The sequence below is a fragment of the Camelina sativa genome, chromosome 7, assembly GCF_030686135.1.
Source record: "Camelina sativa cultivar CO46 ecotype springtype chromosome 7, ASM3068613v1".
Lineage (NCBI taxonomy): Eukaryota > Viridiplantae > Streptophyta > Magnoliopsida > Brassicales > Brassicaceae > Camelina > Camelina sativa.
Window position 1 is genome coordinate 10,250,513 of NC_141886.1, and position 134,105 is coordinate 10,384,617.

The 134,105-nt window shown below is 36.0% G+C and overlaps 11 protein-coding genes, 1 long non-coding RNA gene and 5 pseudogenes across 25 annotated transcripts; 10 read left to right on the forward strand and 7 right to left on the reverse strand.

Moving 5' to 3' along the window:
* The first annotated feature begins 4,799 nt into the window (after positions 1–4,799).
* LOC147941140 (uncharacterized) lies at positions 4,800–6,921 on the forward strand (annotated as a pseudogene).
* A 9,200-nt stretch (positions 6,922–16,121) lies between these two features.
* On the forward strand, positions 16,122–21,419 carry LOC147941141 (uncharacterized; annotated as a pseudogene).
* Positions 21,420–24,775: 3,356 nt separating this feature from the next.
* LOC104700873 (protein JASON-like) lies at positions 24,776–27,962 on the forward strand. Of its 4 annotated transcripts, none has more exons than XM_087458126.1 (5): positions 24,776–25,136; positions 25,294–25,343; positions 25,456–25,538; positions 25,678–26,074; positions 27,376–27,962. In XM_087458126.1, the coding sequence occupies exons 4-5, from the start codon at positions 25,719–25,721 to the stop codon at positions 27,497–27,499; spliced, it is 480 nt and encodes a 159-aa protein (XP_087314252.1). In that variant the 5' UTR covers positions 24,776–25,136; positions 25,294–25,343; positions 25,456–25,538; positions 25,678–25,718; the 3' UTR covers positions 27,500–27,962. The 4 variants fall into 4 exon arrangements, with proteins under 4 accessions (XP_087314252.1, XP_087314251.1, XP_087314253.1 ...); XM_087458125.1 differs by having other exon boundaries at positions 25,719–26,074; XM_087458127.1 differs by having other exon boundaries at positions 25,787–26,074.
* A 29-nt stretch (positions 27,963–27,991) lies between these two features.
* On the reverse strand, positions 27,992–29,326 carry LOC104700872 (putative F-box protein At1g58090). The gene is made up of 2 exons (XM_010416474.3): positions 28,991–29,326; positions 27,992–28,903 (listed from the first exon to the last, which is right to left on the reverse strand). Exons 1-2 carry the CDS (start codon positions 29,201–29,203, stop codon positions 28,547–28,549), a joined length of 570 nt encoding a protein of 189 aa, XP_010414776.1. The 5' UTR covers positions 29,204–29,326; the 3' UTR covers positions 27,992–28,546.
* Positions 29,327–30,760: 1,434 nt separating this feature from the next.
* Positions 30,761–33,194, reverse strand: LOC104700871 (uncharacterized). Its single transcript, XR_753665.3, has 3 exons — positions 32,973–33,194; positions 32,560–32,695; positions 30,761–31,195 (listed from the first exon to the last, which is right to left on the reverse strand). It is a non-coding gene; the product is annotated as an uncharacterized LOC104700871 (long non-coding RNA).
* Positions 33,195–39,034: 5,840 nt separating this feature from the next.
* On the forward strand, positions 39,035–42,585 carry LOC104750223 (ATP phosphoribosyltransferase 1, chloroplastic). 3 transcript variants are annotated; one of them, XM_010416477.3, is made up of 11 exons: positions 39,035–39,644; positions 40,011–40,070; positions 40,163–40,276; positions 40,491–40,556; positions 40,637–40,744; positions 40,853–40,936; positions 41,436–41,537; positions 41,624–41,737; positions 41,815–41,895; positions 41,985–42,104; positions 42,280–42,585. In XM_010416477.3, the coding sequence occupies exons 1-11, from the start codon at positions 39,357–39,359 to the stop codon at positions 42,373–42,375; spliced, it is 1,233 nt and encodes a 410-aa protein (XP_010414779.2). In that variant the 5' UTR covers positions 39,035–39,356; the 3' UTR covers positions 42,376–42,585. The 3 variants fall into 3 exon arrangements, 2 of the variants coding, with proteins under 2 accessions (XP_010414779.2, XP_087314255.1); XM_087458129.1 differs by having other exon boundaries at positions 39,052–39,644; positions 40,637–40,771; XR_015561822.1 differs by having other exon boundaries at positions 39,146–39,644; positions 40,637–40,771.
* Positions 42,586–42,714: 129 nt separating this feature from the next.
* Positions 42,715–43,497, reverse strand: LOC109125422 (uncharacterized). The gene has a single exon (XM_019227043.2). It carries the CDS (start codon positions 43,495–43,497, stop codon positions 42,715–42,717), a length of 783 nt encoding a protein of 260 aa, XP_019082588.2.
* Positions 43,498–44,604: 1,107 nt separating this feature from the next.
* LOC104700876 (uncharacterized) lies at positions 44,605–45,678 on the reverse strand. Its single transcript, XM_010416478.2, has one exon. The coding sequence runs from the start codon at positions 45,625–45,627 to the stop codon at positions 44,812–44,814; it is 816 nt and encodes a 271-aa protein (XP_010414780.1). The 5' UTR covers positions 45,628–45,678; the 3' UTR covers positions 44,605–44,811.
* A 362-nt stretch (positions 45,679–46,040) lies between these two features.
* Positions 46,041–48,128, reverse strand: LOC104704513 (methionine--tRNA ligase, cytoplasmic-like; annotated as a pseudogene).
* A 733-nt stretch (positions 48,129–48,861) lies between these two features.
* LOC104700877 (DExH-box ATP-dependent RNA helicase DExH7, chloroplastic) lies at positions 48,862–60,861 on the forward strand. Of its 3 annotated transcripts, none has more exons than XM_087458131.1 (34): positions 48,862–49,216; positions 49,321–49,426; positions 49,505–49,698; positions 49,861–49,914; positions 50,442–50,592; positions 50,677–51,083; positions 51,391–51,609; positions 51,941–52,052; positions 52,414–52,605; positions 52,723–52,799; positions 53,009–53,131; positions 53,260–53,346; positions 53,624–53,672; positions 53,808–53,865; positions 54,310–54,375; positions 54,874–54,959; positions 55,046–55,229; positions 55,707–55,853; positions 55,955–56,056; positions 56,144–56,296; positions 56,754–56,858; positions 57,251–57,391; positions 57,473–57,562; positions 57,641–57,697; positions 57,984–58,067; positions 58,305–58,403; positions 58,474–58,614; positions 58,769–58,839; positions 59,235–59,304; positions 59,508–59,600; positions 59,733–59,942; positions 60,137–60,229; positions 60,442–60,564; positions 60,656–60,861. In XM_087458131.1, the coding sequence occupies exons 12-34, from the start codon at positions 53,322–53,324 to the stop codon at positions 60,734–60,736; spliced, it is 2,328 nt and encodes a 775-aa protein (XP_087314257.1). In that variant the 5' UTR covers positions 48,862–49,216; positions 49,321–49,426; positions 49,505–49,698; positions 49,861–49,914; positions 50,442–50,592; positions 50,677–51,083; positions 51,391–51,609; positions 51,941–52,052; positions 52,414–52,605; positions 52,723–52,799; positions 53,009–53,131; positions 53,260–53,321; the 3' UTR covers positions 60,737–60,861. The 3 variants fall into 3 exon arrangements, 2 of the variants coding, with proteins under 2 accessions (XP_087314257.1, XP_087314256.1); XM_087458130.1 differs by having other exon boundaries at positions 48,863–49,216; positions 53,572–53,672; XR_015561823.1 differs by lacking the exon at positions 59,235–59,304 and having other exon boundaries at positions 48,863–49,216; positions 53,572–53,672.
* Positions 60,862–62,499: 1,638 nt separating this feature from the next.
* On the forward strand, positions 62,500–73,073 carry LOC104700878 (DExH-box ATP-dependent RNA helicase DExH4, chloroplastic). The gene is made up of 34 exons (XM_087459299.1): positions 62,500–62,846; positions 62,945–63,053; positions 63,144–63,364; positions 63,428–63,472; positions 63,717–63,867; positions 63,955–64,361; positions 64,641–64,859; positions 65,134–65,245; positions 65,547–65,729; positions 65,841–65,920; positions 66,118–66,240; positions 66,369–66,455; positions 66,614–66,714; positions 67,032–67,089; positions 67,537–67,602; positions 67,759–67,844; positions 67,929–68,112; positions 68,234–68,380; positions 68,465–68,566; positions 68,652–68,804; positions 69,165–69,269; positions 69,760–69,900; positions 69,995–70,084; positions 70,162–70,218; positions 70,531–70,614; positions 70,726–70,824; positions 70,910–71,050; positions 71,188–71,258; positions 71,543–71,612; positions 71,755–71,841; positions 71,990–72,178; positions 72,292–72,387; positions 72,576–72,698; positions 72,790–73,073. The coding sequence occupies exons 1-34, from the start codon at positions 62,556–62,558 to the stop codon at positions 72,868–72,870; spliced, it is 4,359 nt and encodes a 1,452-aa protein (XP_087315425.1). The 5' UTR covers positions 62,500–62,555; the 3' UTR covers positions 72,871–73,073.
* Positions 73,074–74,223: 1,150 nt separating this feature from the next.
* LOC104704515 (uncharacterized) lies at positions 74,224–76,049 on the reverse strand (annotated as a pseudogene).
* An 8,782-nt stretch (positions 76,050–84,831) lies between these two features.
* LOC104700879 (cationic amino acid transporter 2, vacuolar) lies at positions 84,832–89,183 on the forward strand. 3 transcript variants are annotated; one of them, XM_010416483.3, is made up of 14 exons: positions 84,832–85,335; positions 85,485–85,686; positions 85,776–85,860; positions 86,333–86,473; positions 86,574–86,692; positions 86,771–86,867; positions 86,983–87,155; positions 87,248–87,314; positions 87,489–87,647; positions 87,743–87,995; positions 88,080–88,185; positions 88,305–88,417; positions 88,528–88,603; positions 88,864–89,183. In XM_010416483.3, exons 1-14 carry the CDS (start codon positions 85,170–85,172, stop codon positions 89,018–89,020), a joined length of 1,914 nt encoding a protein of 637 aa, XP_010414785.2. In that variant the 5' UTR covers positions 84,832–85,169; the 3' UTR covers positions 89,021–89,183. The 3 variants fall into 3 exon arrangements, with proteins under 3 accessions (XP_010414785.2, XP_087315042.1, XP_087315043.1); XM_087458916.1 differs by having other exon boundaries at positions 84,877–85,335; positions 85,776–85,879; XM_087458917.1 differs by having other exon boundaries at positions 84,899–85,335; positions 85,776–85,910.
* Positions 89,169–90,660, reverse strand: LOC104700881 (zinc finger CCCH domain-containing protein 59 pseudogene; annotated as a pseudogene).
* Positions 90,661–101,967: 11,307 nt separating this feature from the next.
* Positions 101,968–106,217, forward strand: LOC104700882 (uncharacterized). 2 transcript variants are annotated; one of them, XM_087458817.1, is made up of 9 exons: positions 101,974–102,077; positions 102,208–102,221; positions 102,348–103,061; positions 103,181–103,258; positions 103,875–104,109; positions 104,731–104,806; positions 105,130–105,229; positions 105,332–105,718; positions 105,843–106,217. In XM_087458817.1, exons 3-9 carry the CDS (start codon positions 102,393–102,395, stop codon positions 106,047–106,049), a joined length of 1,752 nt encoding a protein of 583 aa, XP_087314943.1. In that variant the 5' UTR covers positions 101,974–102,077; positions 102,208–102,221; positions 102,348–102,392; the 3' UTR covers positions 106,050–106,217. The 2 variants fall into 2 exon arrangements, 1 of the variants encoding a protein (XP_087314943.1); XR_015562090.1 differs by having other exon boundaries at positions 101,968–102,221; positions 105,111–105,229.
* A 349-nt stretch (positions 106,218–106,566) lies between these two features.
* LOC147941142 (26S proteasome non-ATPase regulatory subunit 1 homolog B-like) lies at positions 106,567–108,633 on the forward strand. The gene is made up of 7 exons (XM_087458394.1): positions 106,567–106,712; positions 107,064–107,133; positions 107,263–107,368; positions 107,618–107,747; positions 107,822–107,990; positions 108,228–108,583; positions 108,630–108,633. The coding sequence occupies exons 1-7, from the start codon at positions 106,567–106,569 to the stop codon at positions 108,631–108,633; spliced, it is 981 nt and encodes a 326-aa protein (XP_087314520.1).
* A 561-nt stretch (positions 108,634–109,194) lies between these two features.
* Positions 109,195–113,875, forward strand: LOC104700884 (26S proteasome non-ATPase regulatory subunit 1 homolog A). Of its 4 annotated transcripts, none has more exons than XM_087460004.1 (15): positions 109,195–109,334; positions 109,450–109,582; positions 109,686–109,934; positions 110,037–110,257; positions 110,325–110,583; positions 110,705–110,937; positions 111,107–111,638; positions 111,783–111,974; positions 112,107–112,146; positions 112,225–112,349; positions 112,511–112,660; positions 112,734–112,892; positions 112,968–113,093; positions 113,234–113,434; positions 113,575–113,875. In XM_087460004.1, the coding sequence occupies exons 2-15, from the start codon at positions 109,466–109,468 to the stop codon at positions 113,719–113,721; spliced, it is 2,751 nt and encodes a 916-aa protein (XP_087316130.1). In that variant the 5' UTR covers positions 109,195–109,334; positions 109,450–109,465; the 3' UTR covers positions 113,722–113,875. The 4 variants fall into 4 exon arrangements, with proteins under 4 accessions (XP_087316130.1, XP_087316131.1, XP_087316132.1 ...); XM_087460005.1 differs by having other exon boundaries at positions 112,243–112,349; XM_087460006.1 differs by having other exon boundaries at positions 111,107–111,620.
* Positions 113,876–134,105: the final 20,230 nt, after the last annotated feature.

Here is a 134,105-nt window from a genome sequence, read left to right on the forward strand (position 1 = left end):
TCCCAAATCAGCTCATATTGTGTGAAACTCAAACTTTTGGGCTGCGACTAATACCATACCGTCACATAAGAGTAACAGTCAACGACTAATTTGCCAATGTTTTTTATTATTCTTTTATTGGGGAAGTGTCTTGAAATTCTGTGACTTATTTGCTACGTTTTAGCCACTATTTTGCAACCATGTTTGCAACGATAAAGCGACTAACACCAAAATTACCGACTACTCTGCGACCTTATTGCTACTCTCGATATTTTTGTATTTCAAATTTCATATTTTAGAGATATTTTCATCCTTAGTTATAGATTTATACTTGTATTTGATTGAATTTAGTAGCTAAAACTTTCTAAAGGTCTTAAATTTCAATGTTTACAATACAAACATGCATATGTACCAAACCTATCTTAACTAATACATGTTACCCATGTAGAAGAATGTGTAGGACTTAAGAAAAATGTAAATCTTGTGTTTTAAATGGAGATCTTTACTAACTCTTCCTATTGTATATACTATTTACTCCTACTATGAGTGATTTATGTCCCAAATCAGCTCATATTGTGTGAAAATCAAACTTTTGGGCTGCGACTAATACCATACCGTCACAAAAGAGTAACAGTTAGCGACTAATTTGCCAATGTTTTTTATTATTCTTTTATTGGGGAAGTGTCTTGAAATTCTGTGACTTATTTGCTATGTTTTAGCCACTATTTTGCAACCATGTTTGCGACGATAAAGCGACTAACACCTGAATTACCGACTACTCTGCGACCTTATTGCTACTCTCGATATTTTTGTATTTCAAATTTCATATTTTAGAGATATTTTCATCCTTAGTTATAGATTTATACTTGTATTTGATTGAATTTAGTAGCTAAAACTTTCTAAAGGTCTTAAATTTCAATGTTTACAATACAAACATGCATATGTACCAAACCTATCTTAACTAATACATGTTACCCATGTAGAAGAATGTGTAGGACTTAAGAAAAATGTAAATCTTGTGTTTTAAATGGAGATCTTTACTAACTCTTCCTATTGTATATACTATTTACTCCTACTATGAGTGATTTATGTCCCAAATCAGCTCATATTGTGTGAAAATCAAACTTTTGGGCTGCGACTAATACCATACCGTCACAAAAGAGTAACAGTTAGCGACTAATTTGCCAATGTTTTTTATTATTCTTTTATTGGGGAAGTGTCTTGAAATTCTGTGACTTATTTGCTACGTTTTAGCCACTATTTTGCAACCATGTTTGCGACTATAAAGCGAGTAACACCTGAATTACCGACTACTCTGCGACCTTATTGCTACTCTCGATATTTTTGTATTTCAAATTTCATATTTTAGATGTATTTTCATCCTTAGTTATACATTTATACTTGTATTTGATTGAATTTAGTCACTAAAACTTTGTAAAGGTCTTAAATGTCAATGTTTACAATCAAACATGTATATGTACCAAACCTATCTTAACTAATACATACCCATGTGGAAGAATGTGTAGGACTTAAGAAAAATGTAAATCTTGTGTTTTAAATGGAGATCTTTACTAACTCTTCCTATTGTATATACTATTTACTCCTACTATGAGTTATTTATGTTCCAAATCAGCTCATATTGTGTGAAAATCAAACTTTTGGGCTGCGACTAATACCATACCGTCACAAAAGAGTAACAGTTAGCGACTAATTTGCCAATGTTTTTTATTATTCTTTTATTGGGGAAGTGTCTTGAAATTTTGTGACTTGTTTGCTACGTTTTAGCCACTATTTTGCAACCATGTTTGCGACTATAAAGCGAGTAACACCTGAATTACCGACTACTATGCGACCTTATTGCTACTCTCGATATTTTTGTATTTCAAATTTTATATTTTAGATGTATTTTCATCCTTAGTTATACATTTATACTTGTATTTGACTGAATTTAGTCACTAAACTTTTTAAAGGTCTTAAATTTCAATGTTTAAAATACAAACATGCATATGTACCAAACCTATCTTAACTAATACATGTTACCCATGTAGAAGAATGTGTAGGACTTAAGGAAAATGTAAATCTTGTGTTTTAAATGGAGATCTTTACTAACTCTTCCTATTGTATATACTATTTACTCCTACTATGAGTGATTTATGTCCCAAATCAGCTCATATTGTGTGAAAATAAAACTTTTGGGCTGCGACTAATACCATACCGTCACAAAAGAGTAACAGTTAGCGACTAATTTGCCAATGTTTTTTATTATTCTTTTATTGGGGAAGTGTCTTGAAATTTTGTGACTTATTTGCTACGTTTTAGCCACTATTTTGCAACCATGTTTGCGACTATAAAGCGAGTAACACCTGAATTACCGACTACTATGCGACCTTATTGCTACTCTCGATATTTTTGTATTTCAAATTTTATATTTTAGATGTATTTTCATCCTTAGTTATACATTTATACTTGTATTTGACTGAATTTAGTCACTAAACTTTTTAAAGGTCTTAAATTTCAATGTTTAAAATACAAACATGCATATGTACCAAACCTATCTTAACTAATACATGTTACCCATGTAGAAGAATATGTAGGACTTAAGGAAAATGTAAATCTTGTGTTTTAAATGGAGATCTTTACTAACTCTTCCTATTGTATATACTATTTACTCCTACTATGAGTGATTTATGTCCCAAATCAGCTCATATTGTGTGAAAATCAAACTTTTGGGCTGCGACTAATACCATACCGTCACAAAAGAGTAACAGTCAGCGACTAATTTGCCAATGTTTTTTATTATTCTTTTATTGGGGAAGTGTCTTGAAATTCTGTGACTTATTTGCTACGTTTTAGCCACTATTTTGCAACCATGTTTGCGACTATAAAGTGAGTAACACCTGAATTACCGACTACTCTGCGACCTTATTGCTACTCTCGATATTTTTGTATTTCAAATTTCATATTTTAGATGTATTTTCATCCTTAGTTATACATTTATACTTGTATTTGATTGAATTTAGTCACTAAAACTTTGTAAAGGTCTTAAATTTCAATGTTTACAATACAAACAGGCATATGTACCAAACCTATCTTAACTAATACATGTTACCCATGTAGAAGAATGTGTAGGACTTAAGGAAAATGTAAATCTGGTGTTTTAAATGGAGATCTTTACTAACTCTTCCTATTGTATATACTATTTACTCCTACTATGAGTGATTTATGTCCCAAATCAGCTCATATTGTGTGAAAATAAAACTTTTGGGCTGCGACTAATACCATACCGTCACAAAAGAGTAACAGTTAGCGACTAATTTACCAATGTTTTCTATTATTCTTTTACTGGGGAAGTGTCTTGAAATTCTGTTACTTATTTTCTACGTTTTAGCCACTATTTTGCAACCATGTTTGCGACTATAAAGCGAGTAACACCTGAATTACCGACTACTCTGCGACCTTATTGCTACTCTCGATATTTTTGTATTTCAAATTTCATATTTTAGATGTATTTTCATCCTTAGTTATACATTTATACTTGTATTTGATTGAATTTAGTCACTAAAACTTTGTAAAGGTCTTAAATTTCAATGTTTACAATACAAACAGGCATATGTACCAAACCTATCTTAACTAATATATGTTACCCATGTAGAAGAATGTGTAGGACTTAAGGAAAATGTAAATCTGGTGTTTTAAATGGAGATCTTTACTAACTCTTCCTATTGTATATACTATTTACTCCTACTATGAGTGATTTATGTCCCAAATCAGCTCATATTGTGTGAAAATAAAACTTTTGGGCTGCGACTAATACCATACCGTCACAAAAGAGTAACAGTTAGCGACTAATTTACCAATGTTTTCTATTATTCTTTTACTGGGGAAGTGTCTTGAAATTCTGTTACTTATTTTCTACGTTTTAGCCACTATTTTGCAACCATGTTTGCGACTATAAAGCGAGTAACACCTGAATTACCGACTACTCTGCGACCTTATTGCTACTCTCGATATTTTTGTATTTCAAATTTCATATTTTAGATGTATTTTCATCCTTAGTTATACATTTATACTTGTATTTGACTGAATTTAGTCACTAAAACTTTTTAAAGGTCTTAAATTTCAATGTTTAAAATACAAACATGCATATGTACCAAACCTATCTTAACTAATACATGTTACCCATGCGGAAGAATGTGTAGGACTTAAGAAAAATGTAAATCTTGTGTTTTAAATGGAGATCTTTACTAACTCTTCCTATTGTATATACTATTTACTCCTACTATGAGTGATTTATGTCCCAAATCAGCTCATATTGTGTGAAAATCAAACTTTTGGGTTGCGACTAATACCATACCGTCACAAAAGAGTAACAGTTTGGGACTACTTTGCTATTCTTCGTGCGACTGTTTTGTTACGGTGTTTTGGCGGTTTATGTTCCCACCACTAATTTAGTGAAACTAGTCTAATAATTTTGGCGTAATTTTTCCCCCAAATAAATTTGGTCTGCGAGTCTTTTGCGACTGAATAGCGACCTAGTATCGTTAATAACTAGTTAAACACTTAAAATGTTTTTACACTTCTTCTTTTCATTTCTTGTTCGATCTAAGGTTTTCGCAAAAACCTCTCTACTCTCAGACAAACCTATATGCTTCTCTCTCAATCTCTCAATCTCTCAATCGATTTCTCCTTCTCTCTCAATATCTCAATCGATTTCTCCTTCTCTCTCAATCTCTCAATCCTCAGAGGATTTCTCTCAGTCATATCCTTTCTCTAAATCTTTTTCTCCTTCTCTCTCAATTGTTTTCTGCATTATCGATCTAATGCCTCCTAAGGGTAAGGGTACTTCCAGCGGTCGCGGTGGCTTTGGTAAGGGTACTTCCAGCGGTCGCGGTGGCTTGGGTAAGGGATCTTCCAGCGGTCGTGGTGGCTTGGGTAATGGTTCTTCCAGCGGTCCCGGTGCCAGAACAGCCACCAGTGTCTGAATCTTCAATGGTCACAGATCCTCGTCTCATTCATCGAACCCTTCTGAACGGACACACTCGGCGACACAGTCTGCAAATCATTCACATCAAAGCTGTCCTTCACAGTTTCCACCGCCGATAAGGAGTCCATCGCCAACTTCAGATCCACCGTCGAGGACAAATCCATAGTTGAGTACACCTCCACCGCGGAGGATACTTACACCGCCTCTAATTCCTCAAAAACTGCATGTTCCTATTCCTCTTCCTCAACCTCAACCTCAACCGAAGCATTTTCCGGAGGAAGATAATGGCGAAGAAGAAGAGGACGAAGAGCAACAAAACCCTAATCCAAATGTCGATCACTACCAAGATCTGTTGGATGGTTTGCTAGCTCTTCCAGGACGAGAACATCTTCCACTCATGTTTGAGCATCCGATCCCTGGAGTCGAAACTCTTTGGTATAAAACTCTCTCCTTTTGTAAGTTTAGTTTAAAGTATACATGAATGTGATAAGTGTCTATAAGTGTAGGTCAATGCATGAATGTTTTCACTAGTTTGCGGTAATAGGTTCACTAATTGATTGTTGTTTGATGTTCAATAGTTTGATCATGTTCAGTAATCGGTTTTTGTTGATATTCAATAGTTTCAATAGGTTATAGGTTCATATTTCCAAGTAGAATTACTTAGTTAATGTAACAGATTTAACCGGCACAAAGGAAAGCTGTCTTGAGTCATTGGTGGAGTCTTTAGGAGGAAGTTTGATGGGCCTTACTACAGCTGGAAGGTTACTCCACAACACATTCAAGAGCGATATTTCAGGACATTTGCGATAAGTCAAATAATAGTTTTGTACTCTATATATATGAATTTGTATTGTTGCTAACTAAAATGTTTTGTGGGATTGTAGCGGAAGTATAATTGGGATGTTGGGATTACTGAGCTCGTTAAAGAAGGTTTCTTGACAATAGCCAAGAAAAGGATGAAAGACATTGTCAGTCAAGCTAAGAGGGGTGGTGTACAACCACCATGGATTGGTGATAAAATATGGCCGATTATGTGCGAATATTGGAACACCCCTAATGCCATTGAGAGGAGTGAGAATGCTTCGCAGTGCAGAAACTCTACTCGTGGAGGTCTTGGAGTGCACAAACACTTAGCTGGTCAGAAATCATATGTACAAATTCATCAAGAAATGGTACTACTTCTCTTTCCATCCACTTCATCTCAAAGTTTTTCTAATTTTACCATGATGTAATGTGTTTCACTATCATTGTAGGAGGAAGAGCTGGGGCATCCTGTATCACTGGTTGAAGTGTTTCTGATGGTACATTTGTGGATCAAAAAACCAAACAAGTTGTTGATGCTTATGAGAAGACCATAGAAGAGAGACAATCTGAAACGGACGATGATGGTCCAGATGGTTCAAAGAGTTCAACACATCAGACTCTTTCTCTTGATGAAAGAAATGAGATCTTCCTTCAAGTAATTATTTATGTCTTTTGTGTGTGATTTTACTTTGTCAATTTGGGTTTCTTAATGTTAATGATGATTGATGTTGATTTTGCGCTTAACAGTCTCTTGGTTTTCTTTAAAATTGTTTAATGAGCTATGCTTAGGAACCTAGAATATTTGATGTTGATTCTGCATTTCGTTTTCTGGTTTGTGCTGACTAGTGAATGTTTATATTTTGGTTTAGTGTACTCAAACAGATACCAAAGGCAACCCATTTGGCCTTGGATCACTTGTTGAGACACTAAAGAAAGGAAAAAGGAAAGAGAGTTATGCCAGCTCTTCTACAGCAACTCTTGCGGAGCTTCAAGATCAACTTCGGCGCAAGATTTCTGAAGTTGAGTTTGAGAATGCACTACATGATCAGGAACACCGAGAGTCTCAAGATGAGATCAAGAAGCTTCTCATCTTCATGAAAGAAAAAAATCCTGAATTCGCAACTTTTATGGGTTCTCTTCCTTCAGCCACTTAACCAGCTACCGCACCTGCAACCACCGCACAACCCACCACCGATGGAGGCACCACACCAGCCTCCAGTCCAGCTGCACAATCCAACGATAGAGGCACTAGACCAGCTGCCAATTCCCCTACCTCTAATACTTCTTCCAACTGAACTTTTAATTTCCTTTTCTTTAATTATGAACTTGCTTTTGAATACTGCTTCTTGGATGTTTAGGATGATAAGTTTACTTGTGTGGTACTTTAAATCATCTTTCCTTTTGATTATTAGCATTTGACATTCCCAAATTAATCAGATTTAGGATTGCTAAAACGTTACTGATTTGTGACCAAACCAATTTTAAAAATGTGACGATTTTGTTACTAAACCAATTCAAAAAATGTAGCCACTTCGCGACTAATCCAAATTACAAAAGCTTCAATCTTAGTGGCACAATAGTTACTAAAAACGAACTCCTTAGCAACTACAAAACCAGAGTCTTAACTTTGACATGGTTTGTAGAGTCACGAAATTGTCACTCACAATTCATGGCTAACATTAGCTACGAAATGGCCACAATCCATTAGTGACTAAAATAGCCATGAAGTTGTCACATTGTTTGTGTGGCTAAGTAGCCACATTTTGTCACCAAATAGTTCGTGATAATACAGCCACGAATTACAAAGTAGCAATTTAGTAACTGCACTATGTAAGCCACGATATTTGTTAGTGGCATAATTATGACAATATAGCCACTAATTTTATGAGCATTCGTGACAAAGATAATAGCTTTAAAAGCTACAAAAATAATCTTCTAGTTTCGTGGCTAATTATATATTTGCCAAAAAAAAAAAATAATTCCTAAAAACAAAAACCTGTAAAGAAAAGCGAAATTCACAAAACAAGAAATCCAAACAGTAATATTTTACATTACTGTAAGTAGTCTTATCTTACATTTTACCAAAAGACTTACTAAATAAAACTCTAATCATTTGAAGTTTGATATAAAGACCTAAGATTGCACATCAGGCAAGTTGCCTTGGTTTGAAGCTGCAGTGGGAGTAGCAGTTGTAGAAGCTGGAGCAGGAGCAGCTGTTGTAGAATCTGGAGCAGAAGCAGCAGTTTTAGATGGTGGAGCATGAGCATCAGTTATAGAAGTTGTTTCAAAAATCAAGAGCAGGAGCAGCAGCAGAGGGTTGTATAATTCCAAAGGACTGCATGATCAGATTAAGTGCTTGTCGTGTAATGCAACCAGCTCATCCATAACAGTTCCCATGTGAGAGAAACAAAATGAATATCAAACAATATTCAAAAGCAAACATATAATGCAACCAGACAAACTTAACAAATCATACAAGCTTAACCAATCAAACAAAAGAAAAGGAGAGCAAGACATTCCACCAATATGTACAGACCATAGAGCATGAGGCATAAAGAAAGATAAAAAGTGTTTTTAGAGAGTACCTTGAGATATTCTTTGTTCAACATAATAAGAGAAAGGAATAACACCAGATTTGGCCGTTTGGCTGAGGGGAGAACCATTTTCTGATATAATCTGTGCAGCAGCTTCCTCTACTTTGATTACAAGACACTCAGCAAGAGGATCAATGAAAGTTCCATTTTTGCGTGTGTGTGGCTTCCGCACAAGATCAGTGAAGGCTGGTGGTTCATCCAAACCATATTTAATCATCTACAAAAAACAAAGCGGAAATATTAGGACAAATATAAAAGTAAATAATAACATAAGGGAACACTTACCTTCTCATGCTCAATCTACAAAAAAAAACTTTGAGGACCTGCATAATGCTTGTGAATCCCTTTGCCATCAGGAATAGATAAGCGGCTTCCAGCAGCATTCTTGCTCTTCTTCTTTGATGGTTCTGCTGTGCAATACTATATTAGAGTGTCCCAATCAGCCTCTGAGTCAGCATCCATCTACGTTGCAGCTCTTGCAATTAGAAGCTCAAACAAATTTAGGTACTGTTAATACCAAGGCAAGTAAACAAATCCACAAATTTGAGTAAAATTTAAAACATAACAAAGCCAAGTTAATAATTCATAACTACAAATCCTAACCATCATAAACATGTTCTTAAGACAGTGAAATGATTAAGAGGTTATAAACTGTTACATGCTTATAGACAAATTTTACGATTAAAGTAAATACAGAAGTAAAGATTGAACATCATATAGCAACAGAGAACACGCAAATAACAAGCAAAAGCTATATAAACAGGTTTCACTAGGTACAATTTGAGAAACCAAGACCCTTGTAGTTAAAAAGGAAAGCTTGATTGTGATCCGCTTGTTTAAAAAATTTAAGTCGGTTCCTAAAGCGACCAGAAAAAGTGACGCCTTCTACTGGTTTGTATGTATTTGTGTATTTGTGCAAGCAGGTTTACCTAGGTCTAAAACGTATATGTATTTGTATTTTTGCTCAAAAATATGAGGATGGTAAATTCAGCTTTATGAGGATTCCAAAAACAACTTGAAGTATAAGAAATAATTTTAAATAAATAAAACTTGAATTTATCATTTTTCCAATATATACTTCTTATGGTAAGGAACACTTTGTAAGTGATCATCTCTTTTGATGCAAAAGATGTGAGAATTATGACGGGTTCTAAATTATGTCTTGAGAAACTCCTAAATAATAATGTAACATCATTTGTCCAACTACACTATAATAATTTAAATTAAGGTACCATTACAAAGACGCAAAAGTTACCAAAATACAACTATAAAAATGAATGTACAATTATACAACTAAGTACAACTATGTTTATATTTCACCAAAAAAATTCACTTTATTATTATCCCACTCAAATCAAGTCACAATTTAGCTATTAATAGTTACATGGCTATATAGCCGGATAATTTAGTATAGTAGCCACAAATATGCCACGAAAATATTTTGTGGCAGTCAGTTAGTCACAATTTAGCTACGTTAGTTTTCGTGGCTATATAGTCATCTACCTAATTCAGTGGAATAGCCACAAACTTCCCACGGAAATCTTTAGTGGTTAGTTTGAGTCACGATTTAGCCACGAATCTTGTTGTGTCTAGAGCAATACTTTCTTCCTACGAACGTTTTTGTGGCTAGTTGGTGACAAAAGTTGTCACATGCTATATTCGCGATTATTTCGTGGCTAAATAGTCACCAATGTGTTACGAATATTTTTAGTGGCTAATTCGTGACAACGAAATATTTAGTCACAATTTTTGGTGATAAAAACGTAGCTATAGGTTTTTCTTACTAGTGATCCATCCCTTCGCCCGTTCACCGTTGTTTAGATTTTCTCTCCTTCGTAGGTTTTGGATGGAGAAAGAAAAGTGAGAGGATCGCCAAAAAATGCCAGGTAGACTTGCTTATGTGTTGCTCAAGTCTCAAGATGTCTATTTCAGAAACGCTTCTCAGTTTAATGGACCAACTTTTGGAATTTTTATTTTTTTTTGGGCCTTAAAAACATGAGCAACCTTAAAAGAATCCCTTAGTGGACATGCTCTGAAGATATTCAAAGTATATGTGATGCCTTGCTAAAGCAGATATTCTTTACTAAAATAATAATAAATAGGAAAAAAGCATAAGAGAGAAAAGGAACATTTCTCCCGTAAGGAACTTGAGAGACAGTTTCTCACATATGTGTCAGTTTTCTATTGGTTTATTTATTAAAAAAATTATTTAATTAAAACATGATTTTGGACCAAAATTAAAGCGCAACCATATTTTTGACCGTAACGAGACTGTATCTGAACCGTAATCAGACCGTAACCGTAGAAAATAGTTTAAAACCGTAACCGTTAACCATAAATATATGGTTAAATTATATTAACCATAACCGTTAATCAACCGTAACCATATCACAACCGTTGGTTAACCGCATAGTTAAACCGTAATTTGTTAACCTTAACTGTTTCAAAAACATAATAAAATATACTAATTCCCCCATATAGTAATAGAGAAACACTCTCACAAAAAAGTTGAGGGTCGCACTTATATAGCTCTTGTACCTTTCTAATAAATACCCTTACTTCTCACTGTTATTTACATAAATATGCCACTCCAATATTATGAGCCAATGTTTTTTTATTAATTTTTAAAAATGAAAGATTTAATCAACTATTAAATCTAAAAATGTATTTAATTATCATTTTTATAACCTATTTACTTATTAAAAGTAAATTACATTTTACAAACAAGAAAAAATTATTCATTTATTTATCACTTTTATCATTTTTCTCATAGCATTTTTAAACTTAGAATTAGTTTAAATTAAATCCATCAGTTTAAAAATATTGCTTTATCTATTTAATGTTATAGTGATATTGATAATAATGTGAAACATAAAATATCTGAATTTGATTTTTAGAAAAACAAAAAGACATCAAAACTTTCTACACCACCTTAAAATTCTTTTCCAAGTTCAAATATTTCACGGGAGAAATGTATTTTACAAAAAATAAACGCAAATTTGAATAAGTGATAAAAACTTTACTTACATATTTTGTTTTATACAAACAAATCTTAAATCTCAAATATTATTTAAATCTATTTATCCCGCACATAGTGCGGGTTGGTACCTAGTAGTTATTTATTTAATATGAATTATATGATATAAAGAAATATGAGTACATTAATAGAACATATTAATTATAAATAAATAATATCAATTATATTATATCATCAAATAATATCAACTATATCATATTATCAAATAATCGTAACCGTATATAATTGTAACCACTTCAACCAGAACCGTATTTAACCGTAACCGTTTAACTGTTTATTAAACGATTATGGTTAAAGTTACATAAAATTTCTAATCATAACCGGTGTTTAATTAATCATAACAGTGATAACTAGAACCGTGGTCATGCCTACTCTCAGCCTTTCCACCGTTGGTCATACTGTAAGAGACCCAAACACTCGAATGCCAAATGGTCTGCCACTTTCTCTATCTTTCAAAGTATATGCGATGGAGGTGGTGTAAGACTAAAAAATGTAAATACAAAATTAAATTATGTTGCTTCCTATAATACTAGATTAGGACCCGCCTGATGTGCGGGTTTATAATTTTTAAAATAAAATTAAATTTATCAAAAATTGTTTTAGTAAGTAAATAGATACACTGAGGTGTCCAATGTGATATTTGATGTAAAAGATGCGACTCTACGGTTGAAACTATTAATCACGTTTTTCTTTTGAATGTCCTCGTTTGTGTGAAGTTTGAGATTTATCTCTGACTCCGGTCTTGTCAGAGGGTTTACCATATGAGTCGGTGTATTCGAAGTTGGATTTTGTTTTCTGGAGGGACGCCTCTCAACAGGGTGATCGTGATCAACTTTTTCAATTACCATGGATTTTATGAACAATCTGGAAGGCCATAAAAAAAATCAAGGTTAAGAGATAGAGACGAATGATATAATAACTCAGACTTTGGGCGATAATTTAGCCTGGGAATAGGCGTTCTCTTTTACGGCAGTCATGTCAGCTCCATCTTCGTTCAGATGTCCAGGTTTCTTCACCTCATTGTCAGATTGATGGTTCTTGTAAAGCAAACAATGTGCATTCATGATTGGGCTGGTGATGTTGTGTTAGTGAGGAGCGAACCTTATTGTTGGGGGCCAAATGTCTAAAACATAGCCCCTCCCCCAGCATTCGGAGTTAAAAACGTTGTTGTGGGCCATTGAGCGGATACGTGTTGAAGGGATCGCTTGTCAACGTTTTGAGACTGATTTTGCTGAGTTACTCACTATGGTGCAGTCTACTGAATATTGGCTGTCCTTCTCCAACTTGCTTGATGAGTTTAACTAGCTAGAGTCTTTCCCAATATTCTCCATCTCTTAGATCCCGCGTGCATCAAATACGAAGGCGGATTTTCTTGCTCGTGCTTCGGGTTCTTTTATCTCTAAAGTTTCTTTAGTAAATCATTTCCCTCCGGTTTGGACAGGTAACCGAGAAATTTCCTTTTAATTGTTTGATTGAAAAAAAACAGTAAATAGATACACTTTTAGTTAAAGAAAATATATATAGATGAGTTCAAAGTTATTAAAATAAAATTAAATTTAACAAAGAATATATATGTAGTTCTTTTCGTAAGTAAAAACAATATATAAAAGTAAAGAGATAAACCTTTAATTATAGAAAATAGTTGTGTGTTTTTTTTTTGCTATAATATACTAATGTATATCCATTTACAAATCTACTATCTACATCACCACTAAAAGTGTATTTGCACACACAAACATATTTTACTATTAAAATATATTCTTTAATATTTATTACTACCATCAAATTGTTTTTATGAACACATTAAAGAATATATTATATGTCTCTTTACTTTAACATTTGTGTAGTTACAAAAACGCATATGTTAATGTTACATACTCTTATCTTATATATTACAATAGCAATCTTTTTGAATAAATTATTTGATTGGTGAAAAAAATATGAGACAATCTTTTATTTTTTTATGTTTTTTTTCAACAATATTTTTCTTTGTGTAAAGGTGAGTATTTACATTTTTTTAGAAACAGTAATTAATTGTATATTTTCACAATCAACTTTTTTCTTATATAAAAAGTAATATTTTTTCTTGTAAAATTAGCAACTTAAAATTAAAATAAGTAAACAATATTATAATTTCAAATTTTATGATATATATATAATTTCCTTATAATGATTTTTTCTAAATTTTAAAACTGTTTAAATATTTTAAATAAAATTAGGTTTCCTTTTCTCTATTTTACTTTTATATAAAACCTTTCTATGGTAGGTTTTGAATTTTTACATTTTTATTTTTTACAATTTTAATAAATTTAAAATTGACATGTGTCAACATCTGAATGATACAGTTGAAACATGTCACGATCTTATTAATTAGTAATTTTGACATCAAACTTTATATAATAAGATGGTTTCTAATTACTGTATTTTTAAAATATTCATCTTGACATTGACACATACCATAACGTATATCTAATATGGTTACACGAACTAGTACATGCTCACTCGCAACTTAAATAACATCTTGATTAATGTTTTCTAGTCAAGTCTCTGTTCAAAAACGCTTGAACCAAAAATTGGCTCCTCGTTACTTTGAACCATTTCGAATTATTAAGAAATTAAGCGCTGTAAGTTACAAATTGGCATTACCAGCCACAGCTAAGATTCATCCCGTGTTCCACATTTCTCAACTAAAACAGGTGGATGGGAAACATGAAACTAGTCTGGAAATTCCTGAAGATTTGGTAGTGGCTGATGATGGTTATGTTCCCCTGGATATACTTGACACTCGCCCAGGAAATAGTCCAGAAGAACCGCAGATTCTGGTTGAATGGGAAGGAAGGGCCAAGGAAGAGGCGACTTGGCTAGACCTATCGGACTTTTTAGGACAGTTCTCTGACTCCAGCCTTGTGGACAAGGCTGTTTCACTGGCGGGTGGCAATGTTACAAATGCTTCTAGAAGTCCTAAACCATGGATTGTTTATTCCCGTAAGAAGAATAGGAATAATCAAGAACAAGCCAACCTGTGAATTGGAAATCGATCTATGTTTCTATTTTAGTGATTTAGGAAGTTACCTATAATTTACTTTTTACTTATTGCTAGTTTAGGTTTTATTATAAATATGGATGCAGTCTCGTATGAGAGTGGCATCCAAGCAATTGAGAGCTTTGGAGGTTTTATCGGATTATTCCGAGGGAGAGAATTGTTCTCTTTGGGTTTTGTTTTTCTTGTTCTTGACTTTTGAATCTTAATAAAGAAGGTTGAGAGTTTTACTTTTGGTTCGTGATAGTTGTTCTCTGACATTTCTTGCCAAGAAAACACATAACAAAGCTCTTTCCATATATATTATTATCGACGAAGAAACTTGTAGAATTGTTACTAAGTAACATGGGGAAGTTACGTATTGAGACAGTCATTAAGTTAATCCACACCACATTGGCTCCATCATCCCCATTACGGATTTTATCTTTTTATCACCCAAATCTCAATCTTTCCTGTTTTTTTGGATTGTTCTAACACTGAAAACCGATCTCCCTTGTAAATCGAGAGGATACGAATATGAGTAGTACTTTTTCTCCCCTTACACGGTAGAACACAAAAGGTCTTTTTTATCTCTTTCAAAAAATCGAGCATTTGGACGTAATACTGACCAGTTTCGGGATAGGTATAAGCTGTCCAGTACAAATTTCCATTTAGGAAGACCCTAGCATTATTGTATTGGCCCCCAAATAAAAGAAAAATATTTATATTCATCCCCTCCCTTCTCAACTAATCAGAATGTTTTATTTAATATTTTATTTACCAATCAGAATGTTCTATCTAATATTTTATTTAAAAAATAAATCAAAATTAAGTTAAAAAGCAAAACAAATTAAACAAACAAATTATGTATACTTTTATTTAAAGAAAGTTAAATATTGGTTTGGTTTAAATTTTACAATTAAACGAGGTTATATATCGGTTTGAGTTTATAAATGAGAATTATAGGGTTTAGATTTTATAATTAAAACAAAATTATATGTCGGTTTGAGTTTACAAATAAGGTGGTTAGAGTTTTGATTTTACAATTAGAACAAAATTATATATCGGTTTGGGTTTACAAATGAGATGGTTAGGGTTTAGATTTTACAATTAAAACGAAATTATATGTCGCTTTGGGTTTACAAATGAGGTGTCTAGGGTTTAGATTTTACAATTAGAACAAAATTATATTTCGGTTTGGGTTTACAAATGAGATGGTTAGAGTTTAGATTTTACAATTAGAACAAAATTATATTTCGGTTTGAGTTTACAAATGAGATGGTTAGGGTTTAGATTATACAATTAAAAAAAAATTATAGGTCGGTTTAGGTTTACAAATGGGGTGGTTAGGATTTAGATTTTACAATTAGAACGAAATTATATATTAGTTTGGGTTTACAAATGAGATGGTTAGGATTTAGATTTTACAATTATAACGAAATTATGTGTCGGTTTGGGTTTATAAAATAACGGTTTAAGTATTTAATTTTATAATAATGTATACAAATTTTATTTCCTTATTTTAGAAGGGGGTGAATGAAGAAGTTCATCCTAGGAGTGAACCCAAGTATTGTTCCACAGAAAATCAAAAATCATAATTAATAGAGTATTCAATAAAGGCAATTTTGATCTTTTATGTTAACTTTCAACCAGAGAAATCAGTTGCCCCTACTTTCATTGCCAACTTAGTTGTGAAATTAGTAGATGTGCGACAGTAGAATCAGTAATGCTCACCCACATAGCCAGAAGGCGCAGAGTGGACGTCCTAAACCAGGTGGAAACAGCAATCGCTACCGTAAAATCAAAACAGAAGCCGCACATTTCAGACGTACACCTCCGGAAATGGAAAACAGGGTTCAAACCAAAGTTCTCGACTCGTGATACTTGGACTCAACTGCGTATGGCGAAACCATTTTGTCCTTGGGAAAAGGGCGTATGGTTCTCACAGGCTACGCCAAAATTTGCCTTCATAACATGGTTGGGAATGCTTAATAGACTCTCTACAGGTGATCGTATGCTACGGTGGAACAGAAATGTTGATTCCTCCTACTCCTTCTGTACTGAACCGCTGGAAACAAGAAACCACATCTTCTTCCAGTGTTCATATTCACTCCAGGTCTGGAGTAAGCTAACTACTGGATTTCTTGGCACTCACTCGACAGCGGAATGGGATACACTCTCGACACTCATCTCTGACACTACCCTAGATAAAACTTCTCTGCTGTTTTTGCGATACTCCTTCCAGGCAATGGTACACTCAATCTGGCAGGAGCGTAACAACCGCAGGCACGACGAAAAATCCCTTTTAGCTCAGTGCCTTGGTAAACGGCTAGACAGGACAATTCGAAACAAGCTCCTCCTCCTTTTAAATTCAGGCCACCATAACTACACATATATCCTTATAAGCTGATTTTCTACGAGAACTTAAGTTTATTTTCCATGTATTAAAGCTTTAAAATTCGGAAACGTTACACTTGATGTAAAGAAATTTTTTATTTTTTATGAATAAAATTTTACATTCATTCAAAAAAAAAATAGTAGACGTATATATTTTTTTCGGTTTTTTTATCAAGTATCTGAAATATAAAATAAAATTTTAAATATTTTCGTTTATAAATTAAATAAAAAAATAAATATTTTATATTTTGATTAGTTTTTCTATCATTTATTATTTGGGAAACAAAAGAAAAGATTTAGAAATATTTTCATATATTCATATATATTTCTTTTATTTTTATATATTGTATTTTTTCCTTTTTAAAAAATTCTTAATATATAAAATACTTTTAGATTTTAAAAATGTTAACTAATGAGATGGCTAACTATGATTGTTTGTTTAAAATCATACATGAACGGTCTTAGAAACATATAGCTTCAATATTTATATAGTATAGCTTTATTAAAATTGAAATTACTACAAGAAAATAATCTATTTCTAAGGAAGCAAATTGGTGGTATTCTTAGGAAGAGACTTTTTTCTATTGGATTTCCGAAGAAAAACTAGTCTTCAAAAAACAAAAATTCATTGAAAAATTATCGGAAATTTGAACTCTCTGTTTGTCCAAACCACCGACAAAAGACTCTAAGGTGGCGGTCCCATGCCTACCAAGCAAACCACACTCAGAGCTAACCCCCACTTCCAGATCTGACAGCGGAGGAAACAAATTGCGGCGCTCATAGAATCTAGTTACTTAAGCCAAACTCTAGAGACCATAACCTGCATCTACCTCCAACTAACCCGCTAAACAAAGCAGCAAAACCAACCATTCCTTCCATCGACTTCCACCGCAAGCCGCCTATTTGGATGAAAGAGTTGCGAGAAGACACCACCAAGAACCTCTGGTATCTTCTACCAAAAGTAAACTTAGCAACAGATCTCCTCGACCATCAAAAAAAATCCACACTGCCACAACTGCAACGAATGGAGGAATTCCTATAATATGGTTTTACTGTATTTTTTAAAGATTCATCTTGAAACTGACAAATACCGTAATGTATATCTAATATGGTTACACGAACTGGTACATGCTCTGTGGCAACTTAAATAACACCTTGATTGATGTTTTTTTAGTCGAGGCCTCGAGGGGGCAACCTTCAGACCTTTTGAACATGGAAATCACTGGAATACATTCAACTATGAAATTTGTGTGTAAAGGTCGTAACCTTGTGTGATTCTAGTGAAGAGTCCCATTTTGCAGTAACTTTTTCCTTTTAGAAGCTCTGTATATCTTGTTTCACAATCTTTTTATACTTTGTATTATAGAATTTTTGTTTTTTCATCTAGTGAAGAGTCCCATTTTTTTGTCTTTTTTTTTTGTCACAATCTTTTTTTTGTCAAAAAAAAATAATAATAAAAAATACTTCTCTTTATGTTTGGTAATAATTTTTTATTTTTTATATTCGTAAGACTTATATAAATGTACCTATTGAACCAAAATAATATTATGTTTTATTTATATCTTCCAGAACTGTAAATGTCATCATCAGCTATGTCAAACTCTATACTTATTAGGTGATTAATTATTCTCTGGATTTAATCTTTATTTTCTTTCTTAATTCTCTCTATGCATACATAAATATAAGACACTATTCTTTGGTTGAAAAAAATTGAGGTTGGATGCCTGCAGGCTGCAGGGGCTTAAGCAAGCGAGCTAGGCTATGCTGCATATACATCGATCGGAAGTTCTAAACCCATTTACAAAGATGCCTTATGGTGTTCTGTTAGGTGGAAGCTTGGATGTATCTATCCGTTCTTTGATGAGCTAAGAGAGACCCAAACACTCGACTGCCAAATGGCCGGCCACTTCCTCCACTTTTCACGTTTAAACTGCTATAATTCAAATATAATTCGATCTGTGTCCTTCTTGATCAGATCTTATGATGTAAAGTGTTCCATAAATTGAGTTACACTTTGTGTCCTACAGAACTCTCTGGCATCCCTCCTGAAACCCTGGAACGCCTTGTTCCTAAACATGCCCGTAATTAAGCAGAACCACTTGATGGAATTACACTACACTCATAATTCGTAAGAGTCTCTTCAATGTTTTTTTATGCACAACACATTGGTGTTCTCTTCTTCTCTGTAAGCTATAATATATAAACAGGAAAATTAGTAAGGCTTTTGATAAGGTCGAATGGCCGTTTATTGAGGTAGTTATGAAGCGGATGGGATTCTCTGAAGTCTGGTGTAATTGGATCATGAAGTGCATCACAACTATCTCATACTCGGGGCTCATCAATGGACAGCCAGTTGGACAGATCATGCCTCAACCTGGCATACGTCAAGGTGACCCTATTTCACCTTATATTTATCTATTATGCACAGAATCTTTGTCTGCTCTAATTTAAGAAAATATCCAAAAGCAAAGGCTTCATGGTTTTAAGGCAAGCAGAAACGGTCCTGCAATATCTCATTTGCTTTTTGCAGATGATTCCCTTATGTTCTGCAGAGCCTCGGTGGATGAATGCACAACTCTCCTACATGTACTGCAACAATATGAGAAAGCTTCAGGTCAGAGTGTAAACTTTTACAAATTGGCTATCACTTTTGGTAAAGGCATTGACTCGGAAACACGGAAGGAACTTAGTACTATTCTGAAAATATATAAAACGGAAGGCTTTGGCCGCTATTTGGGTTTACCTGAGTTTATTGGCAGAAATAAGGCAAATGCTTTCTCGTATTTAGCTCAAAGAGTTGATCAAAAAATAGACAGTTGGTACACTAAACTACTATCTCCTGCAGGCAAGGAGATTCTCCTGAAGTCAGTAATCACAACAATTCCAACATACAGTATGTCATGTTTCCTCCTCCCCACCAGAATAACAAGCCAGATCACAAAAGCAATGAGACACTTCTGGTGGTCCAACACTAAGGACAGGCACAAAATCCCTTGGATGGCATGGAATAAAATCACTGACCCAAAAGATATTGGAGGATTGGCAATCAGAGATCTCAAAGATATCAGTTTAGCACTGCTTGCTAAGCAAAGCTGGCGGATCCTCCAGCAACAAACCTCTCTCATGGCAAGAGTGTTCAAAGCAAAATACTATCCAAAGCAGACCCTGCTAACATCAAAGTGCAAAAAGAATTCCAGCTATGCTTGGAAAAGTATTTCTCAGGGTATACATCTAATTTCCCAAGTTTTTAAATATATAGTTGGAAATGGAAAACAAATTCATGCTTGGCAGGATCCGTGGCTTCCCTCTAGCCCCCCAAGACCAGCAAGAGGACCTGGTGCTTTTACATATCCTAATTTGAAAGTCAGTGACTTGCTTTTCCAAGGAAGTTGGAATGAAGATTTGATTCAAAACATCATCCATCCAAGCGACATTCCCTATATTAGAAGCTTACGACCTTCTATAACAGGAGCAGATGATACAATAGCTTGGATCCAAACAAAGAGTGGGCACTACTCAGTCAAATCAGGTTATCACATTCAGCGTAAGCTTTCTCATAATACATTCACAAATCATAATACTTCGCACAATACCGCTGAGGCTACATCTTTTACAAAGGTCTGGAAATGTGATATACCTTAGAAACTTAAACATTTCTGGTGGCGCTGTCTTCACAATGCACTGCCAACTGCAGAAAATTTAAAGAAGAGAAAATTGCTGATTGATGATACTTGCCAGAGGTGTGGTGAAGCCCCAGAAAACCTCAATCACCTTCTTTTCCACTGCAGGCTAAGCAAGGAGATTTGGAACCTTACACCACATAATCAGGGAACAGGGTCAATTTTTTCCTCGCATTCTCTCAATCAGAACATAGATGAATTGCTGAATATCCGTAAAAACCAAAAAAAGGATGTAAGTTTATTCCCTTTTATTGGTTGGAGAATTTGGAAGATGAGGAATGACTTGATATTTAATAATAAGAAATGGTCTATCCCTGATACTATAAACAAAGCTCTCCTTGACTTACAGAAATGGAAAGAAAGCATGGAAGCTGGCAAAGAAGATACGCAAGCACAACAAACTTGGGGGTTAGAGAAGCATCAGTTATTGGCACAGCCTACATCTGCAATTTCTATCATACAGGGTGCCAAAGAATACTGTTGATTTGTTGATGGCTCATGGAACTCGCCAAATGATACTGCAGGAATTGCTTGGGTCTTATACAATAACCGTACACAGTTAGTATTGCGAGGTATGGCGTCAATCAGCCCAATGAGCACACCCCTTGAAGTAGAAGCTGAAGCATTAAAATGGGCAGTTTTTCATCTCAATAGACTGGGCTATAACAATGTCATGTTTTGTGGAGATGCTGAAACCTTGTATAAGAGACTATCTTACATCTCCAAATTCAGTTACAAAGTCCAACCCAGTGACCAGTCTCTCATAGCAACCCAATTGATGGACATTGCCAACATTGCTTCCTCCTATGAAACTATAAGTTTCGTTAAAATTTCACGATCTGTAAACGGGGTAGCAGATGGTCTAGCAAAATATGCTAGGATAAGGAAGTCAGATTTTGTAATCTCATGGAACATTGTATGTTGATCGTTATGTTGAATACAAAGTTTGTTGCCGACAAAAAAAAAAAAAAAAAAAAAAAAAAAAACAGGAATCAGTGACAGAGAAACGACTTTGTATATCTTCCCATGCTAAGGGCATCATTATAGGGGGAACTATTTTGGGTGTTCTTAGAGTAAAAATATTGTGAAAATATTGTAAAATCATTAGTTAAGATCTTTTGTTAAGAAGTTAGTTATTGGGAGAACATGTTTAAGATCATAAGATTTAATAATATAATATTGTTAAACATATTACAATTAATTAAAGCACATAAACATTTTATTTAATTAATACATTGTTTAATGTCCAAATTTATTCCATATATTCTCAATCAAATCCTCCTTTAATTTCTGATGTGCTTGTCTATCACGAATTATTGTATGACCATCACCTAAACCTTCAAGATTTGAAGGCATATTTACTGAAAACGTAAGATCCGGAGTAGTTCCGGTTCCATCTTCTTGTTGGAATTCTTGTTCGTCATAGAGTGTGTATGAATCTCGTTCATCTTCGACAATCATATTATGGAGTATGAGACATGCTCTCATAATATATGCAATTTTACCCTTTGACCATAAAAGAGATGGATTTTTAATCATGGCGAATCTAGATTGCAGGACTCCAAATGCACGCTCAACATCTTTTTGTGCATCTTCTTGTCGTTCTGCAAACAAACGATGTTTCGGGTGTTGTGGTTGTGGGATGGATTTAACAAATGTCGCCCATTCGGGGTAAATACCATCCATCAGATAGTAAGCCAAATTATACTCATTTCCGTTGACATAGTACGTAACTTCGGGAGCTCGACCGTAAATAATGTTATTAAATACTGGTGATTGATCAAGAACATTTAAATTGTTACAAGTACCTGGAGCTCCAAAAAATGCGTGCCATATCCAGAGATCTTGTGAAGCTACCGCCTCCAAAACAATTGTTGGTTTACTGGTGCCTCGTGAATAAATTCCTTTCCAAACGGTTGGGCAATTTTTCCACTTCCAATGCATACAGTCGATGCTTCCAACCATCCCGGAAAAACCCCGCTGCTCTCCGTAAAAGAGTAGCCTTTGAAGATCCGCTTGTGAGGGTCGGCGTAGGTATTCAGTGCCAAACAAGTCAACTATTCCGACGACAAAATGTTCCAAACATTTACGAGAAGTCGATTCAGCAAGACGTAAATATTCGTCAACCGAGTCCGCCCCAGTCCCATATGCTAATAGTCGAATTGCTGTCGTACATTGTTGTAGCAGTGATAAACCATTCCGGAAGGTTGCATCCTTTTTTGGTTTAAAATATGTAACTTCTTCACTGAGACGATTCACAATACGCAAGAACAATGACTTGTTCATTCGAAACCGTCAGCGAAATTGCCTCTCCGGGTAAGTCGGATTATCACTAAAATAATTGTTCCACAAACGTTCGTGCCCATCTTCCCGTTGTCTATCGATATATTTACGTGTATTCCTTTCCGCCGGAATTTCCTCTTCAGCAGCTTCAAATTGATGCTCTTGAAAAAATTGGTTAAAACTATCATTATTTGGATCATAATGGTAGTGAAAATTGTTGGAAGAAGATGCCATAAGATGAACAAGAGAAGGAAATATTTGTTTTGGGTGAGAAGGAAATGTTTGTTTTGGGTGAGAGAAGGAAATGTTTGTTTTTGGTGAGAGAAGGAAATGTTTGTGTTTGTTGAGAAAATAAAATGTTTGTGTTTGTTGAGAGAATAAAATGTTTGTGTTTGTTGAGAGAAGCAAATGTTTGTTTTTGTTGAAATAAAACCTTGTGCTCTTCTCATATATATAGAGTGATCATCAACTCTTGTGAAACATCAATGTTTGTGATACATAAACTCTCGTGACTTTGTTAAAATTTGACTTTAAAACTAAAATCCAAAAAAGCTTACAACAAAGCTTACAATCAATCCGATCACGGGTTCACCATCCCGGGTACATACCAAAGAAGCCTAAACAAAGCTTACAATCAAGCCTAAACAAAAATCCAAACAAGCCGATCACGGGTTCACTAGTCTTTGCCTACAATCATACAAGTCACGGGTACATACCAAAAAGCTTACAATCATACCGAAGCCTAAACAAATTTACTTACCTACCATGAAAAGTACCACTACCATAACCATCATACCGAAGCAAACAACAACTACCAATTGAGGGGCCATTTGAAAGAATGGTTTCTTCTCTCGTCCTTCAGTAAGAAGCCTCTCCAGATTCACCAACCTCTGATCTGACTGGTTTTGATGGTCCTTGAGATGGATCAGTTGGTCCTTGAGCTGTATCAGTTGGTCCTTGAGCTGGTTCAATTGTGTCTCATAATCAGGTAGTGGTTGAGCTTCACGGCTCCATAGACTTCTGAATCCAATCGCAGTTGATGGTTGCGGAGGATAGTAACAGGTCTCAGCCTCCTCTTCTGAATCAGAACTATAGTCTAATGGGCTGTTTATACCATAGTCGTATAGTTGTTCCATGACTTCTTCAACCTGACCAGATGACCAGATGATAAAAGGTTAGATGGTGAGACATACAAACCAAAACAAATAGACACTAAATTCACAACAACTCAGTTACAAGAAATAAACCTAATCAAACATCCGACACCACAAAAGAATTCAGAGAAACTCATTACACAATCAAACAACAATTAACAAGCCACTTCAATCAAATAAAATCAGTGAATAAATACTTACACTACTACACAAACCACAACACCACTCAAATCAGGAAACCAACCTTGTGACTTACCTTTTACTTTCGAGCAAATGCAGGTTTCTTGATGGTTATCCGATTTAATTTACGCTGGTTAACCTCACCTACAAGCCTCCGAAACAAAGAAAATTCAATTTTAATTCATGAGTGTTATGGTTGATTTCAAATTCAAAATACAACTCTCGGAATTCAGTCATAGATAAGCTCACTAAAATCCTATATTGATTAATCAAAACCATTAATTGACAGATGAGACAAACCCTATACCATGTTACAAAACCGAAACCTAATTCACAGATTTCAGTTTTACCCTAAATCGATGAAACATCCAAGAAACAAAGACTGAAAGAGGAAACGACGGAACTACCTTGTCTATATCGCCGGAGATGAGATTTGCCAGACAAAGGAGACAAGGAGACAAAGGCTCAGCAAGAAGATTTCGACTTCACCTTCAAATCGCCGGACATATCAATCGACAAAAGAAGGGAATTAAAACGGATTTGTCGGAGAAGCTATGCAAAGATCGATTTCTAGATAGAAGAGCTTTCGATTTTGGTATTTCAATTACCGGAAAACTAACCTTTGACGGCGAATATAATGACAACGAAGCTTTCATCATTTTGAAAAGAAAAAGAAACCCTATAATCGATTTCGAAGAGGAGGGAAGAAACGAAAATTTTTCTTTCTTTCCAAAACATCTCCACCAATCACGTAAGGCCACACAAATGAGAACTGAGCAATTTTTTTTTGGGGTCCGATTGTGTTCTTCCTCTTCCTCTCTCTCGCTCTCTATCACGAATCTCTCAATCGGAGATTCAATCGGACGAGATTGAAATCGATAGCTACAAGACGAGAGACGGAGAGGCCAACACTATAAAACGCAGGCTCGACGGCGGCGAACAAGCAAGTGGAATTGAAAGAATACGTTAGTGGTTCCTCTAAGGAATCTGATTACAATCTCACCACCTCCACCGTCGAATTTAAGGTTTCTGTGTGTGTTTTAGTGTTTAGATTTGTGTTGTGTTGCTTGGTAGTGTCACAATTCTTGTCAAAGTTTAAAGGTTTAGTATCGATTTTGTTTGGTCAAGATCATATCGATCTGACCGCCTAATAACATGTTTTATTTTTGTATTGATCTTCAGAAAACTCAGGACTCGCAGAATGATTTTGTCAGCTTTGTTTCTTTCTAAAGGTAAATCTCTTTTTTTTTATGTGTTTATATTATCAATCGAGATGATTTACTAGTTTATTCTTTTGGTAGCGTTCTTGTTAACAACGTATGGGTTTTGTTCTTGATTTTGTAGAGAAAGCAGCTTCTTCGCCTTGCCTTGACAAAGAAAGATTTGATTTGGATTCTATACATATCGACAAAGGCCTACGGGATGAGGTATGTTTTTTATTTGGAACATTGCCTCTAATCATTTCTGATGCGTATAATACTTTTATCATGATCAAGATATGTATCCTTGGATTTGAACTAATCAATTTCTAGTTAGTTTTTGAATTTCTGGTATCTTTCTTGCTAGTCTTGTAATCACCACAGCTCTCTTCTTATGGTAATGAGAAGATGGGTTCTATGTTTTTTGTTACGGAGGTGGTCTTTAGCTTTGTTTCTCTTCTTATGGTAATGAGAAGATGGGTTTCTGTGCTGAGCGGCAGTGGTTTGGTCACTAATGTTACTCTGCGTCAGCCTGCTGCCTCTGGTGGAGTTGTGAGCTTGCGTGGTCAGTTTGAGATCTTGTCTATGTGTGGTGCTTTTCTTCCTACTTCTAATGCTCCTGCTGCAGCCACTGGTTTAACCATTCACTCATGGATTTCCAGTAGCTCTGCGATGGGGTCTCATTTGGCTGAATCCCCAACCCCCACGAAAGCTTGTGAAGAGGTGGAAAAACCATCATTTACTTCAGAGCAAACACCTAGCAGGTAGAGACGTCACTTTGTGTAGTTAAAAGTTTAAACATCTGTTCAAATCGTATGTGAATAAAACATATATTTTGCCTCCTTATGCTATGCTTGATAGAATTGGCAGGTTTCTTGATAGAAATGGTGTGGTTTCTATGCTAACATTATTCTCACCTCTTACTAATTTATACTACTTTTTCCCATTTTTAAAACATCTTAAACATTTATACTACTTCTAATCTGTTTAAACTTTTAAAATTTCAAAAACTATATTTTCAAAATAAGAGACCCATAATTATATACTACCATTGGAGGATATAATTTTAATTAAGAGATCAAGAGTTCTTAGAATTTAAACAGTACATAATTAATTCATAAAAAAATCAAATAGTACATAAGAGGCTCAAAATTAAAACTCCCCAATGGGGATGCCCTTACGACTCTTCACTTATTCTTCCTTCAACTTCTTCTTCTTAGTTCTTACTTTTTACACTTATTCCTTATAAACGATTATTCAATGATGAGATTCCAACATAACTTAAAATTACCACAAGAAATTTTTTCTAAGGAAGCAAATTGTTGGCATTCTTAGAAAAGGTCTTTTTCTAATGGATTTCCGAAGACTTTTTCTAATGGATTTCCGAAGAAAAAGAAAAAGTCTTCAAAAATTACTGATCAAAAACAAAAACAAAAAATCGTAGTTTTGAAAAATATTAGTCTTGAATCGTGTTTAACAACAAGTTAGAAAATAAATTATAATTTACTGTAAAAAAAATTAAAAAATAGATCTTGAAAGATAAAAAAAAAATGAATTAATAAGAAGTACAAAAATAAAACATAGTTATCAAACTGAACAGAAAAAAATAGTATATATATATATAAAAAGGGAAGAATAATAATAATAAACTAAAATTATCTAACGTCAAAGCTGGCTACATTACCCTTTTTTCTCATGGTTTTGATATTTTCTTCCAATTATTTTTATATTCGTTTTTGACAACATTTCCTCAGTTTTTGGTTCTATTTCTTCTTTTTTAGAAGCTCTGTATTTCTTGTGTCATAATCTTCTCATAACTGCTGTGGTTTTTGATTGTAAGCCCCAAACGTTAGTAGTAGTAAGTGACTAAGTTCCATTTGTTTTTCGTTGAAAAAGAGTTGGTGACACACCTCACTTCGTTTCTGTATGCTACTTTTGTTTGATTTCTTTTTCGAGCAAGGTCTATGCATGCCACAGTTCTTTTTCTGGCACAAGAATTTTAAAGCCACTTTTCTAGTCTATTCCTAAAATATGTCCTGTAATATTTCTTACATTTGTTCAACAGTTCAAGATACTATCTCTGTGCCTCAGAGCTCAACTTTGGAACCACCGAGTACACAACTGCTGCAGTAGACACATGGTCCACGATGGCTGAACTGCTTCTTGGACAGAGTGAAGCACTATTTTAGCATTAGTTATATGGTTTTTGTTCTCGGTATTCTATTTTTGTCAACCTCGTAGTTGTTGTTCGTGCTCTCATGGACTTGTTATGCAGGCTCTGTTTCCTGGCGAAAGTGGAGTAGATCAGCTTGTTAAAATCATCAAGGGTTTGGGTACACCGTACACAAACAAGGGAGAACCGGAGAAGATCAAAGTGCATGAGTTGACTGAAAAGCTTGAGTCCCACAGAACTCTCTGGCATCCCTCCTGAAACCGTTGACCGCCTTGAACATGCCGGTAAGCAGAACCACTTCAGGACATTACACTCGTAAGTCGTAAGAGTCTTCAATGTTTTCTGCACAACCTATTGGTGGTCTCTTCTTCTGAACCGATAAATGTATAAACGAACTAGATTTTAAACAAAACGAATTAATTAACCGAATTAGGCCAAACAAGTTGTGGTTCTAGCTTGAGTTCAACTTTTTTAGGACAGACTTCTAACCAATGAGAACGACTTCAAAAGGGAAAAAAAAAGGTGATTCATAACAAAGCAAACTACATGAAGTTAAATAAAAATAGAATCAAACTTGTAAAAAAAAAAAATTATTGGTTCAGTAGCTTCAGCCAAAGTCTTTCAAAAAACTGTGATCAAACTGGGAACATAGACAGAGGACTGAAACTTAGATACCACTCCATGTATCTTAATCTTTTTGCACATATCTCCCCTCACAATATAGACCCAAGCATTTCTAGGTTTCTTGCTAGGACAACACAGAACGAAGCTCTTTCTATAGATGTTTTTGTCGACAAAGTAACTTGTAGACATGTGACCAACTACTAAGGGGAAGTAAGGTATTGAGACAGTCATGAAGTTAATCCACACCACATCGTCTCCATCATCCCCATTACCAATTTTCTTCTCTGTCACCCAAATCCTAATATTTCTTGTACTTGTGTGTTGTTGTAACACTGAAAACCGATCACCCTTGTAAATGGAGAGGATGCGATTATGGGTAGTACTTCTTCTCCCGGTACACGGTAGAACACAGAAGGTCTTTTCTATCCCTTTTGAAAAATCAAGCATTTGGATTCCGATTCAGGCACACCCTAAACGATTCCGATTCTTCTAACATTTTTTCCTCTTTCTCAAAACGGGTATGATTAAAAACCTTCCACGCATTCGTTGCAATATCCGAAAGTACTGCAAATCTCGTAGTAAATTCGGGCGAAAGCTCAAACGAATTCCAAATCCCAATAATCTTGTAAACCTTTTCGGGTCTACTACCATCGTAACCCATCCATCTGCCACCTATATACCCATCGGTCTCATCCGTGGAAATCCATATAGCCCGATTCAAAAACGGGTTCCAAACCAGGCATCGGTATTCTTCATCCATGTCATACGTGAATAAGTAATAGCCATCGCAGGTCCCCTGGTGATGAAAACGGCCAAGGCGAAAATCAGAGCGTAAATCAGTCACTTTTATAGTCGGTTCGTCCTTGTTGAGATCGACGCTTACCGAATAAAGATGGGAATGTGTCTTTAACAAGATTTCTGGGCGACCACAAGCAAAGTTTCTTTCGACGAATCTCTTATCGTTGAAAAGAGTGTTCCATCCTTTGCAAACTGATCTGAAGCGAACAAGAGATAGAGGTGGAACTCGTACGAGTATCTCTTCTTCCAGATCTGATGGAAGCTGTCTCTCCGACATTAGGGCTTTCTTCGGCACCATTATTAGGGGTTTAATTGTAAAGGAAGGAAAAGTAAAAGTTATTGCACTTTTGCCTTTCGGTTCATATTATATATATATATATATATATAATTCTTTGAGAAAATTGAAACCTCTTCTTTATTTTTGACAAAAAAAAAAGGAAAAAAAACATATAATGGTATAGAATTATAAGGTGGAAATTGGATACATGCGTCATCTGCTTGGATTATATACTGGTATAGAATTAGAAGGTAGAAATGGGAAATATCTAGGTCTGCCAGAATGTTTTAGTGGTTCTAAAAAGGACATGTTGCAGTTTATTAATAGACTCAAGTCAAGTTTAGGTGGTTGGTATGAGAAAACGTTATTCTTAGGTGGCAAATAAAGGTGTCGAGCGGGTATGATACCCGCGGGCTTAGCCCAAATAGGGAACGGATATAGACACTAGAAATTAGGCCCGTTAAAAAAAAGGCTTTGCGGGTCTAGTCCAAACAGATTGTGGGTTTTAGCGGATTATTCCCGTGGGTTGGCGGATATTTCGGCCCACAGTCTTTAAATATTTAATAAAATAAATATTTAATATAGATAGATAGTTATCCTTTATACTATAAAGCGCAAGTCATCTAGCTAATAAAAAATTGCCACATAATTAAAACCTTAATTATTAAAAAATAAAAAATAACTGAAACTAAAAATTTCTACACCACGTTCATGGGTAGAGAAAAAAAAAATAAAGCATTTTGACAATAATATTTGAAAGTTACGCTAATATATTTTTTTCCACACAATAAATTACCTTTTTATTAACTCGACAATAAATAAATAAAAGGTGAAAATTTTCTTCTATTCATTTGTGAGTCTTTTGTCCCTGCGAAAATCTCATGTTGGAGGCATGGATATGCGGATTAGACATTGCTTTCGACGAGTATACATAGTATATGTTTAACTATCAAGGCATCAACAACATTTGACGCTTTGAAGATAAAGATGTACAAGTCCTACATAAGTTGGATATTGATGTCAAGTTGTCAACATATATGCGGATACGGATACTGCTGGTTATTATCTCATCGTAGTTTCAACGATTTGCATTCCAAGAAGGTTAAATCATTACCTATGAAATGTATATATTGCTTCTCTTCTACATGTCACTACAAGAAAACAGGGGATTTACGATTGCACTAATAGTCACTAAATAGTCGCTAATTCATACATAACGACTAAGTTCCGACTAATAATTGTTGTCGTAAATCGATAGTCGGTAAGGAAATTTAGTCGTAACATAGTCGGTAAATAGCGACAATATTACGACTATTACACGTAGTCGTAATTTAGTAGTTAATATTTACGACTATTTACTGACAATGTTACGACTAATAAAATATGAACGGATGTAGCTTACGAATAGTCGTAATGTAGTCGCCAAATTTAGTGACTAATTGATGACTATTTAAAAAACTATAATCTTATTTATACATCATTTATACAATTATATATTATTATTTTAATAATAATAATTAAATTTTATTAATTATTTTAAATATATTTAAATTATGAATAATATTCTTTTGGAGTAAATTGATACTAAAAATAAAATAATATATTTATTATTATAAAATCGTGATTTAAAAAAAAACTGTATTACAAAATAAAATTATAAACATAACTAAAAATAAGAATTCATTATACTCTTAAAAAAAAAAAGTAGATGAACAACTACATAATTAATGGCTTGAAGCACACACTCAAGTCTCGATTGCCTTGTATTCCATCTTTGAAGCCTTTTGTGCCGATTGAAATGACCTTAACATACCACATCCTTCTCTGCAGCAGTCTTCAATCTCAGCTTGATTTCTGCTATTGAAATCTCAGCTTCACTTTTCATGCTCACACACACGATTCTAGTCTCATGCTTAACCAAAAAAGCGCATAGCTTCAGCTACGTTACCAACGATTCCAACATTATCAAATCTCATTCATTTTTCTGTCCTCATCATCTACAACAACTACCATCTGCAAACCCAAAAAAAAATAAGATCCTCTCCTTTAAAGACAGCAAAAGCTGTAACATCCGTGAACCAATTATCGGTTTCTGGGATGGATGTCGAACGACACCAGGGTGGTGTCGGTCGACACCAATGTTTTCTGGTTCAATTTAATTATCGATTTTTGGTCAGTTTGGTTTGGGAAAACCATTGAACCGAGTCTTAAAAGGGAGAAAACGACCCTAGGTCGTGTTTTTGTTTTGTCTCGCCGTTTTTGAGAAAAGCAAAAGAGAGAAAAGTGTTTTGAGGTTCTAGAGAGAGATTGGGAGATTTCCTTGCTGTTCTTGAGAGATCCAAGGCTAGGAAGGAGTTAGAAGCTTTCTAGGAAGGTTGGATTCGTTGTTGTTGGTCTGAATCTTCCTGCAAAGAGATGAGTGCATGACCATGGTTTATCTAAGCTAAGATCTCTAGTTTTTTGTGATTTTGTGCTTATGTGACTGTTTATGTTGAGTTTCCTTTGGTTTTGGCGATTGCTGTGGCTGGGTTTTGCTTCTGGGAATGCATGGAGCGGATTGGAGGAGGTTGAAGGCGAGATTCGGAGTTTCTGATCGGAAGAAATCGATGCTCGACATCGGTGTCGATCGACACTAATTGGGGTGTCGGTCGACACCAAAGCGAGGACGGCTCGATGACTTTGGCGAGTGTCGATCGACACCATGTGGAGGTGTCGGTCAACACCACTAGGGTTTCAGGTTCTTGTCGAGTGTCAGTGTCGATCGACACCACTTGGTGCCGGTCGACACCCTTCCTCAGTTACGACGATGACGTGACTGCTTTGCATTTGCCTGGTTTGTTTGTATTGTTTGTTGTTTGTGGCATGTAGAGATCTTATTGCTTGTGTGTATAGCCCAGTAGATGGGAGGATTGCCTCACTGAGTGTTTATCAAATATTCATGCATCTCAATATGTGTTTGTGGTGCAGGTAAAAGCAAAGTGTGACCGTGGAATCAAAGTAATGAAGAGGAGGATGTTCTAGGGACTCGATTGGATGTTGTCTAGCGTTGTTAGGTAGCTAGAGTTGAGTCATTAGAAACATTGCTAGATTGTTGGATTCATGTCTTCTGATGATTGGTTATTAGATTATTGGTTATCTTGCTATTGGATATTGTTTATGCTATAGTATTGGTATTATTATTGGATATTATTGGATATTGTTATTGGTATTTATTATTCTGTTGTTGTTTGTGATTGTGGTTAGGTGGCTAGTGGGTATAGGACCAGTGGGTATAGGACCACTAGTTGTAGTTATTAATTATTATTATATTATTATTATTTATTATTTAAAAAAAAACGGATCAGATGCTAACACTATCACTACTATATATCACAAACCTTGCTCTGTCGAATATCCTCAATAGCTTGAGAAATACACACAAATCAAGATCGAGCTCTTCATCCTAATATTGAACCTCTTTGATATAATCCTAGAACACACCCAGCTCATTCTAGATAGTTTTGCTCCCTTTCACTGGGAAAAAAAATCAAGGAGACAACATAATCAGCCATGGCTAAGCCTAATCCAATTTGATTGCAGATACACATAGAGACTGGGTTCAATTGATCCAAAATTTCTAAGAAAAAACGATTCAATTTACAACAAAGGGAAAGTGACGCCATTTTCATGGAGAGACAACAAGCTTTGGAAGAGAGCGAACCACCACCACCGTAGAATAGAATCATGAGAAAGATTTCAAATTTATAAATCCGAAATTAAGAAAATAAGAAGAAGAAGGAAGCAAATCTACCTTGTATCAATGAAACAATTGGGTTGAGATCCAAGATCCGAAATCCGCGACAGAGTGCTAGGGTACATCCGAGATCTAACAACTTGAGAGGATGAAAACAAACAGAGATGAAGATAGAATTGATTGAAGCCATAGGTGGAGGAACAAAGAAGAATCGCCACACAAAAAAAAATGGAAAAAAAAAAAGGAGACATAGGACAAGAAGAGAAAGTTTCATCGGCTAAGGAGAAAGAGAGAAGGGGAGAAAAAGAGAATGGGAGAAAAAAGAAGGAAGAGATTTTGTCCGTTGGATTAAATCAATCAACGGTTGATAGTGCAATCCTTGAGTTTACATATCATCCAATGAAAAAGCTTCATTATTTAAAGAATTTTTTTTTTTTTTGATACAACAGGAAACAAAGCAAAACTTTATAATTTCATATGTTTTTGCAGTTTTAAATACATACTTTAGGAAACGAGATTTAAATTTTAGGATTTGGAAGTTGGGGTCTTAGATTTAGAAGAATGTGATATTTGATTTAGATTTTTAAAAAATGATTAGTTTTAGGTTTGAAAATGACTATATTAAATAAATTTATAAGTAAATAGTTTTTGGAAAAATTGAATTATATGTAAATAATAAATAGTCTTACACATTGATTTTATACATATATAATGGTTATATTATATCTTGGTTGAATGGTTTATGCTTTAATTTCTATATAAGTATTATAAAAGTTTAAATTTTGAAAGTTTAAGGTATAAACTATAGGATTTGGGGTATAGGTTTAAGATTTAGGGTTAAGTTTTGATAAAAATATAAGATTTGGAAAACTATAAGTTTTTGGATATATTATATCAGTTAGACTTTCTTATATAAGTATTAAAGCTTGGTTTTATGTATATATATAATAATGGTTTAGTTTTGATTTTATGGTTTATGAATTAATTTTTAAGATCAAGAATTGAAAGTTCAAGATTTAGAGTTTATAATATAAGTTTTAGAGTTTAGTAAAGGGTTTGAGGTGAAATTTTAATTTTCTTAAATAGCGACTGATATGCGACTTCTTAGCGACTTTTACCATGAATCGCATATTAGTCGCTAAATTGAAATTTTTTACCATAAATCGCATATTAGTCGCTAAATTGATGACTATTTAGCGACTATTTGTTCGGTATGCGATAGTCATTAAATAGTCGCTAAATTACGACTACAATATTTAGTCGCAAAAAAACGACTAATATACGACCAAAAATTTGTGGTCGTAAAATGGTAGCCTAATAGTCGCTACATAATCGCCAAAAATGACGACTACATATGTAGTCGCCATTTGTAGTCGTAAAACCCGTGTTTTCTTGTAGTGTGTGCATATCTACTGTTTTTTCTAATGGATTTCATGTCTTTTGTAGTTCAGCATCTCATCTTATTCTCTCTCTTACAGATCCTCTTCTGCATCGATGCAACAATTGTTAAGAGGGTGTAGAGAATAGAAAAAGTGGTAGATAAAGATCGAACGATGAAGCACAAGAAGAATTGAATAAAGGTTTGGAGAAGTCGAGACACTACAACTGATAATAAGGTTCGTCATGTCTTGGTTACTTAACATATTAATTTAGAAAATTATTAGATTTTATCTATTTTTGGTTATTCAAATTATAATTAAGAAGTTATATACTCATAAAAACAAAATAAAAATCTTAGATCATCTATACATAAAAGATAGTTGAGTTTATATATTTTTATTTTGAACACTACGCATGCCAACAAAAAGAGTTTAGATCAAACAAACTACCATGAAGATTTTTTTATCCAAAAAGAAAACAATAATCAGAATACTAAAGTGTATTCGGAACATTTTTTTTTTTTTTACAAAAACCATTGTAAGTGATAGACATTTGGGTTATTTGGCGAAAACATATGTTTCTGAAACTTAATTATGAATGTGATACAGTCACTATTTAGAATTAGATAAACCCACAATTTTCACTGTTCTACTATTTTCGTCATCCTTTTTTGCCATTCAATTATCTTATTTATTACATTTTACGCCATCGAACAGTTCCTGTAGTGAAACCCTATTTTGTGGCTTTTCTTTTTCCCCAAAGCCAGTTACGAGTCCTTTTCCACGAGTATATTGTTCAGACTGTAAAAACACGATTCGAATCGTGTCGTAATTCCTGTTCAAAAACGCGGCCGCGGAGGCCGCATAGGCGCCGGTTAAACGCTCGGCAGCGGACCTCCACCGCGATATTGCTCAAATCGGTGTTCAAATCGGAAAACGAAAAAAACGAAGAAATTTTGTCTTTTTAGTCTAGAATAATATGCTATATCTCAGATCTACAACTTAGTTATCGAAATCAGTTGAATTGGAATTTAATTTACCCAAAACAAGTCAAGGAAATAACCAGCGGCCATGGAATAGGGTTACTGGTTTTGCTGAGATCGAATAAAAAAGATGATTTTGAAATGACTATTTTGCCCCTCATTAATAAAATTGACTAAAAAACACAAAACAAGCATGTAGGGTATTGAACTCTGGTTCGGTTGGCTTTACATACCAACTAAAACCACTGGACTAAGCTCGAAACTTTGATACATGTTACACTTTCAGTATATTATACATAGAGATAAATAAAACCCCTAAAACTAGTCCCCGATTTAAATCCGATTTACTGATTAATTGCTAGGCCCTCACTCACCGCCCGACTATTCTACAATGATTCAGTTGTACAGAGAAATCATAGAGTACACTAATATGAGAGTACGGATAACAACACTTATACTCACTAATGCCTTTAAATAGAGATGTGTACGGGATATATTATAACCGTACACACATATATGGTTATACCAATCCGTACATTTATAGAAGAGTACGGGTTAAAATAGATCCAAAATCCCCGCTTTTATGGATTCACGTTTATGGTTATAATCTATCCCGTACACATATATATGTCATGATGGACTTAATACAACCCGTACACATATTTCGGAGTACGGATAACAATGACTCAGTTGTACATAGTTTTCAACCTGTACACTAATATGAGAGTACACATGTATATGTCTTCAAATAGACATGTGTACGGGATATATTATAACCGTACTCATATTTATGGGTACACCAAAATGTACATACAATACAATCCGTACATTTATAGAAGAGTACGGGTAATAATTGGCTTAATACTACCCGTACACATATTTCAGAGTACGGATAACAATGAAACGGGCCGAGAAATTAAGCCCAATTACGAGTACACTGGATTCAGCCCATAAAATTCCCTCTGCTTCCACCCTCTCTCTCCTTCTCCTCGGCTTCCACCCTCTCTCTCTCCTCTAACGAAACCAAAAACCCACACAGGGCTAACTAGTAATCTCCACCAATCTCCTCTGTCCCATCATTATGCTCTATCTCTATTCTCATCTATCTCTTAACATCCTGTTTTTTCTGTTTTATATAGTGATAGTACCCAACACCCAATTAAGTTCTGAAAACGTATTAAAATCCCAAGAAACCCTAGACATTTTAACCAAAAAAATAGGAGATAGACATGGTCGTCGACGTAAAAATAAACTTAGATTCGATAGCAAACAGACAGGTTTCTTACATCTATATAGATCACTATTAAATGTATTAATTAATGAATTATTTTATCATGTTCATTTTCATTTATTTTTATTGACTTCATTTTCAGTTGTGTACATTTATACCATCAACTGAATGTTACTATAATAAAACAAAAGATTTGGTATAATACTATCAAATCCCGATTCTAAGAATTTTTTCGGTGCATAGCACCAAGTAAACACTAGTTTTATATAATTTTAAATATCTATCTTTTAAAAGTATGTGGTAACACAAATAAATTTAATGTAAAAAAATTAAAACATCTATAAAAACCAATATAAACATTAATTTTTAAAAAAATATTCTTAAAATTATTATTTCTTTATTTTATTTTTTTTTTTTGAATATATTATTTAGGCCCGCAGGGCGGACTTGGACATAATTTTTATATCTGCGAGCTTAGCGGGCCGGCCCGTTGCGGTCTAGGAGATAGAAATTGCCCGTCGCGGACGGTTTAGATGGACGCGGGCCGGCCCGTTTGACACGTTTAGTGGCAAAGAATTTTTGTTGAAATCATTGGCCCTAGCTCTTCCTGTGTACGCCATGCATGTTTCAAGTTGACTAAACAACCGTGCAGACAACTCACAAGTGTAATGTGTCAGCTTTGGTGGAATGCAAGTGAAGATAAGCACAAGATGCATTGGGTTTCTTGGGAGAAGGTTTGTCAGTCAAAGAAGCGGGGTGTGCTTGGTTTTAGAGACATTGGTCATTTTAATCAGGCGCTCCTAGCCAAACAAGCATGGCGGTTGTTGGATGAACCAAATTCATTACTGGCTTGAGTATATAAAGCAAGGTATTTTCATGACAAACTTTTTCTAGAAACAAAACTTGGAAATAGACCTTCTTATGCATGGCGCAGTATCATGTATAGCCGTGAATTATTAGAGCGAGCGGAGAGTTATGAAGTCTAAAGGTGATGGTCGGGAAACTAATGTTTGGCTTGATAAGTGGGTTTGTGATGATTTCCCACGACATCCTTTCAACAGAGAACTCAACTTGAAAGTGTCTTCGTTAATAACAGAGGATAGGGCTTGGAACCTGCAACTGGATAATGAATTGTTTCCTCCTTGTATAATCCTTTTGAATCTCACCAAATCACAAACTTTTTAAATAAAATATTTAATAATTTTACCAAATATCCTAAAAACTCTCTTTAAATCTCTCAAAATTCAAATTTTCCTAAATCTCACAAAATCTTTCAAAATCATGGTTTCAATACACCTCCTAAATCACAACATGCATGATTTTATGTTTTCGTTAAACAATTGTGACCACCTACCCATGTTCACTTGTAAGCTATCTAAGGGTTAATAGATTCTCCCTCTCCCCACTAATACAAGGATTCATCCTGAAATCTCTTGGGATAAAAGTTAGAGACTAGCCATTAACTGATGCTTATCTTTTGATTTATTAATTACTATAGTTTTTTGGTTAAGGCGTAGCCTCTTTATGATTCCAACTAGCTTCTTTCTTAATTTGGTCCTCATATGTCACTTTTACTCCTTTTTCGAAGCCATTGATTAATATACTTGTGGCTCATTGCTAGGACGTCATCATACTCAATCCATGCCTAACATTATCTTTTAAGGTTTACCGAAATGTGAGTTGTGACTGTTTCAAATGACCTTCATTAGGCCAATATTTCGATGTGTTAGTTCCGTAAGATTACTATCTCACATATCCAGGGATTTCTTGAATATAAATCTCAACTTTGTAATGTGTGTTGCATACTTCGCTCATGTCATAAGGCTTCACTGAAGCCGCTTCAGCTATGATGTCATTGTCTTTATGACAATCATATTGGCCTATTGGCCTTTCACGGGTATCACTTTCTTTTGATCTAATTGAGTTTTTTTAAGTTTCCATTACAAATAAGTAATCACTAACTAGATTCGAGCTATAAATGGATGAGAAAGCTACCTTCAATTGCCTGAAGCGTGAAATCGTGAACAAGTGGTATATCATTCAACTTTAAAGCATACTCAAAACTTCAAAACCAAATTGTTAAACATAAACTCAGGATAAGAACACAGAACATATCATTAGTAGAAAAACATATAACTATTTATTTAAGCTCTTACTCTACGTTAGCTTATTGGAGAAAGTTTTCCTCATCCATATTAAAAATAACACGTAAAAATGTGGTATATTGCGGTGGGGTTGGACCGTCAACTCTAAATAATTTCACAATTTACAAAAAGAAACAAATTACATATCTTACAAAATCCCCGAAATACGATAGTTAATTTCAAATGCATTTTCACTTACTTTTGAAACTTAACAAAGAAAAATGAAGAAATATAAATTAAAAACCTCATTTGGAGCACGCATTATTAAAACCCCCATTCAATTTTTGTTCCACTCTCAAATCTACACCGTTATTCTCGTCTGTTCCAACCACACTTGTCCCATCCGATCCACACCGTCCACTTCCATCCTTGAAATATTAGTATTGCACAAATTAGGATACTACTACTGTCACTCTCTTTTTCCTTAAGTCTTAATTAATTCATTCTTTCATGTATTTGTTATAAAGCTTCCCTTTAAATATAAGAAAAAGTCACGACCAAAAATATATAAATCGAAACGCATGGATCAGGCCTTCATCAAGTATAGGTAGTGGCATCAAGAATCTTTGTAATCAGTATCTGGCGGCTGCTGTGTTGTGGTGACCTTTCCTTCTTCATTATATATATTTCACTCTCTCCGGTCAGCAAAAAAAAATTTAACCCTTTCAATCTCTCAAAGAGCCACCACCACCACCACAATAACAATGTCTCTTCTTCTTCTCCCTACGAATTTACAACAATGCCCTTCTCCATCCACCTTCCCTTCTCCGTCGTCCACTCTTCTGTCTCCGTCTCCTCCTTCCACCGTCTTCTCCGTCGTCGTCCCTCGTCGGAGATGTCTCAGATTGGTTTCTTCTTGTGTCTCTACCGTTCCAACCTCTGTTTCTAATGGCTCTGCTCCCGCTTCTGTTGTTGTCGTTCAGCGAGAGCAGATTCGTCTTGGTCTTCCTAGTAAAGGACGTATGGCTGCTGATGCGATTGATCTTCTCAAGGTTTGTGATTTTTTTACCTGTTTGGGTCTCCCAGTCTCAACAAACATAAAGACTCAGACTCTTTTTTTTTTCTCGTAAATGGTTTCAATTGAGACTAATTTATAATTACTTAGCTTTCAGCTTCTGTGTTTGTGAAACTTTGATTGGTTCTGAGAAGTTGATTGATTCAACTCAAACTTTGATTGGTTATGAGAATTTAATTTAAGCAAAGTTGGGATCTTTATAAAGATCGAATCTTGGCTATTTCTATTGTTATAGCTCCATTGACTCACTGAAATGTTGTTCTCCCTCTCACTTTGAGTGAAGTGAACATAGTGATTTGTAAATCTCACATCACGATTTTGACGTTTCCTGTTTGTTGTGAAGGACTGTCAACTGTTTGTTAAACAAGTCAATCCTAGGCAATATGTTGCACAAATTCCTCAGGTAATGCTTTCAAAGCAAACTCAAAACCACAGTGTGTTTGTTTTTAGGTTTGTGTATGACTTATTGCTGGTGTTTTCTTTTATGTTCTTCAGTTACCAAACACTGAAGTTTGGTTTCAACGGCCAAAAGATATTGTCAGGAAGTTACTCTCAGGAGATTTGGATCTAGGCATCGTTGGCCTTGACACGCTTAGTGAATATGGTCAGGTAAGTGATGACCATAACAGTTTACTACTCTTGAAGAGTTTTGGTATCATGTTCAGAATGTAAGAATTCTTAGTGGTGGTGGTTAGTATCATTATGCTCATTGTAGAGATAAAACCACTAGTTGTTGTGCTAGCCTATATAGAATTTAGAATACATATTTTCTCTGGATGGCCTCGTTTGTATCATGAGTAAGATGTTTGAGTTTTCATTCTAGGAAAATGAAGATCTAATCATTGTCCATGAAGCTCTCAACTTTGGAGACTGCCACCTGTCTATTGCGGTATGCTCTAATCTGTTATCATTGGGGTCTTCATATCATTACTGCAGATGGTTTACTAATTGCATCTCAAATGATCTCAGATACCCAACTATGGGATATTTGAGAATATAAATTCTCTGAAGGAGCTAGCACAAATGCCCCAATGGAGTGAGGAGAGACCCTTACGCCTTGCTACTGGCTTCACTTATGTATGATGAGTTACAGATTCTCCTTTGGTGCGCTGTTGTCATTAATATCTCTCAGAGTTCATTTTGCTTCAATATAATATTTGGGAATGATTCAACTTGTTTTTGCAGCTCGGCCCCAAATTTATGAAAGAAAACGGCATTAAGCATGTGACATTTTCAACTGCAGACGGAGCACTGGAGGCAGCTCCCGCGGTGAGCTTACATTATTTTACATCTACGACATAGCTATGCTGTATTGTCAGACAATGGTTCTTCCATAGCGATAGAAAAGAGACCAATTTTTTCAATGAAACTATAGTTTGCTGCATCTTCATGATTGCATCTGGTGTACTAATGTTTTAGATCAATCTACATGGTTTATTTCCTTATCCTTTGTTGCTTGTCTAGTTTAAACGTAGATTTGCCTATGGTAGAAAGATTTGTCAACGAAAATTCTAACATTTGGCATTAAGTTCCTTATCCTTTGTTGTTTGTCTAGTTGAAGCTTAGAATTGCCTATGGTGGAAAGATTTGTCAACGAAAATTCTAACATTTGGCATTAAGTTCCTTGTATTGTTATCTGAAAATAAGTGTTAAGCTGATATGCTCTGTAGAAGATAATGTTGTCAGTTTGTACTTTGTAGTGTCCTGATTTCATATCTACTGTACACTGTCATCAGTATATGTTGACTCGTATGTTCTTGTTAATTAGATGGGCATAGCTGATGCCATTTTGGACCTTGTGAGTAGTGGGACAACACTCAAAGAGAATAACTTAAAAGAGATAGAGGGAGGTGTTGTGCTGGAAAGTCAGGTGATGCGAACTTCTTGGTACCATGACTGTCTGTTTAGAATCTGTTGGCGACAATCAATCCTCAACATCTCTTTTTTCATTTTCAGGCGGCACTTGTAGCAAGTAGAAGAGCATTGACCGAGAGAAAAGGGGCACTGAACACAGTACACGAGATTCTTGAGAGATTGGAGGCGCATCTAAAGGCGGATGGCCAATTCACTGTATGCACTTGGTTCCTATGATGTTTTTTTTTTCCTTATTCACCTTCGCTTTCTTTTCTCTAATAATTTAATTTCAGGTTGTTGCAAACATGAGGGGAAATAGTGCTGAGGAAGTTGCTGAGCGTGTGTTGAGCCAACCATCATTGTCAGGATTGCAGGTAATGTTTCAATATAGCTAAAACTGAAATCCTCAAGCCTTAGTTTTTAAGTTCTTTCTGATTATTTATGGCTTTCTTACAATGAGCAGGGACCAACAATAAGCCCAGTTTACTGTACAAAAGATGGCAAAGTATCAGTTGACTACTATGCAATCGTGATTTGTGTACCAAAAAAGGCCCTATATGACTCTGTGAAGCAACTGAGAGCGGTTAGTTATCCCTGTTGTTTACTACTTCCATCCCAATGTTTAAATCTTGATATCTACTTGGATTCATCCATAGTTGGCGTTCTGAAAATATTCTATGTTTCCACTTTTGCATTGATCACGTGTTTATCGATCCCTCTCTTGGTTCTCTTAGTCATGGTTAGAAATGTTATTGCAGGTCGGAGGCAGCGGGGTATTAGTGTCACCTCTGACCTACATTTTTGATGAGGATACTCCAAGATGGGGTCAGCTCCTGAGAAACCTCGGGATTTAAATGTCTTGCTAAGGAAGATGCATATGCTGATCAAGTTTTAAGAAGACTCTTTGGTGTAAATCTCTGAGTTATGGTACCTTTTTATTTTATTTTCTTTTTCCTCACCATGTCGTCCTCCTTGCTGTTGTAATTTTTACCTCTCGTTTCTGTATGGATCTTATTCGTTGCTGTTAATTCCGTTGGAACAATAAGAACAAGCCTTTTAAATAATACATTATATTTTTTTTTTTTTTGAATCTAATGTTAAATTATATTAAAAAAAAAATAAAACGTTTTTACAACTTGTGCAACATAATATGAAAGGAAATTTGTTGAGAATATTAGAAGAAAAATCTTATGCTAAACTCGAGATTGCAGCCACATTTGAAAACCTTCATCGTATCTCCGATCACCCATTAGATCTATAGCAAGGAGCTGGTCTCTAACATGCCTATCAACCCAGGCAATAATGGTATCCGCAGGCTGTGACGGCTCACCATGCCTGCGTCCATTTCTTTCCCTCCAGACCGTATAAACCACTACTTGAAATAAGTAGCGAATAAGAAAACCTTCTACCAGCTGAAAATTCGAGTTAGAGATGTAATCGAGAAGAAAAGACCAGTCTGTTGTAAAACGTGTCTTCATCAGTCCCTTGGCAAGAGCAGACCACACAATCGAGACAAAAGGACAAACAAAGAAAAGATGATCCCGCGTTTCCAAGGTAAGTTGACAAAAAACACAAAGACCCGCTGCTTGCCCATTCCACGCAACCATACGAGCACCACTTGATAACCGATCCAAAGCCGCCAGCCATACACAAAACGAGTACTTAGGCTTTGCATGACCAAACCAGACACCCCGATGCCATGACACAATGCTTGACGTAGTACGAGTGTGGTTCCAAGTGTCGTGAGTTGAAAATTTGTGGTGATAAACATCGTTTTTCCCTCGCCAAAGTACCTTGTCCTCCTTCTCCTGGCGTTGTTGCCACTGAAGTAACAAACGATCCTCGATCACATTGAGATGGTCTGCACGATGCCGTCTATGACGACGACGAGACCACGCCGCTGCCACAGAACTCTGCCAGCTGATCCCCAAGTCTAAAACCCCACTGTTCCCTACCACATCCGCTAGTGTGCCCATACTTGACCAGTTATCGAACCAGAATGAAGTGTTTTCTCCATTTCCTACCTTCACTTTACAAAAAGATTTAGCAAGATCACGGTACTTTAAGAGTTTTACCCATATCCACGAACCCAGACTTGTAGTACTTTTAAGTGACCAAAACAAAACCTGCTTCAGCAGATTCGTATGAACCCATTGTACCCAGAGGGACTCACCTTTTGAAACTAGCCGCCATATTAGCTTCAAACAACAGACCACATTAGCCTCATGCAGTGATCTTAAACCAAGACCACCCTCACTTTTTGGTCTGCAAACAACTTCTCACGCCACTTTCGCCTTTCTAGTACTCATCTCTATGCCAGACCAGAGAAACACCGAACACATGGAGTTGATCTCATCTAGACACTCCCGAGGCTACCTATAAGCACCCATCCAAAATGTATAAACGCTCCAGAGAACAGAGGATATCAAATTAAAGCAACCAGCAAAAGAGAGAGAGCGGACTGTCCAAGAGCCAATCCTCTTTCTGATCTGTTCTAATAAGGGGGAGCAGTCTGCAGTGGTAAGACATTTGGTGACTAGGGGAAGCCCCAGATATCGAACCGGCAATGAGCCTATGACAAGAACAGAGTAGACTTCTCCAAACTTATACTGAGACCGGATATCTGCGCGAACTTAGTGAAAACCTCAATAATACCCTCAATAGATCTAGCTTTACCATCTGAGAGAACCATAAGATCATCTGCAAAACTAAGATGAGTGAGACCAAGCGAACGACACCGAGGATGATACCCAAATATCTGATCACCCGCCGCCCTATCAAGCAATTTAGATAGAACATCCATACATATCACAAACAAGTATGGAGATAGGGAACAGCCCTGACGAACTCATTTGTTCATTAGTTATCACTTGCTTGTCTGTGTTTTTGCTAAACTGGGACCTGTTTTGGTCTCAGAAACCAATTCCTTCACACATGCTCAGTCTTGGGAGTTATCAGTCTCTAGGAAGGTATGCTAAATTGGCCATTTTGTGACTGACATGAAGTCAGTCGCTTCCTAATTTTGTATCATCAGTGCTATTATTAGATTAACATTGTAATAGTTGTAATATAAGAGGGGGAGGGGGAACAAAAGATGATGCTTTGCACTCAAAATCCAAACAAATAAAGAATACACAAACACACACATACACAACACACACACACACACACACTCAAACACAGACAAATACAGGCAAACACATAGATATCACAAATATTGATTTGCATACATTCATATAGATACACTTAAAGAGTACATGACTTTTCTCTCTGGATTTTGGGTGTTTCAGCTAAAAGTGCAAGGTGGAAGAGGTAGTGTAAAGAGGTGCAGATATTTCAGTCGAAGATTCTTTCTTCTTGAAGAAAAAGAAATCTGCCACAAGCGGAATGATAGGTTTCTTCTTCTTCTTCTTTGTAGTCTTCACAAAATACCCATCTCTGTTTCCTTTGTTACTCTCAAGTATCTGAGCCAATGAAGGATACTCTTTCTGTATCCTCCTCGTCAGCTCTTTCCTCCTCTCTTCCTCTCCGCTTTTTTTCTCTTTTGGTTCCTTGAAGCTCACAGATTTGGCCATGGCTGCTGCGCTCTTCCCTGCTGCATTAGCCTCGGCTTTCGCCATCTTTGACATGTTCTTATGTAGCTCGGCGTTTAAAGTAGCTAAAGCCACCTCTGTCTCTGACTCTCTCTCCTTCAACATCTTCACCTCTGTCTTTGTTTCCGTTATCTCAGCTTCAAGCTTCTTCAAAACATCCATGATCTCTTCTTTTGGACCTTGAGGAGAAGAGGGCAACAAGGAGTGTTGCTTCCATGGAGAAGATGGTAAAGAAGTGGTCTGGCTGATACTAGGACTAGCAATAGGACTTACCGATATAGCACTCTGGCTGATGCTAGGACTAGCAACAGGAGTTCTTGGTTTAGCGGCCTGGCTGATGCTACGAGTAGCAATAGGACTTGCCGGTTTAGAGTTTAAGGTTTGAGTTTGTATCGGTAGCATAATCCGTTGGCCAAATATGGCAACAGCTTCTTTAACTGAGCTAAAAGGACGAGATGTATCGACATGATGTTGTTTGACTTGTTTATTTTCTTCCATCTCGTCTATATCCATGGAGGAACAATAATAGATAGAGAAGAAGGTATTGTATTGTTAATGTTTGGTTGAATCGGTTTGATTTCTTTGCTTTTACAGCAAATTATAGGCATAGATTTGATTACCATTGTGTCAAGGTGAAGACAAAACCATTCTAAGTACTTTTAGAAGTTGACTTGCCAACTACTTTTTGTTTCCTAATCTCTTTACAATGTCCAGTATTAGTAAACAGTAGAAACTCCTAATAGGATTACCAATAATTATTTTAATCTTTTGTGTCAATTTTGTAAATCACGACAGTGACATATGAGGATAAACAATTTTTGAAATCTCACAAACACGAGAAGACACAAACCAAACACCAAATAAAACAAAGAACACAATTTTAAAGAAAAAAAAAAAAAACAAAGAACACAATTTTAAAGAAAAAAAAAAACACAGAGGCCTTTCCTTAAAGAGAAAGATTGACTTCACGATTATCCGCCTATCGAGGTCTTCCTGTACCGTTTGCATCCCTAGCAAGTTTATCTGCTTGACTTCCAGCAAACTTTTCTCTGTAATGGTTCATCTCTTCCTCTTCCAATTTCTTGAACAATGTTTGAGGTGTTTCAATCCTGTGGCTAGGAGGCAGAATCTCCCAAAGTCTAGTTGCTTGTAATACCTCTCCTTTTTCGTCCGAGAGTGAAAAATGTGGTGGCAAATTTAGCTGTTTAAACACCTACAAAATACAAGAGAGATAACACTAATCACGCTTAAGCATATTCTACTAAATCTAAACGGGAATCAACGTTTCTGAAAATATATAACTGACCTCACGAGAAAAAGATGGCATGAAAGGTTCTAATAAACGCGCAAGAAGGTGTACTAAACCAGCAGCAGTTCTTATAGCAACTGCACAAGCAGGTTTATCTTCTTTGTAGAGTTTCCAAAATTTGGTATCCTGCAAGTATGTGTTCCCTGCTTTCGATATGGTCATTGCGATATGAAGCCCGTTCTTGAGCTTAACCTTTTCCATAGCTTCAACATATTCTTCCACCAATGTTCCAACGTTTTTAACAAGTGATCTAGTAAAATCATGAGATTCAGGATCAATAGCATCAGGAATGACAGATCCATAACCTCCTTTATCTTCCGGCTTTGCTATAAAACTCAGAACTCGATTAACAAAGTTTCCAAGATTATTCAACAACTCGTCATGAAGCTTTGTTCTCAAATCGTTCCATTTAAAATCTGTATCAGACTTCTCAGGCCTGTTGGTGAGCAAGTAGTATCTCCACACTTCGACAGGTATATTTGTATCTCTTACATCATTACCAAACACTCCAACACCTTTACTCTTAGAGAACTTGCCGTCTTCGTAGTTCAAATATTCAGTCACACTAACTGTCTTCATCATAGTCCAATCTTCACCAGTTCCAAGCTGCGTTGAAGGAAACAACACAGTGTGGAAAAACACATTATCTTTCCCCATAAACTGATAAAGCTCAACATTCTCAGGATTCTTCCACCACTTCTCCCATTCAGATGTGTAACATGATGTTATCGAAACGTAACCAATAGGAGCATCAAACCAAACGTAGAAGACTTTTTCTTTATACTTCTCATGTGGAACTTGAACTCCCCAATTTAAATCCCTTGTAATGCATCTCTTCTTAAGCCCCTCAGGCACATCCTTAAGCGATGCATCAGTCGTTTGAATAGCATTTCGACTCCAAGATCCAGTGACTGATGTCTCTTCAACATACTTTTTCAACTTATCTTTCAGCAACGGAAGCTCAAGAAACAAGTGGTCCGTGTCTCGAAATCCAGGTGTGGTTGGTTTGAAAAATCAATCACTATTAAGAAAAGCCAAATCAACAACACAAATATCATAAAGGAGAGAAGCATATATATATAAACTCACCTTACACCTAGGATCTTTAAGCTCAATAGGATTCAAAACCTTTCCACACTTTTCACATTGATCTCCACGAGCAGAATCATAATCACAATTTTCAGTTGGACAAAAACCTTCAACAAGTCGATCAGCTAAAAACTTCTTGCATGTATCACAATAAGGCTGTTTCATAGTATCTTCTGAAACCCACTCGTTCTCCCACAGCTTGTTGAAGATGTCTTGGCGAACTTTGTCTGTTCAGGAGTTGAAGTCCGACCAAACTTGTCAAAACTTATATCAAACCAATCATAAACTTGTTTATGAATTGCATGGTACTTGTCACAGATCTCTCTCGGTGTACAATTCTCTTCTAAAGCTTTTGTCTCTGTTGCAGTTCCGTACTCATCGGTTCCACATATGTAGATCGCGTTATAGCCACGTAGACGACAATATCTAGCAAGACATCAGCGCTTAGAACGCAACCAATGATGTTTCCTAGATGAGGTACGTTGTTGACGTAAGGCAAAGCACTTGAGATTAGTATATTTCTCTTGCCTGGGATTGGAAACTTGGGGATGATCTTGCCGTCTTCTTCCATGGCGAAAGAACAAGAACACAAGCTAATTAGGGTTTTTTCTTTTACTTGAACGGATCACGGGATCAGAGAATATGGAGAGACGAAACAGAGATTTTTTTTCCTAACTAGCAAATCTTTCATTAAACCTTAATTTATACTGTTTCGTCTTTGGAGATTATTCGGTTCGGTTCAAATTTTTCGATTTCTAAAAATAAGTTTTAGGTCAATAATCGGATTGGTTTGAATTTTTGAGTTTGGTTCGATTCGGTTCGGTTCTTTAAACAAAATTATAGAAAAAAATTTAAATAAAACTAACTTATAATATTTTTATACACCTGTATTTTTGTATTCTATTTAATTTTATACTTTTAAAACTCTTGTAGGATATAAAATTATTTGATTTGCTGTTAAAAAAAAAATTATATACTTTTTCAATTATATTATTAAATTTGGTTATAGCGATTATGGTTTGGTTTAACGATCGTTCGGTTCGATAACTATATTTGAGAGAGAAAAAAAACAAATAACGATACTTGGGTCTAAAGAATATAAAGCCCATTAGGCCCAAAATTAAATATTCCTCTCCGTCTTCAAAGTTCCGTTCTGTAATTGCAATGCTTGTGTGATATGAAAGTAATTGATTTGCTGTTAATTATGATTAAATTTGGTTATAGTGATTATGGTTTGGTTCGGTTAACGATCGTTCGGTTTCGATAACTATATTTGAGAAAAAAAACAAATAACGATACTACGTGGGTCTGAAGAATATAAAGCCCATTAGGCCCAAAATTATTCCTTTCCGTCTTCAAGGTTCCGTTTTGATCGGACGGGACCAGAGGCAAACTCCGAAGAGAATGGCTCCGAAGAAGAAACCTCAGAAGCAAAGCAACAAAGCTGCTGCTTCGTCTTCATCATCGAAATCGAATTATCAGAAACCTTCTTCAGGCCCTAAGCTTCAGATTTCGGCGGAGAACGAAGATCGTTTGCGGCGGTTATTGCTCAACTCTGGCCGCTCCGGTCCTTCGGTTCCGGCTCCTGTCAGTAATTCGCTCTCCAAGGCTCAGAAGACAAAGAAACTCACTAATGTCTATGAGAAGCTCTCTTGCGAAGGCTTCGTTGATGATCAGATTGAGCTCGCTCTCTCTTCTCTTAGAGTAAAACTCTTTCACCATTTTCTCGCCTTTGTTGCAATTTTAGTTTAGGTTTCACTTTGAAAAATGTCTGTTTCTGATACAATGTGTGTATTATTTATGTTAAGGATGGAGCTACGTTTGAGGCTGCACTTGATTGGCTTTGCTTGAACTTACCGAGTCATGAGTTGCCAGCGAAGCTTTCTACTGGAGCTCCTCGCTTTCCTACCACAGGTATGGATAAAATTGCGTACACGTAAACGCTTATACTTGTCGTGTATTGATGCCTGTACCTCCCCATTGGTGTTGCAGGTGGTTCTGTGGGTGTGATATCGATCTCACGAGAAGATTGGAATGATTCTGCTTATTCTTCGGTCCAGGTAGAGGAGGAGAAGCCTGAGGTTTTAGTTCGAGTGAAGGGTAAGAAAGATGAAGAAGGTGCTCTTAATTCTAGTAAATCATCTCAAGCTGATTGGATCCGTCATTATATGATGAGACAGGAAGAGGTACTCATATAGAATGCTTTAATCAAGAAGCACTTTGTTTAAGCTTAATACATGATAGTTCTAGCCACAAAGTCTTCGGTAGAGTTAGAAAATAATCTGAAAGCGTAAATAAAAGCAATATTTTATTCACAGATTAATTTGCTCATTGAATCAAATTTGCAGGAGGAATTGGAATGTTGGGAAGATGAGGTTGATGGTATTGACTCCGGCAGGAAGGTAACTCAAGTTATTTCCAGGCTTTTTTTTTCCATTATATCACCAAAATGGAATATGGTAGACTAATAGTGAGACCTGTTCCTTAATGGATGTGATGTGGTTACACTTTTGCAATTTCCTTGTATGTTAGCTTTCACGCATCTTGCTCACGAGTAAATATTCCCTCAATGATTTTAGACCATTACAAAACTGTGAATATCTTGAAGCTTTTGAATTTGGATTATGAATTGTTGTTTTTCTGAAAACGGTATAATGTGGGTTAAGGTTAACTGTCATGGCATAAGTTTCATAAAGCTATATTTCTCGTTTTTCGTACTTTTTTTGCGTCTCTGGTTGTGGCAACCTGTTATCAATATATTTTCTTTTCCATTTGGTAAAAGTGGAACCTTTATTCATCTGCTTATGATCATTATGTGAAACTGCAAACTTCAATCAATTATTTTGCACACCATATTGGTCTTTCTTCCTGGTTTTTATGTCTCCCTCTACTGTGATAAGTGATATCTTGGTTTCACAAATCACACTAGGCATCCGGTCCGAGGTCTTCTGATGTGATTGCCAAAGAATATTATACGGCAAGATCAAATGCTATTAAAGCAAAGGAGAAGCGTGATAAAAAAGGACAGGAGCAAGCAGGCCTAGCCATTCGCAAGCTCAAGCAAGAGATATCTGATCTTGGTTAAGTTCAATCTTTTAGTAATCAATCAGTCTATCATTTGACCTGGTGCAGCATGTCATGAGCTATATGAGTTTATTTTGCAGGGCTATCAGAAGCAACAATGGAATCTGAATTTCAGCGTCAACATGCTTTTGAAAGTGCTACAGAACAAGAGTTAACCTGTCCAATGCCCGATAACACTAATGAGTTGGTTGATGCTGACAATACCTCTGTTCAGCTGGTAGATAACTCGACCTTGGATGCCAATCCTGCAGGGAGCTGTGAGTCCGAGGAAATTGAACCTAAAGTTCTTCCCTCAAGTTCCCCGGGACAAGATTTAGTTGCATCGGATGAGGATTCAGAGGACGTGGAACTTGGCGGTACATTCTTTGAAGAAATTCCGCCTTCTGAAGCTTCACCCCATGAACTTCTGGAATTGCAGAAGGAGGAGAAGATGAGAGAACTACGCAGTGAGAAGAATCTCGGGAAACTAGACGGTATATGGAAGAAGGTAACTCTTTCATCAAACAAGATTCTAGGATAATTTACTTTCAAAGTTCTATTGCAAGTAAAGGTGCTTAATGCCTTTATTGCGCATATGCTTGCTTCTTAATTTTTCATTTTGTCATAATGATTAAGATGCTGACATAATGATTAAGTGAGTTCAAAGTAGTCTTGATAGATATGGAATTTCCTTCTTTCGCTTTAACGTGTAGGCTTGGTTATTTCCCTGGTCCTTCTTGGTTTGTTCTACTGAAAGCTTTAATACTGGCCGGCTTCTTTTAGTCGACTATCTATTTAACATATAAAATTAACAGGGTGAGGTGCAAAAGATCCCAAAGGCATTTCTTCATCAATTGTGTCAAAGATCAGGGTGGGAAGCACCAAAGTTCAGTAAAGTAACCGGTGAAGGAAGGAATTTCTCTTATACTGTAAGTATTCTGCGCAAAGCCAGTGGACGGGGTAAAAATAGACAAGCCGGGGGTCTGGTAACTCTTCAACTTCCTCGTAAAGATGAAAATTTTGAATCCATCGAGGTACTCGTTTAACCCATGTTTTAAAATTTTATATTCTTTTAGTAAGATGTGAAAGTGTATCTGACTAGGGTCTCGTCACTAAATGTAGTTAGGGATATATCTTCTCCCAAGAAAATTCCAGTTTAATTTCTTGATTGCCAAGTTCTGACTTCTGAGTAAACAAGAAACTATAGTGCACTATTATTTGGTTAACAACGTTGCTCAAAGTTTTGGGTCTGATTATGAACCTTATCCAAGTTGTAAGCTGTTGATTGGAAATATTCATTGGTGCCTGATAATATGTTGACCATATGATCAGTGTACTAATATCTTGTGAACTTGTGTGTGACAGGATGCGCAAAACAAAGTTGCGGCATTTGCTCTTCATAAGCTCTTTTCTGATTTACCTGTCCACTTTGCAATTATGGAGCCTTATGCCTCTCTAGTTTTGAACTGGAAACAAGGTGATTTCATTTATTTCGTCTCTTTTGTTTCATCCAATAAACTTTGCAGTAACATGTCTTACCCCCTTCTATTTATGTTGACATTGACATATCCTATTTGAAAACAATTTTTTTCTCACTAGTCGAGGACATGTGGGGCTATAAACATTTTTGGAATTGTAACTCTACAACATTTATTTTTGCATTAGAGCATCAGTATTAATTGAAAGTTTTACCTCATATGAATAAAATGGAGGGAACACGACATAATCATGTGCTAAAGATTTTGCGTATATCTAGTGTGACCATTCTAATGTAACATGGATAGGTTCTGTTTGGCATATCTATATTAATCTAATACAGTTGCTTTGAGCTTCCACAGAGGAATTGTTGTGTACCATACAAAGCACAGAAGAAGACCGAAGAGCTAATTTTGTTGATAGGTTGCTTGAGGAGGACAATTTCAGTTTGCCTGCTTCGTCGAGTGGCATTGAGGATGCACTTCCATTGGTAGACTCCTATGTCAAAGAGAAAGATGACTTGGGTCTAGTCCAATCTAACCGCAGAGCTAAAAGTATGATTGTCACAGATACATCTGTGGTTCATGTAGTTACTAAAATAATATAACTCTGGATTTTACTGCCAAAAATTTATTAGCAGGATATATAATCCTCCATTTGCTGTGTTACAGGAGAATCTTCTATAGAAGCTGAGTGTTTATCTCTGCAACAAAAACACGAAAACAAAAAGAGAACGCAGAAGTACAAGGTAGAATATTCTTATGTTTGCACAGAAGTTTGGCTCTTGATGGTAAAGAATGTCGTTCATGTAGATAATTTTATGCCTTACAGTTATATATTTATAAAGCTCACCAGATTAGATTAGTTTGTTGCAGTAAGAAGTATAGGACTGTGTTGTCAGCATTGTCAGATCTGTGTTACTGTAGCTCTTACAGTCATCCTACTATTCTTTTGCAGGACATGTTGAAAACTAGAACTGCGCTTCCTATATCTGAAGTGAAGAATGGCATACTGCAGCATCTGAGAGAAAAAGATGTCTTGGTGGTATGCGGAGAAACTGGCTCTGGAAAAACTACACAGGTTTGGTCTCGCCAGCTGCTCCCTGTTACTTAGTGTTGATAAAATACTTGCTGTTTGCTCCTTTATTACTGAATTTATCTTCCAGCTTAAAGCTTTGAGTTATTTCTAACTGTACAACATTATTCCAGGTTCCTCAATATATATTGGATGATATGATTGATTCGGGGCATGGTGGATACTGTAATATCATATGCACACAACCTCGGCGTATAGCAGTGAGTATCTCGGTGTTCAGATGTGATATTGTTATATATTAGACGATATTATTAATTTGGGGCATGGTTGAATTTCTTGTTTGGTTCATATTGACGTAAACTACAATTCCTTTTATTTTTGTTGATCCTTTTATTTCTGCAAAGCGTAATGACGTCATTTAGTGTAGCCCTGCAGATTTCTTTTTGATTTTTTGCTTCTGCTATTAACTCAGTAATATGGTCTAGGCTATCTCTGTTGCTCAAAGAGTTGCTGATGAGCGTTGTGAATCCTCTCCAGGCTCAGATGACTCCTTGGTTGGGTATCAAGTTCGTCTTGAAAGTGCAAGGTCTGCCCCTTAATTTTGAGAATTTTTTGTATTGGTTTACGAGCTTATATGGTTTTCCTGTTTTTACTTTCAATAATATTCATTGGAGTTGTGGATTAAGCAAATTTACCTTGGGATATTTATATCTTTGTTCAGGAGTGACAAGACTAGGCTGCTGTTTTGTACTACTGGCATTCTACTGAGGAAACTCGCTGTAAGTCCCCTATATTATCAATAAGCTCTTGCAAGCAAATAATTCCTCTTACGTGCTATAGTGTTTTATGCTACTGAGAAAGAGTAACATTTTATGCTGCACACATATTCTGCTGATATGGACAAAGGTGAACAATCATAGCTTCATTACAGAAATATGGTTTTTAGAGAACACGACCTTGCAGAAAGTATTATGTAAATAGTTTCTATTAACTAAGGGGGACATTAGAAGTCCGATAGTTGATGCGGTTGGCTCATCATTAGTTTATCAGAGGTTTTTTTTTCCCTGCAAAACAAAGCTGAAGAATTGGTGTTCCAGTTGCTGAGACACTGTAATGCTTTTTTTGTATAGCATAATGAAAGAAGCCACATTTATGAGATTATAATCAGCATTCTCACTTATTGTTTTTTTTCTTCTGTTTGCTCGTTTGTGCACACCTTTCAGGGGGATAAAACCTTGAACGATGTTACACATATTATAGTCGATGAAGTGCATGAGCGGTCTCTTTTGGTGAGTCTTCATTAGCTCAGACTCTAAGCCATAAATTTCATCATTGTTAAGAATAATAGATACACAGTACAGGGTTCAACACAACATCATCGAATGCATCACTAGGATATAAGTACCTGTTTACCAATGGAAACTGGGATTTTAGTATTAAATTTTTAAATGTGCTCTTATAGTGACACTCTACTACGTATTTAAACTTTTACAACGTGAAGACCAAAAGCTTGTATCCTTGGTGGTCTATACCTTTTCACCACCTCTCTCTTCTGGCTTCTTTTTACCCTACTTAAGAATAATGGAGCCACTCATTTTGCTTCCAATTTATTTTTGTGCTGTTAACCATTTTAAGTATCTCAGTTTCCTCATTCCATAAAGAAAGAAAAAAGGCTAGATTTGTATTTCACGTTTTGCAAGCGTTTAACAATCTGACAGGAGACTGCCTTTCAATTTTTTCTTAAAATCAACTTGTGGGTGTGAGCATTTTTCGTATTTCCATTTCAGGGTGATTTTCTTCTCATTATTTTGAAGAGCCTGATTGAGAAGCAATCATGCGATAATACATCACGTAAATTGAAAGTTATCCTTATGTACGTATTCGTGGCTTTTATTTTTGAAGGCAGATGTAAATAGTTAAGTAAAAATCATATTAATCTCTGCTTTTGATCCTGTTCAGGTCTGCTACTGTTGACGCTGATCTATTCTCAAGATATTTTGGTCACTGTCCTGTGATTACTGCTCAAGGACGAACACATCCAGTCACTACCCACTTCCTGGAAGAGATTTATGAGAGAATTAAATACCTTCTTGCTCCAGATTCTCCTGCTGCGCTAAGATCTGATACATCTATTAAAGGAAAGGTACTTGGATTATTCGTATCAGACACATCATCTGTATACTTCTGTGATCCCCTTTTCACTTTGACCAGCAACTCCCATGTTTTTTGGGCATCTCTTCCATTCACTTACTTTAAAGAGCCTGCATCAGTTGAGCTTTTCCTTAGTAGAACTAAATATAGATCGATGCAGCTGCTTAGAAATTTGCACTCCTTGACTAATGAGTTCGATTTTGTGTGTCATTCATATGGATAATCTTATTCTATTTGCAGAAAAAGTATACGTTCAAAGGACTTGTACAAAGTTCTTCCTCTTTTAGTGAGGCCTACATTGAATGGCCTTTACATTTCCATGATTGTAATATGTGAACGCCTTTTGATCACATGTGTGTTATATGATTTTGAAATTTGGATTATACTGTTGATATACTGTACACTCATTTAGCTTGCACTGGAGAAGCTATGATTATGTGTAGTTAATAAATGGTTTTGATGTCTGCAGCTTGGTTCTGTAAATGACCGTAGGGGAAAAAAGAATCTTGTATTGGCTGGCTGGGGCGATGATTATTTGCTTTCGGAGGACTGTCTTAACCCATTTTATGTTTCCAGTAATTACAACTCATACAGTGACCAAACACGACAAAATATGGTACGGCCACTTTGAGCTTCTGTTACTTATTCACCTAGTTATCGTGGTCTTCTTATTCACCCAGTTATTCTGAGTTCAAACAACTTGTGAGTGTTGTGCAGAAAAGATTAAATGAGGATATAATTGACTACGAGCTTCTTGAAGAGTTGATATGCCACATTGATGACACTTGTGAGGAAGGGGCCATTCTTATTTTTTTGCCTGTAAGCTGATACTGAGATATGTCATGTTAATGAGATTCAATCATCCTCTTCATCGCTTTGGCTTGATAGTTTTTGGTTTAATAACAGGGAGTATCAGAAATTTACATGTTACTTGATAGGCTATCTGCTTCCTATCGTTTTCGTGGACCGTCTGGAGATTGGCTTCTTCCTCTACATTCTTCTATTGCATCTACAGAACAGAGAAAGGTGTTTCTTCGCCCCCCTAAAGGCTTACGAAAGGTAATTTCATGTGACATCCATATTATCTGTTGCACTATTGCTATCTCTGGTTTAGATGTCGACTCACTAGAAAGTGGGTCACTTTTCATCCATTTCAGTTTTATTTCATTTCGTTGCTTTTACATGTTCTCTATTGGAAATCTATGTAAAGTTGTAAGGCGTTCTAGGTTGTATGTGTTGAATATTGATGTATTGTTTTCTTCGGTTATAAGAGTTTCATCTCATTTCGTGCTACTATGTATTTCCTTTATTTCCACTAGCATATGAATTTCAGTGATATGTTCCAGAGACAACTTTTTCCCTTACCTTCTTCAGGTTAACAAAAGAATTACATCGTCAGTATTGGTCTTGTTGAAAGTTGTATTATGTGTATATAATATACAGTATTGATATCATGGAGTCATGGACCTCTGCAAACCTAATCTGATTCATCTTTTGCGTCATCTCTTATGTTCAGGTTATTGCCGCTACAAATATTGCGGAGACTAGTATAACAATTGATGATGTGGTGTACGTGATTGACAGTGGCAAACACAAGGAAAATCGCTATAATCCACAGAAGGTATTCCGAATGCTAGTGAATCCATTGCATTTTCCTTCTATGACGATGTTTGTAGACCATCTAATTTTTTTATGTTTGTTTTCTTTCCCCCTTTGAACTCCATAACTTTTTCTGAATATGAGTTGAACAGTATTCACATTTTGTAGTTTGTCCCCTTAACTATTAACCTGGTTTCAAGATTGGTGTCCGGTATTCTGATATATATATATATATAGATGTATATATATATATATATATCTTGGAGTTACTTTTTAGTTCTCCATATTGAAACCGAAAGCTCCCTGGATTTACAAGTTCTGTTTGATTACATTTTTGCATATCATGATTGCCTCATGATCATTGTGTTTTTTCTCTGAGATGTCAGTTTGGTTCTCAATTATTTTTTTTCTTAGAAATTGTCAAGCATGGTGGAAGATTGGATATCTCAAGCAAATGCAAGACAAAGAACAGGAAGAGCTGGACGCGTCAAACCTGGGATTTGCTTTTCATTGTACACACGCTATAGGTTCGAGACGCTAATGCGTCCCTATCAGGTGTTTTGAATAGGTCCTTTCCTGGTCTCTTGTTTACTTGGTTTTTGCCATTTAACTCATCAGTTCCACACTGATTTTAAGGTTCCTGAGATGTTGCGGATGCCATTAGTAGAGTTATGTCTACAAATTAAATTGCTTGGCCTGGGTCACATTAAGCCTTTTCTGTCCAAGGCAAGTGATACCATCTTTAGTGAAAAATTAGATATCATTATCATCCATCTGATACTGATTTATATTCACTGTCTTTAGGCGTTGGAACCTCCGAGTGAAGGTGCTATGACCTCTGCAATTTCATTGTTACACGAGGTAACATGTAATGGATAGAAGTCTTTTCTCTGTAGAACTCTTAAGTTCCTGGGATTAGTCATATTTGATACATCCAACCTGTCATTTGGACATATAGCTGAGGTGTTTTAGGTTTTCGTGCACTGTGGCTGATTAATATCTATTCCATTGTAGCCTTAGGGTTTATGTTATGCTTTTTGAACCCTCTCATTTTAGTTCCCATTGATGGAGGATCAAAAAGAGATTTTTGCTTACCTTTAAGAATTTTTTGTGCTAAGCTCTCTCTTATGAACCCTGTTTACTTTAGGTTGGTGCTGTTGAAGGGGATGAAGAGTTGACACCACTTGGGCACCATTTAGCAAAGCTTCCTGTTGATGTGTTAATTGGAAAGGTTTGCTTCTGTAACATTACCGTTGCACTAAAAATTTCCGAGTGGGAGGCCTTGGTCACTGACACTCATATATATGTTTTATATCCTCTCCTCACAACATCATGCCTCATCTCATCATGTGTTCTCTTTGACTTTCTTAAGAAAAAGGCTGTCTAGGTTTCAACATCGTTCGGTAACCAGAGAGTGCATCGTATAATTCTTTCCACCCATTATGACTATATGTTTGATAATTTGCAGATGCTGTTATATGGTGGAATATTTGGTTGCTTATCTCCTATTCTCTCGATCGCTGCTTTCTTGAGCTACAAATCGCCGTTTATATATCCCAAAGATGAGGTACATTTTTACTTTCTTAGAACTTGGCTGATTTGGACAAGGAGTTTGTTAACTAACTCTATTTTCTTAGAAGCAAAATGTCGACCGGGTGAAACTTGCTCTTTTGTCTGACAATCTGGTGAGCTCGAGTGATTTAAACAACAATGACAGACAATCTGATCACCTCCTTATGATGGTTGCATACGATAAATGGGTAAAGATACTGCAAGAGGTATGTGATAAAAGGGATAAATGAGCTGTTTATTGAACAACTGAATAAAGCATGGATGGATCAAAATCCACTGATACTGAGTTTATGTCCGGTCTATTTTAGCACAGCGTTTATCAGCAAAATGACATGCTCTATGTGTTTGTGATGTCTTCAGCGAGGAATGAAAGCTGCACAGAGGTTCTGTGAATCAAAATTTTTGAGCAGCTCAGTGATGCGGATGATCAGGTACAGTTAACTTGTCTACAACAGATCTCCATGAAATATTGAAAAAATGATGTTTATCCTAGTTTAGGGTAATTACTTTCAGTTTTGAGGCCGCCTGACTCACTATTTGGAAAAATTTAGAAAGCTAAACAAGAATGTTTATCTAAACATGATTTAATATACGTTAGCCTTGCAAGCTTGACTAAGGATATTCATGTGTGGGAAAACTATATAAGTAGCTTAACTGAAAATAACAGTCATTTGTTAAAGTAACTTAACCTACGTCTTAGTGGGAACTTCTTCATTATATGCATGAGTCCCTGAAATTTATTTTCTAAACTGAACGAAGGTTTACATTATTTCTGTCGCCATCCTTCAAAGTTCAAATCTTATTATTGTTTTGTCACAATTATCAGAGACATGAGAGTACAATTTGGCACATTACTTGCCGATATCGGGCTCATCAATCTTCCTAAAATAGGAGAGGTAACTTATCTAACCCCATCTGAAACATTTTGTATATGCTTAAAGCACGCATGAGTCTGATCTTACCAGAACATTGAAATGATAGTTCTCAAGTTTACGATACAGCTCAATGAGGTTCATCATATTTGTAAGGTTGGGCAGAAAGAAGGCTGTAGGTTTATTTTATAAAATCTGATCAGGAATCTCTTTGTTTATTATCATAGTTTTCGGGGAGAAAAAAGGAGAATCTTGATGTCTGGTTTTCTGACCCAACTCAACCTTTCAATATGTATTCACAACAACCTGAAGTTATTAAGGTAAAGTACATCTGGTGCTCCTCTGCTCGGATTCTTTTTCGTGTTGCCAAGAATTTGTACTACAATTGTAAAAGAGGGTCTATGTCATTACTTATTTGGTATGTAACTAAATTCTGCTGTTAATATGTACAGGCTATACTATGCGCAGGACTATATCCTAATATAGCAGCCAGTGATAAAGGAATTACAGAGACAGCGTTTAACAGTTTGACAAAGCAAGGACACCAAACAAAGAGCTACTCGGCATGGTACGATGGCAGAAGAGAAGTTCATATCCATCCATCTTCTATAAACAGCAACTTCAAAGCATTTCAATACCCTTTCATTGTATTCCTTGAGAAGGTAATCTGAGTTTTTAATATGTAAATCATTTGATTTTACTGTTAATACTTATGATCTACGAGCCTCAGAATTTCAGACTTAGCTTTGTATGTATTGGACAAGCATGATACTTTGCTATTTAATTTGATGTTACCAGGCAGATTCTGGTGTGAATTTGTAACCATCTAATCATAGGTAAATATTGTATCATGTAGGTCGAAACAAACAAGGTATATTTGCGAGATACAACCATTGTTTCTCCTTTCTCCATTCTACTTTTTGGCGGCTCGATCAATGTTCATCATCAGGTACAATTAGCCATATTGTGTTGTCTCACAGATCCTGGGTCTTAATGTCCTTTACATCTGAAAACTCTTTGAAAATTCTTGGCACTTATGTTTCGGAAACGATTTGACGATGCATGTTGGATATTCTAGTATATGGCTCTTGGTTTGTTCTATACAATCTCTGTTGGATACTTTTTCTATGTCCTCTTTAAAACTTGTATCTTTGGTTACAGAGTGGATCAGTAACCATTGATGGATGGTTGAAGCTAGCAGCACCAGCTCAAACTGCTATTTTGTTTAAAGAGCTTCGGTTAACCCTCCACTCCATTCTCAGAGATCTTATCCGAAAACCCGAGGTTACTTATTCAATCCTTTGTTTGATCTACTTGGTGAAATAAGTACTCAGGACTAAACTCTCCTCTCTCTCTTCACGTTTGCATTTTTCAGAAATCAGGTATTGTCCACAACGAAGTCGTCAAATCTATGGTCCATCTTCTTATAGAAGAAGGCAAACCGCAACAGACATGAACTTAAAAAGGAAGAAGATCAAATCTAAGTGTAACTCACCAAGATTTAAAGGTGAAACATATAAAGACACAATGTTGTTACTACAGTGACTTCCGCAACTAATATTTAATAATATCTTACTGATATTACAATGTGTACAATATATTTTCCGGGGAAATGGTTAAAGATGACCTGAAACATTTGTTGATAACTTTAAAACCCCCCTTAAAAAATTCCCATTAGAAGCGGTCTAATGTTTCATTTAGATGCATGGAATTTCAGTTAAACGTAGTAATTAGCAAATAAAAGTGTAAATTCTTATACAACGAAAAAATATATATATATACACGAGACATTAGAGCTTGCACAATGTAATGAAAAATATCTATATCTTAACATTTTTTTAGTACATTTTTGTGCCGTCCTTTCTTATATTTTTATCCAAACAAGTCTAAGCTAAATTCTCTACAATTCTTACAACCAAACACAATCATTTCTTTATTTGATAATATTAATTTCCTAAAATATATCTATCTAATTTAAATCAATATGTTCGATTAAAATATAATTCTCCTTTCATTTTTATTTAATCTTATATTTAATTATTTTAATTACTATTTAATACATAAAATTAATAAAATTTTAGATTTTTTTCAGCATATAATGTGATTTGAATTTTTATAAACGGATATATATTAAAAATTGTCTTAGGATATTTGTAACCAAACAAGTATATCCACATATAGAACTCGAAATACATTTTTGGAGTACAATAGGGTGCCATCACTTTTTGCCAACTTCGGGTCGAGGTTTTAACTAAAATTATAACCGATTCAATTATCCGGATTCTCCTTAAGATTGCCAAATATTTTGGGCCGATTTTTAATCCATAGCGTACTTATTTACATCCAATTAATGCCCATTGTATCTTAGGAAATATCTAATTTGCATGCCGAATTTTTAGGGTCGAGTTTGACAAAAAGAATTGATAACCTAAATTATGTAATCACATCCTCTTAATCACATCCCTATAATATAGCAACTAATTCAAGATGAATACATTTTAGGAAATATCTAATTTGCGTTTAATAAACGATTACATATTTGGTAAGATCTTATTAGCTTTAAATGTACACTATTAATTCAATAATATCAATTGAGAATCATAAGAAGAATATGCCATATCATTTATTCCTAAATCATAACTAACAAATCGTAAAATGTATATTCTTAACTTGCGAATCAAGAGTTTCGTAGAAACTCTACCTACAACCGTTAACAGTATATATATCAACAAAATAATATACCTACCACGGGGTAAAACCTAGTATAATACAAAAAAATATCATTTTATAGACGAAACATACTGTTTAATAAAAACAAGTTAAAATCATTACATATTTTGGCAATTATAATAGACTACATAATCAATCTAATATTAATTCTTCAATATATAAAAAAAATTGTACAAAGTTTGGATTACTGATCTAATTTACAAAATGAAGCATACGATGTTTTATATCATAAAAATATAACAACTACTTCACGAAGAAATTAAATACAAAAAATTCATGAAATTATATATAATTTTTATTTTTTTGAGTCGAACAGAATTTTGTTTTAAAATATACACCCTATTTTTATTGGGTTGCATATTTTACTTTCTGAAACTATATGGCAAATTGAAAGATTAGTTATAATATTTGGGCAAAAGTTGAAATGCAATTTAAAATTTTGGCTCCAAACAAAAAGCCCTAAAAAAGAAAGAAAACTCAAAAAAAATTGGAAAATGAACAGTTTCTTCTTCTTCCACTACTGATCGGGGAAGACGAAGAGGGAAATGGCTCCGAAGAAAAAACCTCAGAAGAAGAAACAAAGCAACAACGAACTCGCTTCTTCAATACCTAATTCAGGCCACAAGAAACCATTTAAAGCCCCAAAGCTTCTGATTTCGCCGGAAAACGAAGACCGTTTACGGCGGCTTTTACTCAAGTTTCGCCGGACCCCTTCTCCGGTCACGGCGTCGCTCTCCGTGAATCAGAAGAGAAAGAAACTCAGTACTCTTTACGAGAATCTCTCTTGCGAAGGGTTTTTAGATGATCAGATTGAACTCGCTCTCTCCTCTCTTAGGGTAAAACCCTCGCTTTTGTCCGTACAACATTTCTCCCTTTTTTTTTTTTTTTTGGAGGCAATTCGTAATACAAAAGTGGTTTGTTTTTTGTTTTTGAGGATGGAGCGACGACGCTTGAGACTGCTCTTGACTGGCTCTGTTTGAACTTGCCGAGTCACGAGTTACCAGTGAATTATTCCAACGGAGCTTCTCGAGTTCCTAATACAGGTATGTTTCTTGTAATACTCTCGGGGAATTTACTTTACGTTGTGTGTTGCGTCTTGATGCTTGTAACTTCCTATTGGTGTGTATTTTCAGGACGTTCTGTGGCGGTGATATCGAAATCAACGAAAGATTGGAATGTGTCTGTTGAATCTACTGAATCATCATCAGTCCAGGTGACGAAGGAAGAGCCTGAACCTGAAGTTTTAGTTCGAGTAAAGAGCAAGCGAGGTGAAGATGAAGATGAAGATACTCTTAGTTCTTGCAAATCATCTCAAGCTGATTGGATCCGTCAGTACATGAAAAGACTGGAAGAGGTACTCAAAATATACTTTGATCTCAAGGATTGGAAGAGTTTGCTCATTGAACTAAATTTTCAGGAAGAATCGGATGATGAGGAAGATAACATTGGCTCCAGCAAGGAGGTAACTCAACTCAACTCTTTATCAGGCTACTTAGTAGACTATGAACATCTGGAGGATTTTGAAATTTGGATCATGAATTGTTGTTGTGACACGTGGGTGAAGCTTATTAATTAATGATTAGTCTGTTTTGGCATTACAAGTCTTGGAGATATTTTATTAATTTATTTGTCTCACTCTGTAGTGATATATATTTGTTAGGTTTAGTTGAGCACTTACCAATATTGTTGCTTACCGTATGTATTAGGTATCTGGTCCAAGGCCTTTCGAAGTGATTTCCGAAGAATATTGTTTAGAAAGATTAAATGCTATAAGAGCAAAGAGGAAGGGTGATAAAAAAGGACAGAGGCAAGCAGGCCTAGCTATTTGCAAGCTCAAGCAAGAGATGAATGCTCTTGGTTAAGTTTTAACCCTTTGTAGTAATCAATCTGTCAATCATGAACTTGGTGCGGTATGTCATGAGCTTATCTGTGTTTGTTTTCCAGGGCCATCAGAAGCAATACTGGAATCTGAGTTTCAGCGTGATCAAGATTTTGAAGACACTACAGAAGAAGAAGTAACCTCCTCCATGCCTGATGACGTTCATGAGTCAGTAAATGATGATACTGTCTTATTTCAGCTGTTTGATGACTTGACCTTAGATGCAAATCCTGTTGGGAGCTGTAGATCTGAGGAAATCCAACCTAAAGCTCTTCCTTTAACTTCTTCGAAACAAGAATCAGTTGTGTTGAATGATCTTTTAGATGACATGGACCTTGGCGATTTGTTCATAGAAGATGTTCCGCCTTATGTACCTTCTCCCCATGAACTCCTGGAAGTACAGAAGAAGGAAATTATGAGAGAACTATGCAATGAGAAAAATCTTGGGAAACTAGAGGGTATCTGGAAAAAGGTAACTCTTCACCTAACAAGATCCTATGGATATTTACCGTTTAGCTTAGAATAAGTGTTTGATGCTTTTTATTTGTCACTTTGCCATATATACTGACATTATGATCAAGCATTTGAGTTCTAACATTAGTCACTTTCCTTCTCTAGTTTCATTTTGTAAGTTTGAACCTTTTTTTTTTTCGGTGCTGCGCTCTTCTCATCTTGGTTTGTTCTAGTCACTTTGTCACATATGATTGATTCTTCTGTAAGGTTATATCTATAACATGTATAAGTTTAATAGGATGAAGCGCAAAGGATCCCAAAGGCATTGCTCCATCAGTTGTGTCAAAGATCAGGGTGGATCGCGCCAAAATTCAATAAAGTAACTGGGGAAGGAAGCAATTTCTCATATACCGTAAGTGTTATGCGTAAATCCAGCGGATTGGGTAAAAGCAGACAAGCCGGGGGTCTGGTAACTATTCGACTTCCTCTTCAAGTTGAGGGTTTCGAATCAATAGAGGTACTTACTTGATCTCTACTTGAACACTTGATAATCTTTTATGAGATGCTAAACAAGTGCGAGTTAGGCTCTTGTAAATAAATGTTGTTAGGAAATATCTACTGGAAAGATAAAGCAAAGGTCTGAGGATAATTAAGTACAATGCACTATTTTTTGGTGAACAACGTTGCTCAAAGTTTTGGATCTGATTATGAGCCTTTTCTAAGTTGGACGCTGTTGATTGGTACTAACCATATAATCATCATGCCAATTATTGTGCACATGTGTGTGACAGGATGCACAAAACAGAGTTGCGGCATTTGCTCTCCATAAGCTCTTTTCCGATTTGCCTGTTCACTTTGCAATTACTGAGCCTTATGCCTCTCTAGTTTTGATCTGGAAACAAGGTGAATTTTTTTAAGTTGCTCTTTCTTTTTTTTTTTTTATAATTTAAACAAAATTTGCAGTGTTATTTCCAGCAATTTCCATAAAAGTTCCAAATCATTGGAGTTTAAGATTTTATTTGCTCAAAGTTTGTGTCTGTTTAAAAGATCATCAGTTTTGAGTGAAATTGTATGGACAGATAAACTGGAGTGGATGAATTATGGTGCTAATTGTTTTGACATATTTTGGATGTCAGCATTCATATGTTCTGGCCTTTAATGGTTGCAATATTATGATTAAAAGAGTTGCTTTGAGCTTTCACAGCGGAGTTGTTGGGGATACAAAGCAATGAAGAAGAACGGAGAGCAAAATTTGTTGACAGATTGCTTGAGGCAGAAAATATCAGCTTGTCCACTTCTTCGAGTGGCATACATGGTGCACTCCCAATGGTAGACGCCTGTGTCAAAGAGAATGATCACATGGATCTTTTTAAATCTAACCATCGAGGTAAAAGTATGTTTCTTGGATTCAATTTGTCACAGATCGTATAATATAACACTGGATTTTACTGCCAGAATCAGAAGCAGGAAGTATAATCTATAGTATGATATGTTACAGGAAACACTTCCATGGAAGCTGAATGTTCTTCTTCTCTCAAAAGAAAGCAAGAAAACAAGAAGAAGATGAAGAAGTACAAGGTAAAATATTCATGTTTATGGTTGAACACAAGTTTTGGCCCTTGTGACAGTAAAGAATGTAGTTCACATAACTAATTTTATACATTGGCAGTAAGTTGGCACATTCCAGTTAGGACTGTTGGAATTTTTATCTTATCAGCATAGTAAAACTTTTGTTACTGCAGCTTTCATTAGTAATCCTAGAAATTTTTTCGTAGGGCATGTTGAAAACTAGAGCTGCTCTTCCAATATCAGAAGTGAAGAATGACATACTGCAAAATCTAAAAGAAAAAGATGTTTTGGTGGTATGCGGAGAAACTGGCTCTGGAAAGACTACACAGGTTTGGTGTCGTTAGTTGCTCCCTGATATGTAGTGTTACTAAAAAAAAAATTCGCTGCTTCCTATATTGCTGAATATGTATATCCTGTTATAAGCTATGAGTCATTTCTAATTGATACATTATTTCAGGTTCCTCAATTTATATTGGATGATATGATCGATTCAGGGCAAGGCGGATACTGTAATATTATATGCACACAACCTCGGGTGTTAGCAGTGAGTATCTCGGTGTTAAGATATTATGTTTTCAGGAATTGCTTGTTTTGGTTTAATACTGATATAAAATGTGACCCGTTGATTCTTGTTAATCAATTAGCTTAGTGCTATATTCTTTTTACTAATTGTTTCTGTAAGTGACTGGTAATATGGTTTAGGCTATCTCTGTTGCTCAAAGAGTTGCTGATGAACGCTGTGAACCTCCTCCAGGCTTCAATGACTCCTTGGTTGGTTATCAAGTTCGTCATCAAAGTGCAAGGTTTGCCTCTTAAATTGAACTCCCATTTCATTATCGCTTTGGGCCTCAAATGGATGACGAAAAAAGTTATTCTTTTTGGTCTATGTTTTGGTGGAATAGAATTAAAAGTATATATATGGATGTTACTTATTGTCTTGTGTGTGGAAACCTCATGATGTCTTTTGCGACATAATCTCGCATCATCATTATACTGCGTTTTTGGCTTCAGTAACATATGCATTTTGCGACTCTACAGTATGGATTGTCAGCATAATTTCAAATCTGGTTGAAGAAAATTTTCATTGGACATATTGTTATTTCCTTGTGTACTTGTTCAGGAGTGACAAAAAAAGGCTGCTGTTTTGTACAACTGGAATTCTACTGAGAAAACTTGTGGTACGTCCCCTATTTTGTTAGTAAAAGCCCTTGTGCAAGAAATCAATTCTTTTTTTTACTTTTTATTGCAGTACTACGATTCAGATAAATAGTAACATTTTTGTTGCACAAGTTCTGGGATTTAAATAGAGGTGAAATACCATAACTGAATTACCGAAATTTTAAATTCTAGAGAAGTTGAACTTGTAGACAGATTGCAATACCTGAACAGAGTCTCTGTTAAGAAAAGGTAACATTGAGAGTCCTCTAGATTATCAAATAAATTTTATATACTTGTCATGAATTGTTTTATCATTGGTATTACCAGAGGATTTATGGTACAACAAGTTCTAAAAGAATTTGGAATTATGTTCTTGGACCTTACAGTGCTATACTGTTTAGCATAACTGAAAAACCCACACTAAATCTTTTTTCGTTTTTATCTGCTCGTTTGTGCAAACCTTGCAGGGGGATAAAACTTTGAAAGATGTTACACATATCATAGTCGATGAAGTGCATGAGCGGTCTCATTTGGTGCGTATTTATTAACTCAGCCATACACATATCATACGTGAAAAGTGTGTCTTGGCATCATTCCTAAGCAAAATAGACACAAAGATAAGAGTTTTGCCAACGAATCCATGCAACGAAAACCATGTTTTAGCATTTTTTTTTTTTTTTCTATTTCAGGGTGATTTTCTTCTCATTATTTTGAAGAGCCTGATTGAGAAGCAATCCTGGGATAATACATCACCCAAACTAAAAGTTATCCTTATGTACGTTTTTTGTAACTTGTTGTTTTCCAATGTCAGACATTAACTACTAAGTAAACACTCTTCATGTGTCTGATCTCCTTTTAGGTCCGCTACTGTTGATGCAAATCAGTTCTCAAGGTATTTTGGTCAGTGTCCTGTGATTACTGCTCAAGGGCGAACACACCCGGTTACCACTTACTTTCTGGAGGACATTTATGAGAGGACTAAGTACCTTTTGGCATCAGATTCACCTGCTGCACTAAGCTCTGATACATCCATTACAGAGAAGGTATACAATTATATGTGATATAAATTGCTAGTGATGCTCTACTAAAATTTTTCATTTAGATTGTATAGTTGAAACTTTGGATGTTGTGTAGTTAATAATACAATGATTCAATGTTTTGCAGCTTGGTTCTGTAAACGTCCGTAGGGGGAAAAAGAATCTTATGTTGGCTGGCTGGGGAGACAATTATTTGGTTTCAGAGGACGGTCTTAACTTGTCTTATGATTCTAGTAATTATGAATCTTACAGTGACCAAACTCGAAAAAATCTGGTACTATATCTTTCGTGTTTGATATTTTGTTTCTCTGATCCACCTACTTATCCTAAGTCCAAATAACTTGCAAGTGCTGTGCAGAAAAGTTTGAATGAGGATATCATTGACTACGAGCTGCTTGAAGAGTTGATATGCCACATTGATGACACTTGTGAGGAAGGAGCCATTCTTGTATTTTTGCCTGTAAGCTGATACTGAGATTATTTTTCTGTTGATTGAGAATAAATCACCTATCGCTTCAGCATGACATTTTTTTAGTTGATAACAGGGAATGCAAGAAATTAACATGCTACTCAATAGGTTAGCTGCCTCCTATCGTTTTCGTGGACCTTCTGGAGATTGGCTTCTTCCTCTACATTCTTCTATTGCATCTTCAGAACAGAAAAAGGTGTTTCTGCACCCCCCTAAAGGCATACGGAAGGTAATATCATATGACATATATTGTGGTACTTCTCATTTCCTCTAAGGCTGGTCTTTGAATCTGTGTTAGCAGTCACTTTTGATCCGTTTGTTCCACATGAGAAAATAGTATGGCTTTTATCCTTAGTGCCTTTGCTTTTGCATTTTGCCTATCTACTGTGCAACTGTTTTGTTTCCTTAGTATTCCACTACTAATTGGAATCAGGTGATATGCACAATATCTAACATCACTGGTGGTTACAATCTAAGAAACTACAACTGTTTATAATAACAGTGCTGCATCCCATTTTGTGAAAGATCTTTTTCATAACATCCCACAAAGCCGATCTCATTTTCCTTTTGCATCGTCTTTTATGTTCAGGTTATCGTAGCTACAAATATTGCCGAGACCAGTTTAACAGTTGAAGATGTGGTATATGTGATTGACAGTGGAAAACACAAGGAAAAACGCTATAATCCACAGAAGGTACTCCAAATGCTAGTGAATCAGATAATATTTTCCTTCTATGACTATGTTTGTATTAGCATCAAATGATATTACGCTTGTTTCCTGTTTTAAAAATTGCAAAAGTATCAAGATGATGCTATCTAGCACTTTCGATGGGAAAATACCGATTTACTCTCTATTGGTGGATTTATGTCACTTTTTGTATAGTAAGTTAATGATAGATGAATATAGCTATACTGCTAGATGAGAAACCTTCCTTTTAATCCTCTTTAAGCTGAATAACTTTTGCTGAAAATGAATTATTCCCATTTTTAGTAATAGTTACAAATTCCCTTTCCTTGTGAAACCGTTTTGTAAGATTGATGTCCACTATTTAACTATCTATTAGTTTGTATCTCTAAATTACATAGATATATATAAACTCTATTCATGACACATTGTTGATCTATTAATTGTGTTTTGTCTCTGAGATGTCAAATTTTGGTGCTCAATGATTATATTATCACAGAAATTGTCAAGAATGGTGGAAGATTGGATATCTAAAGCAAATGCAAGACAAAGAATGGGAAGAGCTGGACGTGTCAAACCTGGACATTGCTTTTCGTTGTACACACGACATAGGTTTGAGAAGCTTATGCGTCCCTACCAGGTGTTTTTCTTTTAGACGTTTTCTTCTCTGGTTTCTCGAATCTCAACCACTTGGTTTTTGCCCCTAAACTCACCGGTGTCATCTTGATGGCTAGGTTCCTGAGATTCTGCGGGTGCCTTTAGTAGAGCTGTGTTTACAAATCAAATTGCTTGGCTTGGGTCACATTAAGCCTTTTCTGCACAAGGCAAGTGACACCAACTTTTAGTGCCAAAAGAAGTAACAATATCATCGTCTTACTCTTTTGTCACTTACTGTCTTTAGGCGTTGGAACCTCCGAGTGAAAGTGCTATAAACTCTGCAATTTCATCGTTGCACAAGGTACCATGAACTTGTATTGAATAGAAGTCTTTATTTTTGTAAGCGGTATAAGTTCATGATACATCCAAAAGTTATTAGACCTTTCACTTGGATATATAGTTGATGTGTTGCTATTGTCCTGCAGTATGGCTAATCAATCCCACATTTCCTTTGTTAGAAGTATAGTCTTTTAGAGTTTGTTACACTTATAATTCCCTCTACTTTATGTTTTCTCAACCTCTAATTTTAGTACCACTCAGTAAAACTATTTGTGTAAGACACCTTTTGGAGTTTGCTGTGCTGATCTTTCTTTATGAAACCCTGACTTTTTAGGTCGGTGCTCTTGATGCGGATGAAGAGTTGACACCACTTGGACATCATTTAGCAAAAATTCCTGTTGATGTGTTAATTGGAAAGGTTTGCTTCAGAAACATTATTGCTGCACTAAAAGAGGCCTCCCAAACCTATGTTCCTCTCTCCTCACAACATCTAGCCTCATATAATCACTACACGTTTAAAATAATGCAGATGCTGTTATATGGTGGCATTTTTGGATGCTTATCACCTATTCTCTCGATTGCTGCTTTCTTGAGCTGCAAATCGCCATTTATACATCCCAATGATGAGGCAAGTTTTTTTCCTTTCTTAGAACTTGGCTATTTTTTGGCAAGGATGTTCTTAGCTGACTCTATGTTTTGTTTTGTTTTCTTAGAAGCAAAACGTCGATCGGGTGAAACTTGCTCTTTTGTCTGATAAGCTGGACAGTTCGAGTAATTTAAACAACAATGACAGACAATCTGATCACCTCCTTATGATGATTGCATACGAAAAATGGCTGAAGATACTGCATGAGGTATGTTATAAAAGGGTATCTCAAGCTGCCTCTTACTGTCCAAAGTTTGTTATATATACATGGAAATCACCAAGAAGTAAAAGAAATCTAGAATCTTCTCCAAACTAACTATCTTTATGTGTTTTTGATATCTTCAGCAAGGAATGCAAGCTGCACAGAGGTTCTGTGATTCAAAGTTTTTAAGTAGCTCAGTGATGCAGTCGATAAGGTACATTATACTTAGATCCTGTAACCTCTGAGTACTTTGTTGGGATGGGATAAAGGTCGCATCTTTCACTTCTTTCCCACTGCCTTCCAAGCTTGGGTAGTGTTATTTGTTAAAATCGGAAAATGAAACTATCTTGTTCTCGTTTCTTGTCCAGTAACTTAAATATACGTCTTAGCTGAACCTGTTTTAATCAACAGGACTCTGAAACTCCTGTTAGACTGAAAAAAATGCTTGCATCATTTGTCTTCATCAAGTCTTATTTACTGTTTTTTCACAAATAACAGTGACTTAAGAATAGAGTTTGGCACTTTACTTGCCGACATTGGGCTCATCAATCTTCCTAATACAGGCGAGGTAAGTTAACATGCACCAAACATTATTAGGATTGTTCTCAAGTTTTCAATACAAATCAAGTTCCATCATGTTGATAAGTTTGGGCAGTAGATCCCATGTTTGTTTAATGAAATCTGATCAGTAATGAACTTTTTTTTCTTAGGGGAGAAGGAAGGAGAATCTTGATGTTTGGTTTTCTGACAAAACTCAACCTTTCAATATGTATTCACAAGAACCTGAAGTTGTTAAGGTAAAATACATCGTGTGCTCTATTGCTCGGATATCTCCTTGTGGAACAATTTTCTTTGTTGTAGTTTTTTGCTAATCATCTATGATTTTATTACTAGTTGCAATCAAAGTTCGATGCTGTACCTGAGTTAAGTTTTCAATTTGTACAGGCTATATTATGCGCGGGACTATGTCCTAATATTGCAGAGGGATTAGTTAACCGTTTAACAAAGCCAGCAAAAGAAACACAGCGTTATGCAGTATGGCATGATGGCAAACGAGAAGTTCATATTGATAAAACCTCTATAAACAAAAACTGCAAAGCGTTTCAATACCCTTTCATTGTCTTCCATGAGATGGTGACTTTTTTTTCTTTTTCATTTAGAGCATTTGGGTTTAGTTTTTATTTCTCTCTGATTTGTAAACATAGCTAATCACAGATAATATATTCAACGTTTATCTGTTCTTGTAGGTCGAAACAAAGAAATTGGTATACCTAAAAGATACAACCGTTGTCTCTCCGTTTGCAATTCTACTTTTTGGCGGCTCAGTCAATGTTCATCATCAGGTACTGTTAATCATGTCTTGCTGTGAGCGAATCCATTTTTTAACTCGAGAACAATGTCATTGAGCTGAAAGATCTTTTACGTCTTAAGACTCTTTGCCAAAGTCTGATTGATACTCTATATATGGCTTTAGGTTTTTCCTATGTGCTGAAAGATCTTTTACGTCTTAAGACTTACCCTTTCATTGCAGAGTGGATCAGTCACCATTGATGGGTGGTTAAAGCTAACAGCACCGGCTCAAACAGCGGTTTTGTTGAAAGAGCTCCGGTTAACCCTCCATTCCATTCTCAAGGATCTCATCCGAAAACCTGAGGTTACATTTTCAATCCTTTTGTTTGATCTACTTGGTTAAGCAAGTAGCTCAGGACTAAACTCTCATCTCTCTTCACGTTTGTGGTCTTCAGAAATCAGGTATTGTCCACAATGAAGTCGTCAAAGCTATGGTCCATCTTCTAATAGAAGAAGGCAAACCGCAACACACATGAACTAAATATATATGAAGATCGAATTGTGTGAACATGTGTAAGAAAGCACAATTTGGATACTACTTGACTTCCCTTGCTCAACTATCTAACTGTTTCGTCAATTGTAAATTAAGTGTCCTTATAGGATTGTTTTGTATCACATTTTCGATACAATGGTCTAGAAGACAGGGACGACACTGGTGGAAAAAACTCGTATTGCATAATGTTTTCTGAGTATCTCAATGTGACTATTACGCTCATCTCTACATCATTGTCTTCATTTTCCCTATTCTCATGTCCATTGCTCTTCACTTGCTTCTTCTTCTCCCTCCATGTCTGTCATCGTTTTCAATTTCTTGGATAGCTGAAACAAGAAATTAATGAGAAGAAAGCTGCTCATAGACCTGAAATAGCAATGAGCAATTTAGAACTAATGAAAAAAAAAAAAAAAAAAAAAAAAAAAAAAAAAAAAAAAAACTTACTGATGGATTAAAGAGCTCCTCCAAAACGTCGTCGTTGATTAACCTACTAAGTCCTTGTAAGAATCAAGACTCAAAGTCAGAAACACATACTCCAAAAAAGTTCTCCTTCAAAGCTAGTTTCAGGGCTCTAACAGATGACAATTGCTGAATATAAAACTCTATTACATCACACAGTATTGAGAATGGCATCATGGAAGAGACACACTTTTACCTTTCTGTCAAGCGTTCTGCGAACAGAGTCCACGGTTGTGGCTGGGGGAGGCGCATTCTTTTCTTCCTCAGCCTGTTTTTGTCTCTTTTCATATATCAGAAGAGAAATGAGAACAAAACTTTGATTGAGAAACAATATAGGTCACTAATGGACATTAGTCAGATACTTGATATAAAGTATGAACATAGTTACAAAGCTCAAATCAAGTCACCTTTCTCGATTTTGTCACATTTGCTTTAGCATAGCTTGCGTTTAAAGCTTCACTAGCCGCCTTCTTAGCTGCTTGCTCCTAACAAAACAATATGATCTGGTAAGATTCTTAAGTTAATAACTACAAATCGGAAGGAATACAAGAGAACATAAATGATATAGCCTATCACCCTAAGATATGGTCCGTTATCTAGTTCACATACAGTCTTCGTCCAGATAATTTCATCCTTGCTGCGAAAACAGTCATTCACCTGCGAAACAGTGAAATATTATGACCAACCCATCAAATGTAAAGTGAAAAAAAGACCGAGATAAATTATTGCACACCTCATCATCATCAGCGAGGTCAGAAAAATTACCTGATTCATCCGACGCTTCAGTCCATTATCCCCATATCCATATGTTTCTCCTTCACTTGTCTCTGAGACAAAGCATAAAATAGATTCTCAAGAGCTCAAACAATAGCCAAATCTAATTCGATAGCTGTTCATCGCGGTTTAAGCTAGCTACCAATTCCTCCGTCGTTTTCTTCTCTAACATCTTTTTCCATTCTCTCTTTCTCTGATCGCTGGAAAGCAGGAGGATCCGACCCACCAACAACTCCACCAGAAACAGTTATGAACTGCATGCAGAAAAATTTAGAAAACAAAAAAAAGCATATGAATGTCAATTCTCAAGCCATTTGTCAAAATTATGCATAAAACCGGAGAGACTTACATCATTGCAACAGGCTGTTGCCAACAGCTCTCACATAATCCATAATTAAAAGGTTCACAATCCTTATGCTTACAGAACACTTCTTCTTTGTCAGAATTTGGTTTCTTGGCAACCAATACACTTTCTCTTTCAGTGAGCTTACTCAACCTAGCACACACGTGTACAACCATTGAAAAATAGTGAACATAAATCTACAAGTACTGTATAAGCTAGGCAAAAGAATTGAACCCATGTTGGGTATGCATTATTATCAATCATCTATGGTGATATGACCAGTTAGCGAATAATTCCACAGACTATAAACCATCAGCCTTAGACTTCTAACACATCCTGCAAACTCACATTTAAACTTGCAGCCTTGGTATCACCAAACTCAATCAATCTTTTGGTTAGAGTTGCTTCACAGATATGCACAACTTTTACCTGAAATATTTATAAAACACATCAAAACACTATATTACTGAAAAAAGGGCTCAAGACGCTATTTGTAACATCTTATAATAACATATATATCTTTAAAAAGAAACCACAGCCTTACAATATCTGTCTTAGAGCACTTGATACCATGAGAAAGGGCAGCTATGTAAAGTGCTGCATCACAGATTCCACTTGGTTTCCGACCGGTCTGCAACTCATAAGATGGCCAACATTAACATTAGCCATAATTAATCAATATATAAGACAAAGAAGAAACGATCGTCCAACAAAAAAAAATAATAATAGTACCTGTATCCAATCTCTCTTCATACTAGCTATAATGTCTCTACTCTCTAACCGTTTTCACGACATCTTTATTACGTGTACCTTTCAATAAGACTGCAAGTGTAACTAAATCAAGTATTTGATATACATATATATGTTTGTTTCTTGGCTGATGCGTTCAAACCAACTAAACAAAATGGAATATAGTAAAGTTGTGCACCAAACCAAGTGTAGAAAAAGAATGCGAGTCAAAAGACTAATATGCTTACTGTTTGAGAATCCACCAATGAAAATTGAAGGATCAACCAGCTTCTCATAGTTCTGATTTTCCACAATGTACAGCAATTCACAAAGTTGCAAGTACACAGAACCTAACTCGTAAACGCTAACTCGACGTAGCTTGAAAAATCAATAAGAAGCATTGGAATGTTCAATTCCCTACAGATATAAGAAAAGTCAACCATATGGTGAATAAAACACATCACTAGTAACCATACACGGCAAGATAAGGGGGGGGAAAATAGTAGTGCACCAAGATACTAAGAATCTAACCTGCAAGCCAAGTAGAGACAAGAAGACTGTGCTAGTTCAGTTCTGCGCCATTTAGTGAAGTTTTGGTTAACAGCCATCTTCAGAAGGTTAAAAAACTGAGTTCAAAGGAGTAAAAAATGTCCTGAAAAAATAAATATTTAGAAGATATGTAAACGAAACATACCTCAAAGAAATTAGCAGCCATGCCAATCACATCACCTCTCATATCACCATTCCCAAGGCATCTCTCAAATTTATAAACTAGTTAAAAAAAAAAAAAAAAAAAAAAAAAAAAAAAAAAAAACAAAAAACAAGTTACGAACTTGTATCATAAAACCCTTACAGAACCTAAGCAGAGATTTTGACAATATAATCTCATATTCTCACAACATCATCTAATCTTGCATCCTATAATTAAAAGAGGTTACCAGTCCAGCAGCATTCTTAACAAAGGTACGTCACTAGAAAAGTTGAAATGTTCCAATATCCTCCCACATAATTCACATGTCCTGCAAAAAAAAAAAACAGTGAAAGTTCGTAATTCATGTCCGAGAGCTTGTGGTGGATGCTACAACGTTTCAGGTTCGATTCCTCTGCTGCACGAAACTAAATCACATTTTCCTGTACACCTTTACACGGATATGGGCCTAATGGCCCATTTGAATATCCGGAGAGAGGGTCTATCCGTGGGCTGCACCTCCCCCAGAGATTAGTCTTGGGCCCTCCATAAGCTTGGGGATCCACAGACGAGGAGATTATAAGGGGTATACTGGCTGCCTTAAAATATATTCTCCGAGACTATTAGGGGTTTAAAGGGGAGTCGTACCTCGTACCTGCGGTTTAATAACAAAGATGTTATCAACAGACCACTACAATTTTTTCATTAACTTTTGAAAGCAAATCATATATATAATTTAGGGAAATTTGGAAAAAGGACATTTTTAAAGATAAATGTCCATATATATTTTTATTTTTTAGGTTTGGTCATATATATAGATTTTATAATAATTAAAACCCAACTTTACCCTTAATTTTTAAAACAATTTAAATAAGAAAATACAATAGACTAATTTTAAATTATTCACAAAATTAAAAAAAAAAAAAGTTAGACTGAAACCTTTAATCGATCAAGAGGTTTCTACATCTAAATCATGAAAACCCTTTTTCCCATTCCTTTCACTTTTACCAAATCGTAAAAAGGAAAAAAAAAAAAACCTTAACGACATCGACGACGCGGTAAATCATCCTCGTCCTAATTTGTTTTCCTCTTATTCTTGCAATTTATGGTTTTATTTGCTCCAATAGTTTTGTTTGCTCCCATCGCTAAATATCTATTGTTTCTCTTCACATCATTTGAAATTCGGCTTGATATTACAGTGTAATCTCTACATTTCTCATTTTGTATAGATTTAGAAGTTGCATGTAGACTTATGAATTCCTATTACTAAATAGAGCTATCAAAGATGAGACCAATGAAAACATTGCAAGGCTTATCTAATTGTATCATAGTTTGTCTCAAGAGTTTTGCTAGCTTGAGTTGGTGATCGCTCAATTTTTGTATAAAATTGTCAATTTTGTTAGATTTAAAGGTTAGTATTTAATCGCTTATGAACTGCTCTTGGTTTCATTTTTGGTTTGATAGTTCTTTGATTGTAATATGTTTTATGTTTCACATGTTAGGTATACTTGGAAGATTAGCTTGTAGAACATGGATGACAAAGCAGGAGCAATCAGAATGATAACGTCAGGCACTTTTATAATTTTTGAATATTTGCTTTTCCCTTGATGAGAGCTTTTTTCTCTTATTTCTAATAACTCTTATTATTGCGTTTGATTTAATTTTTGTTAATTGTTTAGTTCAGGCATTGAAAAGGAGTATCCTAAATGCCTTTTTAGAGATGGTGATAAACCACAAGTGAAGCAGATAAACAATAGCTGCAGAATGTCTATCATGACAAGAATCAAGGATGCTTTGCCAATCGAGTACGAGAAAGTGAAGAGTGATCCTGTTTTTGCAAATGTGTTTGCCATCTACGATAATGGTCTAGGATACTATGCACGTTTGATACACAGCATCATGTGTAGGCAGTTGGTCACAAATAAGAAACATGAACTCTGGTTTGTGTTTGGAAGGAAGCCAATGAGATTTTCTATGCAATAATATTATGCAGTCACTAGACTCAAATACGAGGATGATTTCAGCTTAGATTTAAAGACTTGGAAAGAAGATAGTTGGAAAGAGGACAAAGGTTTTTGGGCTAGATTATTGAAGAGAGATGGGGAGACTACCATTAAGAGGCTGATAGATGTGCACCTACTAGAATCTCCCAAGTGGGAATCTGAAGACAAGATAAGATTTGTATATGTGTGTGTCATAGCTGGTTTGGTGATGGCTAAAGACGAGAAGAAAAAGATCCCTCTCTCATCACTACAAGAAAGCAGGTCTTTTGCGTGGATTTTTTGCGAGGCCATAGAGTCGTCGCTAATAAGCGAAGAATGTGCGGGAGCTTAGCATGGAAACTAAATTCGAAGCAACATCCATGCCAAATTGTTTGGTTTCAGTTCGTCGCGAAGTCGAGGTTAATCTGTGACGCTTTCGCGTCGTCGTAGCGTGGAACCGGACCATATGTCGCAAAATAGACGAAAGTCTTGCGACTAATAAGCAAGAAATATTTTGTCAAACATTAGCGTCGAAGTTGAGACAAAATATAGGGGTAGGTGAACCACGTTTTTTAAATGTTGTACCAACTTTTTGCGAGGAATATATTACACGCAAAGGCGACACAAATATATCATTTGGTCGCAAAGTCATCGCGCATAGTCCACGCTAATTCCCCCAAACTGATTCATATGCCTATATAAACCGACGTTTGGAATGCAAGTGATTACTCAAAAAAACACATTCTCTCTTACAAAATAAACGCTTTCTCCAAATATTCTCTTTAGATTTAGAATTTTATTTTTTATAAAATCTTAGAGATATTATGTCTCACAAGATTTATATTCATCGAGAGTGGATGTACAATCATAGAGATTCCAATGGAACGGTGATGCCGGAGTTTGTACATGGGCTAGAAGAATTCTTGGTAAACGCGAATCAGATGCCATTGACGCAAGAAACTGGTAATACACATTGTCCATGTCAAAAATGCTAAAACGGTAAATATTTTTCTATTAAAACCATTGGGAAGCATTTATATAATGGAGGATTTATGCCAAATTATTATGTATGGTTTTGACATGGTGAATGCATCGTCTAGTGTTCCTAGCTTTCAACATGTAGAGGAACCTCATATTAATTTGGAGCATCATCAGTTTGATTACGATCAACAAAATAAGAATATATTTCATGATATGGTCAATGATGCATTTCATGAAACAACAACATTATCTGATAACATTGACGAACCTAATGTAGATGCTCGACAATTCTATGCTATGTTAGATTCTGCAAATCAACCACTCTACGATGGATGTAGAGAAGGATTGTCTAGATTATCAGTGACATCTAGGATGATGAACATTAAAACAGATAATAATTTATCTGAGGTTTGCATGGATTCTTGGGCTGAATTAATTAGCGTGATTTTGCCAGAAGATAATATAGCTCCTAAGTCATGAGTAATATTAAAACATAAACTAGAAATGAATAATTCCACAATAAACTGAGAATGGTTTAGAAACCTAACAAAGATTAGAACATAACCTTACCTATATTGCTACATCACATGTTGATCTATTAGGTCCTTCTTTACCAGAACGACTACACTTGTGTCTCTTTGACGATTGTGATAGTTGAGACGATTTTATCTTGTCTTGTCATCTTCGTTTTCTTCGTCTACATGAGTGTTTTCTTGTTTCAGGTGGTAAATCTTTTTTTCCATATTCTTCTTAAAATCTTTTTCTCCATATTAACAGTTAAAGGATCTTTTTGCTTTCCACTTAATTCCCTTCTCTAAAAAAATTAGCGTGTTAACATCTCTCTGATGTTGTATAACAAAGAGATTACTGGATACTCTCTAGGTGATCTCAAAGCTGAATTGATCGATTCTGCAGCGTTGTTTGTATTCAAATCATATTTGTATCCAAGGAAATGGCATCAAGCCCATTTTCTAACCTGAACATCCTCTAGGTAGTCTCCAATTGCAGGACTAATGTTGCAAATATCTTCAAAATGTTTTTCAAACTCAGCAACTCTATAAGCTTTAGACGCTCTTGAAACCAAATCAGCCACACCCCTTCCCTTGTGATATGTAACAACATTACCAATCAAGTGGTGTATGCAAATACCATGAGTAGACAATAGATAGATTTTTCCAAGTGATTTGCTAATTAACACATGCCTATCTGATATAAAAGATAAATCTTTATCATTTCTAATAACAACCTTAAGTTGCTCAAAAAAACACTCCCATGAAGAATCATTCTCTGAATTAGCAATTCCAAATGTGATTGGATACAAATTAGAGTTACCATCTACAACCGTGGCACCTAGTAGGACTGCTTTATATTTGTTCTTCAGAAACGTTCCATCAACTACAATCACTTTCCGGATTCCTTTGTAGAAACCTCTTATCGACTGACCAAAAGAAACAAATAGATATAAGAATATACTGTCGCAATCAACTTCATAATTTGTAAACGTACCCGGATTCGCTTCTTGTATCATTTACAAGTATTTTGGAATTTTACCATAACTTTTCCCTGGAATTCATCTAACTTCGTTCAATGCATACTCGCGAGACTCCCATGCCTAGGAGTAAGTTAATTCACAACCATACTGTGTACGAATCATCTTAATGATATCATTCGGTTTAGGCCCTTCAAATATACCCTCGTAATTCTGCATAATGAGATGTCCAATTGTTTTTGCTGAAGGTGTTATAGAATTTTGTTTTCTTTGAAGGAGCACATGTATGGTCCCCCACAAACTTGTTGATCTTGAAATACGTAGACCCCTTTTAAACACTCAGCACGGAGATTTCATTTGCAAATACCATCTATGCAGCTTATACACCACAATTTCGTATCAGATTTTGTAACCCTGTAGTCACAGTTGTACCTCATCGCATACAATTCCATAGTTGCTTGTAACACTTCTTCCACCCACACCTTTCAACGACGTTCTGACACCATCACCGGCGTTTATGTCAGAAGATTTTTTATCTAAAACATCCTTCTGTTTGGCACCATCACTCACCACAAATTAAGGTAGATATTCGTGCACTCTACCATCGTCATCTTCATCACTTGAATCCCCTAGTTCTTTATTCAAATCCAGTATGACGTTTGCTCCCACTATCCTCAACACCACCTTTGAATGTCACACACAAATTAATTGTTTTTTTATTTTTATAGTATGAAAGAAAATTTGTAACCTGACTATTATGTACAAAATGACCAAATTGCCCAATAGGGGATTTGTGTTGTAATTTTGGGATTTTTGGGCTTTAAACACATACACTAATGTGTCTCTATATCAACAAGCGTTGAATTTTATCGCACACTTGGGGCTTTTAAAAAACTTAGGCAGTTTATGGCAATTTGGGTAAAACTTTAAGGGTTTTATATTACAATTTTATGTAAACTTTTAAGGGTTTTGCACAGCATTCTCTCGATCCCTTGCGTAGTCCCAGTCCTTTTGAGGAACAGTTTTCTCTCGCCGAACACCATTAGCGGTAAGATTCTTCGTTTCTTCTTTAGCTTGAAATTGTTTGTTTATTAATATAGCATATTTAATTGATCTGTTTTTTTTTAGCTGCTTTTGCTTTTTTCAACCAAAGACTATGTAAATCTAGAGAACCAACTTTTGTATATAACTCCAACAAACATGCTCGTTCGGCAAGGTTATCTGATCCAAGAAAGGAGGTGAAGGTGTTTTGGGATATTGATATCGTCCTTGTACCTGCAACAGAAGATATTCCGGGTCTAAAATCAAAAATTACCCACACCCATTTTTCCATGCTAGTTTTTAAAAATACCCCTCCATGTTGAACATTTATAAAACTACTCCTCTTTATGTACAAAATGACCAAATTACCCTTTCTCTGAGTGACAAAAAAATGTACAGTCATCAAAATCGAAAACATTTCCCGCCAAAATTACAAAATTGGATTTCCCGCCAAAAATTTTGAATTTAATGAACTTTAAAAGTCTTGTAAAAGCTTTTAAAAAGTTTTTAAAAGCATTTACAAAGTTTTTAAAATGCTTTGAAAAAGTTTTTAAAAGGGTTTTAAAAGGTTTTAAAAAGATTTTTAAAAGGTTTTTAAGAGATTTATTGTTTATAAAAACCTTTTAAAAACCTTGTAAACGTTTTTCAAAATCTTTTAAAAACATTTTAATAATCTTTTAAAAACCTTGTAAACGCTTTTACAAGGTTGTAAACCTTTTAAAAACCTTATAAAAGCCTTGTAAATTTTATTTTGCAGAAATTTTTTTGTTAAAAACCTTACAAAAGCCTAATCAAAGGATTATATGCCTATGCTGATGGTGATGGTAACTACGACATTCCTAGATTTTGTTCATGTGGTGCAAGTATCATCGAAGAGATTTCTCCAAACAAAACGGACAAAGGAAGGAGATACTTCAAATGCATTGTGTTTGAGGTTATTTTAGTTTAATGGCACCGATTCGTTGATTAATGACATCGAATTCAAAATATTTATCTTTATGTGCAGGACAATGGCTTTCATGTTTGAAAAAACGGGGATGATGCTGTGAAAGAAGAGGTGAGTAAATTAAGGAAAGAGGTTGATGAGCAGTCCGTGAAGCTCTGAACTCTCAGACTCCTTGGATTTCAGATAGAGCAAATGCGTATGCAGATTGCAAACCTAAAAGAGTTTGGTACGGTTCAAGTTTGGTTCATGCGGGATAAATATATTTGCGGAACAAATGCGGTTAATACAAAATAAGCGGTAAAGAATAATATTTGATTGGTGAAAAAATAAGTGTGGTTCACAATAAAATCATATATACATAATGTATATATATGCATCTAATATATTATTATAACAATAATTGTAATAGTAAAGAATATAATTAATATAATTGTAAATGATGACCTGCTCTGTATGGGGATTTGTGTTGTAATTTGGGAATTTTTGGGCTTTAAACACATCCACTAATGTGTCTCTATATCAACAAGCGTTGAATTTATCGCACACTTGGTGGTTTTTTTAAAAACTTGGGCAGTTTATGGCAATTTGGGTAAAACTTTAAGGTTTTTATATTACAATTTTATGCAAACTTTTTAAGGGTTCTGCATATCACTCTCTCGATCCCCTGCGCAGTCCCAGTCCCTTTGAGGAACAGTTTTCTCTCGCTGAACCCCATTAGCGGTAAGATTCCTCGTTTCTTCTTTAGCTCGAAATTGTTTGTTTGTTAACCTAGCATATTTAATTGATCTGTTTTTTTTTTCTATCTGTTTTTTTTTTCAACCAAAGACTATGTAGATCTGGAGAACCAAGATCCGTTGATAACCCCCAAAGATTTTTTTTTTGAATGTGCATTCTAAAGTTTTTTGAACGAGAGAAAGAAGAAAGAAAATGTACACATAATTTTTGTTTATTACAATATGTGTTAGTTATTTAACTTTTTTATTTAATATAAGTTATATATTAAAAAATATTATGTCTGCACGTTATTTGCAAAAAACGCAGGGTAATAGGTAATTAGAGAAATATGTGTGGTCCATGTCTTGATTTCCAACCTAAAAACCCGCATTCAGAAAATTTAAATTACTAATATATTGGTGATTGATGTATAAATTAACTTTTACAAAAACGTACTTTGAAATAAGCACTTTTGATGTCCCATTCAAGACGTAAGGTTTATGAAGTTAATGTCCCATAAACTATTAATAAATTTTATGTCTAAAACCCATGTTTTATGAGCTTTAACTCAGGGTCAGACCTGACCTATGATATATTTATCTATAGGGTATGAATGACTACAATGGTTGGAACGGACAAATTTGTATACGGATTAGACAGTCTTTTATTTACCATTTGGCAAATATAGTTCATAGTGATGCGATCCGAAGAAAATAGAGACAAAACCACAGTGGATAAAGACAAACTGCAAAATGTGTTTACAGACAAATATATTTGGTCCGCTGCAGTTTATTGTTTATACTAAAAATGGAGCAGTTTTATCTGCATACGGATTTTTGTACTCCGGTCGCGATAGCCATTCACACCCACAGTCAAAATTTTAGAAACTAGAGCTATTTATTATAATTTTAATTTATGCCCTGCTAAAAATATATTCAATGCCCCAGTTACTTTATTTTTTTATACTCACGTTTGACTTTTGTGTTAGTAAAGCACTAAAGCCCAATTCCTCGTAATAATATTTATAAGCCTATTTAGTTGGCAAATGTATTACAAACTCACTTTTTTATTACATTACAAACTAAAAATTAAACGTGAGACATGCATGACTCTTCAGCTTCCTTTTTCTCCGTTAAACCCAAAATATCATATTCAGATAATTTTCTTCAATGTTATTATTTTATTTATTACTTGGATCAATCTTAGTAAAAATAAAATAAAATTGATGTTAAGTGGATTTTATTTTTATTTCAGATTTTTTTGTATTTTTTTAGCTCGTCAATACTATGGTAAAAAGTTTGGTATTATTTACAGTATATTTATAAGACATAATTTTTAAATATTTTATTTAGTTTTTATAGTTTAAAATTATTGCTACCGGTAAAATTATTTTCTAGATCGGCAGCTGAATAGGAATAAATGAAACGTAACGGATCAAATGTGTCCTTCGCTTTTGTGGTATTTGAAACACATGAATCACACAACCCTTGTTTTTTTTTTTTTTTTAATGTGCTTTCTCTTTAAAAAATTGTCAAATTGGGAATCATTTTGCAAGTAGATCTAACCGGTAGGTAAGTGGTTAACTATCAAACCGGTAAACATATTACGGCCTAAGGAAAAAGATAGATTGGCCCAAAAAAAGTTGGAAAGGTTGTCGAAACGGCAATAAACACGTCGTAAAAAATTGACCCAAAGGAATCTGGAAGAGGCCATTCGGATAACGTTATTGTCAGTGGCTCGTTTTCACACGCTACAATAATTTCCTAATTTTAAAATCATTTTTTATCTTTCTACTTCCATACGCATACCAACAACAACTTCTCCTTTCTTCCCTTTATCAATCAATCAAAATCACTTTCTTCTCCAACCCAAAAACAAAAAAAAAAACGAAGAAGAAGAAGAAAGCACCAAAAAAAAAAAAAAAAAAAAATCTCTGCCCGCTTCTTCGTTTCTCGTTGGTGTTGTCATCGCCACCAACAACAACAAAAAAAAATAATCTTTTAAAAAAAAAATAATCTCAGGGAACAACGAGCGGGCAGATTTTTGAATTTCATTTTCTTCTTCGTCTGTATAAAGATTAGATTATCATTTTGGGGGGGGGGGGGGGGGGGGGGGGAGGGTTTTGAATTTTGATTGATGGGTTTTTTGGTGGATACGCAAAAGGAAGGAGGTGGGCATTCATGGGGTTACGTTAGGAGTTTGGTGAGAAGGAAACAAGTCGACTCTGCTAATGGTCAACAATCTCATAATGGTCCTCATCAACTCGCTAAAGCCCTCACTGTTCCTCACCTCGTTGCTATTGGTAACCCCTTTCTTTCTCATTTCTAGGGTTTTTGTTTCTGGGTTTCCTTATCAACACTCAAAAAGTTTTGATTTTTTTTGTCTGCTCAATTGATAAAGTTTCGTTTTTTTTTTTTTTTTCTAATTGTGAAATCCATATAATTTATATAGGTGTTGGAGCAACAATAGGAGCTGGAGTTTATATACTTGTAGGAACAGTAGCGAGAGAGTATTCAGGACCATCTCTAGCTTTGTCTTTTCTTATTGCTGGGATTGCTGCTGGTCTTTCTGCGTTTTGTTATGCTGAACTCTCTAGTCGTTGTCCTTCAGCTGGGAGTGCCTATCACTATTCCTACATTTGTGTTGGTGAAGGGTAATTAATGCTTACTACCCTACTTAATTCTATCAAGGCTTTTTTTTTTTGGTCTTATATATGTTATTCTTATGTTGTCCTTTATCAAGTGCTGCGTGGATAATCGGTTGGGCGTTAATTCTGGAATACACGATTGGTGGGGCAGCTATTGCCCGCGGCATATCTCCGAATCTGGTCAGGAACTTATTGTCGTGTACTCCTCTCAGTCCCATTTTACAATATGTGTAATGTACTTGAATTCCTTTGTTTAGTGTGTGACATTGCTGATAGTGATAGTTTGCACTGGTAGTTCGATTTGTGGTGTATTCTTTAAATTGTCTGTTTTCTTGTCATGAAGCCCTTTCTTGATGAGCTATTTATTAAAATCCTCTTTTTTTTTTTTTTTGTGTGTGTGTTTGTGTGTGTGGATATCTATCTTGTTCGATGTGTTCTATTAGTTAAGGGACATTAGTCACATTACATAACGTGAATATTGTGTGGGGACTATCAATGTTTCCTCTCTCATGGATTCTTCCTATATAGCTGGAGTTATGGAATAAAAACAAAAAACATAAGGAAGATTTTATCTCCTTTCACATTCATGTTCTCTTAGCATCAATAATTGTATGTCGCTAAAGGTTTATGGGTATTAAACATATTTTTGCAGGCACTGATTTTTGGTGGTGAAGATGGTTTGCCTGCAATTTTAGCGCGTCATCAGATACCAGGCCTTGATGTTGTTGTTGATCCATGCGCTGCTGTACTTGTGTTCGTTGTTACTGGCCTTTTGTGCATGGGAATAAAAGAGGTACAAGCTTTATATGATTTTGATCCCGACATCAGGATAAATTTCAACTTCGTTGGAAATTGGAATTGTATTCTCATATATGCATATATCTTTTATGCAGAGCACATTTGCTCAGGGAATTGTAACTGCAATCAATGTGTGTGTCTTGTTATTTGTCATAGTAGCTGGCAGTTATCTGGGCTTCAAGACAGGCTGGGCTGGTTATGAACTTCCGACAGGGTAAGATGAGCATTCATAATGACTTGAGCCATCAGAGTTTAAGAAACGTTAAAAATTATAAATCATTTGTGTTTTTAGGTTCTTTCCATTCGGAGTGGATGGAATGTTTGCTGGTTCTGCTACAGTCTTTTTTGCATTTATTGGGTTTGATTCGGTTGCAAGTACGGCAGAGGAGGTAAATTTTGGAGCCATGCTCTTCTTGCAAGTTTATGTTCTTTAGAGGCTTGTTATAACTTTGCTTGTAAGCACCCTTTCAAGCACTTACAAGGTACTGAAAATGCTATATGCAGGTGAAAAGTCCCCAACGGGATTTACCGATTGGTATTGGTCTTGCTCTCTTGCTCTGCTGTTCTCTCTACATGATGGTCTCCATTGTAATTGTTGGTTTAATTCCTTACTATGCCATGGATCCTGACACTCCGATATCCTCTGCATTCGCTAGTCATGACATGCAATGGGCTGTGTAAGCATTGATCACTTAAGATACAGTCTGTGTTTTATCCTTCTTAGGCATGTTTATGAGATTGATCGTTTCTATTTGGGAATTTGATGTAGATACTTAATAACTTTAGGAGCTGTCATGGCTCTATGCTCAGGTTTAATGGGTGCCCTTCTCCCTCAGGTAAAGTTTCTCTACACATATCAACAACAGGCGATGTTAGATATACACACGACAGAAAAAAAATCAATTCTCGAGTCCACAATTTACAATTAAATGTCAGAAAATTCTAGGTGTTTTTCATTGGTGTGTGCTTGTTAGTACTTGTTACGTAATATGACTATTTTCATTTTCCAGCCACGAATTCTGATGGCAATGGCTAGGGATGGTCTGCTGCCTTCTATTTTTTCAGACGTTAATAGACACACACAGGTTCCGGTTAAAGCAACCGTGGCAACTGGGTTGTGTGCTGCAACCTTATCGTTCTTTATGGATGTGTCGCAGCTTGCAGGGATGGTAAGACAGTTTGTTTTCCTTTTTAATACCTGGTTTACGGAACGTTTTTGCCATATGCCCTGTTATTAAGTATTTGAGGGCTTCTCATGGTGCAGGTGAGTGTTGGGACGCTTTTGGCATTTACAATGGTGGCCGTATCAGTGTTGATACTCAGATATGTTCCTCCAGATGAGCTACCTATTCCGTCATCTCTTCAAGAGAGGATTGATTCTGTTTCCTTCTTATGTGGTGAAACAAAGTCATCCGGTCATGCAGGCACTTCCAATAGCAGTCAACAACCTTTAATTAGCAAAAGTGATGCGTCCGTCGCTTTCCCGGTTATCAAGAATCAAGAAGCTCTAGGGTGTTGTAAGTTACATCAAGAAGCTCAGCTCTTTTTATGGGGAACATACATGTTTTAGCACAACGTCACATTAGTCAATGATTTTGCAGGGGTCAGCGAAGAAAACAGAAGGATGGTCGCTGGATGGAGCATTATGTTCACCTGTATTGGGGCCTTCCTTTTAAGTTATGCGGCATCAAGCGTGAGCTTCCAAGGGTTAGTTAGTTCATCATTGTCTATTTTAACTTTTAAGCATTGTCTTTTTCCTCAAAACGTTTATTGTTTATCATATCGTCATAGCTCTGTCTTTTTCTGATATTTCAAATGGTTAATAGGCTTCTTAGATATTCGTTGTGTGGTATTGGTGGAAGTCTCCTCCTTGCCGGTTTGGTTGCTCTGAGTTCTATAGATCAGGATGATGCCAGGCACACTTTTGGACATTCTGGAGGTAATTCTATATAATTGATTTGGTAAACAATATGTACTGCACACTAAACCTTTAGTCCTTATATGTCTTGTGTGTAATACAAAACTGTTTTGAAATTCCTATTTGAATAGGTTACATGTGCCCGTTTATTCCCCTTCTGCCGATCATATGCATTCTCATCAACATGTACCTTTTGGTTAAACTTGGGTTAGTATCTCTTCACTCACTTGCGCCTTCATTTACCATTTTATCTGTGCTTGTTTCTACAGCTAGATTTATTAATGGAATCTAACTTCAGGACACCGTTTTACCAACTGTTTCTGTTAAAAAACATATAGTTTGAGAAATTTTGTTTCTGTAGATGGAAGAAAAGAACAAAAGTTTATGTGTCCTTTGGTCATAGTTGTTGTTTTTTTTTATCTTTTGTCAACTGTTTCCTCTAATCTATTGAGCTGCTAACATGACAGATCTGCGACATGGGCTCGTGTATCCGTGTGGCTGCTGATTGGAGTGATTGTGTATGTTCTCTATGGCCGAAAACACAGCTCGCTCGCCAATGCAGTTTATGTAACTACAGCTCATGCGGAGGAGATATATCGCGAACATGAAGATTCTTTGGCATAGTCTGAGAAAGCATCTCGTTGGTTAATATATGTAACATATAAGCAGCTGTGTAATATCAAGAATGCCATAATAGTATTTGTGAGCTAAAGTTCCGTCCATGGACTCTTTGTAAATAATATATATATATATATATATCAGCAATCATGAATTCATAATCGGAAAACACTATACTCAAGTTTCAATTCATGCACTTTTTCTTACAAATAATTTGACAAACAGTACTTAATCTTTGAGTCATATTACAAAAGAGATCATAATTCATATGTCGAAAATGACTAAACTTTGGTGCCAGCAGCTAAGCTCCACACGCGCAAGTTCCCAGTCTTGTCACCACTAAATAGCAATCCTCCAGGACCAATTGTGAGTGTGCTGATCGTGTGCGTAGAGAACATCTTTCCTCTTTCTTCAAAAGATGGTAGGTCGTAAATGCCAACAGTTCCACTTTGGTAAGAGCAGAATATGATGGGTTTGGCCTCTGCATCGTGCACCCCACAGAGAGCATGAACACTCTGTTCTTGTCTGCGTGTATGAGTAACTTCCAAGCTTCCATTCTCAGAAAAAGCCCAAACTTTTATGGTCCCATCCAAGGAAGACGAGATCAGACACTTGTCCCAGCATAAGAGTGACGTGACAGTGTCGGTATGTTGCTTCAGTGTCGTTACACATTGCAGGGTGTTGAGATCCCACACCTTTATTGTTTTATCGACAGAACCAGAGTATAGTAGTTGACCTCCAACAACAAAACAAGTGACTTCACTACTATGATGTCCCTCGAGAGATGTGAGGTACTTGAAAGGATCAGACACATCAGAGTCAGTATTAGCTTTCCAGACTGATATAGTGCCAGAACTTGTTCCAGCAAAAAGCATTCCATTAGCAACAGTCATTGCATGAACCTGACCTGCAACCACCCCGTCAAGATGCAAATCTTTACTGGTTTGAACATTAAAAAGCCTTTACAGCGTTACGCAAGCCAAGGAAAACCCATGAGCCTTCACTGATTAGGGAACCTGCCGCAGCCTCAGCCTGGAGGTTGATGGTATGTACACACTGACCAGTATGGCAGTCCCAAATCCGCAATGTATCATCGCTACTGACTGAAAAGAGTTTATCTGAACCCTGAGGGAGGGCTCCCCTTTATATCATTCTTGTGTCCTTCAAGCGAAGCTACCATGGCCAATCCAGGGAAACAAGACCAAGAGTGTAAGAACTGGCACTGCTCACCCCTTATGCAGTTTCCAGCTTTCCAAAACTTACAACATACACTCTTTTTGGTGTCTGAAATAGCAATTTTTCTCGGCTGGTTCGACGACACAGAACATCCTCTGCCTAAAACTGGTGGTTTTGTTTTCGTTGACCCATTATCGGCTTGATCATTCTTACTTGGCCTGTTTCCTTCTGTCACTTTGTACTCTTTTGACGTCCAAACCAGATTCCTTGACAACTTAGTTGGACCTTGTTTCTTCATTGTATTGTCATAAGGGGAATAAGGTCTTCTCGGAACTACATCTGCTGCGAAAGCTTGCGGCTGTCTCTTGACTCCTCCAAAATTCCTTGACTGCGAGTATCTCCTTGACGCCTCGAAATCCATACTGAGAGAGATGATATACGATAATCGAAATCTAGACGACCAAAGCTCAATCGAGAGAGATTAGAGAAAGAGAGACTTATAAAACCCTAAAGTCTTTTCAGACAATCCGTAAAACGATGGCTTAAAATTGCCTTTTAATAAAACACCCAACCCGCCGACAACAAATAAAAAAGGAAATTATAATTATGAAAATATATGGAAATCGAATTCTATATAATAGCCCTTGTGTTTTACCCTAATTCTCAAACACTCTTAGGGGGAGGTATTGGTTTAGGATTTAGAAAGAATTTTAATGACTTTAAAAGTTAGGTAAAATATGTTGTTATTCAATCAAGACTTTTAAAAACTCTTTAAAAATTTGGTGTTATTGGTTGTGGATTTGTAAAAAGTTATCTAAAATCTTGATAAATTGGATTAAGAGTTTTATAAAGTCATTAAAAGTTTTATGTTATTCAAGTAAAACAAAAGAATTTTGGATTGTTAATGAATTCAAATTTTATGTTATTGGTTTAGGATTTTATATCATTTCCTTCATAACAAAAGTCATGAAAACTCTTTCATCAAATAGAAAGATTTTACAAGATTAGAAAAAACAAATCATCAAGATTTTAAAAAACTTCCTAAACAATCTCTTAGAATCCTTCATTTTTAACTTTCAATTTTCTATGATTCTAACAATCAGCAAGAACATAAAGTCATTAAAAATCTTTCTAAATCCTAAACCAATACCTCCCCCTTATTATTTTCTCTTTTTTTTTTCTGTAAACAAACAACGTACAATGATTCTTTATAATTTTATTTCAAAAAGCATATTGATCTTTATAATTGCTTTACAAAATCACAAGGATTCTTTGTAACTTTTCTCCCATTTTTACTACATTTGATTGTTAAAGTAATTATTAGAATTATAGTATACACATACTTTAATAAGAATCCAAAAAAAGATTGTATAATAAGGAATCCTTCTTTGTACACTCATAGCAACAAATTTGAGATTTTATCATAATGACACAATAAGAGCGGCCAACAGAGAAAACTCTCCCAATATACAAAGAAGGAATTAGTGACATGTACTCCAAAAATTGGTTTATTCCTGATATTTAATTTTTTTTAAAAAATTGCTTAAATATTTAGTGTTCTGGGTGTAATTACAATTTAACTTTTAGGTTTATTTTTTCGATTTTGATTAGAAAAATAAAAAAATACACATCAGCAAATTAAAATACACATCGTCTTCCATAATCCACATCACTATACATTTTTTTTCCAGAATCCACAATTTCTTCTTTATATCAAAAAAGAGGAAAACTGAACAGTTTTTATTGATCACAACCCGAAAAAAAAAACTCTCTCTCTCTAGTCGCCGAATCCTAATTCCGCCGGCGATACTCTGTCTTTCTCTACTCTCTCGTCGCCATCTCTCCCCATACTCGCTCGCTATCCTCTTTCGCTCTCTATCTCTTCGTCGTCGTTGTCTTGTTCGTTTCCGTCTAAGTCGCCCTTGTTTTCGAGTTCATACTGAGAGATGATCGATCAAGTAACAACTGCTTAGAATAGAGAAAGAGAGATTAAAACCTAGAAGATATGATGAATCTCGCTTATGAACAAGAAAGAGAGATTAAAACCTAGAAGTTTTTTCCGTCAAAACAAAGGCTTTAAAAGGAAATTCTTATAAAAAGGAAATATGATGAAATATTTAACTTTTCTATCATCTAAATTGTTTTTATTTTTTTTTGGATATTAATACTACATATATACTATCCCTATATTATGAATATATGTATAGTTTTATTTTGAATTCTACTTGTCATCCTTAAGATATGTCGCACATCTTATATTTTGCTATTATTTTTTATTCATTTTAAGATAAATAATTCACATGAAATTATTATGTAACTATTTTCAATTTCTATTCACTTATTAATATTATTCTAATCATATATCATTTATCAATATATAGTTAATTAACATATATATAATATGTTTATATTAATTTATTAAAACTAAATTATTGTGAATTGTAAATATATATGAATTAGGTTTTGGTCTCACTTATACTAGTATAATTGAATCATTTTTCATATGATTTATTATATATGACTTTGTTAATCATCTCGGAAAAGCGTTTTTAGTTTTCGATTAATCATCTCGAATACTATTTATTTTCATAATGAATCTAAATAATATAATAAATAATAGGTAAGTTTTCTTGCATTTTTTGGATAGTGGAAAAACTATTGAAGGAACTAAGAAAGCTATAAAACCATAATTGAGGGAAATGTTTTTATAATTTTTGTACAAGTTTTGAAAGATACTTGTTTAGAAGAATATTTATGTAATATAAACTCTTAAAATAATCAGTTTATTCAATAAGTTACTAAACTCCTTTAAAAGTATATAATTATATTTTGTTATATTAATTTCAAATGCACGCAACGTGTGGGATATTATCTAGTAAGTAAAAAAAAAAAAATTAGAGAAAGTAAATTAATTGGTGAGCTCTGTGAAAACCTTCAATTTTCTTTAATAAGTAAAAAAATGAAATTAATTGGTGACTCCTTGTACATCTTCAATTTCAGAAAAATACGTAATGATTCCTTAAATTTGGTTTTACTGATTTTAAAATAAACTAATTAAACTGGTTAATTAAATAAATGGTTAGTTCGGTTTTAGTTTAGATGTTTTTTTTGGCACAACCCTAAAAACGACTACCGGCAAGTATATTAGTTAAAATGGCGATGTATTTACTTGTAATCTTGCAAAGAAGACCTATACAAGATTTGTTAAGTGTTAACCGATCTGGTAGATTCTCTCTCCGTTAAGTGTTAACCGATCTGATTGACCAACGTTGATAAAACGATAATCCAAATCTAGATTCTCTCTACTCTTCCTCATTTGTTAAGTGTTAACCGATCTGATTGACCAACGTTGATAAAACAATAATCCAAATCTGAATCGAGAGAGCTTAGAGAATTGAGAGAGAGAGAGATTAGACCTAGAAGTTCTTTTCTTTTTGTTATATGATCAGATCAACGAAGGGTTTAACATTGCCTTTATAATAAAACTAGATTAGGACCCGCCCGATGTGTGGGTTTAGAGTTTTTAAAATAAAATTAAATTTAAAAAAGAATATAAAATAAATATTTTTAGTAAGTAAAAATTATCTATAAAAATAAATTGATACACAGAGTTGTTTAATGCGATATTTGGTGTAAAAGGTGCGACTCTGCAGTTAAGACTATTAATCATGTTTTCTCTGAATGCCATCGCTCGTATGAAATTTGGGATTTATCTCCGACTCTGGTCTCGTCAAAAGGTTTTCCATATGAGCCGGTGTACTTGAATTTGGATTTTGTATTCTGGAGGGGTACCTCTCAACAGGGTGATCCTGATCAACTTCTTCAATTACCATGAATTTTATGGGCAATCTGGAAGTCCATAAATAAATAAGTTTTTCAAGGTTTAGAGATCAATGCGAATGATATAAATGCTCAGGCTTTGGGTGATACGTTAGCCTGGGAAGAGACGCTCTCTTTTACGGCGGTCATGTCAGCTCCATCTCCATCTTCGGGATTCAAGATTTCTTCACCTGGTTGTCAGATTGATTTTTCTTGGAAAGCAACCAATGTGCATTCAGGATTGTGCTGGTGGTGTTGCGTTGGCGAGGAGAGAACCTTGTTGTTGGGGGCCAAGTGTCTAAGACGGAGCCCCTCCTCCCTACATTCGGAGTTAGAAGCGTTGTTGTGGGCCATGGAGCGGATACATGCTGCAGGGATCGCTTGTCAACATTTGGAGACTGATTGTGCTGAGTTACTCACTATTGTGCAGTCCCTGAAGATTGGCCGTCCTTCTCCAACCTGCTTGATAAGTTTAACTCGCTGGAGTTCTTCCCACTATTCTATATCTCTTGGATCCCGCGTGCGTCAAATACGAAGACAAATTGTCTTGCCCGTATTTCGCGTTCTCTTATCTCTCAAGTTCTCTTATTTCCTTTTAATTTATTGTTTGGTTGAAAATTAAAAGTAAATAGATATACTTTTAGTTAAAAAAAAATTGTTGTAGATGAGTTCAAAGCTATTAAAAGAAAATTAAATTTAACAAAGAATATATATTTAATTCTTTTCATAAGTTAAAATAATGTATAAAAGTAAAGAGATAAACTTTTATTTATAGAAAATAGTTGTTGTTTTTTTACTATAATACACTAATGTATATCCATTTACAAATCTTCTATATACATTACCACTAAAAGTGTATTTGTACACACAAATATATTTTACTGTTAAAATATACTCTTTAGTCTTCACTACTACCAACAAATTGTCTTTATGAACACATTAAATAACCTATTAAATGTCTCTTCACTTTAACATTTTTATAGTTACAAAAACGCATAGATAACAATAACAGTCTTTTTGAATAAATTATTACAATAGCAGTCTTTTTGAAAAACATATACGTTAATATTACATACTCCTATCTTATATATTACAATAACCGTCTTTTTGAAAAAATTATTTGATTGGTGAAAAAAATATGAGACGATCTATTTTTTTTTTTTACTTCAACCATCTTTGTTTTTTATGTAAAGGAGGGTACTTACATTTTTTTTAGAAACAGTAATTAATTGTATATTTTCACAATCATTTTTTTTATCTTATATAAAAAGTAAACATTTTTCTTGTAAAATTAGCAACTTAAAATTAAAATAAATAACTATATTATAATTTCAATTTTATGATATATATATAACTCCCTTATAATGATCTTTTTAAAATTTTAAAGCTATTTAAATTTTAATTTTCTTATAATTACCTTTTACTATTTTTAAAATTGTTAATAGTTTTGTTTTACATTTGAAAGTTTACAAAAGTTTTCTTTTCTTTAAAAGATTGTAAATAAAATTAGGTTTTATTTTCTCTATTTTACCTTTATATAAAACCTTTTTATGGTAGGTTTTGAATTTTTACTTTTTTTTATTTTTAAAATTTTTAATAAATTTAGAATTGACATGTGTCAACTGATACAATTGACACGTGTCACGATTTTGTTAATGAGTAACTTTGACAATAAGATACCCAAACAAATGACAATAAGTAGAACAAGAAAATATTTAAAAAAAGAAAATTAATTAGTGGGCTTTATGCAAACTTTTAATTTTCTTTGATAAGTAAAAAAGGAAATTAACTCGTGACTCCTGTCCCTTAAAAACAAACGTCTTCAATTTTAGACAGTAATAAAATATTATTTTATAAAAAAAATTTAAATTAGTATTAAAGAAAAAATTGAATTTCAGATACACATTTTTAAAAAATATAAAAATCAGTTGTGTTATAAAATCAAATCTGATAAAAAATCATGAATTTAACTCGACGTTGAGGCGAAACGAATCAAACTGATGACCTCACATATCCTAAATAATTTTTTTGACCACCAGAAAAACGGAACAATTTTATCATCATGAATTTAACTCGTTTTCATATTTAATTGATCGCTATGACCTATGTTTTTTGTGTATTTATTCCATGTTTTCTTATTCTTCATATTCTTTCTTGTCATTTTCATTGTCAAATTTTGTGGTAATTGTCATAGTTACTTTTACTGTTTGGTTATTTGTTATACTCTTTTTATTTTTCTTCCTCGTCAACTTCTCCACATTCTTCCACTGAAAAACATTTTTTTAGACTACCACACAACTTGTTAATCCATCAAACTCCAAAAACAAAATCATTTCTTTTCTCATAAAAATAAAAAATAAGATAAAAATAAAAAAAATTACTGAAAGAATATCAACTCATCTATAAAATCATACACAAAAATATATTTTACAGCTCATAAGAAATAAAAAGCACAAACGTAGATAAATAAGATAATTTATGTATTACATCTATATTTATAATATTTTAAATTTTTAAAAGGTTTCGAAATATAAAATTTGAACCTTTTAAAAAGTTTCAATATTATAACTTTTAAAAGTTTCAATATTTATAATATTTAAACTTTTAAAACTTTTAAAAATTTGAAATATTCTAATATATTTTTGAAACTTTTAATGTTTTAGTTTGATCAAATAAAAAACTGGATCAAACCGAATAAAACTATTAAACTGGGACGCCTGATAAATCAAGCTTTCCTGCTCATTCGTTGTTGAAATCATATTAATCTTATTTATAATGGTTCTGAACCATTGTCTAAAAATTTTCTAGCCGATGTGGGATATTGTACATAATTCTTTTATTTCCATAAATTTAAAATTTTTCTTTTTCTAAAAAATTCTGTAAATTTAAAAAATGTTAATGAATGGCATGTCAAATCCTGATAGGATGTTTAAAATAATTCTTAATATTGAAAATTCTGGAAAATTTTAAAAAATGTTAATTAGTGAGATGACTTATCTCTATTGGTGGTTTAAAATCCTAGGTGGACAACTTAAGAGGGCGTCGAGGAGAGGCGAATCAAACTGATGACCTCACATATCCTAAACAATTTTTTGACCACCATAAAAACGGAACAATTTTATCATCATGAATTTAACTCGTTTTTATATTTAATTGATCGCTATGTTCTATGTTTTCGTGTTTTTTATTCCATGTTTTCTTATTCTTCATATTCTTTCTTGTCATTTTCATTGTCAAATTTTGGGGTAATTGTCATCATTACTTTTACGGTCTGGTTCTTCGTTATACTCTTTTTATTCTTCTTTCTCGTCAACTTCTTCACATTCTTCCACTAAAAAACATTTTTTTTAGACTACCACACAACTTTTTAACCCATCAAACTCCAAAAACAAAATCATTTATTTTCTCATAAAAATAAAAAATAAGATAAAAATAAAAAATTAATGAAAGAATATCAACTCATCTATAAAATCATACACAAAAATATATTTTATAGCTCATAAGAAATAAAAAGCACATGAAGTGACCTTAATGCACTGGCCAATGGTAAGTCCTTAATGCACAAGACACCAGCACACCTGGGATCGAGTCCCGCTCCCAACGAATGTAGGGATTTGGCTAATGGGCCGGCCAGTTGTGGCACAAACGTAGATAAATAAGATAATTTATGTATTACATCAATATTTATAATATTTTAAAATTTTAAAAAGTTTCGAAATATAAAATTTGAACCTTTTAAAAATTTAAATATTTTAACTTTTAAAAGTTTCAATATTTATAATATTTAAACTTTTAAAAATTTGAAATATTCTAAGGCTTAGTTTGTTTGGTGAACTAACATAATATCTGGATACAGCATCAAGACGCAATATCTAGATGATGTTCGTTTGTGTTATTGGTTCATGCATCCATAAATTGTATCTGGATGCAATTATGTTTGTTTTGTAATTTCATATCTTAATCTCGATACAATATATATAAAAGACCAAAAAAACTCTTTTATTTATGTTGAAGATGTTTTAGTGGTTTTAATTTATTGATTTTTTTAGCTTATGTTCATATTAGTTTTAAATAAATATTTTAAAATGAGATTTTGTGTTTTTAGTAAAAAAACGAGATTTTACATTTTTTGCGGAAAACGTGATATTGCAGTTTTAGCGAAAAACGTGATTTTGCAATTTTGGCGGAAAAACATAATTTTGTGTTGTTGCGTTTTTTGGCGGAGAACGTAATTTTGCGAGTTTGGCGGAAAAACGAGATTTTGCGATTTTGGCGAAAAAATGTAATTTTGCGTCTTTTGGCGGAAAACGAGATTTTGCGGTTTTAGTTGGAAACGAGATTTTGTGGTTTTGGCGGGAAAACAAGTTTTTGCAGCTTTGGCAGGAAAACAATTTTTGCGGTTTTGGAGGAAAAACGAGATTTTGCGGTTTTGGCGAGAAAACGAGGTTTTATGGTTTTGGCGGGAAAACGAGTTTTTGCGGTTTTGGAGGAAAAATGAGATTTTGTGGTTTTGGCGAGAAAACGAGATTTTACGGTTTTGGCGAGAAAGCAAGATTTTATGTTTTTGGCGGGAAAATGAGTTTTTTTGCGGTTTTGGAGGAAAAACGAGATTTTGCGTTTATGGCAGGAAAACGAATTTTTTGTTTTTGGCGGGAAAATGAGATTTTGCGATTTTGGCATGAAAACGTAATTTTGCGGTTTTCGCGGGAAAACGAGATTTTGCGATTTTAGCGGTAAAACGAGATTTTGATGTTTTAGAAGAAAAACGAGATTTTGCGTTTTTAGCGGGAAAACATGATTTTGATAGGAAAATGTAATTTTGCGGTTTTAGCTGAAAAATGTAATTTGCGGTTTTAGTGAGAAAACAAGATTTTGCGGGTTGTTGGGTGAAGAATTGAGATTTTAGGGTTTTATGTATATTAGAATTGAGAAAAAAATATTTTATAATTATTTACTGAAAATAAAGATATTTTGGACTTTTACCAATTACGGATGAGTTTATCTCATTCAAACTCTCCAAAAAAACTCATTCAGAAATTCAGCTTTTTTTAGATTAGTTTTCAAAACTCATCCAAATACCTAATCCAATTCATTTCTTAATTGTCACTAAACGAACAATAAGATGCATCTGCGTCCAGATATTGCGTCTCGTTCACCAAACGAACAACACCTAATATATTTTTTGAAACTTTTTAATGTTTTAGTTTGATCAAATAAAAAACTGGATCAAACCGAATAAAACTATTAAACTGGGACGTCTGATAAATCAAGCTTTCCTGCTCATTCGTTGTTGAAAACATATTAATTTTATTTATAATGGTTCTGAACCATTGTCTAAACTAGCCGATGTGGGATATTGTAGATATTTTTTTTTATTTCCATAAATTTAAAATTTTCCTTTTTCTAAAAAATTCTGTAAATTTAAAAAATGCAAATGAATGACATGTCAAATCCTGATAGGATGTTTAAAATAATTGTTAATATTGAAAATTCTTAAAATTTTAAAAAATGTTAATTGGATTAAAATTATATATGATTGATGACGGTAATGAAATATTATCTTATAGAAAATTTAGATTACTATTAAGGAAAAAAATAAATTTCAGATACATATTTTTTAAAATATATATAAATCAGTCGTGTTATAAAATCAAATCTAATAAAAAAATCATTAATTTAACTCACATCCAGGCTAGGCGAATCAAATTGGTGACCTCACATATCCTAAACTAATTATTTGACCACCAAAAAAACGAAACAATTTTATAATCATGAATTTATCTCATTTTTCATATTTAATTGATCGCTATCACCTATGTTTTCGTGTTTTTTTATTCAATGTTTTCTTATTCTTCATATTCTTTCTTGTCATTTTCATTGTCAAATTTTATGGTAATTAACATCGTTACTTTTACCGTCTGTTTCTTCGTTATACTCTTGTTCTTCTTCTTCCTCGTCAATTTCTTCACATTTTTCTACTGAAAAACTTTTTTTTAAGACTACCACACAACTTGTTAACCCATCAAACTCCAAGACCAAAATAATTTATTTTCTCATAAAATTTGTGCAATTTATGCAGACCAGCATAGTCAACACATGCACCCAATTATTAATAATTTCATCCATATGCTTATTCGGTTTTAGATCCACACATATTGAAACTTCTCAAACCAAAATCCTTACTTTGCAGAGAAAGTAATATGAACACATGTATAGTTAAAACAATATTTGTGCTTTCCATCGATCTTTGTTCTTTAAACTCAAATAACATCAAATCAAGGTCTTGTGATGTCAATCCATCTTTCTTAGACTTAAAAATAAAGTTTTTACTGCAAAAGTATCAAATCATTTGTAAAGTCATACACAAAAACATGTTTTACAGTTCATAAGAGATATAAAACACAAACGGAGATAAGTAAGATATTTTCAAGATATTAAAAATTTGATATATAATATTTAGTAATTCTTAAACTTTAATTTTTTAATAGAGATTAAATATTTAAAATATTTTAAACTTTAGATGTAGTTTAAATATTTGTAACATATTTTTTTAGAGTTAAATAGTAATGACACTTTAACTTTTTATAGAATTTAAATTGTTATAATATTTAAAAATTTTATGGAGGTATTTATAATATTTTTAAACATTCTATAATAAATATTTAAATTTTAAAATTTTAAATTATAAATAAATCAAATAAAACTTTTAAATTTGGAAACCTGATAAATAAGCAGAAATCAAGAAAACTTGATAAATTTATAGTTTAAAACATATTAGTTTTATTTATAATGGTTCTCAACCATTGTCTAAAATTTTCTAGCCGATGTGGGACGTTGTACATATTTCTTTTATTTCTATAGATTTTACTTTTTCTTTTTTTTTTCTAAAAAATCTTAATAATATAGATTACTACTATATTTACAAAAATGTTATTAGTGAAATATCTAATTCTTATTGGCTTTTTAACCTTTTGAAAAGTTTCAATATTTATAATATTTTAAACTATTAAAATTTAAAATTTATAATATTTAAAAACTTTTTAAAAGCTAAGAACGTTTAAAAGTGTCAATATTTATAATATTTAAACTTTTAAAATTGTTAAATATTATAATATTTTTTGAAACTTTTAAAGCTTTCAAATTGATCAAATAAAAAACCAGATTAAACCGAATAAAACTTATAAACTTGGACGCCTGATAAATCAAGCTTTCCTGCTCATTCGTTGTTGGAATCATATTAATCTTCTTTATACTAATTCTGAACTATTGTCTAAAAATTTTCTACTCGATGTGGGATATTGTACATAGTTCTTTTATTTCCATAAATTTAAAAATTTTTCCTTTTTCTAAAAAATTCTAGAAATTTAAAAAATGTTAATGAATGACATGTCAAATCATGATAGGTTGTTTAAAATAATTCTTAATATAGAAAATTGTGCAAATTGTAAAAAAATGTTAATGAGTGATATGTCAAATTTCTATTGGTTGTTTAAAATCCTAGGTGGACGCCTTAAGGTGCTTCTTTTATTTCCATAAATTTAAAAAAAATTTCTTTTTCTAAAAATTCTGGAAATTTAAAAAATGTTAATGAATAATATGTCAAATCATGATAGATTGTTTAAAATAATTCTTAATATAGAAACTTCTGCAAATTGTAAAAAAATGTTAATGAGTGATATGTCAAATTTCTATTGATTGTTTAAAATACTAGATGGACGCCTTAACTAGCTTATAGTTTCTACAAAGTATAGATGTAATGATTCGTTAAATTTGGTTTTACGGATTTTAAAAGAAACTAATTAAACCGGTTTATTAAATAAATGGTTCATTCGGTTTTGGTTTAGGTGTTTTTTTGTTGGCATAACCCTAGTTAAAAAACAAACTACTCTCATCTGGCCCATTATAAGCCCAATAGTGAAAACGACGACGTAAAAATGAAATTTGCAGATCTTAAAACTAGGAAGGGCTCCGTCTCGTTCTCTCGGGTCTAAAACAAATAAGCGACGTTCGAAGAATTTGGTGAGCCAGTTGAAACTAGCGCCGGTCTAGTTCAAACAGTTCGTTTTTGGTAAAATCTCAATTTCCCTCCAAACTTTTCATTCTAAAACTTTTTGAATCTTCCCTCTTTATCTTCTTTCTCTCGACTCGACGACGGATCTGAGCTTTTCGATTTCTCTGGTTTGACGACGTTGATTTAGGGTTTCCTTTTCCGGTAAAATTTCTCCCTGCTTTTGTTTCTGAATTCAATTTAATTTTATAATTTTTGTCATATGATTTGGTTTTGGTGAGTTGATTGATTCAGATTTTAAGATGTTTTAAGTCATTTTGGTGTTTGTAGGAGTCTGTTATAGCAGAGGTTATAGTATTTGTGTTGTTGAAGAGGATGAAGCGTAAAAGAGGACATAAGAAAGGGACCAAGTCTAAGAAATCCAAGTCTGGTGACTTGATTGAGTCTAACGAAAACGCGGAGACTCAAACTTCAGAGCAGAGTTCTGAAGGTCCTGTTGAGTGTGAGAACAGTGAACATGATGAATCTACTAGAATGGAGGTTGATGCTCCTTCTTCTACCGGGAGTGGTAATTCACCTGTTGCTGCTAGTGTAGATCCAGCGGGGAAGCCGGTTGCGCGTGTTAAGGTTAAACTGAAGACTTCGAAAGCCCCAGAACCCGATGAGATATTGCGTGATGTTGTTGGTAATGATAAGAGTAGTTCTCTAGCGGTGTCTGTAAAACCTGATGAGAAAAAGGAGGAGTTGGTTCCTGGTTTGCCTGAGAGAAGGCCTGTGTTTCTGAATGTTTACAGGAAAACCAAAGGTATAAAGATTAAGACTTCAAAGGCGCTTGATGGATCTAGCTCAGTTACTGAGAAGAGTGCGGATGCTGTCAAGGTTCAGGATGCAGTAGTGCTTCAAAAGGAGACGAAAACGCCTGATGAGAAGCCTCAAGCCAGTAAGAATGAGCCAGAAAACACACCGATTTCTTTGCAGAAAGAGGAGAAGAAGACTGATCTAAATTCACGATACAACAAACAAGAACTGGAAGATTCTCTTACTGTATGCTCAGATTTATCTACTTAATGTTTTGCTCCTTTTTTTAAGGTACCAACAGTTCGAGTTGAATACCATGTCTAATGCGCCTTCTCTGTGTTACTGTTGGTTTCATATTACTCTAGGTGATCAAGAAGATTATGAAGATGGATGCTGCTGATCCTTTCAATGCTCCTGTCAACCCAGAAGCTCTTGGAATTCCTGTAAGTGCAGAAATAGTTACATCTTTGTTGGATAAGTTCACCTTTTTAGGGAGTCCTGTTACATCTTAATTGTCCCTTGTGACTTTTCAGCTATACATTTGTTATAGTAGGTAGAACTCCTTGACATGGTTTTTGTTGAACTTCGTAGGTATATAGTTCTATATAGTTTTGCAGTCTAATTACTTTTCTCGTGAACAAACGGAATCATTTTGGTCTCAGTTGACAAATGCTCTAGTACATGAACTAGATTTATTATTTAGCTCACCACAGGGATCTCACATTTTTCTTTCAGTATGTGGACAAAGGAAGCCTACTTCTTTATTTGCGTGTAACTGGACCAGATTGGATGTATCTATTAGGCTTAGGATACAAATTGTCTCTTTCCGTGGGGAATAAATTTGGCATTTTGGTTACTGCAAAATTTTAAGAGCTCTTATGAGTTATGATTTATATTCTTACTATCCAAATGAATAATGAAAATATTACCATGTTGTGTGACTTCCTTTCTCCTGTCATGAAACTTCAATATGGGATGTTTTCTCCTACATTCTTCCTATCTCTTCTATGCTCTTTGCTTCTAAAGGGGTGTAACTTTTTTTTCTGGTTATGTAATTAGGACTACTTTGATATCATCAAGACACCTATGGATTTTGGAACAATATGCAACAATTTCGAGAAAGGCAATAAATATATGAATTCTGAGGATGTTTACAAGGATGTCCAGTACATTTGGAATAACTGTTCCAAGTATAATAAGAAAGGTGATTATATTGTGGATCTGATGAAGCGAGTGAAGAAAAATTTCATGAAATACTGGACTGCAGCAGGGTTGTATACTGAGCAATCAGCAGGTATTACTAACATTTATCTTCTCCATGTATAAAGTCTTGTGGTGAAGCATTGTTTAATTGGTAGCTACAGCTCTCTCCATAGAAAATTATGTTTCTGGTTCCCTTGGCATATATATTAGACATTGTGAACATATTCAGAAACCCTCTGCTTCTCATGCACTATATGCGTCTAACAATGGTCATTGTTGATTCTATTGAATGAAATATCATTGTTGAAATGCTTCTAGCCGCATTTTAGTAATAAGCGGATAGGAACTATCTTCGTTTAAAATCTTGCAGTGGCATAAACATCTGATATATCCATCCCGAGCTTTTAGAAAAATGAGTTAATCTTGAATGCAGTGGCATAAACATCTGGCTACAATTACCGCCTTACGTCTAGTTTGCATTGTTTTGTCAGTTTTAATTCTTTGATAGGTTTCCAATTTTAAAGATGTAATAACCTATATGTAGGAAGTACATGTGGCCATTATAAAGAAAAGAATTCCATGCGAAACCAAAGCATCAAGAGAAATGTCAATACTTTATGTGCAAAGTGTTCACAATACAGTACACTACTTGAGTGTGTCTATCAGCTATGCATTTAGGTACTTATAATTATTTGGTTTATTTGTTTATCAGGAGAAAATACAGACGATGGTGGGAAGACATCCATCAAAGGCAGTCAATCAAAGCAGAAAAGCCATAAACGCCATGGGTATGTCGCTGAAAATTTTCTTCCTCTGATATGTAGGGCCTCATATTCATATATAATGTGTATCATAAATCTTCTAGGTTATAAGCAAGAGGTTATCTTTTACAAAGCTATTGGAACAATATCTGCTGCCCCATAGACAACCTTAGTCAATGGTTATAAAGGCTGATATTTTGTAGCTTAATTTAGGTTTCTTTTCGCCAAAATGTATTCTGTAGCCTAGTCCATACATCTTGCATTTGTTTTTTAATTGGTAGAATACTTTGGCCTCCAAAACTGGCGACTGAAATCAGTTTATCATACATAGTCATCATTTTCGTTTGCAGAAGGCACCACAAAAGTGATTGCATGTGTGCAGTATGTGTTTTGAAGCGCCGTAAAAGAGAACGTGAACGAGATACTCAAGGACATTCTGGAGTACAAGAGGTTAGTAATCTGTTTTGCTTACATGACGCACACATATATCTGTAGGCGTGAAATGTGTAAACTTTTGTGACTAGTATTAACTTTAATATCTCTTTCTTGAAGGAATCTTCACCGGTGGGAAGTCCATCTGTGGGTAATTCATCAATAAACATGGGTGATGAGCAGGACATGGATACTGATGTCGAAAACAAAACTGAACAAGAAAAAACAGAAATCGTGGAACTAGATAGTCCGGTGTCAGAGAAACAAAGAGTGACTGAAAGTAAACAAGAGGTGGAGGAGGATGAGAACGTAGAAGTGGAGAGTGAAAATAAAACCGAAACTAAAGTAGAGGATAAGACTCAATCGATTGATAGATCAATGGAAGAGACTGGTGATGAACCAGTGACTAGTGCTGCAGAGAAATTGGTTGCTTTAGCTTCTGTTGTAGGTCCAAAATCGACTCAGAATGAAGAGGAAGAGAAGGAAAAACAACTCCAAGAGCAAAAGGCATTTTTTCCCCCTTCTCTTTTGTTATATATATCAGAGAAAGATAGTTTGAAGCTTATGATGTTTTGATTAAAAGCACAAATTGAGGTAACTTGTATTATTTCGTAAATTGCTGAAACGGCAGGAGTTGGAGCGAAAAGAATGGAGGATGAAGATGCAAGAGAAGTTCGAAGTCAGAAACCCGCAGCTTCTAAGTCTCTGTGAGACTCTGTTCCCTAATGACAACAACCATACGTCCGTGTGGAACGGACCTCACTCACTGTTTAAACGTCGAGGAGGTCCAAATCGTAGTAGTGCTTTACACAAAGCAGTGGAGGCACTGATGAAGTAGTGAGGATTCAAAATGTAACATAAGTGTTTAGCTATCGTTTTTCGATTTGCCTGTTATAGATATGTTTTAACATTCAACACCAATCACCATAAGCATCTTTGTCATTGTAAACAGAACATAAAACTCTTATGAATTCTAAGATAAATCAATTCCTAGTATTGACTACCATGAAATGCTCAAACAACTAAATACGTATGGGAAAGAAAGCTTCAAATTTGTTATGTCCACACCGACTTGGACAACTGAAAATAGAGGGACCACAACAATATACATTAGAGGTAAAAGTAAAAATATATATATTTAAAAGGGGCATTTGTTTAATTACTTGACATTTCGTTTCCCTCTCTCTCTCGAGTCTTCTTCTTCTTTCAACTTCTGAAACTGAATCAAGTATTTTTTTTTTTTGATTCAAATTCGTTAGATTCGTCGGAGATAGGTTCCGATTAGGGTTTTGAAATTTCCGATTTCGATTAGGGTTTTGAAATTTCCGATTTCGATTAGGGTTCTTCGTCAGAAAATGGAGACGGCGATGTTTAGTTCGGCGAGTAGTTTACTCGCAATGCTCAACGAAACCCATCCTTCACTGAAACTTCAAGCGCTCTCACATCTCAATAGATTCGTTCATCAGTTTTGGCCTGAGATCTCCGCTAGTCTCCCGATCTTGTATTTTCTACTCCTTTTTTGAGGCTTATCTTGTTCCTCCTGCTGCGAATCCCCGGAAAAAAATGTTGTTGGACTTGGATGATTTTGGAATTTTTGAGTGCTTTGTTTCTTGATTTAGGGTTTTGATAAGAATTGAGAGCGATTAGGTTAGGAATTACTATATTCAGAGAGTTTCTTGTGTAGATTTTTGAGTGAACATTGTAATCTGAGTTTGTTTTATGACACACAGAGTTCTTCCTGAATATGGTAATTATGCTTATTGATTATGACTGTACTTGTTTTTAATACTACTATGAGTTTGAGGTCTTAATTACATTGATGACTCAATAGTCTTATTTGTTGTTGTTGTAGAGAGTGTTTATATGAAGATAAAAAGTTCGATCAGCATCTAAGACAGCTTGCTGCATTGCTGATCTCTAAGGTATAGTTTAGCTTCTGTTTAACTTACATGATTAGTTGAGCTTAGTAGAAATTTCAGGGCTTGACGTTCTTTTAATCGAGTTATGAGATTTTTTTTTTAATTCATGATGATTGTTAAATCTTGTCTCAGGTTTTCTTTTACTTGGGTCAGCTTAACGATTCATTGGCCTATGCCCTTGGAGCTGGATCTTTGTTTGATGTTCCGGATGGATCCGATTATTTTCATACGCTTCTAGGTAAGGCTTGTGAAGCCTGTTGCCATGTCCTTTTTTTTCTCCTAAATCTGTGACAGTAGAATTTAGCTATGACTGTAGTATATATATATAGGTCAAGACCATACCAAACTGATTCACTGCAAGAATAAGCAAAGAACTAAGACCTGTATTCTTTTAACCAATAAGCTTGTGCTCCAAGAAATAATTATGCAGAGACATGTTAAGACTTGACTGTTAATAAATGTTTGATGTTGAATGTTTACTGATCAGATGCTTATGGTTTCTTTTCAGCCAAAGCAATAGATGAGTATGCTAGTCTCAGATTGAAGGCAGTCGAGTTAAATGAGACGGTGGACATTGATCACAGATTGGAGGCTATTGTTGAAAAAATGTTGGAAAAGTATGGAATGCCTGATTTTTTAATCTTCTGTCTTCTTAGTTTTTCAGTTCTTACATGGTTTATCTGTTTGACAGATGTATTAGTGATGAAAAGTATCAACAAGCCATGGGTATTGCTATAGAATGCCGGAGATTGGATAAGTTGGAAGAAGCTATAACAAAGAGCAAAGATTTTCAGAGAAGTTTATCTTACTGCATCAATGTTTCTCACTCTTATATCAACCGCAGAGACTATAGACATAAGGTGAGTCTGGTGGCTACCTTTTATTTTATTTCATTATGGAGTATGTTTATGATACTATTGAGTGATTAGAATCCATCTAATTTTATCTTCCCTAGCAAATATTATGGTCATGTAGTCCCCATATTGTATCTTGCATCCTTTATGTCTTTATCTGTAACTCAAAATCCTGTTCTAGTTTTCGTATTATATTCTCAAAAATATTTTCTAGGTGATCTTATAGAACCTTGATTGTTGCAGGTTTTTCGATTACTTGTTAATGTCTACCGGAAGCTGGCTCCTTCTGATTATTTGAGTATTTGTCAGTTGCTTATGTTCTTGGATGAACCACATGCTGTTGCAAGCATATTGGAGAAGCTTCTTCGTTCAGAGGACAAGGATGAAGCTTTACTGGCATTGCAAATCGCTTTTGATCTTGTAGAGAACGAGAACCATGGATTTCTCATGAGTGTTAGAGACAGCCTTCCAATTCCCAAGATCCTTCCTGTAGTAGCAGTTCAAGCTTCTGAAACCTCTACCGCTCAGAGGGAGAACACTGCAGGGAATCTCCAGATGACGGATGAAACAGATCCCGCAGATGCTGTGTACGCTGAGAGGTTAACAAAGATTAAGGGAATTTTATCTGGAGAGACATCAACACAGCTGACCTCCCAGTTTCTTTATAAACATAACAAGTGAGGCAGCTGTGTTTTAAATGGCGAGAGGCAAGGTGAGGCGACAGAGGGTAGGTTTGGCGCCCTGCGTCTAGGCGAGATTCGCCCCACGCCTTTGGTGTATGAGGCGCAACTGCACAAACAGACATAAGGTTAGTCATAAATCATCGATTCCTTACCATGTAAGCACAACCTGAGTCTAAAACCAATAGCTTATCATTTGAAATTGAAACATAGAGAAAGAGAGAAACCCAATAATAGTTATAACAGAGATTTGAAAACAAAGGAAAAGCCAAAGCCAAAGCCAATCATGAGTCTGAAACAGAGAAATGAAAACAAAGTAGAAGCAAATTCAACGAAAGTTTAAAACTTAAACACAAAGCCTAAAAATCCGTCTCATCATCATCAAAAGTTTAGGGCTTCTAGCAATAAATTCACGGCAATCAACAAAATCATTCTAGAAACATTTTAAGTAAGCAAATATTGAGAAAATATTGAGAAGATATTGAGGTTTAACCATATATTACCTATTACAATTGCAGGCGCTAAGCGAGATGAGGCGGGCTCCATGGCAAGGCGTCCCGAAGCGAGCGCCTTGGGTCTACCGCCTGGCCTCGTCTACTAGAGGCGCTACACCCTTATAATCACCTCGCCTCTCGCCCAGGCGCGCCTAGGCGACGCTTTTTTAAACACAGTGAGGCAGTGAATTTCCCTTTTAGATTTTTATATCTCGATAGGATATTCTTTTTCCTAAGTCATTTCTTCCAGATAGTAACATGCTTCAGCGATGGCCATTTCTTTTTCTGTAGATCTTTCCTGTTTATCATGGAGACAAATGAACAGTCTGTTGAATCGTGGTGTCAATCGAATGGTGCTGCAATATATGGTAATGCGATAATGCATGCTGGAACAGCAGAGGACACATTTTACGAGGAGAATTTGGTAAAAATATTACTATCCCTATCACTTTTTACTTGTTTCAACATACATGGCGCAGCAAAGTATATAACCTTCTTATTATTTCCATTCATTTTTGGATTGGTAGGTTTGGCTAAGTAGGGCCACCAATTGGGCTAAGTTTAGTGCTATAGCGGGATTAGGTGTTATTCATAGAGGTCATCTACAACAAAGTAGGTCAGTGATGGCTCCATATTTGCCTCAAGGAGGAGCAGATGGTGGTGGGAGTACTTACTCTGAAGGTGGTGCTTTATATGCCCTTGGCATTATTCATGCCAACCATGGCGAGGGAATCAGGCAATATCTTCGTGATAGCCTACGAAGTACTGATGTTGAGGTAACCTTATCTTTCTTCAAGATAGTCTTTTTGTTATATCACCAGAGAATATAGTATTTCTCTTAGAGCATTAATTTTTTATCTGGAAATATATTGATGCAGGTTATTCAACATGGATCTTGTTTAGGTCTTGGTTTGGCATCCTTTGGGACAGCTGATGAATACATATATGAAGATATAAAAAAAGTGCTATACACTGACAGTGCAGTTGCTGGTGAAGCTGCCGGCATCAGCATGGGTCTATTATTTGTTGGAACTACAACAAATAAGGCAAGTGAGATGCTCGCTTATGCTCACATGACCCAGCATGAGAAGATAATAAGGTAATTTTAAGTCTGGGGATATTTCTGGTAAGTTCTTCAAAATGTTTCATTAATCATGTTTTTGTAGGGGACTGGCTCTAGGAACAGCTCTCACAGTATATGGTAGAGAAGAGGGAGCAGATACTGTGATTGAGCAGATGACTAGAGATCGTGATCCTATCATTCGTTGTGGTGGAATGTACGCACTGGCAATGGCTTACAGAGGAACTGCAAACAACAAAGCCATGCGTCAACTTCTGCACTTTGCTGTCTCTGATGTCTGTGACGATGTCAAAAGGACTGCTGTTCTCGCACTTGGATTCATCTTATACTCTGATCCAGAGCAGGTCACTCCATATTTCCTTTGTCTCAATAACATGTTGACTCTATATTCTGTTTCTCTAGTCCCTTCAGGGCTCTTGTTCTCAGATTCACTCATAATGGGTTTGCTGAATATTTCAACTGTAGACTCCCCGTATTGTATCCCTGCTTTCCCAGTCGTACAATCCGCATGTCCGCTATGGCGCAGCTCTTGCCGTAGGCATATCTTGTGCAGGAACTGGCCTGAGTGAAGCGATATCCTTGCTGGAACCACTTACATCAGATGTGGTTGACTTTGTTCGTCAAGGTGCTATAATTGCCATGGCCATGGTGATGGTCCAAGTTAGTGAAGCAAGCGATTCTCGCGTTGGAGCATTTAGGTTAGTGAGCTCTGATCTATTCAGCAATAACATGCAGATAAAATTCTACTTCTGAAAATTTCTCATTCTTATATCTCTGGTACACCAAAGTTTGACTATGTTCTGTATCTTTTGTATTTTTTTGAGAGGGATATATCTGGTAGACTAAACTTTGACCTCTTTTTTGCAGGCACCAACTTGACAAGATTTTACCCGACGAGATTCCAGATGAAATGAGCACTATTACGGGATCATTTTTGGCTTCAGGTATTCTTGAAGCTGGTGGAGGGAATGTGACAATACGACTTCTCTCTAAGACAAAACAAGACAAAGTCACTGCGGTTGTTGGCCTTGCAATCTTCAGCCAGTTTTGGTATTGGTACCCGCTAATTTATTTCATATGCTTGGCGTTCTCACCAACCGCGTTCATTGGTTTGAACTATGATCTCAAATTCCCAAAGTTTGAATTCATGTCGCTCGCAAAACCATCTTTGTTTGAGTATCCAAAACGAACTGCGGTTGTTACCTCCAACACCGCCGCAAAATTACCAATTGCCCTGCTTTCAACCGCGGTGAAGGCTATTAAATCTAGGGATATAAACAAGACTGAAGCAGAGCAGAAGATTATCGCTGAAAAAGCAGCCAGTGCTGAAAAGTCTTTCAATGAAAGTGGAGCTGGAAAAGGCAAGTCATCAATTGAGAAGGTAACAGACACTATGCAGGTATAAGCAATCAAACTATTAACATCATCTAAACGCCAATGCAAGATCACCAATCTGCACCTGCTGTCTTATGTTATGAATAGTATCTGTCTTGAGTCTTGATTATAAGTAGACTCTTACGATAGATTATGCATGTACTGGCAGGCTGATAGCGCAGCAACGGTGGAGAAGAAGGCTGAGTCAGAAGCAATGTTTGAGATTCTATGCAACCCGACTCGGGTAGTCCCTGCACAAGACAAATACATAAAGTTTATGGAGAGCAGCAGATACGAACCGGTGAAGCTAGCTCCATCAGGGTTCTTCCTTCTAAAGGACTTGCATCCGCCGTATCCCAAGGTTCTCTTTATGACCACCGACACACCTACTTCAACGGCTGTCAAGCAAGGATCGACGCCAGTCTGAATACACATCATGGTTTTGTTTTGATTAGTGGGTAATTGTTGGTTTTTTTTGGTTAACATGGAACAGTTTGGAGATGTGGAATTTACTACAGTTCAAGATGGTGAAGGTAAAATACTTGACACTACAGATAAACCTCAAAAAGTACTATTGGCTACATAAAGTAGATTACATCTAGTAATCACAGTCCTTTTTGTTGTCCAAGACTTCGATCTCAGAGAGGTCTGTTCCGTACCAAAACTTGGTAAGGTCACTTCCTGTCATTTCTCATCGGATGGGAAATTCTTGGCGAGCGCTGGACATGATAGGGAGGTACATCATCTGTTGTTAATCTTTGAGAAAGGAACATAGATTTTTCTTTCATCTGTTTATAAACTCGCAATGACATAACGACTAAAGATCATCTGGGTAACTATAAGATCTTGTTTGTTAAAGAGCAGATAAAGTGGATGCTTATTTCTTATTGTTGCTAGGTGTTCATCTGGAACATGGAAACAGGTCACGCTGAGACCACTCCTGACGTACATGCGGATATTATCACTGATGTTCGCTTCAGATCCAATTCAACTCTACTTGCAACAGCATCAATCGACCAAACTATAAAATTCTGGGATGCTTCTAAGGTAAAATATTTATGTCTTGTATTTTCATTGCATTCGGTTTTCTTTTGAGACTAACTGCAATGAATCTGTGCAGCATGGTTATAATTACTGCCTACGAATGGCTGGTCATAGAGCTCCGGTGATGTCCCTTGACTATCACCCTAAGAAAACCGAGTTGCTTTGCTCTTGTGATAGCAGCGGTGGAATCCGCTACTGGAACACCGATACATATTCTTCTCTTGATACTTTTAAGGCAAGCTTCACAACTTTCTCTTACCACTCTCCACCATTGAACTCTGTTTTCCAATCTTTTATACTTTCCGAGCAGGAGGAAAAAGGGTCTATTACGCAGGTCCGGTTCGAGCCACAAGATGGAAAATATCTTGCTACAGCTGTAGAAGAATTCGTGTCAATTGTGGATGTTGCTACACATAAATTGCTTTCGCAGTTAGAGGTATAAGATTTGTTGCTTGAAGTCTTTTTCAGTATAAGAAAGAGATTCACAGTATAATCTCTTACTAATCCTAATGTGTTTTTATAATTTGATGACACGAGTGTTCTTCTATCTATTAAATGTCTATGGATTTTTGATAGAGACATGACACCAATGTACTATCTATTTCCTGGGACACAACTGGGAAGTATTTAGCATCTGTCACCGTAGACTCTGTACACGTGTCGACATTAGGCACAGAAGATAAAATCTCCGAGTTAAGTTGCGATGATGGAAACAAGTTCTTCTCTTGTGTTTTTCACCCTAGCATTCCCGAACTCTTGATCATCGGTGGCTACAAGGTAAATTATATTTATCTATCTTTACATGATTCATCGCGTATTATATATATCTGATCGAATCATATGTGAACTCTTTGTTTCTGACCCAAAGCTCAAAATGTAGTTTTTATCACAAGGCATCTAACCAAATCTAGTGACAGTCTTTGAAGGTATGGGACTGGGTTACTGGCAAAATCATGTATATACCGGCGGCTCACGAAGACCTCATCCCAGCTCTCGCGGACTCGCCTTCAAGGGGAATAGTTGCGTTTGGTAGCTACGACGACTCCATAAAGATTTGGAAGTAAACAAACAGAATCAATCTTATAAGATAGATATTTGATCATACAAGCAGTAAACAGTGTACAGTATAGAGTACGAACAGTCGAACATATATACTAGTGAGGTGTGAGACTATTGTATATAGAATCCGTACGTAAATGGTGTGCATTTTTTTTCTCATTGTTTAAACTTTCCACAGACAGGCAAAAAATTTAGTATACATAATCTGTCCCTAGATAATTCTATTTTAGAATTTTAGAGAGTAGGGGAAGGCGGGAAGCTAGCCCCACAATTACTCTCATCAAGTAAATTTTGTCATCTCTAATCGGTTTGTTATACTAATATACTTAGACCTACATTTTTTTATTGGTTGCATGTCGTTTTAAATTTAACACCTTGCCACTTTTGAATTTTAACTGGTGACTTCCCTCACTTTGAAACTTGTTTGGGAAAACTTGGTCGTTAAATTCCTGAGAAGCCTGTCACGTTTAAATATTTAGGTTTAGTTTTCTTTTGAGGGTTCGGATTCCGATTTGCTTCAGGTAATTTGAAATTTTGGTTCATGAATAGTGGTTTCTAAACAAAAACCGAAATTTACTATGGACAACTTGTTACATGTTCCTCCGGTTCGAATTTGGAATTATGTTAAATAGAATATTTAGTTTTATTTTATTTTCTCGGTTAGGTTAGGCTAGGTTAGGTTAGAAAATGTAATCTCAGCCGTCAATACAGTATAAATATAGCTCCTTGACTCTCAAATCGATTCACGTCCTACATTTCTCTCTTCTCTAACGTCTAAGTTAAGGTACACAAAGCTGTTTTTTTTTTCTCTTCTGCTTCTTTGGTTTGTCTCTGATCTGTACTAATTTCATGTGACTGGCACATGTGTATTGTTTGGTGTTGAATCTAGAATTCACACAATGAATTTGTTTGAGTGGGGAACAAATTCACTTGAGATCTCTCTTTAAAAATTGGATTAAAGCTAGAAAATAAAGAGGGTTATGATCTCTTGAAGAAGAGGTTAGGGTTTTTGTATTAATTGCTGGATGTCTACAATGAAGGAGCTTCCCCCTCTTTATATTTTCTCTAGATTACAAAACAATATTAACTTTCCCTATCATTCGAAATAAAATAAGGAAAGTTGTTTTTTCTCTTCAAATCGGCCACCAGGCGAATTGGAAAGTCGGCTTATCTTCGGACTGGGCTGCCTTCTTCCGAACAGGCCTCAAATAAACATTAAGTGGATATTAACCGGATTTCCGGTTAATCAATTGAATTGTCTTTCCGGTTTAGATCGGTATGTTGGGGATGCTAAATCCCGCACCAAAATCTGGGATTTTGATTGTGATTGGAAGTGATAGCCCTCGGATACTACATAATAAAAATCAAGGATGGAATCTCAAAGCAGCTCTGTTACTGGAAACCTTTTATTTGGTTTCTGGTTTTGAAACACTCTTATTGAGCTTGAGATTTGGCATTGTAATGATATGCCATAGGCCTTTGAGCGAGGGAACACTTATCATATATCAGAATTCAAGAAAGTGTCTTGTGTGCCAAGTCTCATAGTTACTCTGCAAGTATTTTCTTTGTTTCATCTTCAAAATTGGTTGTTGATTCATACATGATTTTTCAGTGTTTCTTACATACATATAAAGTATGACTCACAGAAAGTTTGTGCATCCAAGACATGGTTCATTGGGTTTCCTTCCAAGGAAAAGGGCTAACAGACAACGTGGCAAAGGTAGTTAGATCTTAAGAGTTTGCCATATGGCTTTTATAGTCTCATCTGACAAGCCTAGTTCGTTCTTCCAGTGAAGGTCTTCCCTAAGGATGATCCTACTAAGCCTTGCAGATTCACTTCCTTTTTGGGATATAAAGCTGGGATGACTCAGATTGTGAGAGAAATTGAAATGCCAGGAGCAAGTGTGCTAGCTATCTCACTCTCTTTCTCTTTTTGATTCAATATGAATACAAGTGTTTTGTGCTGATCTTTGTAAACTGACACTACCAGTACCATGGTTCCACAATAAGGAAATATGTGAAGCTGTCACTGTGATTGAGACACCTCCAATGGTTGTGGTTGGTGTGGTTGGGTACGTGAAGACACTCCGTGATTTTCGCACTCTAGACACTGTGTGGGCTCAGCATTTGAGTGAAGATGTAAAGAGGAGGTTCTACAAGAACTGGGCCAAGTCTAAGAAGAAGGCTTTCACGAAGTACTCAATGAAACATGAAACCGAAGAAGGTAAAAAAGACATTCAAAGAATATTCCTCTTTTGATTTAAAACAAAAATATTAAAAGTGGCGCTGACGTGGCTTGCGAAAAAGGGAGATCTAGGGTTTTTGGCTTTTCACGCAAGTTTGATGGCGCCGTCGGCCTCTCCTCCCGTTGGAGAGAGTCCGGTGACGGTGAACGGTGGTATTGCTTCTACTATGGAAGGTGTTGTTTCCTCTCCGGTTGTTGGGGATTCACATGATGTGGTATTGAACGTTTCTTGAGAAGGTGTATCGACTCAGGAGGTTTTGAAAAGTCAGGATGTATCGGAGAAGCTAACAGGGGAGAAGAGATCTTATGCGAATGCCGCTCGAAAGCATGTTTTCACTCGGCAGAAGTTTGAGGCAGTGGAGGTTGATGGTCAGCAGAAGGTGGTTGTGCCTAAAGAGGTTTTTGCAGGAGCAAAACCTCTCTGGGAGGATTTCCTTATTGGTAAGTTCTTGAGTGCTAAAGCACCGCAGGTGGGGAAGATCCACATGATTGTCAACAAAATTTGGCGTCTGGGGGATAAAACCTCCATGATTGATGTTTATGAGGTTAGTGATGCCGTAGTGAAGTTTCGGATCCGTAGTGACAGTATGAGACGTAGGATCTTAAATAGGGGAATGTGGAATATCATGGACATTCCGATGGTGGTCTCTAAATGGTCTCCTTTTGAGGAAGAAACGCAACCAGCTATGAAGACGATACCCCTTTGGGTTATCTTACGTGACGTGCCACCTACAATGTTTACTGACAAAGGTATTGAATTCTTGGCCAGTGCAGTGGGTAAGCCGACTAGATTACACCCTAAAACAGAGCTCTGCACCAGTTTTGACGAAGCTCAAGTCATGGTGGAAGCTGATTTAACAAAAGATCTACGACGAGAATTTGTTTTCACGGGGGAAGAGGAAGGAGAACTTGATGTCGTGATCAAATATTCCTATCCATGGCTGCCACCTAAGTGTAGTGCCTGCCATAAATGGGGTCATTTACAGACCTCCTGTCTAGCTACCCCTCCAACAGGTTTGATGGTGGAGACTGTTCCGCCTCCAGCTGAGAATCTTGTGACAGAGGACTTGCCAGTGGTTCCTCTCTCGGGTGTGGTAACTACCGAGGCAGGGGTGAATCAGGAGATTGGTTCACACTCCTCAGGTGGGCGTTCTAATGAGGAAGTGAATAACTAAGAGGCTTCGACTACACCTAAATCGGCTTGTAGTCCGGGGAAAATTCTACTGCAACCCTTCAGTTTGGTGAAGTTTCTCTTTTATCGAATCCTTTTTCTGCTCTAAGTGATCGAGATGACAAAGGGGAGGATGAGTCTGCCAAAGGTCCCAATAAGGAGGATACAGAGAAAGTTGACGAGAGTAGTGAGAAAGTTGATGCAGAGGATAATATAGAGGCTTCAGGCGGTTCGGAAATCTCCCTGCAGTCTAGTCTGCCTCCGGGTCCTGTGCAGCAGCAACAACAGTTGAGACCGTTTCTTCCACGTGAATCAAAGATGGCTCATAAAGTTATTTCGATACCACCTTCCCAGTCAGCTCGGGTCAAGCCTACGTATCAGCGTCTACATCAATCATCCAAACAACATTAATGTCCGGATTCTTCTGGAATGTATGCGGATTAAATGCATCTTCAAAACATTCAGTTATTAAGAAATGGGTTACAGAGCAGAAGTTTCAGTTTGGTTATCTTCTGGAAACCAGAGTTAAGGAGCGTAAGGATAAACGGTTGGGAGCTAAGTTGTTTAAGGGGTGGTCTATTTTGACAAACTATGAGCATAACTCGCGGGGTCGTATCTGGGTGGTTTGGCGAGATACTGTGAGGCTCAGTCCTTTTTATAAGAGTGAGCAGTGGCTCACTTGCTCGGTCAAGTTGGAGGATCAAGACTCTGAGTTCTTTTGCTTTTTGTCTATGGTCTAAATACGGTGGAGGAGAGGCAGAGCTTGTGGGATGATTTGAGATCACATAAGGACTCTCCCATTATGAAAGACAAGCCATGGCTTATTTTTGGAGATTTTAACGAAACATTGGTAATAGAGGAACATTCTCGAGGGGAGGAGGGTCCAGGGGTCACTGGGGGAATGCGTGATTTCCAGTCGGCGAAGAATTATTGCTCACTCACTGATTTACCTGCTCAAGGTCCTCTGTTTGCATGGTGTAACAAGAGGGATGATGATTTAATTTCTAAAAAGCTGGATCGAGTCTTGATGAATGAGGCATGGCATGATACTTATCCGCAGTCGTATAACATCTTTGAGGCTGGAGGGTGCTCTGATCACTCTAGGTGTCGGATTCACCTTAGTGTTAATATTGATGCTCCAGTAATCCGACGCAAACCGTTTAAGTTCGTCAATGCGATGGTTGGTATGGATGAATTTAAACCATTAGTACAAAATTTCTGGCAGGAAATAGAGCCTATACACATGTCGACTTCATCACTTTATCGTTTTTCAAAAAAGCTAAAGGCTCTCAAACCAAAGCTGTGATCATTGGCTAGAGGGCAGCTTGACCATTTGGTCGCCAAGGCAAAGGAGGCTTATGAGATTCTCTGTCAAAAACAAGAGTTCAACCTTACCAATCCGTCTGCAGCCGCTATGGCTGCTGAAGCGGAAGCTTATACGAGATGGAGTACTGTTGCTAATCTAGAAGAGAGATATCTGAAACAGAAGGCAAAGCTCCATTGGCTGAAGATTGGAGATAAAAACAACAAAACGTTCCACAGAGCGGTTAAGACTTGTGAGGCACAAAACTTTATACGTGAGATACAAACTCCAGATGGTCGTGTTGTATCGGATGCAAAGGAGATTCAGCAGGAAGCTGTACGACATTTTCAAACGTTTCTCTGTTTTCAATCTCCTGATTATCAGGGTTTTACAGTTGAGGAACTTCAGGCATTGTTACCTTCTCGATGTACCGAGGCTGATGGTGAGAAGCTCACTCGTATAGTTTCTGCAGAGGAGATTAAGAAAGTTTTATTCTCTATGGCGAATGATAAGTCACCAGGGTCGGATGGTTATACATGTGAATTCTTTAAGGCGGTCTGGGATCTAGTGGGGGTGGAGTTTGTTATTGCGGTTCAATCTTTCTTTGTAAAAGGTTTCCTCCCTAAGGGAGCCAATGCAACTATCCTTGCTCTTATACCTAAGCGGCTTGATTCTCGTGAGATGAAGGACTACCATCCAATCTCTTGTTGCAATGTGATATACAAAGTCATCTCTAAGATCTTAGCTAACAGATTAAAGGTGGTGTTACCGGATCTTGTTGCCGCAAACCAGTCTGCATTTGTTAAAAACCAGCTTCTGATCGAAAACGTGTTGCTTGCAACGGAATTGGTTAAGGATTACCACAAGGAGTCTATTTCTCCCAGATGTGCATTTAAAATCGATATTGCTAAAGCCTTTGACTCTGTTCAATGGCCTTTTCTCACCAATGTGCTCTCGGCTCTTGCTTTACCGCCACTGTTTATTCACTGGATCATGAAATGTGTCACCAGTGCCTCATTCTCGGTTCAGGTTAATGGGGAACTTGCGAGATATTTTCAAAGCACTTGTGGCCTGCGTCAGGGTTGTGCCCTCTCCCCCTATCTCTTCGTGTTAAGCATGGAAGTTCTGTCTCGCATGCTTGACTTATCGGCAAGTTTGAAACAGTTTGGTTTCCACCCGCACTGTAAGTCTCTCGGTGTTACTCATTTGTGCTTTGCGGATGACATTATGGTCTTCTCGGATGGTTCTCTATCGTCTGTTGAAGGCATTGTTGGGGTTTTTAACAAGTTTGCTCGGTTCTCGGGTTTGAATGTCAGTATGGAGAAGTCTACTATATTCATTGTAGGAGTGTCGGAAGAGGATCTTCGTTTGATATTCAGTTTTGCGATTGGACTATTGTCGGTGAGATACTTGGGCTTCCCTTTGGTCACTAAGCGGTTTACTTCCTCCGACTATGCGCCATTGATTGAGCAGATTAAGACTAGAATCGGATCCTGGACTGCTTGCTATCTTTCCTTTGCAGGTCGCCTTAATTTGATCCATTCGGTGTTATGGAGCATCTGCAGCTTTTGGATGTCAGCTTTTCGGTTACCAAAACAGTGTTTAATGGAGATTAACAAGATCTGTTCGGAGTTTCTCTGGTCAGGACCCAATTTAAATTCTAACAAAGCTAAATTATCTTGGGAGGATGTTTGTAAGCCTAAGCGGGAAGGTGGTTTGGGCCTACGATCATTACGAGATGTGAATGACGTAAGCTGTCTGAAACTGATATGGCGGATTGTATCTTCAAGTGAGTCTTTGTGGGTTAAATGAGTTCGTAACACATTATTAAAGAAGGGGACTTTCTGGTCTATCAAACCGACTGCTTTGGGCTCGTGGATGTGGAGAAAGCTCCTAAAATATCGAGACCTTGCAAAGCAATTCTGCAAAATGGAAGTGCATAATGGTCTAACATACTTCCTTTTGGTTCGATGAATGGTCTACCTTGGGACGACTCGTGGATGTGGGAGGAGATCAAGGTTTCATATCAATGGGTATTAGTAAGCATATGACTGTTGCGGAGGCGTGGGGAAGACGTCATCCCCGGCGGCACAGACAAGCTCATTTCAACTTAATGGAAGCGGAGTTGCAGCTGAAACAGGATATGAGCAATCCTAGGGCGGATGCAATGCTTTGGAAATCTGCAAATGGTCAATTTACAACACAATTCTCTACCAAAGATACATGGAACCCTAGTTTGTGTCGACCGACACCTCCACATGGTGTAGGTCGACACTCGTCAAAGTCTCGAGCCGTCCTTGCGTTGGTGTCGATCCTTCAATCAAAAACTCTGAATCTCGCCTCCAATCTTCTCCAATCCGCTCCATGCATTCCCAAAAGCCAAGATCCAGCCATAACAGCCACGAATAACCATAGAGAACTCAAAGAAACAACCACATAAGCACCAAATCACAGAAAAACTAGGAATCTTAGCTTAGAAAAGCCATGGTCATGCACTCACCTCTCTGCAGGAAGATTCTGACCAACAATGAACGAATCTCACACTCCTAGCAAGCTTCCCACACGTTCCTAGCCTTGAATCCTCACTCCCACAGCAAGATCTCACCCACAAAGCCTTGAAATCTCACAATCTCTTTCTAGAACCTCAAGAACAATTTTATCTCTTTGTTTTCTCTAAAACGGCAAGACAAACACCAAAACACAACCTAGGTCGTTTTTCCCACTTAATAGTCCGGTTCTGTGGTTTTCCCTAAACCAAACCGACCAAAATCGACGATTAATCAATCAGATCGAACCAGATAACATTGGTGTCGACCGACACCCATCCCAGAAAACCAATAATTGGTTTGCGGATGTTACAATTCTCCCCCACCAACATAGATTTGTCCTCGAATCTCGAACAACCATCAGCCACGGACTCCCGTGCAACCGTCTCCACAACCCGCACTCCTCCGACCGATCTACGGAAGGTCACCTATAAGCGATAGACTCACGCTCCAGGCATTATTTGCTCTCGACTTTTGGACTTTCCTTTACTCATAGGCCTAATTCTTGAGTTTTTATTGATCCTCATCAGACCTAAGTCTGCATGCCATAATGTTGGCTCCTCATCGGGCCTAAGCCCGCATGCCATAATATATAAGGAAGTCCAATACTCGTTTCTCGGGTTGCCATCCTACAGCGCGCCTCCGGATCGTCATCCGAAGTCGATATACCAACCATACTCCCAAGCCACAAAGTCTCAGAATATGGCAGTACTAGGAGAACCAAAGTCCCCCCAAGAGTCGCGAGCAAACAATTCTGAACATGTCTGAGTCCTATCCCTATCCAGGTATCCTTCCCGTGTGTAACACCCGCGAACCAAAATCCCGGTTTAGGGATTGCATCGATCGATGCAGGTTGTGCATCGGTCGATGCAGGGTTGAGGTTCTGCGTTTTGACTTAAGTTAAACGCTGCGTTTTGGGTTAGGGAAAACCCTTAACTCGAGTTTTGTCTCATTAGAAGTGTTTAGCCGTTTTTGAGACAAAACAAAAGGGAGAAAACGTTTCTTAAGTGTTCTTGAGTGTTCTTGGTGATTTCTGGAGATTGGAAGTTGTTCCTGTAGAAATCTGTAGCTGGATCGTTGTAGGAGCTTCCTGGAGGTGTTTTCTTGTTGTTTTAAGGTTCAGATTCGTCTTGGCAAAGGTAAGTGCAGGACCATGACTTATCTAAGCTAGAGCTTCTCTGATCTTCTTGTTTATGTGTTGTTAGGCTTGTTAGATGGTTATTTGGGACGTTAGGAAGTTTTCTTGTGGCTTGGGATCGAGTTTTGTGGTTGCAGGAACAAAGATCCGGCGAGAAGCTTTGAGGAAACACGATGCTCGACATGTTGCATTGGTCGATGAACTTTGTGCGTCGGTCGATGCAAGTGCGAGGACGGCGCGTAAAACCTTAGGGTTTCCGTGTTATGTCGAGCATGCGTCGGTCGATGCAGTGTGAGTGTCGGTTGATGCATTTGTAACTTGCATCGGTCGATGCATCCCTTGTGTCGTCGATGCATCCCCATGTGGTGTCGGTCGATGCATGTTGGTGTCGGTCGATGCATAATCCTGGTTTGTTATTTGTTGATTGCTGATTGTTGATTGTTGGTTGATGGTTAGAGATGTCTCTATTGCTTGTGTGTATAGCCCAGTAGATGGGAGGATTGCCTTACTGAGTGTTTATAAAATACTCATGCATTACAATTTGTGTGTGTGGTGCAGGTAAAGGCAAAGTGTGATCGTGGAATCAAGGCAATGAAGAGGAGGATGTTCTAGGGACTCGATTAGATGTTGTCTGGCATTGCTAGGTTGCTAGAGCTGGGTCATTAGAAACATTGCTAGGTTGTTGGTTCCATGTTTTCTGATGATTTGGATATTGGTTTATGGTTATATTTGATTATTGGGTATTTTATTATTGGAATATTATTGGTTATTGATATTGGTTATTTCCGCTGTGTGATTGTGGTTGTGGTTAGATAGCTAGTGGGTATGGGACCACTAGTTGTAGTATATTATTATTATTTTTTATTATATATTATATATTATTAAAAAAAAAACGAGTCGGGTCGTTTCACCGTGGCTCGCGTAAGACATCACAATGTCCTACTAACCACATATCCCCTCACTAGGATACCTCATGACCACACATGGATCATCTCACTGCCACAAAGGCCAAACAAATGTCCTAAACAGGACCGCCACCAAGGCCAAACAAATGTCCTAAACAAGACCGCTACCAAGGTCAAACAAATGTCCTAAACAGGACCGTCACAAAGACCATCTGTCCCAAAGGACCGTCACAAAGACCATCTGTGTCGAAGGACCGTCACAAAGACCATCTGTCTCGAAGGACCGTCACAAAGACCATTGGTCCCGAAGGACCGTCACAAAGACCATCTGTCCCAAAGGACCGTCTAAACATGCACGCTGGCTAAACAGCTCGCCACAAAGGCCACACATCTAGCTAAACAGCACGCCACAAAGGCCACACAATTGGCTAAACAGCCCGCCACAAAGGCCACACACGGCTAAACAGCCCGCCACAAAGGCCACACAATGTCTCAAAAGACCGCCACACACGGGCACAATGACTCAAAAGTCCACCACTAAGGCCACACAAGCCCCTCCAAGGCTCACAACCACTAAAAATGGACAAATTCTAACTCACATAAAACTTTCCATTTTTAGCACTTTCTCCTATTTGAAACTTTCCACTTTTGGAAACTTCTATTTCAGGAAACCTTCCCTAAACACCATCATAGTCCCAAAGGACTCTCATCAAAGGAATCTTCTTCTTCCGAAGTTCCTTGGTCCTCCTCCCGAGAACCCTCACTGGTCTCGCCTCCAAAGTCATGTTAGGCTGAAGATCCTCAGGAATCTTAGCTAACAACTGATCATCCTCACGGAGACACTTCCGCAACATAGACACATGAAAAAATTTATGGAAACACGCATAACCTCAGGTAACTCCAGTCTATATACCACTAGTCCAACCCGCTCAATCACTCTGAACGGAGCCATATACCTCGGATTCAACTTAGTCTCAGTCAATCACCTGTTCGGACCCTGCAACATGGTCATCTTGAGGTACACTCTATCTCCTACCTGAACCTCAAGATCTCTCCTCTTCCTATCGGCATAACTCCCCAGCCGATCCTGAGCTTCCTTCATGTTTCGCTTGAGAACTCGAATCTTCTCTAAGGTCTCCTGAACAAAATCTGCCCCGTAAATGCTCCTCTCCCCCACCTGAGTCCAGCATAACGGTGTATGACACAGCCTCCCATACAAAGCCTCATAAGGAGCCATCCTAATACTCGCCTGGTAACTGTTGTTGTAAGCAAACTCTACCAAGCTCAAGTGATCTGCCCAATGGCCTCCCCAATCCAACACACATATCCTCAGCAAATCCTCCAGCATCTGGATCGTTCGCTATGTCTGTCCATCTGTTTGGGGATGATAAGTTGTAGTCATATGCACCCTAGTGCCCATCTCTCCCTGAAATGCCTTCCAGAACACCAAAGTGAACTTAGAATCTCTATCAGACACGATACTCGCTGACACCCCATGCAATCTGATTATCTCCCTCACATACTTCTTAGCCAAAACCGCTGCTCCATCAGTCTTCTTAATGGCCAGAAAATGTGATGACTTAGTCAATCGGTCCACAATGACCCAAATAGCATCAAAAGTCTAAGACACTGGTAATCCCACCACAAAATCCATCGTGATCATATCCCACTTCCACTCAGGAATGGGTAGACTCTTCAGTAACCCGCCTGGAACCTGATGCTCAGCCTTTACTAGATGACACACATCGCACCTCGAGACCCAACTAGCTACGTCCTTCTTCATCCCGACCTAGTGATAGTACTTCTTGAGATCACGGTACATCTTAGTCGCTCCTGGATGAATAGAAAACTTGCTCACATGAGCCTCTCTTAGGATCTCCTGTCTCAGCTCCTCATCCTTGGGCACACAAATCCGACTGTGCACCAGGATAGTACCATTATCTGAGACCTGATACTCTGAGTCAACATCCTTTGAGGCATTCACCCTGCTCAGAAGATCTGCTCTATCAACTGCTTCCAAACCCAACGGTTCCTGAGACACAGCCCATAACCTCAAAGCATTGAGCTCTCCTACTAGAGACTCCATCTCCTGCTCCTGAACCGAAGCTACTCTCTTCCGACTCAGAGCATCTGCAACCGAGTTAACCTTACCAGGGTGATAAGCTATCTTCAAATCATAATCTGCCACCAGCTCCATCCACCGCCCCTGCCTCAAATTCAGTTCGGGCTGAGTGAATATATACTTCAGGCTCTTATGATCTGTAAACACCTGTACCTTTGCACCATAAAGATAAGATCTCCAAATCTTCAGAGCAAAAACTATAGCACCCATCTCCAAGTCATGAGTAGGATAGTTGTCCTCATGCTTCCGCAGCTGCCGCGAAGCATAGGCAATCACCTTCCCATGCTGCATCAACACACACCCCAAACCAACTCTAGATGCATTTGTATACACCACATAGGGTTCTCCCTGCTCAGGCTTGCAAAGCCTTCCTCACACTCCTGTGACCAAACAAAAGGTACATCCTTCCCTGTCAACTTAGTCATTGGACGTGCTCTGCTCGCGAACCCCTGCACAAACCTCCTGTAGTAACCTGCCAAACCAAGAAAACTCCTGATCTCTGTGGCATTATGCGGTCTAAGCCAATCCCTGATAGCATGAATCTTCTCCGGATCTACAGAAACCCCCTCTACAGAAACAATGTGACCCAGAAAACCCATCTCACGCTGCCAAAAAAAACTACACTTGCTCAACTTAGCAAACAAATTCTGCTCTCGCAGCTTCTCTAGAACTGCCCTCAAATGCACTGCATGCTCCTCAGGACTCTTAGAATAAACCAGGATATCGTCGATGAAAATGATGACAGACACGTCCAGAAACTCCTAAAACATGCTATTCATCAATCTCATAAACGCTGCTAGCGCATTAAAAACCCCAAAACGCATCACCACAAACTCATAATGCCCATACCTCGTCCTGAATGCCGTCTTCCTCACATCTACTTCATCTATCGGTATCTGAGGATAACCTGACGCCAGATCTACCTTAGAGAACCAAGTAGCACCCCTTAATTGATCCAACAACTCATCAATCCTGGGAAGAGGGTACTTGTTCTTCACAGTGACCCGGTTCAAACCCCGGTAATCAATACACAACCGGAAACTCCCATCCTTCTTCTTCACAAATAACACCGGCGCTCCCCACGGTGATACGCTAGGACGGATGGATCCCTTGCTCCATAAATCCTCTAGTTACTACCTCAGCTCTACTAGACTAATAATCAAGTATGCCGACATCAACTCACCACCTCTCTAATGTCAACACCTCTTGCCTATCCAAGAGGCTCTAGTAACTTGTCTCTTAGGGGAAAACTTCCACAAGATAGCTTATTCCAAAAATAGCTTTCCGCTTGGCAATTCTCCATAGAAAATCATCAATACGAGCGTAATAAAACAAACAAGTACCATACGTTCGCATATTCTGATTCAACGCATCAAATGCTTGCAGGCCGCTAACTCAAACCACTTGACCTATTCCCTCCAACAAGCTTACCAAAATATTGAATCTAGCAACCATGTCCATCTCCGATAAACTTTATCCAACATCGTCGCAAAGATTAGTTTATCCTGCCATGAAGGCTTCTCGTGAACTTATGTCCCTGGCAACCATGTCATTGCCGGCTCATACCTGCTGCAGCTCTCCTTCCCGGGACTCCAGCACCACCGGCCACCCAATCTTGGCACATCAGCCACACATTAATGACCGCACTGGTAATAAAACCTGGCCCACCGGCCAACATAATCATAAATCCAAGATTAAACCACCATCACTCTCGAGGTCTACATTCCGTCGTCATGTTAATATTAACATTCTATACATTGCTTGCTCCCAACTCTTCCACCCTTAGGTCGCAACTTCGAGCCATACCGATCTCACTCTCAAACCAGCGTCTTCGAGTTATACCGTCTCACTCTTGGACAACAATCCTCAAGATCTCGGTATCAGGGGAACTACTCATCCCCTCAGGGGAACATCATCCCCTCTGCCACTCTCGGAGCCCTCAACCCTTTGAGCTATCGGTATTCAGAGGAATCGCCTTCCCCTCAGGAGCAACAATCCTTAACGACTATAAACATCTCCCGACCAAAAGTACCTCATGTGGTCTGAGTATAACATTGCAATATTACACCTGCCCACTCAACTTCTAATATCCAACTGGATTAACTACCAAGCAGCAAAATATCTGCTCAAACTGCATATATCCACCTATCCGCCTCTCTAGGCTCGATACCTCTCGAGAAGAATCTCGCACCGGTCATCTACAACTGCTCCATCCTCCTAATCTAAGTTGGAAAGTCCTCAACATCCGCAGCCCTCAGCTGCATCCCGCCACATGCGGCACAACTGGAGCCTACACTGGTACCCCTCTCGGTAACCGCTCCAACAGCACGTCAACAGATCTGCCACGCGATCATCTCGACCCTGGGCTTCACTTGCTGCAACCCCACACCTGGGTTCCCAGCACATCTGGCACGCTCACCGGCTAACCCCCCTGGTCCCTCTTGATACATTTGCGACCCTCCGATGTACCTCCTCGTGGAAACTCTGGACCACACACTCGCTGGCCTCGGGACCCGCACGACCATGACCACGACCACGTCCCCGTCCACGACCAACAACTCAAACACCTTTAACCACTGCACTTCCAAGAACAAAGGCTAACACGCAATCTTAACATAACACAAAACACAAAAACCAAAACTCACCGTGGAATCACACTGTAGGCTCGAAGAGGATGTTCTAGGACTCCATGCCACACACAATTGACTAACTCACATAATCAATCAAGACATGCAATCCCAAACATCTACAGCACAAAGCCTAGTGAACCCAAACCTAGAACCGTAAGGGCTCTGATACCAAACTGAAACGACCCGACCCATTTTTTTTTTAATAAATAAATAATAAATAACTACAACTAGTCATACCCACTAGCCACCTAACCACAACCACAACCAACATCGGAAATAAACAATATCAATATCCAATAATAAAATAATCAATAATCAAATATAGCAACAATCCAATAACCAATCATCAGGAAACATGAAACCAGCAACCTAGCAATGTTTCTAATGACCCAACTCTAGAAACCAAGCAATGCCAGACAACATCCAATCGATTCCTTAGAACATCCTCCTCTTCATCGCCTTGATTCCACAATCAGACTTTGCCTTTACCTGCACCACAAACACAAATTGAGATGCATGAGTATTTGATAAACACTCAGTGAGACAATCCTCCCATCTATTGGGCTATACACACAAGCAATAAGATCCCTACATGCCACAAACAACAAACCAGACAATATACAAAGCATGCATCATCCGTCATATCTGAAAGAAGGGTGTCGACCGACACCAGATGGTGTTGATCAACACTGACAATATGGTGTCGACCGACACCATGCTCGACACTATTGGAAACCCTAGTTTGTGTCGACCGACACCTCCACATGGTGTAGATCGAGACTCGCCAAAGTCTCGAGCCGTCCTCGCATTGGTGTCGACCGACACCCCAACTAGTGTCGATCGACACTGATGCCGAGCATCGATTTCCTTCGATCAAAAACTCTGAATCTTGTCTCCAATCTTCTCCAATCCGCTCCATGCATTCCCAAAAGCCACGACCCAGCCATAACAGCCACGAATAACCATAGAGAACTCAAAGAAACAACCACATAAGCACCAAATCACAGAAAAACTAGGAATCTTAGCTTAGAAAAGCCATGGTCATGCACTCACCTCTCTGCAGGAAGATTCTGACCAACAATGAACGAATCTCACACTCCTAGCAAGCTTCCCACACGTTCCTAGCCTTGAATCCTCACTCCCACAGCAAGATCTCACCCACAAAGCCTTGAAATCTCACAATCTCTTTCTAGAACCTCAAGAACAATTTTATCTCTTTGTTTTCTCTAAAACGGCAAGACAAACACCAAAACACGATCTAGGTCGTTTTTCCCACTTAATAGTCCGGTTCTGTAGTTTTCCCTAAACCAAACCGACCAAAATCGACGATTAAATCAATCTGATCGAACCAAATAGCATTGGTGCCGACCGACACCACCATGGTGTCGATCGACACCCATCCCTGAAAACCAATAATTGGTTCGCGGATATTACACTTCCCAGATGTGAATTTCAAGACCACTTTGCCTTTTCTTTTAATGATTGTTGTGCTTGCGTTTCCCATATACAGAGTTTCTCCACCAGAACCTTTTTTCGTACGTTGCAAACATACTCACGTCAAAGCATGCATGGTTTGTTGCACGAGTTTCAACCCACCACTCATTAGAGTTTATGATCATGTTAGCTTCGGAAACGACCACAACGAACTGATCTTCGACAAGTTTTGTGTTCCTCTCCACACGATGTGTCTTCTTTCTTATGACAACAGTCCTTACCTCTATGGCCAGGCTTTCCACACACCCAACAAGCACCTTCTGGCTTCTTCTTGAACTTAGAGCCCTTTGGTGTAATAAACGTTCTCGTCACGTTCTTGTTCTTCTTAAAGCCTTTGAATTTGGAAATGTTTCCCTCAACAACATTGGTCTTTGCATCCATCGACGAGAATTCAGTTTCTCGTTTTTACGGTTCTTTTCTTCGACTCAAAGTTTCAGAATTAACTGCTCGAGACTCATATCTTCATGAATATGCTTCAGGTGGGTATTGAAATCTTTCCTAAGTTGGAAGCAATTTTTTAATAATGGATGCAACCAGAAAAGTTTCATTTAGTCCCATACCCTCATCCTTCAATTCATGAGCATTAACTTGAATTTTTTCAACTTGTTTCACCACTTAGATGGTGTCACTCATCTTAAGATTCAAAAACTTTTCCACGATGAATTTTTTGGCATTTGCGACTTCATATTTATACTTCTTCTCCAATAATTACCACAACTCTTTTGGGCTTTGGAAAACGTGATAAACATCATAGAGAGAATCATCTATGGCATTACGAATATACGATGAGTGAAGGTACATGTACGTTCACTAATAGGCAAATGTTATCTTCTTAGTTTAATTTAATTAAAGGTGAATTAGCTAGATAGCCAAAATTGAAAATATATCGAAGAATATAGCACACTAATTCTGAATATTAGGTGACTAACCAAAGGGGTAAAGAGAAATTACACAATACTACCAGGTGGTCGGAACTGGGTGACCAGCAGTGATGGCCAGCGATGGTGGTCAGAGCTGGTGGCCAGAGCTGGTGGTTGAGGGTGGTGGCCGGCGGTGGTGGCCGGAAATGGTGGCCGGAGATGGTGGTCGGAGGTGGTGGTCGGAGGTGGTGGTCGGTGGTGGTGGTCGGAGGTAGGTAGCTAGCGATGGTGGCCGGAGGTGGTGGTGAGCGGTGGCCGGAGATGGGTGGTGAGCGGTGGCCAGAGTGGTTGGTGATAGCTGGTGGTGATAGAAGGTGGTGGTGATAAAGGTGAATGGGTGATGGTGGTAAAGATGAAGTTGTCAATAATACATAAACTACATTCTAGATAATTTTTTAATGGTTATGATAATTAGCAGCTTAAATATAAAAATTTTTTGAGTTATTTCTGTCAATTTTCCTTTAATTATATTAAATTAATTTAAAAAAATCTAACAGTTTGCTGGGATACGAGATGAATTATCAAGTACTAAGGATGGTTTGAGAGTTTTTGAGAGAAACTTATTATTAGCTAATCTCCTAAGTTGAAAACATAACTTTGGAACCCCTTTTAATGTGTGAAGTAGTTATAGTAGGATAAACTTTGATAGTATATCAGATAATTGATTAGATCAGCCACGTTCATGGGTGTATTGTTTTTAAAAGGTCTAATAATGAGGGATTCAAATTATCAAGTGTAATTAGGAAGTCCAAGAAACAAGTTTGAGAGACCAACCAAATATTTATAATGAAACATGAATAAATTTAATTTTAAAAGATGGAAAATTAGTTGAAATCCAGCTAGCTTTGCTTATTTAATTTGGTGGGGAAGACATATTTAATTGTCTGAAGCATATCCATATAGATATATTTATTTATCCAAGCGTGTTCGACGTTGTTCACAACCGTTGACTCTCAATTACAACTTGTTTTTCTCCTTTAAGGGTTAGTTAGGAACGAGACGTTAAAGGTTTGAAAGTCTTTCTGTACGAAATTTGTCAGCAATTAACAACCCTTTTGGTTTGATTTTTTTCTATTCCCAAATTACTACTGATATTTTTCTTCTAAACTAGGTTTATTTGATATATTTTGATAAAAATATTATATGATTGATTACGGTAATAAAATATTATCTCGTTAAAAAAAATTAGTACTAAAGAAAAAAATTAAATTTCAGATACACAATTTTTAAAAATATAAAAATCAATTATGTTATAAAATCAAATCTAATAAAAAAATCATAAATTTAACTTGACGTCCAGGCGAGGCAAATCAAACTGATTATCTCACATATTCTAAACCATTTTCTTTGACCACCAGAAAAACGAAACAATTTTGTAATCATGAATTTAACTCGTTTTTATATTTAATTGATCGCTACCACCTATGTTTTCGTGTTTTTTATTCAATGTTTTTTTATTCTTCATATTCTTTCTTATCATTTTCATTGTCAAATTTTGTATTAATTGTCATCGTAACTTTTACCGTTTGGTTCTTCGTTATACTCTTTTTCTTCTTCTTCCTCGTCAACTTCTTCACATTTTTCCACTGAAAAACCTTTCTTTAGACTACCACACAACTTGTTAACCCATCAAACTCCAAGAACAAAATCATTTCTTTTCTCATAAAATTTGTGAAATTCATGATTACCAGCATAGTCAACACATGCACCCAATTATTGACAATTTTATCCATATACTTATTTGGTTTTAGATCCACGCGTTTAGAAACTTCTCAAACCAAAATCTTTACTTGGTTTATAATATTTTAAAAACATAATAAAATATACTAATAATTATTTATTTTATATGAATCATATGATATATAGAAATATGAGTACACTATAAGAACATATTAATTATAAATAAATAATATCAATTATATTATATCATCAAATAATATCAACCATATCATATTATCAAATAACCGTAACCGTATATAATAGTAACCGCTTGAACTGTAACCGTATTTAAACGTAACCGTTTAACAATCTGGTTAAGGTTACAAAAATTTCTAACCATAAACGATGGTTAATAAACCTTAACTGTGACAACCGTAACTCTGGTCATGCCTATACATAGCTAATAAAACATGTGTGTTTGTCGTCCATCTTTCTTCTTTAAACCTCAAAATTTGACTCAAACATCAAATTAAGGTCTTGCAATGTCAATCCTTGTTCCTTAGACCCAAAAATAAAAAATTAATGAAAGAATATCAATTCATATCTAAAATCATACACAAAATATGTTTTACAGCTCATAAAAAATAAAAAGCACAAACGTAGATAAATAAGATAATTTATGTTTTGCATCAATATTTATAATATTTTAAATTTTTAAAAGGTTTCGAAATATAAAATTTGAACCTTTTAAAAAGTTTCAATATTATAACTTTTAAAAGTTTCAATATTTATAATATTTAAACTTTTAAATTTTTTAAATATTATAATATTTTTTTGAAACTGTTTAAAGTTTTAATTTGATCAAATAAAAAACCAGATCAAACCAAATAAAACTTTCAAACTTGGACGCCTGATTAATCAAGCTTTCCTGCTCATTCGTTGTTGGAAGCATATTAATCTTATTTATATTGGTTCTGAACCATTGTCTAAAAAATTTCTAGCCGATGTGGGATATTGTGTTTAGTTCTTTGATTTTCATAAATTTAAAATTTTCCTTTTTCTAAAAAGTTCTGTAAATTTAAAAAATGTTAATGAATGACATGTCAAATCATGATAGGTTGTTTAAAATAATTCTTAATATAGAAAATCTGGAAATTGTATAAAATTTTAATAAGTGATATGTCAAATTTCTATTGGTTGTTTAAAATCCTATGTGGACGGCCTTAGGAGCTTATAGCTCCTACTTTTTATTAGTATAGATTACAAAAATAACATTAATTTAAGTTTGTCTTCCAAACTTAACACAGCATGTCTAAAGTTTCAAAAATAGCACTATATTTCAAAAGTATTGTTTCAAAATTAAAACATAAATTCAAATTATTAAACCCTACTCTCTTAAAACTATCCTAAATGTAAAATTAAGATTCCAAACTTTTTTAAAAAAACCTAAAAATTAATTTTAAATATTATAATATGTTAAAAAATGTTATTTTTGGAAATTTATAGAGTATGTGCTATAATTGTCCATAAAACTTTTTTTAGTACTATTTTAGAGTATTTCTCTTTAATAATTATGCATAAAAAGTGTTTCTTACTATAAGGTTCAAAATTTTATCATATGTGAGATTTTAGAAATGATTGAATTAAATAAGTTTTTTCAAATATTTAGTGTAAATGATAGTTCTCTCCAAACCGGTGTTTGAGCTAAAAAAATAGTTTTTAAAAAAAAATTGAAAATAAATTAAGAATGATTTTTGAGATAATGTTTTATATGATAAACTCTAAATTTCTATGTTTTATTGACGGAGAGATAATTAATTTTGTGTTTTTTTTTCTTGCTATTGCGAAATGACATCTTTAAAAAACTCAATTTCTAATTAGTGTCACATCATCAATTATTGTTAAGTAAGGTTTAGTTAATTCTAATTAATTAGTTAAAAGCTACAACTAAGTTACTTAATTAATCCACTTTTGTAGAAAATTTTGTTAGGACGATGTCAACATTCAAAGTGCTTTGCATTGAGTTTATTGTATACACGTAACGCTACACATTTCAATAAAATTACTAGCTTCATGCATGATTTGCGATTATGTAAATATACGTTATAAGAAACCAAAACTATTTTAATACTAAGTTCGATGTTCTACTATCAAAATCGAATCGTATTCACTCGTCAAAAACTAAAATTAAAATAATCATAATAATATAATAGCTTTCCAGTAATAGCGTGGTAAAAGGTACAAATTGTGATTATG

Bases quoted from the DNA above. Each gene is read 5' to 3' on its own strand.
- LOC104700873 (XM_087458125.1), top strand. From the start codon at position 25,313: ATGATTTTGTCAGCTTTGTTTCTTTCTAAAG. The intron at 25,539-25,718 runs GTATGTTTTTTA...GGTAATGAGAAG, and splicing joins ACAAAGGCCTACGGGATGAG to ATGGGTTCTATGTTTTTTGT. The intron at 26,075-27,375 runs GTAGAGACGTCA...TTTGTTCAACAG, and splicing joins TCAGAGCAAACACCTAGCAG to TTCAAGATACTATCTCTGTG.
- LOC104700872 (XM_010416474.3), bottom strand. From the start codon at position 29,203: ATGGTGCCGAAGAAAGCCCTAATGTCGGAGAGACAGCTTCCATCAGAT. The intron at 28,904-28,990 runs GTAAGCGTCGAT...TTTCATCACCAG, and splicing joins CACATTCCCATCTTTATTCG to GGGACCTGCGATGGCTATTA.
- LOC104750223 (XM_010416477.3), top strand. From the start codon at position 39,357: ATGTCTCTTCTTCTTCTCCCTACGAATTTACAACAATGCCCTTCTCCA. The intron at 40,071-40,162 runs GTAATGCTTTCA...TATGTTCTTCAG, and splicing joins ATGTTGCACAAATTCCTCAG to TTACCAAACACTGAAGTTTG. The intron at 41,896-41,984 runs GTAATGTTTCAA...TACAATGAGCAG, and splicing joins CATCATTGTCAGGATTGCAG to GGACCAACAATAAGCCCAGT.
- LOC109125422 (XM_019227043.2), bottom strand. From the start codon at position 43,497: ATGGGCACACTAGCGGATGTGGTAGGGAACAGTGGGGTTTTAGACTTG.
- LOC104700876 (XM_010416478.2), bottom strand. From the start codon at position 45,627: ATGGATATAGACGAGATGGAAGAAAATAAACAAGTCAAACAACATCAT.
- LOC104700877 (XM_087458130.1), top strand. From the start codon at position 48,917: ATGGCTCCGAAGAAGAAACCTCAGAAGCAAAGCAACAAAGCTGCTGCT. The intron at 52,800-53,008 runs GTAGAATATTCT...ATTCTTTTGCAG, and splicing joins AGAGAACGCAGAAGTACAAG to GACATGTTGAAAACTAGAAC. The intron at 56,057-56,143 runs GTAAGCTGATAC...GTTTAATAACAG, and splicing joins CCATTCTTATTTTTTTGCCT to GGAGTATCAGAAATTTACAT.
- LOC104700878 (XM_087459299.1), top strand. From the start codon at position 62,556: ATGGCTCCGAAGAAAAAACCTCAGAAGAAGAAACAAAGCAACAACGAA. The intron at 63,365-63,427 runs GTACTCAAAATA...CTAAATTTTCAG, and splicing joins ACATGAAAAGACTGGAAGAG to GAAGAATCGGATGATGAGGA. The intron at 71,842-71,989 runs GTAAAATACATC...CAATTTGTACAG, and splicing joins AAGAACCTGAAGTTGTTAAG to GCTATATTATGCGCGGGACT.
- LOC104700879 (XM_010416483.3), top strand. From the start codon at position 85,170: ATGGGTTTTTTGGTGGATACGCAAAAGGAAGGAGGTGGGCATTCATGG. The intron at 87,648-87,742 runs GTAAGACAGTTT...CTCATGGTGCAG, and splicing joins TGTCGCAGCTTGCAGGGATG to GTGAGTGTTGGGACGCTTTT. The intron at 88,418-88,527 runs GTAATTCTATAT...CTATTTGAATAG, and splicing joins CACTTTTGGACATTCTGGAG to GTTACATGTGCCCGTTTATT.
- LOC104700882 (XM_087458817.1), top strand. From the start codon at position 102,393: ATGAAGCGTAAAAGAGGACATAAGAAAGGGACCAAGTCTAAGAAATCC. The intron at 105,230-105,331 runs GTTAGTAATCTG...TCTTTCTTGAAG, and splicing joins GACATTCTGGAGTACAAGAG to GAATCTTCACCGGTGGGAAG. The intron at 105,719-105,842 runs GCATTTTTTCCC...CTGAAACGGCAG, and splicing joins AACAACTCCAAGAGCAAAAG to GAGTTGGAGCGAAAAGAATG.
- LOC147941142 (XM_087458394.1), top strand. From the start codon at position 106,567: ATGGAGACGGCGATGTTTAGTTCGGCGAGTAGTTTACTCGCAATGCTC. The intron at 106,713-107,063 runs GTATTTTCTACT...TTGTTGTTGTAG, and splicing joins TCCGCTAGTCTCCCGATCTT to AGAGTGTTTATATGAAGATA. The intron at 107,991-108,227 runs GTGAGTCTGGTG...TGATTGTTGCAG, and splicing joins GCAGAGACTATAGACATAAG to GTTTTTCGATTACTTGTTAA.
- LOC104700884 (XM_087460004.1), top strand. From the start codon at position 109,466: ATGGAGACAAATGAACAGTCTGTTGAATCGTGGTGTCAATCGAATGGT. The intron at 109,935-110,036 runs GTAACCTTATCT...ATATTGATGCAG, and splicing joins TACGAAGTACTGATGTTGAG to GTTATTCAACATGGATCTTG. The intron at 113,094-113,233 runs GTATAAGATTTG...GATTTTTGATAG, and splicing joins AATTGCTTTCGCAGTTAGAG to AGACATGACACCAATGTACT.